The sequence below is a fragment of the Neofelis nebulosa genome, chromosome 5 (assembly GCF_028018385.1).
Source record: "Neofelis nebulosa isolate mNeoNeb1 chromosome 5, mNeoNeb1.pri, whole genome shotgun sequence".
Lineage (NCBI taxonomy): Eukaryota > Metazoa > Chordata > Mammalia > Carnivora > Felidae > Neofelis > Neofelis nebulosa.
The window spans coordinates 109,377,837-109,522,015 of NC_080786.1; the positions used below are offsets into that span (position 1 = coordinate 109,377,837).

The following is a 144,179-nucleotide window of genomic DNA, read 5'->3' on the forward strand; positions in this document are numbered from 1 at the left end:
TCAAAATCCTTCTATGGTATGATCTGAATACAGGATCTTCAGTGTTTTGCTGTTACTTGTTCCTGAGGGCTGATTAAAATTCATATTTATTCCTTATATATCTGTATATCTGTAATTCTTTCTTGCTGAGATATTATAGAAGTAAACTCTCTTCCTCATATATACATTTCTCAACACTTCAAGAGATAGGTCTCCTTATGGCCAATAAAAAAAAGCAATTCATTATCAAATAAATATTTCTGTAAATACGAATGCCTCACCCCTGCTTCCTCTGCTTATCCTATCTTCATGCATTATACCTCCAGCCCCAAAGTGCATAGCAATTCTGGAAGAACTTATGAAATTCTCAATAAGTAAATATCAGTGAAAGTGCCTCATAAGCAGCTAAAAAATATAAAAACATTAGTTCCTATTATTTTCTTTTTTTTAATTTCTTAGTGTTTATTTGTTTTGGAGAGAGAGAGAGAGAGAGAGAAAGAGAAACAGAGAGAGTGTTTGTGAGGGAGGGGCAGAGAGAAAGAGACACAGAATCCGAAGCAGGCTCCAGGCTCCAAGCTGTCAGCACAGAGCCCAACGCGGGGCTCAAACTCATGAACCGCGAGATCATGGCCTGAGCCAAAATCAGATACTTAACTGAGCCACCCAGGTACCCCGTAGTTCCTATTATTTTCTAATATCCATTTCTGATATCCAGGGCCAAGGTGGGAAATAACTCATTTGGGAACGGAGGGCATTGAGAAGCCTCCTCTTTCTCTTGGTACCTTTAGTTATGCTGAGAAAATATCAGCCTCCTGGCCCAGGGATTATATGCCAGAAAATGCTACCACGATAAATTTGTATGATTTACCCACTAACATTAGATTTGATAGGGCAGCAAACAGATGGTATTTCTGGAAGTATCAGAGCACGGCTGTCAAAGCGCAGTTTGGGGAAGATCAGCCTGGCAATGAGAGTGGGAGGGATTAGAAAGGGAAACAGATAAGCCCAGAAATGAGATAGAAAAGCAAGGCAATAATTTCATGCATGACAAGACAAAGGTCTAGGCCAATAAAGTGGTGGTGAGAATGCATTAACAAAAACAAGCACCTTATAAGCTAGTCATCATAATCCCTACCTTCTCGATGAGGACCCTGAGGTCTGGAAAAGTTAAGAGATTTCCTAGGGCATTTCTCTCCCCATTCATTAGTGCCCAGATAAACTTCAATACAGCACAATAACCAGAACTCTCTGTATTCTTTCCTGACAGAGAAACCAAAGACAAGCATTGTTATATTCATAATTCCTCAGGACTCAGTTCTCTTTATTATATTGCTGCCATATGCAAAAGGGAAACAGGAAAATAACGCATAGCATTAGATATGGAATGCCACCTGCCTCATCTATCTAAGAACGTTAGATATTTCATCGGTTATAAAGTGTTTTCTTCATAAATCTTTCACTTCCAGCTGCTACGCACTACTGATGTAGGTGTCAACCGTAAGAGGATGGACATACCCGGCCAGGCAAATCAAGAACTGGACAAGCACATTTCTTACCCTCACCCTTCTGATCCAAACTCTGGCCACCGTTTCATTTGGAACTACCATTTGGAACAATCTTGGAGTTAATCTTCTAAGCTGGCCCATGCAATATCCCAGCCATACAAACAGGTCCCTTAGAGCTCTGCTGGTCCACAATTCTAAAGCAGAAGTAGAAAGCAGATCTTTTCATTACTTTCCCAGGATTGTTTCCATGGAGTGACACATTTCCTGCTGGTGACCTAAAGATGTCAGTGACCTGTGGGTAGCAAACTAGGATCTGCTCAACAGGGCAACCCGCAAAGAGTAGTAAACATCGTCAAGTAGCTTACTACACACTTCTATCTGCATCTATCTGCAAACAACATCATTATTTAGCTCATTTACTTGAAATAAAATGCTAGATATAATTTTAGTTGGGACCGTCACAGTTACTTAAGAACACAGGAGCTTAAATAGTCTTATTTCCAGATATTTCCTTCCTAGGACATCTGTCATATCATGAACCATTTCTCATCAAGCTTCTCCTTCCTTTAAGTAAGATTAACACTTCTGTGGATCATGTTCATTTTTTTTTTCCTGGCCGGAAGAATAAAATGCTGGCCAGGAATATAATGGGAGTTTAGAAAATTTCAATATTTATCCACTGAGGAGAATGAAGTCAATTCGACTTGGAAAAGTCTTAAATGACATGCTAATAAGCCAATGACTGTGTAATCCCACATTCTCCTATGATGATCATTTGACAAAGCTCGAAGTCGACTCTGTGATTTGGTATGGAGGGCCAGACCTCCAAGGGCAGTTTTCCTTCGTTGGGTGCTTAATTTTGGACTGCTGACAAGGATGCTTGGTGAAAGCAAATACGGTATGAAGGTTGGATTATGGCTGCACTGACTAATTGCAGTTTTGCTCCCTGAAAACCTGTGTGGGTTGGCAGAGCCATGATGAGGCATTGTCTGTAAGAGGAGAGAAGCCGCTGGGGGGCATTGGGCTGCAGAGGACTCATTGACTTCAGTGCCAGCCTCAAGATTAGTGAGGTCGGGAGACTAGAGTAAAATATGAAGCTGCCTGACAGCAAAGCTGTTTAAAACTCACCTTGCTCACCTTGGAGGATAACCAAGGAACTGATTGTTCCACGGCGCTCTACAACTGCCAGACATGAGGAGACACAACGTCAGGTTGGCTGGAGCAGGCCACACAAGGGAGCGTTTGTGCAGAGCCATGCAAGTGGTTTCAGGAGATGCACCCACCCACAGCACAGCACTTCCTCAGTGATCCCTTCACTGAACATCACGACCTTTGTATACACTTGCTGGTTTTTCTCTTTTTTAATTTTTAAGTAAAATATATATTTATATATTTTTTTTCAAGAATAGTCTTTAGTGTTTCATCACTTACATATAACAACCAGTGCTCATCCCAACCAGTGTCCTCCTTAATGCCCCTCACCTCCTCAGCCCTTCCCCCTACCCAACACCCTGCAAGCAACCCTCATCTTGTTCTCTGTATTTAGGAGTCTCTTATGGTTTGTCTCCCTCTCTGTTTCTGTATTATTTTTCTTCCCTTCCCTTATGTTAATCTGTTTTGTAACTTAAATTCCACATATGAGTGAAATCATATGATATTTTTCTTTCTCTGACTGACTTATTTCTCTTAGCATAATATACTCTAGTTCCATCCATGTTAAACTTGCTGTTTTTGCCAGTAGACCTAACATATTGCTAGCTATTCTATTTGCAAGAAAGCCAATCCTTTAGCAAACAAGTTTAGAGAGAGGGTGATTATAGCCAATCATGTTAGCCTGACTGATAATGTTGTTCTGTTCATAGGGTGGCTTAGATTAGAACAGAACATCAAGAAGGAGGAGACAGGATTTTTTAAAAAGGCTCTGACAAATGGGGAGATGGGGGAAAAAAAGTATCCTGTTTTCTTCCCAGGGATAATGAGGCAAAAATATCTCTTCTGAGGGAGCCTGGAAATATCATATAAGTTACAAATTTAAGAGTTGGTTGGAGGGGTGCCTGGGTGGCTCAGTCGGTTAAGAGTCCGAATAATGCTCAGGCCATGATCTCACAGTTCGTGACCTTGAGCCCTGCATTGGGCTCTGTGCTGACTGCTTGAAGCCTGGAGCCTGCTTTGAATTCTTTGTCTCCCTCTCTCTCTGCCCCTCCCCCACTCGTGCTCTGTCTCTGTCTCTCTCTCTCTCTCTCAAAAATAATCCTTAAAAAAAATTTTTTTAGGGTCTCCTGGGTGGCTCAATTGGTTAAGCGTCCAACTTGGGCTCAGGTCATGATCTCACAGTTGATGGGTTCAAGCTCGGTGGAGCTCTGTGCTGACAGCTCAGGTCCTGGAGCCTGTTTCATATTCTTTGTCTCCCTCTCTCTCTGCCCCTCCACCACTCATGCTCTGTCTCTGTCTCTCTCTCAAAAATAAATAAACATTAAATAAAAGAGAGAGTTGGTTGGATCTTAGAGTTACAATGGACCTATGCTGGCCAATTCTCTCAGTACGCAACTAAAGAAAATGGGTTCAGAAAGCTGTGTGAATTTGACCAAGGTTACAGTGTATTATTCAAGGTTCTCCAGGAAAACAGAACCAACAGGACATACAGATAGAAAAATAAATGATAGATAAATAGAAATATGTATTATTACAAGGGAGATAGAGCTGCAGATAGAGATAGAGAGATTTAATATAGGTAATTGGCACGTGCAATTCTGGAAACTGATAAATCCCAAGATCTGTGGTTAGTAAACTGGAGACACAAGCAGAGCAAATGGTGTATATCCAGTGTGAATGCTGGTTGGCTCAACCAGGAAGAGCTGATGTTTCTGTTCAAGATTGAAGGCCCTCCTCAGGCAAGAGGAAATTCTGTCCTACTTGAAGTAGGCTCAGCCTTTTTTTCTACTCAGGCCTTCAACTGATTAGATGGGGCCCACCCATTTGACTCAATCTATTCTTCCAAATGACTAATCTTTTTTAGAAACACCCTCACAGGCACACCAAGAAATAATGTTTCACAATATATCTGGGTGCTCTGTGGCCCAGTCAAGTTGACACATTAGATTAAACATCACACACAGCTCACTGGAAAATATTCCAGCCTTGATCAGCATTCCTGGTTTCTAGTTCAGTTCTCTTTGCACTATGCCACATTGTCAATTTGGAATGAAATTATGGGCAAGGCATTTGTATGAGGCTAGGTTGTTCCTTTCAATCAAGTCAAGGTCCCTTCAGATGGATTACGTGGGACATTGTTCACTATACTGACTTTTTTATTACAAAAATAATAATTATTCAATTGTATTTGAAGCAGGAACCCAAAACACTGTGCTTGAAAGAGTCATTCCTGCGCAGGTAATCAGTGATCTATCAACAATGTCAGGGTTGAGTAGAGCGTGTCCTCTGCCTGAGTACCCATAACTTTGTCTAGATTTTATAAAAGTAGTACTAAGGAGAGTGGTCTCTCTCAAACACTGTCAACTTCCACCACCGCACACTCTTAAGATCTGTAAAATTCCCCAAACAGATCACATCATGTCCACTTTTCTTTTTTTCAAATGTTTATTTGTTTATCTTGAGAGAGATTGCGTGCAAATGGGGGAGGGGCAGAGAGAGAATCCCAAGCAGGCTCCATGCCACTTGTATGGAGCCCAGTGTAGGACTCGAACTCACAGACTGCAAGATCATGACCTGAGCCAAAACCAAAAGTCAGATGCTTAACTGACTGAGCCACCCTGGCACCCCCACGTCTACTTTTCTAAAGGTGCTATTAGCTGGTTTTCATAAAACAGAAATTTTGTTGAATTGATGTAAAGCTATGAAAGAGGCTATTTGTAGTGTGCTTGGAACATAGTACTGGAAGATGGATTGACGAACTTTATCTCTGGGTTCTCATAATGTATCCTCTGACCATATAACACCAGGACTTTGGGGATGAAAGATACAAGTCAAGAGATGAATCCATAGCAGGCGTGTCATTGTGCATTTTCCCTACTCAAAGAGAGAAGATGGGCTTAAAAAACAAGGAAGGCTCACAAAACAATAGTTACAAAAGAGGATGAATTCTAAGTTTTCCCCAGAATGATTCAGTAATGACAAAATAAGTATTTTTATTTTCCTAAATTCATGGGAATCATATCCTCTACGTTGGAATATATATAGAACGAGGGTGGAAAAATAAGGGTGATCCCATCATTGTTGAGAATTCTATGTTATTTGTGTATTGAATGGGACTCATCTAGTCTCATTTTCTGTGTGCTGTGAGAACTAAGCCTGCATGAGTATTTCTCCAAATGAGAAAGCAAAAACAATTATATCATTTCTATTTTATTTCAGCTTACTTAATAAAGGAGAAACAAGAGAGTTTAAAATTAATTGCAAAAGCCAGACTAGTATTGGGCAAGTTAATGAGGCACTTTTATGAGCTGTAATTTTTATTTATTTATTTGTCCAATTAATTATTTATTATATGCATTGGATATGGCCAGTGTATAATAGCCTTCTGGGTGCATTTAATGCTGTAATTACCCCAAAATGAGCCCTGCCCTTACAACTTGTAACCTAATCAGACTCAGGAAAGCAGAACATTCACATATGGAGTAAATGGAATTTGCTGAGCTCTCTCTCAAAGTGAGATTTCAAAGAAAGTTATTTCCACCCAGCAAAAGGCTGTGGTGATTTCTCTGTCTATTATTCAAATAAATTATTAATTACCTACTATGTATAAGACATGGTGGTAGGCAAGATGAGAAAATTAAAAGAGCCACATGACATGTGATATGTCCTTAAGCGTATCTAGTCGTGATCACCTACTATGTTCCGGGCACACTACATACAGCCTCTTTCATAGCTTTACATTAATTCAGCAGCAAAGACACTATCATCCCCATTCTCTCATCTTACAGACCAGAAAGCTGATTGTAGCTTGAATGATACATATCAATAGTTTCCCTGTTATCTGTAGCATTACCCAGATATAACATGTGGTTCCCATTCTAGGTGATACCTAGAAAATTAATTAACTTGCTTACGTGATGATAAAACAAAATTAGTACTTTTTAATATTGTTTTTGTCAGGTGAAATTCACATAACATAAAACTAACCACTTTAAGGTATAAAAGTCAGTTGGATTTAGTACATTCACAATGAGGACAAAATTATATTTTAAGTTATGTAGCTTATTGATGTTTTAGAAAGAACTCACTGACCTGAGAGTCCAAAGTTCAGATTTTAGTTCATGCTCATCCAAACCAACTCTGTGACTTTGGCTAGTTGTTGAATACCTCTAGAACTGAAATACCTCTCTGTGGAATGGTCAAGGATTTTCACTGTTTGCATCAAAATCACCTTCAGAAGTGTTTAAAAATATCTGGCATTGTTCCATTCTCAGAGCCTAATTCAGTAGATTTGTCATGTAACGTTTTTAACAAGTCAAATTTAACAACTTGTAGACTCGATAATTTCTAATATTCTTTCATAACTTTATATCTTGTGATTCTGAGAAGCATGATTTCATAGTACAAAGCCAGAGTTACCAACAAAACAAAACAAAACAAAACAAACAACAACAACAAAAAAAAACGAAGGTCTTTTTTTTAAGAAAGCTCAAATGGAATAGAGTGGCATTAGATTTAAGACTTGTGTGAAGCTGACATATTTTTTCCAATAATTACAATTATTTGTAAAGTTATATACAAAGTAAATGTCTTCAGTCAACCAAAGAACAAAGGGCTCATGTCATTTGTATTTATCAGATATCAATACTAATTCCTTTCTCAGCAACTTCCTTCCTTGATCTCCATTTGCCATTCATACCTTCAGTTCAAACAGAAAATTCAGAGTGTTGATTTCTGGAAAATGCAGTGCTTAAATGGTCTACTATTACTTAATTTAACAGCCATTCAAAATGCAGTCACTCTGCTATATTTCCACTATATTTGCATGCTTCTGAGGTGTTCAATGGGTCAGTACTGCTGATCTCCACTGAGTGAGTATAAATTTGTACAAGTTGATTCTAAGTAGTTTATGTTTCTGTCAGATGCACCAGACACGGAAAAGATTTCTTGACAAATAAGAAATATGAATGTGGAAGTGGACATTGTGAGAAATGAATTCAAGTCATGATGACTTTGTTTTCCTAAGATCTAGTCTCACTGGATAACAATATTTTTGGTATATTACTTTCTACCAAATCTCATTTCTGGTCTATGTGAGAATGGTTTTTCCTTGCTCCTTCAATGCACTTTCCAGTCTATTTCATAACAGATGTCAAAACATTTGTATTTCCCATTAGTCCATCTTCACTATCAGGAATCACCCAGTGAAGATTGTTGTTCTCAGCCGGTCTTTTAAATACACTGCAATCATTTTTTTTTTTAATGCTGCACAGTGGGCCTAAGTATTCTTTGCTGATTATCAGATAATGACTCTTCCTGGTCTTATTAGAAGATATCAATGCACAATAATTCAATAACAGGTGTCTTGTTTTATGATTACTTGCAAAAGAATTAGGACCCTCCTCTCCCACCCTTACCTCGCCTCCCACCCCACACACAAACAAAGCCCTAAATCCTTAAAAGTCTTCCTCCTTTGATGAGCTTATGATTGCTTTTAATATTTCATTGGGACAAAGGAGAGAGACAGGGGTAAGAGTTTGTAATGAGGGGTTCTGGATCCTAAGACGCTTTGACTCTGATTCAACTGTGTATTCCCACCCATCCTGCCCTACAGGACTTTCTGTTTCTGTTCTATCACCTGGCTCAGCCCACCTCTTCTTACCATCACTGAGCCCCTGAGATCAGCCCTGACGAATCCCAAACTCCCACAGAAGCCACCAGGTAACCATTCACTTTGCCCATCAGATTTCTCCCACTCTATTAAAATCACCTGCTATGTTAATCATCCCCTTTCTATCCCAACCTCCACCCCAAGATGTGCATTTACTAGATAAAAGTCAATGTTTTTTTTTTTTTTCAAGCAGGAGTAGAAAAAAAAAAGTACACAACACATGAGAAATAGCCACAACTAAACCAAGTTCTCCTGGACAGCTTAAGAGTTTCCCAATAGTAAAATGATCTATAAAATTCAGGCCATCCAGGGAAACAGGCGGTAGCCCTATATTAATTTCTGTTACAGTAAATGTGATTAACTCATTGTTTATTTATTTGATAACAGCTAATAATCACATAAAATATGGCAATAGTAGCCAGATATCAGAAATTCAAAGTCCATAACCAGCTACACATGTAACATTCATGACGTGGGTAAGGAAATTTTCAGGTCTCAGTATCAGAGATAAGCTAAACACCAAAACTCACATCCACAACCATAAGCAAACCCACTCCCTAGGTAAACTCAACCCTCTCATTGCTAATGTTTCTGAGGGAAACAGAAGCTCTCAATTTAACAAATAAGCCTTTGGGAAATGAAATTGCTTACCAAACCAGGTTGTAAGATAAGAATTTCTTGTGCTTGGTAAACACAACTTGTTTGAAATGCCTCCAATCCTATAATCAGCCAAATGCACAAGCTCTAGTCCAAGAGTGCATCCACCTTCTAAGGGAGGGTCAGGGAGGACATGCCATACAGAGTGCATGTGAAAAGTCTTCCAGGCTGAAAAATACCTGGTACTTTTAAGAACCCAGTAGGTCAAGGTGGCTGAAGTGAAGTGAGTGAATGAAGAGCGACTAGAGTGAATTTGGAAAGGTAAGTCAGATCTACGTCCTTGTCCACTGCTGAAGAGATTTAAGGGTCCAACCCAGTGGGAAATCACTCTAGTGGGTTTGTACTCTCTAGCTCCTGTGAATGGAATGAATCAGAGGACAGAAATAGGAGAAAGTAGAAGGAAAATTGGCATGCTATGGACTACCCAGAACTGGGCCAGCACTATCTCCATGTGTCACCAAAATACTCACCTCATATATGAAAAACATCCAGCCATGCCCTCAGTGCTCAGTTGGGTAAATCACTCTCCCTATGATGTGATCCCTTCATGCTATTTATACTTCTTTCACTTCGCATAGTATATTGTATGTATTTCTGCTACTAAATTAAATAAAATAATGTAAATGAGATACTTATCTCTGTGCTTGGCACACAATAATTGCAAAGTTTAGTTCCTTCTCTTTCTCCTGAGCTACAAATAGTCATTCTTCATTTTCTCTCCCTTCAGGTAAGAGTTCTGTGGATTCCCCTTCAGGGAAGATTGCTTTACCTAGAAATTACCAATAATGCCATAATCAAAAGAGTTTGCAGAGCGTGGTTTATAGGGCAAAAGAGGAAGTTGGAAAATTTGGGTAAACAAAATTTGGGTGGCAGCCATGGATACTGAAAACCATACAAAGAATCAGGGCTTTAATGAGTCAGATGGGAGCTTGTAGGAGTGTGAAAATAGAATGAAGGAAAAGATTTTCCTTTGTAAGTACCTGGGGCAGATTGACTGTACTAATGAGAAAGCAGGTTAAGCGGTCAGAATAGGGGTAAAAAGTTCCTTGCATCTTCCTCACTTATATATCCCCATGCCATAGCTTAGGGCCAGGCACATAGAAGAGCTTAGTGCTATGGACAATTATAAGTAACTACACTTCAGAGAGAGAGAGAGAGAGAGAGAGAGAGAGAAGCTGTTAAATTGAGGTGCATTCAAAATCTTTTTGAAGAGAGAACTGCTGAGCCCCAAAAAATGGCTCTACTTAACGTTGTGTTGTATGGAGAATTAAACTGTGGCCTGGTCTTTTAGATAACTCTCATGTAAACAACATGAACACAAGCAGAGAAGAGTGGCCATGGTTTCATTGTTGGAATGCAGTTATGAAGGACAACCAAGGAAGGAGAATGCATAATTATGTTTTACTAACAAGATCATCCCATAATTGATTCACAGTAAAGAAGTGTAAGAACAACAGAGGCCTCTTTCTCAAGAGTGCCAGTAATAAAATTCAGACCTAGTGTGATTTAAATTTTTTGAGCATTTTCCTCTATTTCAGTCTCCCTTCTGTCCTTGCCATGGCCTTATACTTTAAAGTTTTAACTATTCGCCTAAGCCTGGTGTTCACCTCCTCTTTTGGCAAAAGTCACAGTATAGCCTTTTGAGCTCAAACTCAATTGCTCGTTAAGTCATTTAATGAGGTTTTTTTTTTTTTTTTTCATTTCTTCCAATTCCTGATAGGGATGAAAGTCCATCCAGTACTTGTTTATACGAATGCTCCACAAAAAATCACTTGAAGTTTCAATGCCTCTAAAGAGCACTATTTATAAAAGTATTTGCATCATCATCTCTTGTTACTGCCTTTAATTTAAAGTGTAGTTTGTCTGATATAAGTATGGCTATTCCAGCTTTCTTTTGACTTCCAGTAGCATGATAGATAGTTCTCCACCCCCTCACTTTCAATCTGAAGGTGTCCTCAGGTCTAAAATGAGTCTTTTGTAGACAGCAAATAGATGGGTCTTGTTTTTAATCCATTCTGATACCCTATGTATTTTGATTGGAGCATTTATTCCATTTACATTCAGTGTTGTTATTGAAAGATATGGGTTTAGAGTCATTGTGTTATCTGTAGGTTTCATGCTTGTAGTGATGTCTCTGGTACTTTGTGGTCCTTGCAACATTTCACTCACAGAATCCCCCTTAGGAATGCTTATAACAGCACTTTCAACAATAGCCAAATTATGGAAAGAGCCTAAATGTCCATCAACTGATGAAAGGATAAAGAAGATGTGGTTTATATATACAATGGAATACTACTTGGCAATGAGAAAGAACGAAATCTGGCCATTTGCAGCAACGTGAATAGATCTGGAGGGTGTTATGCTAAGTGAAATAAGCCAGACAGAGAAAGACAAGTACCATATGTTTTCACTCATATGTGGATCTAGAGGAACTTAACAGAAGGCCATGAGGGAGGGGAAGGTAAAAAAAAAAGTTACAGAGAGGGAGGGAGGCAAACCATAAGAGACTCTTAAGGACTGAGAACAAACTAAGGGTAGATGGGAAGTGGGGGAGAGGGGAAAGTGGGTGATGGGCGGGGAGGAGGGCACTTGTTGGGGTAAGCACTGGGTGTTGTATGGAAAACAATTTGACAATAAATTATATTTAAAAAAATAATAAAAGTATTTGCCCAACTCCCTATAAACCTCTGAGGTTTATCATAGAAAATTCCCAGAAGCCAAATTCTAACAATGGAGAAAGGTTGGAGATGAAGAACCTGCCTGGATCTGATTCACACTGTGGGGACCTGAGGTTTAATCTGAATCCTATTCCCAAAGGTGATCCCCAAAGAAGGGCAAATGTAGAAGGAGGATTTGTAGACCTAGTGGATCCACATTCAGGTAAGGACTGACAGGGTTCAGGTACCAGTGACTATGTTAAATGGTGGGACAATTTAGGGCTATGTGAGTGTGAGATGGAGTATTTTCAAGGAGGAAAATTTTCTGGTTTGGGATAGACATGACCCTACTGTAGAGGGTGCTGTCAACTATGGAATTACCCTATGACTTGGCATTCTGTACCTCTTCAATATCATCCTGTAACTAGTCTCTTCTTCAACATTGCCCTCCCCCACACCCCATCACACACATACACATACACACACACACACACCAAGATTTGCACAAAAGAACCAAAAATTTAGCCCTGAGGCTGGCAGCAAGCTAAGACAAGATGATCAAAACAAAGTAGAAAAAAAATGTCTTAGGAGCAAAGAACACAGTATGCTTGGATGAACTTGCCTTATGTAGTCTTTTCCAAAATGTATATTTTCAGATACATGCTTTTGTTCTCATTGTTCAATAATAAAGGGAAAAACAGGAACAGATAAAAATGGCTTACAGAGCGAAGACACAGTACTGGAAAATGTGGATAGATCAGTTGCACGTCTTGCATAACCCCCAAACCTCACTAGAAACCATATTTGTTTTCCACCTGACATCGTCTCCAATTCCTTGTATACTCACCAAACCAAGACATAAATTAGATGCCAGAATCCTCAATATATACTAATTTTCGATTAAATTCATGAGTAATAAATAATTTGAATATACATTTGGATTGGCTAGTTTTTCACCAGGATGGATAAAATTATTTATTTTCCTTTGGTGAGTTAAAGGCATACAGTTACTTAACAGCCCTGCCTGCATCTACTTCCATAAACATTCATTGTAAGTCTTATTTTAAAAGCTCTAGTGTTTTCCTTCCCCTAACCAAGCTATAAAATTTGGCTCTGTCTTGTTTAATGCAACCCCTCATCTCATTACCATATCCTGTTCATATAAACAATATAAATAAAAATTTAAAAAGAAGGGAGCATTATATTCATGGCTTAAACTTGTATAAGTTTTTATTTAAACATAGCCAATTAATAAGTATTAAATGAATATGCTATGCTTTTCTTATGTTTGCAAACATAATTCCTTATATAACTTTGTACAGTAGGTAAATAGTTTATGTGACAGCTTCTATCTTAAGTTTTAATTATTCTGTGTGAAGATAGGTAATATAATAATTAACCACCTTCAACTCCTGAGCAGGAAATAACAAGTGCTTTGTTCCATTAGGAGTGATACATTCAGCAATCATTAACCACCTTAACTCTTTGTTCCATAAGGAATGATAAAACTAGTATTCTTTTAAGAACTAAGACATCGACATTTTGCCTAAGATTATGAGTGAATTCATTTTTAGGATAAGCATTTAAAATGTGTGGAGTGTTTCAGATGTTAATCAAGCAAAGCTCTGGACCAAAGTGCATAGTATATGAAACATTGATGAAATCTTAGTTGATGAACCAGCACACTTAATGATACATTCCATTCCTATTTAGTTGATTAACGAAAATCTGAGAAATTTGAAGTAAGCAAAAACAAAATGATAGGGACTATATTATATAAACTTTCAGATGTCATTTCCCTTTTAATGGATATGGGAAAGAATGAAAAAAAATTAAAAAGATACACTTACTCAATCTTTTTATCTTAAGCAAAACAGCAGGTGCCAGGGCCTAAATTCCTTTAAAAATTAAACTAACAAAATTTAGGTTGCCCTCTTCATATTGAATAAATTATCTTAAACCAGTCTTCTTCATTTCCCTCCACTCTTATCCTTTATTGTCAGTATTAGATTCTTCTTGTGACAAGTGATAGAATCAGGCTAAACTAACTCCAAGAATATCAAGAGCATTTGTTGGTCAACTCTGGCAATGGCACTTAACCAACAGACCACTGACACATACAGACACTGGAACAGTTAAAATCAGATTGTTGACCACAATAAGGAATTTCTCTCTCTCTTCCTCTCCATCTTCCTCTCCCTCTCCCCAAGTTTATGAATGCTGGCTTAATTATTCTTCTTCTTCATGGTGCATGGCAGAAATCATAGATACCAACAATTCCCATGTTTAATATCTTACAAGTACAATTATACAGACTGACTTGTTCTACCTAAGACTAAAAGTTCCTGAGGTTCCCCTATGCCCACACCTTTGTAAATTAACTCTCCTCTGATTGTCCTATTTCAGCTGTGCTATATGTTCCTATTGTGAGCTTGACTGATGTATGCTTTGTATGTTTATGCAATCAAGAATCACCATACATTTAAGAAACAGCAATGCCATGAGAGAGGAAAGACAAACTCAAGAAAGAATAACTTGACCACAGTTAAGAACAGTTAATAGAGGAAGGAAAACAGGATTTTTAAATACATCCTTGGAGACATGTAAAAATATTCAATCTAAGTAGAGAGGACTTTTGCTTCCAGATATGATGAAGTCAGTTATACTAATCACTCCTTTATGTCATAAATAATTATAAAACTGGACAAAATGTATGAGGTCACTACTTTTAGGAATTAGATAACAAGGAGTGCAATACTACAAACCTTGAGGGAAGGGAAAGTTCATGAGATGAGCCCCATGATCACCCCAGTCCGCAGCCTGAAGATGTTTCCTGACCTTGGCACAGTGAGCTGGAAGAAAGTGGCCAATAGAAACCAGCCCCGTGATAGCCTTAATGCCAACTTTAGCAAACTAAGATATTCAATATACTATTATAAATATAGGATGACAGGAAAATGGTCTTCACGTGTATGTAATTTGAGTCCTAGAAGTAGACGACATAGTGAATGTAGCAAAGAAGTATTTGAGGAAATTATGGCCAATTTTTTCTCACTTTTGATGAAAAATATTGACTTATAAACCTGTAAATTCAGCAAATGGCAAATAGGATAAATACAAAGAAAATATCTAAGTACATCAGGGTTGAACTGCTAAAAAGCAAATATAAAGAGAAACTTGAAAAATAGAGAAAAGAGACACATTACATGCAGGGAGAAAATAATCACACAAATTATAGTTAATTACTCATGAGGAGTAATGAAAACCAGAAGATAACAAAAGAAAAATTTTAAAGTGCTAAAAGAAAAAAAAATTGTCAACCCAAAATTCTGTATCCAGTTAAAATATGTTTCAGAAACAAGAATGAAATAAAGACATGTTCAAATAACTGATGGAATTCATTACCAGCAGGACTTCACTACAAGAAATGTGAAAGGATGTTGTTCTGAATGAAGGAAAATAATGGCAGGTGGAAACTCAGGTCTACTGGAAGGAATACAGACCATTGGAAATGGAGGATATAGGGGCAAATATAAAATACTACTTTTTTGGGTCAATAATTCCGTAAAAGACAACTGTGTCTAAGGCAAAAATAACAACATTTGTAAGGTGGTGTTTAAAACATTTGTTGAAAAAAACAATGTGAAAATAATACTACTAAAAAGGGAGGTGGGTAAATGAAATTGTACTGTTATAAGTTTATTACATTTATCAAGTAGAAAATGGAAGTAGGAAGTGTCAGGCATGAATTAAAAAGGGGGAAGTCATGCAATATTAACTCTACATAGAGTCTGGTAAGTTAAGTTGCATATGGTAGGCCTAGAGCAAGAAAAACAACAAGACTAAAGATATATAGTTAAAAAAAGAATAGGAATAGATACAATAATAATACTAAAAGTATTGAAATAACCTCAAAGAAGGCAGGAAAGGAATAAAGGGAGGGGGAAGGAAGCAAAAGAAACAAATGGAGAAGAAATGGCAAAATGGTAGACATAAACCTAACCATATTAATCTTAAATTGGCTAAACACTCCAATTGAGAGGTGGAAGTGGGGGGCACCTGGATGGCTCAGTCGGTTGAGCATCCAACTCTTGGTTTCTGCTCAGGTCATGATCTCATGGTTTGTGGGTCAGGGTCCCACATGTAGAGCCCTCTGTCAGTGCAGAGTCTGCTTGGGATTCCCTGTCCCTCTCTGCTCTCTCTCTCTCTCTCTGTCTCTCTCTCTCTGTCTCTCTCTCTCAAAAACAAATACATAAACATAAAAAACAAAAACAAAAAGAGGTGGAGGTGTCAGTCTGGATAAAGAGCAAGACCCAGCTGAACAATGGCTCCAAATGATGTGCTGTATATAAAAAGACATATAGACTTGAAGTTAGAGGATGAAAACACTAAGCTTAAGAAAGCTGAAATGACCATATTAATAATAGTCAAAGAGTATTACAAGAAAGAAAGAGGGATATTTGATAATGATAAATTCCTTACAAGGAAGACAGAAGTCCTAAATACATATTGATCTAGCAAAAGAATTTCAAAACCAATGGCAAAACTAAAGAAAAAGTAAACAAAATCCACAACATAGCTGGAAATTTTCATACAACCTCTTGGTAATATATATAAAAAGTAAACAAGAAAATTAAATTATAAAATATTTAGACAGCCTGAACAAGGTTATCTCTCAACCTGTCCTAATTGACATTTATAGAACACTACACTCGATATCTCCAGAATACATAGTGCTCATGGAACATCCAACAAGATTGTCTGTATGCTGGGCAATAAGTCTCAGCAGATTTCAAACTACATAACTTGTAGAGTATATTCTCTGACCATTACAATGAGATGCTTAATCAAATCAATGAAATATATAGAAAACTAGAAATCTACCCACAATTTATTTGGAACTTAATTAGTATGCTTCTAAATAATATTTAAATCAAAGCAGAAATAACAAGGGAAATTAAAGAAAATTTCAAATTGAAGGATAATAAAAACAACATGTCAACTGAAGAAGTATTTAGAAGGAATTTGTAGTTTGAAATGCCTCTATTAGAAAAGAAAACTTTAAAATAATCTAATATTCACATTAAAAAGCTAGAAACAAAAGCAAATTGAAATCAATCAAAAAAGAGGAAAGATGTAAATATAAGAACAGGACTCAAGTAGAAAACAAACAAAAAAGAATATGTAACAAGTAAAAAGTTGGCTTTTAGCAAATATTAATAAAATTGATAAACTCTTTAAAAGATTAGTTTTGAAAAAAACCCAAAAAGTATCAATATAAAGAATAAAAACAGGGATATCACTTTAAGTTTTATAGGCATTAAATAGTTGTGAATATGATGAATAATTTTATGACAATATACTAAATAGAAAATTACTTGAAAACACAACTTACCAATTTTTTTTAAATTTAAATTAAAATTTTTTTAATTAAAAAATTTTTAAATTTTTTTACAAATGAAATTTATAATAAAATAAATCTTCCCTCAAATAAAACTTTAGACCAATTTGGTTTTACTGATAAAATTTATCAAACAGTAAAAAAAATACCAATTTCTCCAAATTTTTGTTTAAAAGTAAGGCAGAGAAAAAATATCCCAAGACTGTGAAGCCAGAATAATCTTGATACCAAAGCCAGAGAGATATTACAAGAAAAGAAAACTACTCCCAATATCCTTCATGACATAGACACAAAATCTTCAAAAATATTAGAAAATCAAAATTTGCAATATATGTAAAGGATTAATATTTTTGAAGATTTTGTGTCTATGTCATGAAGGATATTGGGAGTACTATTCTACTAGTTTTTGTAGAGGCACATGTACCCCAACGTTTATAACAGCACTTTCAACAATAGCCAAATTGTGGAAAGAGCCCAAATGTCCATCAACTGATGAATGGATAAAAAAGAGGTGGTTTATACATACAATGAAATACTACTTGGCAATGAGAAAGAATGAAATCTTACCATTTGCAACGATGTGGATGGAACTGGAGGGTATTATGCTAAGTGAAATAAATCAGTCAGAGAAAGACAAATATATGTTTTCACTCATATGTGGAATTTGAGAAGCTTAACAGAAGACCATGGGGGAAGGGAAGGGGAAGAGAGAGAGGAAAACCATAAGAGACTCTTATGGAGAACAAACTGAGGGTTGGTGGAGAAGCAGGGGAGAGGGGAAAATAGGTGATGGGCATTGAGGGAGGCACTTATTGGGATGAGCACTGGGTGTTGTATGTAAGCGATGAATCATGGGAATCTACTCCCAAAGCCAAGAGCACACTGTATACACTATTTGTTAGTTAACTTAACAATAAATTATATTTAAAAAATAATTATCAAATAAAATAAAAAATCTAAATCATCAAAAATTTGAAATATTTGGGACCAGTTTAATGAAAGATATTTAAAACCTCTACAATGATAACTTCAAAACATTTCTTAGAGAAAGTAAAGAAGCCCTGAATACGGTAAGAGAAATACGTTCATGAATTGGTCAATATTGTTTGAATGTCCTTTCTCTATAATTGATCTATGGATTCGGCACAATCTCTAATACAGTCTGAACATCCTTTTTTTGCAGACTCTGACAAGTTGCTTCTAAAATTTATAGAGAAGTGTGGAGATCTAGAATAGGCAAAACAATTTTAGATAAGAACAGTGAGACGACTTATTGGATTCCCTTTAAAGCTACAGAAATTAAGACTGTGGAATTAGCATAAAGGTAAGCATATCGATCGATAGAGAGAGGACTGAGTCCCAAAATAGACCTACACATATAAACCGATTGATTTCAACAAAGGTGCCAACCTGATTTAATAAAATTAAGATATTCTTTTTGGGGAAAGGGCATTCATCGTTTTCCAAGCAGCAGCAGCAGCTAGAGATGGCAGGTAGAAAGACCTCTCACGGACCCACGGATTCCGCCTTGAGGACCAATATGACTGCCAAGAAGTCACAGATAATTGGGCAAAGCTCAGCTTAGTTCTGCATTCGCCCAGCTTCCTGTACTTGATTCAATGCACTGAGTCACTCTATCCCTGTGTTTGACTTAAAGTAGCATATTAAGGCTTTTTTCTAACTGACTTGTAGATAATTGGCAGCTACATTGCAGTTATATTTTTTATTTTTATTTTTTATTTTTTTATGTTTTTAATGTTTTATTTATTTTTGACAGAGAGAGAGAGAGAGTGAGAGAGAGAGCAGGAGAAGGACAGAGAGAAGGGGTCACAGAATCCGAAGCAAGCTCCAGGGTCTGAGCTGTCAGCACAGCACCCGACGTGGGGCTCGAACTCACGAACCGAGAGATCACGACCTGAGCCGGTCAGATACTTAACTGACTGAGCCACCCAGGTGCCCCAACAGTATATATGTATATATATTTAAATACATATGTGGAATGAGCATCATATAAAGAGGAGGCATTTTTAAAAATCATATGGAATTAGGTTTCAGTAGTCTGCTTCCTTATTTGATGATAGAACTTCTTGGCAGAAAAAAAAATGTTTCCATTAATTAGATCTAACCTGCTTCAATTATGAATGAAGGACCCTTAACAGAAAATTGATTTTTGTTTTATACAATAAATAAGTACAAATAGAACATATTCTTTTGTAAAATAGATTGTCTCTAATCTAAGTTATTTTTAATTGCAAAGCTCTTTTTGGTGGATTCATTTCTTAGTGAAATTTAGGTTGATTTGAGTAAGAAAAAAAAACTGTATAAATGCCTCATTTGTTCCTGCTCATTTGAATAACGGCCAAAGTAATATTGTCTCAGGGACTTTTTTTTCAAATGTGGCTTATGAAGTAATAAGTTATTGATGTTGATGCTAACATTTCTAGTCATTATTACTACAAAGCTAAATATCACCAAAATTCATTCATTCCCATTTGACACACAGGATGTGCTCAAGGTTCGGAGTCCCTACATCAAACATACATATTCCCTTTATTTCCTGACAAAGTCTATGCAATTTAATTTTTATTGCATCATTTTTTGATAGCCTGTCAATTTTTTTAAATGTCTTTCTTCCCAAAGAACTAAAATACAAAACTAGGGCAGAGAAAGAAAAGTCATGTTATCACAGACTGCTTTTTCAGTACAAAGGCTCTTATTGGTGGCAGATGGATTTTTGTTCTGAAGAGCTTCATCTTCCTCTTCTTTCTCCTGCCAACAGAAAATTAAGCATTAGTAATTAAATATTTCAGTGGATTTGGATTGTGAAAAAGATCAATTTGGACTTTGGACCATTTAGCATTTATTGTCCATGAGAGATAAAGGTGGATACTTTAGTCTGAACTATGTTAACTGTCTCAAAGCAATTTCAAGGGATGCTTGTAAAATCCTCCAATATAACTCATACCCTTTCAATTAGGCAGGAGTTCCCTCCCTATTTACACAATTTCACCAAATATGTAAGAAAAAGCCTCAGACATTTTCATTTTTATTTCCTACTTTGAGTGATTTAATTTTATAATGGTCAAATTTATTCAATATTTACTGTTCCCATTATTTTACTTTTCCATTATAAACAGAAAAACATGGAGTAGGGAGAAAAAAGGTATAATATAGAGAGAGTCCATTGTATATAAAATAATTTGCATACTGTTGAAATCAATACATCTTTGAATTGTGTCTCCTGGCCTGCTCCAACTTTACCATCATCACATAAAGGGGATGAGTCATCACTGATATAATTATTCAAGCACTAAGAGTGGCAGTAATGACCTTCAGAGAAAAGGACTCAATTCTTGGAGTCCCTGAATTCTTAGTTTCAAAGAAAACAAACATTCATTGGCATATTAATGGGTATATCACACAGTAGTTTTTACTTCTCTATAACTGGATTATACTGGCCATTACTTCAGAAGAATTTCCTAACTAGAGGGAACATATTGCAAGAGCAGATCAGTGGGAATCATGCATGTATTTCAGAAGAAAATTCTACCCCAGAGCATGCTTTTTAAAATGGCAAACTACCAGAATCTGAAATCCATCCTTTGCCATGATGATAAAAATCACCACACTGCGTGCTAAAGGGTTGTTCTGTACTGTTGAGCCAATCTTTCCAGTTGCCAATCTTTATAAACATCTTCTTCACCCCTCTAATCTGTCCCTGGTTCTGATGGCTAGTAAAACTGGAATTGTATACGGTTTGTGACTGCAGGGGGCTTGCTGGGCATATGAGAAAGCCCTCTCCATCCCTATTCTTCTTCTCCATTTGAGAGAGAGTTCCTTATTACTAGACTGAATATAACATTACCTAATTGTATGTTGTTCATAGTAAAGTGAAGGGTTTTTTTCCCCCAGTATATAATCACCAAAGTAGCTTAATCTGCAACCAATGTAATATGGTGGATATTGTATCTTTTATAGCACAATTGAATGCTTTGGTAATCCAATGATCTTTATGCATCAAATGTTTTGTAAATAGCACCACCTAGAGACTTAACCAAATGTATCATGTCATGCCAGAAGATGCCTTCAGGGCTGCTAATTGTGCCCAGTATTAGGGTACATTTCTTTTTTTTTTTTAATGTTATTTTTTTTATTTTTATTTTTGAGACAGAGAGAGACAGAGCATGAGCAGGGGAGGGGCAGAGAGAGAGGGAGACACAGAATCTGAAGCAGGCTCCAGGTTCCGAGCTGTTAGACCAGAGCCTGACACGGGGCTTGAACTGACAGACTGTGAGATCATGACCTGAGCTGAAGTCGGACGCTTAACTGACTGAGCCACCCAGGCGCCCCAAGGGTACATTTCTTAATCGAACCTGTGTTACAATGTGGAGTTGCTCCCCTATGAAGAGGCATCTCCCTTCTTATAGGTTAAGAATGAGAAAGTAGTCTTGCCAGAGCAGGAATACACAATTGATTTGTACCAAGAGTTAGGATTTGTATGTCAGCTGTTTACAGAAGCTGTCTGAGAAAGCTAGCTATCCAACACCGGGTAACTTCATGGCCACAGGAGGCTGGCAGAGTAAAGAAACCACTTATCCTGTGGGAAGCTGAGTTTAGATGCAACCCCTCCTGCTAGAAGAAGGGAAAGAAGCTCCTGCTGCCCCTGCTGCCTTATAGTCCACATAACCCGCACTGAACCCTTGGAGACTCTTTCCAGATATTTCTACTCACTGCACCATACATTCTGTTCAGAGGAATAGTCCTAAACATTGTATCATGTGGTTTTGAAAAAGGTCAGCAAAGCTCAGGTTAGTTTCTTTTCAAGACTTGACTCCAAGAATTACTCATGACCAAGCCTTCAATGATAAAAGTTACACTCTGGTTACCCCCAAAACAAAGACAGAAAAATCCTGAACTACCAATGTTTTACCATCAAAATAATACTGACTTACTACATCAGTGGACAGTCATAAAACATGAAGAAAAATCCCTTAAAAGATAGCTTTATCCCCAAAATACATTTAGTGAACTCTATCCCATTATATTCTTTAATAAGGTTGATTACTCTAGAGAAACATGTGCTCAGGTGATTTTTATTTAGTTGCCCTTTTGATCCAAGGACCAGAATACTGTTAGCAAATCCTTTGCCAGCCCCACAGTTGTGACTTAATCATCTTTTGTGTTATTATGGTCATCTATTTTCTATACTAGTACATGTGTGTCTTTTTATCCATGACAACTTGAGCAAAACAAAGATGAATTATTTTAGATATGCAAGAATTCTAAGTGGGTATATTGCATGCCATTTACTGACACCACACTGGTTGGAAGATTGCTGGTATAAATATTTTTATATTTGTGAACACTCATGAGTCTTATAGGAATCGTGTTTCCTATATGGCTCCAAAGGAAACTTGAGTCCTACAGGTATTTCCTTCTGCACGAAAGTAATCATTCTAGGAAGGGAATAATTACCACTCAGTACGTTTTATAAATTTGAAACTGAATTGATAATGTTTCCTAAAATAAAGCATATCGAGCACTTGGGTCAGTCAGTTAAGTGCCCGACTCTTGATTTCAGCTCAGATCAAGGTTTCATGGTTGTAGGAATGATCACTGAGAGCACAGAGCCTGCTTGAGATTCTCTCTCTCCCTCTTTCTCTCTCTCTGCCCCTCCCCTGCTCGTGCTCTCGTGTGCTGTCTCCCTCAATAAATAAAAAATCAAACACTTAAATAAACATAAAATTAAAAAAATAAGGCATATCATGTCATAAAGATGACAAATCACCTCTTTCAAAATGGACATATCTGATTTTGAAGTAGCATTTGCAAGATCTTTGCAATAAGTAAGACTGAAAAAGAGTGCCATCAAATTAGCAGAGTTTATGACTGATAGTCAGCCACATTACAAATTATAAATACATTACAAATGCATACTATGTACTTCTGCTTGAACTGTTCTGCTCCTAAACCGGCGTGCTTCTGTGTCAATATACTACAGCATGAGGCAGTGCTAAGTTGATGTGACTGTATGGTAATGTTCACAGATTTACTGAGACATCATATTACTAGAGTGATTAGGTTTGGTATACATAACACCATGGTGTCGGCGATGTTGATGTTGGCTCAGAAGCCATTCAAATTAGCATTGCTCATGGCATTTTTTATATACTAAGATGTTGCTCATAATAGCAATATTGAAGAAAATACTTCTTCTGTAGGTGTCACACAACACCCCCAACTGTCAGGGAAACAGATTAAGCAGTTTAAAGGCAGGGTTGGGAAAACAAAGGATGAAGTATTAGGAATTATGCAATCATTTATAAATGACTGTTCCCAAATTCTTGTGTTTATATCTTTATTGCACTTTTCGGCTGTTTTTACATTATGAAGACATAACTCTCGTGTATGCTGTTGGGTTTTATAGAGGCTTCTTTCAGACATTTACATTAGGAATTCAGTTTTGAAATAAAAGTCATTCCCAAATTAGGCTGATGCTGTTTATTAAAATGAAATTAATGCCTGTGCCCCCAAATGGCTCTGATGGTAATTAACCAAAATCAAGTACTAGAACATTGCAATTTTTAAAAACCAAACTGATAGTTAATTTTTAAAAGGAGACAATCACCTAGTATGGATCAAATTTTAATGCATTTACTTAGTTTGCCACCATTTCAAGAGCTTCGTCAAACATTTCCCATTTTCCCAGTAAAAGCAGAGCAGTAGCACATTAAAGGATACCTCTTTAGAATGATATTTCTTTGCTGAAACATGTCCTCAGTTGAGATTATTTACATAAGCTCTTCACTTCCAAATGCCCATTGCATTTTATAGTATATTCTACTTTTAGTAATCACAGTGGAAAATAGCATTCTCGTTTTTCAACTGAGTAATTGAAAAAAAAAAAGGATAAGTTATTTATCTAAGGTCACTCAAATGAGAAAGAGCAGAAATACCTACACAGAATTCATGGCCAAAACACCTGCACTTTCTTGGATTAACTGGATGACTCTGAGTTCTCCTTTTGTTAGCCGTGTCTGAACAAGATCCCACTACTACATAGCATTTAGAGTTTACGGGAAACCTTAACATATATTATCACACATAATACCCACAATCCTGGGATGGCAGGTATTTTCATCCCATTTTTCTCATGAGTAAAATGGAAGTTTAAAAAAGATACGTTGACTTTTCCAAGGTCACATACATAATAATTGGGATAGAAGATCATTTGGATTTTCAAAACCAGCCTTCTTTCCTCTTCATCATCATTCCAGTTGACTTTTCCTGAATCCTTGTAGTCATTGCCAGTGAAAGCATATTCTATCCTTCAAGGTCTGTCTCCGTACCACCTGCTACACAAAGTCCCTAATGCCCCAACATTCCCATAAGGAATGTATGAATATGTTGCAGATAATTTATAATATGTGGCTCATTTCTTTCTCTTGAACAAAGCAGTAAAGGGAAAGGACCACTGAGCCTGCATATAACACTTGTTCAAAGAGCATTGATTGAACAAATGGAGTAACTAATGAGTGGAATCATTAACTAAGGGAAATAATATATATATTTTTAAATGTTCACATAACAACCATCATGGGATAATAGTTGACAGTATGCTTAAAATATTATCTGGCCTCCCCTCTTAGGAAAGGAGTATCTGTGGATCTACCTTAGCCTGAATATAGGAAAAGCCAGGGCTAATGCTCAGAGGTAGCAAAGAGCAATGTGGAAACGTAGTCTCAGGTTGAGACCAATCTAGGTGAGATTTGTCCAAGAAGCTGGAAAGTTCTGAAAATGCAAGTCTATGGGAGCAGCCAGGGGTGAATACTGGATCTTACAAAACTGTACATACTGTAGTCATAACAGAAACTTGTCAAGGGAGGTTTTTTATTGAATCAAGAGATGTTCCTCCTGCTTTAATTTATCCACACAGTGCCCGAGAGCATGTAATACATCTAAATCGCCCTCAATGTTTTCAAGCTCATGGAGAAGGACAGAAAAGGCACTATTTGCTTGTTACCTTATGGGACTCTAGATCTTTCAAAGGCAGGACTGTGTCTTATCATTACACCACCAGTACAAAACAAAGTGCCTTACACTTAAGGGATACTTAACAACTTTCAAAATAAATAAATAAATAAATAACCAAAAGCCCAGATTACTGTAGAGGGGAAGTGGTCCTCTGTGATTGGCCAGCTTGTTCTCCTCCCAAAACGCTTTGCAGGATGAGATCAACTCGATAACTTTCCCATGGTACAGCATCTGGTCCTAGGTCTTGAAGAAGGTGATGCTTTATTTGTAAGCACACATAGAATGGTCCTCTCTCAGATGCATACTCACATTAACTTAACTCACAAAACTTATAAATAAAACTAGAGTGACCACAGATTTATCTCAGTGTAAAATCTACTTCATTTAATTTCTCAATTCTGACACATTATCTCCCTAAAGACAATATATGAAAAGTCCAATCATAATCCAGTTTCCTAAATGAGAATACAGTTGAAAACTTGAATAATCATATAAAGCCAACATCTTGACAAAAGCAGGGAGAGTCAAATTCATTGACCAGACATCTTTGTTCACTCATCAAATTATGCTACCCATTTACCTCCCTAATTCTCCATTTTCTTTGTCCTGGAAGCTGATAGTGCTCTCTTTTAATGGATTTATTCATTTAAAAAAATCTGTGTTAATATATACATGTTAATATATGTGTGTTAATATATTCCCTGAGTTACCATCAAGTCTTGCAGGCCTGAGAGCTAGTCTGCCTCTATGGCAGTTTAGTGCATTTCTCAGCTGTGTTGACATTAAAATTTTAATCTTAGAACAGGGAAGGCAATGAGATTTTTCTCATTTCAAAGTTCCTAGAGCTTAAGAAACACAACAGATGAATATAAGGGAAGGGAGGAAAAAAATAAGATAAAAACAGAGAGAGAGGCAAACCGTAAGAGACTTTTAAATACTTAAATACTCTTAAACTGAGGGTTGATGGAGGGGTGTTGGGTGGAAGGATGGGCTAAGTGGGTGATGGGCATTCAGGAGAGCACTTGTTGAGATCAGCAGTGGATGTTATGTGTAAGTGATGAATCACTAGGTTCTACTCTTGAAACCAATACTACACTGTATGTTAACTAACTTCAATTTAAATAAACACATTTTTTTAAGTTCTTAGAGGAAGCCCCACTATATCCTGAAGTCCCAACAGAAATTGGATAAAAGAACAATTAACAGCAACAATAAAATTGTTTCCCAGTGGAATTTACTGAGTAGAGAGTTAGGCTCTCACAACATCAAGAGAAGCGTAATTGCTGTCGAGCCTTACCTAAATCCTTGGTACTCTCCTGGCATCTCAGATGAAGCCAATTGTCTCCACCTATAGTGTAGATCTAGCCCAGGTCTGCGATCAGAGGAAAGGAGATCTAAGTACTTGTCCCACATTCTGGGTTTCTGCAAGCCTTGTTGTTCGGCTCTCTCTGAACTCTTGCTAGAGTATGACAACTGGGGATCTCACATTGCCTAGAGACCACACATCATGTGCTGCAATATTAGATACTCTCTGAGACAAGTGACACAGGCAGCCTGACATGATCCTATAGGGAGGAACCTGGGAGAGTAAATACTTTGACCTATATTTCCTCCCTTCTTCTCTCTACTCTCCCTTTCATTTCCTTCTGTCAGCCTCTTAAAGAGCAAGGTGGAGAAGAATCCAAGGGAATAAGGGACAGCTAAAATAGTAGATAAAAATGCAACCAAGCAGTGGAACTTTAGTCAAGTTCCTTTTCTAACCTTAGTTTCTTATTTTTAGAATGGGAATAATGATAGCTACAGAATTACAATAATAAATAAGCCGGTTCATGGAAGAGTGGTTAGCCAAGAACCTGGTATATAGTAAGAGCTTTAAATATGCCAGCTATCGCTGTCATAGGTGTCATTACTACATTAACCACTACACTAATCCTCTCTTCAGCCTCCACCCACTTTGAACAATCCTGACAGCTAAGCCCCATCTTCCTGAGACTGAATTCCTGTTCTGAACCGTGGCTTGTATGCAATCCCTTCTTACCTATGATTCAAGCAATCAGTGGCAACTCCTTGCCTTCCCAGCCTTCCAGATTCCCCATAATTGGGGTATACCTGATCATTATCACATCTTGGACTTTTCTGCTAAGAACTGCTTTACTGAATGAACTACCCACTGATGGGTATACTAATATATTGCTGTATATTAGTCTTTTTACCATCAGATTAAGAATAGCAATAGTCCCTAGGTTTGAGACTTTCTAACCCCATGTCTTTATTCTTAACTGGCTACAGCTGGTATCATCATACTCCAAGATATGACAAGGACAAGAGTTTATATTTAAAAGCTTGGTGTTATTTAGAACCATATACATTACTGTAGCATTTAAGAGTGACATTTAGAAAATGAAAGGATGCACCATTAGGAATTATGGGCCTGTATACAAATGAATACAAATGCAAACACAAAATGCTTTGGTCATTCCCTATTTCCTTCCTGAGTCTATGGTTTATGGGTGAAGGCTTCAGTGGCCACAGAAACCATTTTGGAAGGATCATTACCAATTGCATAAAAGTTTGACAGTCAAAACATATTAGATGATTGTTGGCCATAACTTACTGAAAATATGAGCATAAGTGGAGCAAAACTGAGACAGGGGATTGTTCTGAGACTCTGAATACCAACAATATATTTGAATCCAGTAATTTACTGTTGCCAACTTAGTATGGCTCTATGAAGCATTTTAAACTCTATTGCTGGCTAGAGTGGTCATTTGATGGGTGAGAGGTTTTTGTTTTATTTTCCAACAGGTTTATATGTTTTTCTTTCCTTGGCAACAAGATTCCACTATTGCTTTTCTACCCTGAAAACCCTGTTCTTCTCTGCCCAGTTTGGGGTGTTAGGAAGTGATACGGAAAATGATTTTATCTTCTCTCTAGGAATGTGCCTCCAGAATGAAGCAGAGGCTTTGGCTTTGTTTTGTCAAGGACCAAGAATCTAATAAAAAGCTGAGCTGCCATAGGGATAAGGAAAGGTGAACCTGAGAGAGTAAGACATCTATCGCTTACATTGGGTACCTGTGAAGTGTCTAAATGAACATAGTTTATACCCCAGGATTTCTCACTTTGATTTAATTTCTTGTTCTCTAAATGTCTGACTTAGTATGACATATTCCCTATGGAAGGCAAAATTACAGGATTGTAATTGGGTGAATACAAATAATGTCATAATAAAAGATAATCAGAAGATATGAAATCCTCACCCAAAGCTTCTGATTCCTGGCCTAAGGCCTTGCATGTATCTTTGTAAAGCTTCAAATGTGGCCTGTGATATAAGCCAGAAACAAAGAATAATTATGCATTCTATTGATGCCATGATTAACAGTAAGATCACATCCTTTGACAAATGACAAATGACATTATAACTTAACGTTTCTTTAGTGTTATAGAAACAACATGAGGAATTAAATGAATTTGAACATTCAAAGCTGGGGGAAAGTAGCTATCTCAGCCATTTGTCAGTAATTCAAATAAATTCTGTGGCCTTTCTTTGGTCTGTTGATTGGGAGTTTTAAGTGATGGAGTAATCACTTGAAACTGGTAGGCTTCTTTTCAGAAGTGCTGCTCACAGTGGTCTGGCTGCAACACAGAATCTAAGGGGAAAATGTTTTCTTAGACCACTGAACCTGTCCTTTATAATGTGATGCAGCACCTAGGAAATAATTAGCTGTGAGATCTTGGACCATTCACTTAGACTTACTCTTCAACTGTAAAATAAGAGGTTTGGTGACGATGATCTTTTATTCCCTTACAGCTATTACCTTAGGGGATTCTAAGGTACTTCTTGACATTCTCTGGAGTGGCAGGACCACCAAATAGGCCCAAGTTCATTCTCAAACTCATGCAAACACAGCTCTAATTTAACAGATGATGTATTTTTGGTGGACAATTTGGGTGGCAATTTCTTTAATACCTAAGTTTCTTCAAGAACTAAAAAAGAGTTCTTCCTAGAAAGTTATATTTATTATCAGTTTGAAATGGAACATAAAAAGAGTATCAAGTATTAATTTTATATACTTTTCCCAAGCCATTTGCTCCTCTTTCTCTCCCCTAGACATTACATTTCTTTCATATCACTTTTCATCAATTTCTTGGAATTGTCTGCTCACAATTCAATGCTCACAAATGAAATGAGTGTCTTCTCCACAATCAAAGATGCTCTATTCCAATGCACATGTCACCATGTTTTGGACAATTTCACCCAACACCTTTGTTATAGTTGAAGAACCCCTACAGCAAAGTCACTCAACCCTACAATGGCTTACACAGCCTATGATGTGTGTCCTAGAGTTAAATATCTATTTATCATAGTTGCTCTGTGTGGGACCATGCTTATCTGTCTCGATTAGATCATTTTCCTGAGAAACTTGAATACAATGTATAGAGAGACTCAGAAGATATAGTAGCACAGAAGAAGAAAGATAGGTTGTAATAGAGAGGAGCCATTAGACAATCTTAACCATGAGTAAAGCAGGAGGTAGGCCTGACCTCAATCAAAAGCAGAAACAGAAGTACAGAAAGAATCACAGAGATAAACTGAGTTGAGGAATAATTCATTACCAGAATTGTTGTTGAACCACTAGAGCAGATAGTATTTTTACTGAGTTCTAGTTCTCCATGAGGCCTGAGTATGTAGCTGTTGAGACTTTGCTCAGTACTTCCTGACTCCTCTGTGTGAATTCTGACCAAAAGGTGCATACCTTTCTGTATGTATAACTTCTCATTGTAACCCGAGTCTAACATAGGTTAGCTTCAATAAAATCAACTTGTTCTATCTGGTCCAAATGGATTGGTTCCTGAATATGCAAAAGCCTAGTGTACCTCAGCAAGGATAGACAGAAGGGAGTGACAGTGCACATCAGTCTACATTTGCATTTATAGTAAGGAGTTTTAATAAAAGAATAAGAGGTAAAGGAATCTAAAACTAAAAGCTAAAAGTTTACATAAGTATCCATAAGTTGGATTTATCCCTGATATCCCTATTCATCATTTGCAGAGATGTTCACGATTGAGGTATAATGAAATTATTTTGTAAATAGAGTTGGGTTAATGTTATTATTGCTTTCATGAATCCCTGGTATCAGCAGTATGGCTTATCATTCTTTACCAGAGAATGTCAAAAGAATTGTATAAATTAGACCACAGAATGCTTACTCTGTCTGCTAGTTGTTGAAGTATTTATCAGAGTGCTAATTAGAGTCCTGTTTATGAGGCTGAAAATGCTCAGGGCGAATTTCTCACATAGTTCCTGTTGGTGGGCATAGTTTCCAGAAAAGCATGGTTACATCTGGTGTGTACCTTGTAGCTCAGCATTGATATTTTATTCATTTTATGGCTAGCAGCAGTTTAGAAGGCAATATCTTTCTGAAACAGTGGATTCAATACAAATAGCAATGTAGCTATGATATGGTTGCTCTGTTCTATGAAGTGGAAAACTTTAAAAGGAAAACCTGTGTGATTTGAATATCCTTGTAAACCGTGTTTAATGCACCTTTAAATGAAAGGAGAGGAGTTGATCACAGAAACAAAAGCACTCAATACATCCCTCACCTTGATCTGATGCAAAGTAAAACCCATGGGATGTCAAGAGAATGAAAAGCATTATTGTAGGGCCATTTCGGGAACCAAGGAGCCCAGAACAACATTTTGACACATGGGAAAAAAGACAATGCTTTCTCCAGTCTGATTTAGTTAGTCAGGCAATGAGCCAACAACAAACTTATTTGTTTTGCCCAACATAAATGCTAATTTGAGGATGAGTATATTTTCTTTTTAACTTTAGTCTATCTAGTCTTATGTTTAAATCGGTATTCAAAAACAGTCGGGATTAAGATCATTCATTCCTCATAGTGGAAGATGATTAGTTTTCATTGACCATAAGGCTGGGTAATATGCAACTGTAGCTGCTGACCAATTTCATTCATTTATTTAGAAAAATGATCGTCTCTGGCTGGATTTGAAAATCCGTAAAGGGACAATGTTCTTTATCCAGTTAATTACTCCATCAAAGATATGGCAAAACTTATAACAGTACCTTGCCCACAGCCATCAATTCTGTGGTCCCCAAATAACCCTTCCCATTACATTTACACACAGTTCACAGTAGTGTCCTGTGACTTACATGAAGAATGAAATAAGATTTGAGAAGCCTGAAGTCATCCTTGCAATGTTACCTGATCAATAGATGTGGTAAACATTGATAATCTTGCACCTTGGTGGTGGTGAAGGCCAGAAAAGTATTTTCTAACTTTGCCTTTCAATCTTCAACATCTCACCCAGAAAGGCAATTTAGGGCTAAAAGAGAACCATAAAATATTGGGGTAGGGTAGGATGAAGAAAATGAGGAGAATGGCCATTGATAAAATGCCATTTCTTTTCTGTGATGAATTTTCACCTTACTCTGAATACCCAGCTGACCAGGTCAGGTTAATACAAGTTGTCATCAAATGGCAAACAAAATTCAGGGAGTTATAGATGTGCTTTTTGTTGTTGCTATATGACAGTGGGGATTTTTCATAGGTGTTAGCAAAACACTTCAGAACAAAGACTTGGGTCCACAGATGACACTTTTGGTAGTTTCTCCCTCTATCTTTTATCTAGGGCTTTCACCTAACATTTTTATCCTAGTGAATTCTAGCTAAAATAAATATCAAAAGAACGTACAGCATAAGAGTAGTATGTGAAAAAAAGACAACATCAAAGCCAACCTCCATCCCCTCTGAGTTGGGGGATTTGTTTTTAAGCCAGCCACTTCTATTCACTTAGTACAATTTAGTATTAACAAAGACACCTGTAAATAAAGACTTAATAGCTCTTCTGATTTAGCACCCTCCTTGCGAAGGATGTTCCCCTGAGAATTATAGAATCGGGGGCTGGGGGAATGGTGACGTAGTCCTTAACTTCCAGACTTCTCAGACTGTTGTAAATGGGAAACTAACATAGAAAAAAGGGTGAATATGGATATAGTGTAGAAAATGGAGAGCAGGTAAGGAAGAGAGTGATTCCTACCTGGGAGATCCAAAAAGCTACATAGAAAAAAACAAAATTTTAAGTAGGGGCTTGGAGGATAGAAATTTGAACAGTGGAAAGAGAAATAGACAATTTGGTACAGAGAGAAAACATGTGGAAAAATGTGCAATCAGTATTTACCCAATTAAAGAGTTGACTACTAAAATGAGGCAAAGTTAGAACAAATTTAGAGGAGGGCATCTTTTTGAAGTGCTGAAGAGCACAGTGTTGGTGTGATATGAGGGGAAATATTGGATGATAAACATGTAAAGAGAGACAATGGCCCACTTCAGTAGAGTGCTGTCCATCATTCTGAAAGGCCATGGAAAGTATCTGAGGAGGGAAGTAATGTAAAAAGATATACTTTAGGGGCACCTGGGTGGCTCAGTCGGATGAGTGTCTGACTTCGGCTCGGGTCATGTTCTCACAGTTCCTGAGTTCCAGCCCCACATCGGGCTTGCTGCTGTCAGCGCGGAGCCGGATTCCTATCTTCTGTCCCCCTCTCTCTGCCCCTCCCCCACTTGCGCTGTCTCAAAAATAAACAAACATTAAAAAAAAGATACACTTTATTTTTTTTTAATGTTTATTTATTTTTGAGACAGAGAGAGAGCATGAACAGGGGAGGGTCAGAGAAGAGAGGGTGACACAGAATCCGAAGCAGGCTCCAGGCTCTGAGCTGTCAGCACAGAGCCCAATGCGGGGCTTGAACTCATGAGTTGTGAGATCATGACCTGAGCCGAAGTCGGACGCTTAACCGACTGAGCCACCCAGGCGCCCGATACACTTTAAAAGGTACATCTGGCAGCACACTTAAGAATGGATTGGAACGTGGAGCGGCAAAGATACTATTGAATTAATTACTAAAGTGGTGAATTCCAATAAAATGTTTAATGTAACTAACAATTCTTCAGTGTGTTAAGATGTACAAAGTTCTTTCACAGAAATTTTCTCATTTGAATACAACCTGTTATAAGGTAAAAGGACAGACTGAATATAAAGCACAGATATGAGACACTCTGGAGGCTGAACTGAAGACTCTGACTTGAATGGATGTTGAGAAAACTGGCCTAGGACTTCAGTCTGAGTTGAGAGTCACCCATCATCATCACCATCACCAGCAACAACACGTTGAGGACAAATGAGGTGTTAGGGCCTGTGCTAAAAATTTATACTAGGTGATCTCATTTAGTCTTTACAATAACTATATGTTGCTCACCCTAGATCACAGATGAGAAGACCAAGGCTTAGCAGATATTAAAAAACGTGTCCAAGATCAGACAGCTAGCAAGTGACAAAGCTCACACTTGTCTGAATCTGAAGAGGTCAACTACTTTAGCCTGTAACACCTTCCATTATACTGGTCTGTGTGACAACCATAAAAGCAAACGCTGTTTATATCTGCATGTTTTATGGAAGATATGCAGATCTTATAAAAAAATTTAATTTGACCTTTTTTTTAGGCTATTCATTATTTGATTCAAGGATAAATAGTACTTTCCTTTAAAGTATGAGCCAGGAGCCTGTCAGATTTTATTATGATGGCAACAGATCCCATTTAAAGAAACTTGGCAGTCTCTCGCCAAACTAGATTTTGATTAAAATGGTGTACAAATAATGGGAAGCTTTTCTGCCAAGATGCTGTAGCATATAATAGAGTCACCTTTACTCTCAAACGTGGGTCACATCAAAACTCCTTAAGCCTTAAGTGAAGAAAATAATTTTCCTTTACCACCTAGTCACATGTGACAATATTTGCATTGCCAACATCACCATTTGCAGTCACAAAGTCATTTCCAACATGCCTGACTTTCAGCAGTCTCGTATAAACTATTATGGGTTTCTTCTGGATCCTGCCTTAAATCTTTGTGACCAGTGGGACCACTTAGAAGTTACTGCTTCAGTGCACTAAGTGGACCCCTGGTGACATGAAACAATTAATGACTTGTCCAGAAATGCTTGGTTATAGCTTAAATCAAGAATAAGAATGAGGCTTTCTATTGCTTCATCTTCTACAGTGTATTTTTATGTAAGTGTAAATGTGTGCACGTCAGATTGACTATGATTTTTATCTATGCTATGCTTAAAATCACAGGCTGCCTAGTGACGGTTTCTTTTTCTCTATGTACTTTAATTAGTCACTCACATTCTCTACAGAGAGGTTGTATTTGAAAATATCCTAAACAAAGAAAGGCTTAAAGGTGCAGAATCATACTTTTACCAGCATTTAGGGGCTCTAGTTAAAAAGATAAAGCCACTCAGCCACAAAATGTTAAAGAAGTGATGAGCATCTTTTTCCATAAAGTAAATATTATCATGTTTGTCATCTTGTCTTTCCTTTGTATAGGTGTGTCACTTATTTTATTCATAAATTTTTCCTGTAGTAAGAGAGGAAATAAACAAGTCTATGTTAAAACCCTTTCCAGAGAAAGCACTGATGGGGGAGGGGGTAGTCTGTTTAAAGTGTATTGTCTCTTTGGTTAAGCAGGAAATGAATTTGCTACAAAGGGTTGGAACCCACTCTGATAGAATTGAAGGTAATTAAAATCTAATGGTAGAATCTAACCATTTAAATTGCAATTTAAATTGGTCAAATAGGATTGAAATCAGAATACTTGACAAGCTTAAAATGGGACTATAAGAGATTCACTGTGTGCATGTGAAATATTTGCTTACTCCAGATTGAAATGAACATTGCATGGATGCAATGAAATAGTTTCTAAATTTATATGACTTTTCATTAGTATAAAAACATGGTTGTGAGGATTTGCATCTTAAAATATATAATGACAAAGAACAACTGGCATAAAATTAAAGGCTTTCAATAACAAACAAAAGATGATTATGTATTTGCTGTTTAAGAGATCTTATCATTTTAGTATGTTTGGTTTATTATATAAAGTCTAAGATGGGAATTTCAAATTATCAAATTACACTTATCTCTGGTTTAACCCAAGGCTACATGGTTAGGCTCAACAGATATTCTCTCCTCAAGTGTGGAAAACTTAAAGTTACAATGCATATGTTTCCACATATAATTATACTACTTTTGTTAAGACGTTAATATATTGAAGTAGTTTGACCTATGAAGTAGAAGAAATGTGGTTTTTGCATTTCTTATAGGAAATTAATAAAGCATATAACAATAAGGAATCCAATGGAAATTTAGAGACATTATGATTTACCAAAGTGAACATAGGTATCCAAGAGTTTCACTCAATATTTTTTCTAACATATCACTAATTCCTCCCACTTTGCATACAACCTAAAACCCGTGGTATAGGTTACTTTTATTACTGACCACAAATGACTTGTAATTCCACCACATTTACATCTGTCAGACTCCATCTTGTTCCAGGTAACCAGGGGAAGGGCTTTCAGGCCTCACTGACCAATAAAATCTAGATCTCTGAACAAGGCTATGAAGTGAAATACACTGATAGAAGAAGAGTTAAAGCACCAACAATAAAAGCACCTAATTGAAATTGTTTTTGAATTAAGGATTTTGTTGATTGTGATACATTTAGACATACAACCCCCATGTCTATACACACATGCACGCATTTTTAAAAATTTTAGTTTCCTGAGAATTTTGTATCTCAAGGAAATGAGTGTTTCATTCATAGAAGACTTGACCACCATATAACATAATGACATAACCTCAAGGGGAATCATTATCCCAAGAGGGAAAGGGAAACACAAGGAGGAAAAGTGTTTCAACAGAAATAAGAAAACCCAGGTCTCACTCCATTAGCTTTATTAAAATTATAGATAAGCAGATGTTCATGAAAGGCTATGTATTTATGTATTTTCCCATAGAAACCATATTGAAATTGAGAGCTGTGTTCTTGACAAGAGATTTGGCATAAAAGTAAGCCTAGCTTAGGCCAACGATGTCATAAAAACAAACATAAAATTCTTCCATATATTTAATAGTAAAATTATACTCAGAGTCCAATAAAATGAGCATAAATATCCTATACACATCGATTATATAAGAGGGCACTCTATGCTATAAAGTATACATGCTGCCCATAAATAATATTGTGCTATACTATAAATTAAAGCTACTTAAAATTAATATGCTAGCTTTAATAAGGATTAAACATTTAATTAATAATATTTTTTCTTGCCTTCTTAGAAATGTTATATATGAATGGCCTGGGTCTCTGAAACTGCTGCTTAGGGAAGTCTGAAATGACTTTTTCTCTTCGAAAGATTCCCCCTCTTGACCCACAGGATCTAGGCTGTAAGAGATTCTGAGACTGCTCCGCTGAATACAGCATGAGAGAAGTTAGCTGAGAATAAGCATGAATACAAATCCACATGAACAGGATCCCAGGGGGTTGGCCCGCCATCTAAAATTCAAAATCAAACCTCAGAGGACTTAGACATGATCTCGGCTTGTATAAATTCCAAGGGACAGAAGTGATAGAGGAGAAGACCTGAAAGAAGAATCTTCTAATACTGGGGCTTGGTCAAGGAGCTCAGCAGCTCATGATTCTAGCAGGACGAGACCCAGGCAGCAGTTGATAGGAAGAGAGGCAGAGAAAAGTGCTATGCAGGTTGTCAGAAAAGTACAGAATGAGTCAGAGATTAGAACTGAAGTCCAGTTACAAGAGGTGACAAGTATCAGGAAAGAGTGCAGCCTGATGGGCACACAGATGACTGGAGAATTCCAAGAGATCCAATGGCAATGGGTCTTACAAGAAGCAAGACAAACTTAAGACCATCACCCAGGATGGAGAAGGGACCCCTATACCATCACATTTCTCTTCCTTGGCTCTAGTCTGGATCTACCATAACCTGCATTTCAGCAGCCTGGAGCAAGCAGAGACCTGCACCTCCCCCAACACACAGGCACCCAAATGTCATTCAATGACCTCTAGCCTGATGCTCATAAATCACGTTTTTGTTTCCAGAGTCTTGGTAGTAACTAAACATTTTTTCCAAAATATTACCTTGGTAATATACAATATATTTAAAGTAATATCTGTAGCTTTAGTTTAAGCTTTTGAAAAAAGCCAAACCTTGTGAATTTGGTCCTTTTATTTATTTCTTACTTGTTAAATAATTTGCTCTTCTCCCTTGTCTCATTCTAATAAGAGCACTGAGGCTTCCCAAGAAAATACAAATAGGAAGCTGGGGGATACACGCGGAAAGGAGGAACAAGATTTGTACTCCTCTGCCTTGATGCTATGCTATCCAGAGAAGTGTTTATGGTTTGATTATATTTGTATGCATTTGAAAGTTTTCATTTCAATTTTTGGAATCGCATTTATTACTTTATTTGCAACACTTTAACATAAATACAGAGGGAATTATTATTATCCCCATTTTACAGATTAGAAAACTAACTTGGAGAAGCAGTAAGTGGTAAATGCAAATCCACACTTTAAAAACTCAAGGCAGGGATTTATCTGTGCTCAAATCCTTTCACATAGTAGATCCTCAGGAAGATTTACTAAATGAATTCATTAGTAGATGATTTTTTTCCACCAAAGTACTATGTTTTTGGGTGGAAGCAGGATAAGGAAGAAAAGTGAAGACACACAGGGAGGAGTGAGGCTAATGGTAACAACTAACATGAGTTACATGCTTGCTATATGTCAGTCGCTGAATAAGCAACTTAAACTCATGTATTCTTCAGAACTACTTGTGAAGGTAAGTAGAATTATGTTTCACACTGTACACGTGAGGAAACTACAAGGTATGTTTCAGGGAAAAGACTCAAACCCAGGTAGGTTGATTTGCAAGCCATACTTTTAACCTCCCACCACTATACAGATATAGAAACAAACAAAGAAGTTAGAAGTCATAACAATGGCAAAGAGCAGAAGCAATAGTCAGGAGAAATCAGGCAAGGTGGAAGGTCTAATATCTACTGGGTGCCAGGCCTTTACACAGATTGTCCCCAGTCCTCAAATTAACCCTATTAATTAATTAAAGAATGAGGCCATTAGACTGAGGTGGCTCTATTGCGCTGGAGGCCAAACTGAGAGAACCAAAATCCAACTCGGTAAATGCGTCAAGGTAATGAAATCGAAATGCTGAGGACAACCAATCACAAACAGCCAGCTAGGCTTTAAGCTACAGCCAAGAAATCATTTCCTTTCTTTGCTTCTGCCTTTTCTTTACAGAAGTCTTTCCCCTGGCTCCTGTTGGCAAAATGTTCCAACCACTTTCAGTTTGGTATTGCCCGATTCAAATGACTCAAGCTGAAATAAACTCTTAAAATTTTTAACATGCCTCACTGTATCTTTTAACATCCCCAAAAGTTGATGTGAGTATCTTCTCTTCATAGATAAGGAAGGTGAAGTTCAAAGAAGCCAAATGACTTCCACAAAGTCATGCAGCTAACAAATGATAGACCTATAATTCAAATCAGGTCTGATCCCCAAGCACATTTTTTTTCTATTACACAATATTGCCAGAGACCAAATTTATACAGTCTAGATAACAGATATTTTCCATGTACAGGAGCAGTCTCTGTCTCTAAGAGATGTGGAACAGACAGCAGAAGAATTCTAGTACTCATATGTCTTTGATCAAAGAACAGTCTTTCTCTAATTGGAAAGTTCATCCCCTGTATCTAAGCATATAAATGACTGCCTCCAGAGAATATACAAGGAAGTATGAAAGAGAAAGTACACACCTGTCCAGGTCATCTGAATCAGCCCTGGTGATCAGTAAGTGAAAGTGTAATCAATTATATTTCCAGTTCTAGACACTAAAGTAGCATGACTCCTTTCTATAATATGCACATGATGCCACATATCTACGGTGATCTCTTTTCAGCTCTCTGGAATTGCCTTCAGTCTTATTCTAGAGGCATGGTTCCCAAACTTCAGCATGCAGCAGAATCAACTGGAGAGCTTCCTAAGCAGAAAATATGGGGCTCCACTCCCAGAGTTTCTGCTTGAGTCGGTCTAGATTGGGTCCTGAGAAGCTGCATTTGCAACAACTTCCCAGGTAAGACTGATGATTCTAGTTGGAGACCATACTTTAAGGACTATTCGTTTCTAATTCATTTATCTTTAATCCAGACCAGTATTGGCCATAACATGATATCAGGAATGAGCAATCTACTTAAAAAGCAAAGGGTTCAATTCCTTGACTCTAAGGACCCCAGGAAGCTTTCAGTACTGATTTGTAGAGCTTCTGCATTTCATACTGAGCTTCACATTTTCCCTGAACACAGAAAGCACATATATAGATGACAATTCAGATCAAAGGTAAAAAAAAAAATAATGCTTGTACCTTTGCAGCTTATGTATAGGTCCTCAAAACTCTATTTTGTCAGGGTGCCCGGGTGGTTCAGATGGTTTACCATCCTACTCTTGATCTCAGCTCAGGGTCATGAGTTCAAGCTCCATGCTGGGTGTGAAGCCTACTTAAAAACAAAAACAAAACAAAACAAACAAACAAAACTCTATTTTTTCCTACAAGGTTTAGATTCCTTGGGTTAGCCCTGATAATCAATATAATCTGGAAAGTTTCACCTTAACAATATTTTTGGACTTGTTCATTTTTCTGTCAATAATCAGATAGAAATAAGGTTTTGCTCATGTTTTGCAGATGATTTTTTTAATAATTTTCATAGCTTCACTGTGAACATTAGACTTTTATAGTTATCAGAGCTCAGCTAGGGAAAGCTATGACTGTTTCATTTTGACAGTTCCTTTGGAACAATTATTTAATGTGAGTATTATTTAAATGTGAGAGTGGAATGAATATATCCTGGTGTGGTTTTTAAAATTTAGTCTCAACATCTTATCTTCTATATACATTTAAAATAGCACATTATTCTTTACTTCTTGCCTTCCATTTAGAGTTAGCAAGGAGTTTAGATATTGGGGGAAGTAATTTAGGCTGAAGAGCAAAAGATACACATTTATGTGCTATCCTTGGCTCTGTTATTCCCTTAATCCCATCTGAAGAAAGAAAAATGTTGATTTTAAGTTGAGGCAAAATATGATATCTTTTGAACAGTACAGTTGACAATTTAGGAAAAACCACACAGTCTTTAAGGCATTATTTCAAAACCTCTGGGTATGTATAAAGTTAGTTTCACTGGGTGCCATTTGAGCAAAGATCCACTGTTGAGAAAAAGTTTAACTTAAAGAGTTAATAAGTTAATGGAGGAAAGCCACTGCAACCTTTTTCCTCAGATCTGTAGGAATTCAGGCTTTATATTTATGAATTTCTGTCCACCCATTCTCAGGAATACTTAATAGGCAATGGAAGAAATATGAAGTGTCGACAAAGCAATTATCACTGTTCTGAAGGGGAGATGGGGTGAGGTGAAAATGCATAGAGAATAGTTATTTGTTTACTTCGAAATATGGGTAGTATTCAGCTGAAGGGGGTTATCCTGAGAATTTCTGTATGTTTTTCATATGCTATTTCTCTCAAGAATCGACAGGCAGTGGCGTTATACTCATTCTGGAAATTGCCTCTATGTTCAAATAGCATTCACTACATGCAGCTTTTCTCAGATCTAAAGGGCAAGGGGAAAACAGATTATTTGTAAAATAAAAACATAACACTGGCATGGATATTTTTTTTTCCTCAGGGTGAGAGGGAAAACGCCTGGATCTTGTTTTCAAACATTCCAGCCATCAACTCCAGACAGCATGGACAAACATAATTTTCATTGTTGACATAATGAAGATGATGATGCTTTTCAACCATTTCCCAGAGCATAAACTCATTTTCAGTGTGAGCCCGGCTAACCATAACGGATGCTAGTGATGTGGGAAAAACAAATGCACAAATGAAAAACAATGAGTTAGATAGTTCATTCATTGCTGTCAATAGAAGCCAGAGTTCCCCCGAATCTGCTTGGTATCTGCCTTTGTATAATCTAAAGTGCATTGCAGACCATTTGCATATTGAATAAAATGTTAAAATTAACAATTGAATAAAATGTTAGGCATAAGCAAGGCAGTTACATTCTCGCTATCTCTCAGAAAGTTTTGGGCTTTTTTTCTTCATGTGTCTGCTTATTAAATTAGGTACAAAGATTTTTTTTTCAGTAGCTGAAACTAAATAAAGTTGAGAATTGATGCAATTATCTCAATAATATACTCACTTTCCTTAACTTTTAAATTATTAGACAACCAAAATTACTTTTGGTTTAAATGACGTGGATAGTTGCTTTAAAAAAGAAAACATGATAGATAGTCTCATAAGAAAACTCATAACAAAACCAATTATTTTTTTCTTACTGGCCTTAGTTAACATTTCTATCAATTTCCTTCCTGTCTTTTTCTGTGTGAGCTCGTATTATAGATATGGTCCTGTACTCTGTTTTTGGGGGTTTTTTTTTTTCATATTATAGCATTTTCTTATTTGGTAAAGGTTTTTTATAACTAATTTTCAGTGTCTACATATCCTTATATCACAGAAAAGTACCACAATACATCTAAGATTTCTGCATGTGGGATCACTTAACTAACATATAATACTTTTTTTATTAAAAATAACAGTGATAAATATCCCTGTACATAAATCAGTGTAGTTAATATTTTAAGACTGTGAGTAAATAATGACATTATTTGAGTAACATAGGTTTAAGTCAGATCCTCTGATAACTCTGGGCACGTGGAGACCCATGATACATTTCCCAGGCACCCTTGCTAGTACTGTGACTATGTGACTGAGTTCTAGCTGGTGGAATAAGAAAATGTCCTGTGGCAGCTTCCAGGAGACTTCTTTACACTACTGATGCTATATGCCCTTTGCTTCTATTTTTGGCCGTTTCTCCATTTTGGATAATGGGATAAGGGCTACAGTCAAGAATGGTGGAGAGTGAAATGAGAGAAATTCCTATTACATATCCATTGACAAACTGGAAAAAAGCATTACAGTTTTGATAAATCTTTTGATGAGAGATAGTGAATCACCTTTGTTCTCTATTATTCTATTTTAGTGTGATGGTGATGCCATCTAAAATACTCTATTTTAGAGTGAGGGTGATGCCCCCCCAAAATAACATGATTTATCCCTATAGGATTTAAGGGAGATTCCTGGGTTCTCTTTCTCTCCCGGTGCCCAGAGAGAGCACTCTGCATTATTCTCTGCCATCTCATTCTGGCAACAGCAAAATATATGTTAGCAAAACAATATGTTTTTAAAGAGCAGATCATTTCCAATTCCCAAGTGGTAAATAATTTCTAAAAAGTACTATATTCTATCTCGAGTTATTTTTCATTTTAGTCAATAGTTCACTACTGTAAAAAAAAAAAAAAAGTTACAAACTACATACAAGAGGAGAAATAGCTTAAGGACCTGTATAACTTTGAGGCAAAGTTGCATGAAATTGTCAAGCCACAACTCTCCCAGGATCTTCCAGTGTTAGTTGATTAGCCAAACCAGCAGGACTATTCAGTAATGGATTCTGCTTTGGGCAATGCTAATAGAGCTATACCCTTGACGGAAACTAACCTCAAAATTTGGGCCACATTGACTTTCACTAAACATATAATGATGACGCTTCACTTTTCAACGTAAAAAGGGAAACGGAAAATTGAGGTAATTATGTTGGCAATTTAAATAAAACAGAAAATATCCAGATACTTGAGTAAGGGGAATTGGAGCTTTGAACTATGTAGATAATCTGAGCTCTCAATTTCATTTTTTCAAGAACACAAAGAAAATAAAGTTTCCTGACCAGAGATTTCCAAATCTCATGTCTAGAAGGCCCCAAACCAATTCACTCCCTGCTATCTCAGCAAAAACTGGCATTAACCAAGGCTATTTTTTTTTTTTTGAGTTCTCCTGTGTTAATTCAAATTTGTAGAGACTGATGCTGTTTACCAACAAGCAATCAGGCAAGAGAGTCTCACAAACACAAAAATGTAACATGTTGATCCAGTTTCCACTTCCTCTGAGCCTCTGGAGGAAATGGACCACCATCATGAGAAATGTGGGTAACATCTACCAAACATTCTCCTTTGGTCTCCTATTAGTGACTTCCTTCCCACTAAGAAGGTGCCTCTCCTCCCAGCATCCAGCACTTCCTTTGTTGCATTTGCCCTCAATATCTCTGCTTTGCAGTTTTATGTTCTTCAGGGCTTCTGGCCTATTGTCGTCCCTGATGTCGTCCCTGCGGGATGTGGTTCCATCAGTGCTTTGATGCCAAGCCTCCTCCTGCCCTGTTTCTCCTGATGTATATGATAATTTGGCATGAGGAGTTCATCACTGCCCACCTACTCGTGGCCCTATCTTTTCTCTATTTGATCCATATTGTTAGCTAATATAAAAGAGGACCTCTCTGCTCATAAGTTTCTACCTCTAGACATTAAGTGTTTCAAAATCATTTCAGTCGTAGATTGCCAAATTGTTGTAACATTTTTGTTTATTCATTCCCTTACTGTTATTAGATTGGTTAGGACTTCCGGTTTTCAGCAGCTTGAGACATACTGATGGTGTGTTTACAAGTTTACCATCTGTGATGTTCATTTTGTGTCAACTTGACTGGGTCACAGGTTGCCAGACATTAGGTCAAACATTATTCTGGGTGTGTCTATGACGTGTTTCTGGATGACACTAACGTTTGAATAAATGAGCAAAGCAGATTGCCCTCCCTCATGTGGGTGATTCGCATGTAGTCATTTGAAAGTCTGGCTAGAACAAAAAAGCTGAAAAGACCTCCTGTGACCAGGAGAGGATCCCTTCCAACCTAACTGCTTTCAACCTGGGACACTGCTTTCAACCTGGGACACTGGTTCATTCCTGGCTTTGGAATTAAACTGAAATAATAGCTCTTCTTGGGTCTTAAGCTTGCTAGCTTTCAGACTGGAAATACACCATCAGCTCTCCTCATTCTCAAGCCTCTGGACCCAGGCTGGAACTACACCTCCAGCTCCACTGGGCTTTGCTGCCTGCAAATCTTGAGACTTGTCAGCCTCCCGAATTGTGCACACTACTTCCTTAAAATACACCTCTTCATATACAGTACATATAGCCCATTAGTTCCTTTTCTCTGGAAAGCCCTAATACCATAGGTAACCCTGATATTTGTTTTCTTTACTACCCAACTACATTCTTTTCTAAATTACATATTTGGATTGTTTTATATTAAATGTCTCTCACTTGTAAATAATTGATGAACCTCATCTCAAAAGCAATTGATCTGTGATCAGCTTGCTTTTTTCCTTATAAAAATGGAATGAAAGCCAATGTGTGCTAGCCTAACAGCCTCCACAGTCATAATAGAAGGCTCTCCACCATGTTATAATTCTCTCCTGCCAAGTTCTCTAGAAATCCCTGAAACTATGCCTCATATATGTTCACAAACAATTGTCCCCCATGGACTTCTCCTGCTCTTTTCTCACTTCTAGAAGTTTACTATCTTATATTTTCCACAGCTGACAATGTCCCTTCATGAACCACCATTTCTGCGATGCTCCCAAAGTTAAGTGCCAGCACTCAAGGCCCCAGAGTAGCACTCACTTCTGTAAGATTAGATTCTGAGTCAGGAAAAGCTCTTTTCAACTCTGTGTCACTTTCCCAAACAAGGGACGACAGCCAGGCCCTGATGGAGCTGTCATGACAGCCTGTGAAACTCTGGGCAGATGAATACTTGTCCTTCCAGTCCTTACTCTCCCCTCAAAGTTTTAAAAATTATAGGCTCAGTTTTAGTCAGTGTTCACATGCAAGGTAAAGAACGCTTTTTTACCGTCAGCTGATCTCTGGGATATGTCTCCTGAGATGGAGACAGAGCCGTAACCAGGGAGCTCAATATGGAGAGAGCAAGCTTCATCTAGCTTCGGAGATCAACGCCCTTCCCTGTTGCGTTAGGTGGCTTAAGTTCAATATTTCTTAATGTTTTTGAAAGCAGGAAGAGAATGTTGAGGGTAGGAAAGAGAAATATCTTTAAAGACACCAGGTGACTATTTTAAAGATATTCATTTACAATCATTTTATTAAACAATCACCTTTTACATGTCATCAGACCTTACCCCTGAAGTGCAAAAAAACAGTTTGAGGTATTAAAACTGAAGGAACATTTGCACATATTTCGTAAGGTTTTCACACTATAGTAACCAAAATATTCAGTGTAACTAAATACTACACATAACAGCAGGTTGAGAAGAACAAAGCTGTATAAAACAAACCCAGTTCGTCTCATTATAGCTCTGAGCCTCTCATTTATGATGAAAGGATGGCAAAAAAAAGTAATGTGAGATGTAAGTTGCTTGCAAAATGATGTGTCCATTATTTAGTTTTTAAAAGTGGTATATGGAATGTAAAAGGGCAACACCTGAAACAGCAGCCATCCCTAAAGCACAAAAATCAAACTGACAAACTGGTTTCAATGACAGTATTCTGTGCACAGGATTTAATACTCAGATTAATAGCAATTCACTTAAAGTATCTGAAATAGATTTACTAGACTATTTTAGCACTATTCATGTACACATACAAGGTCACATAAGTAGCATGCATGGTCCATACATTTTTTTCTGTAGGAGTTTTCCCTTTAAAGTAGAAAATAAACTTTTACACAGATCAAAGTTCAGAATGGTCACTTCAAAGTGATCTTGAAGAAACAAAGGGAAGAGGAGATTGCTTTTTTAAGTGTTAGACTTTTTCATATTGATTAAATTATCTGAAGACTTTCCAGATCCCATTTCACTTTGTGTCTATACCTTGAAAGAGAAAGTTGAGGCAATCCGATAACTAATAATTATAATATAAACACTTCTGGTCTGTTGAGGCAATTGGAGACAAGATGTATTTTGATTTGATGATTGATTTAATTACTAATTTTAGAGCATAGGTACTTCATTTGAAACAAATTTAAAATTGTATAGTGATGTGCATATAATATAGTAAATTAAGTCGTGAATAATGGGTCACAAATGTGGAACAGAAATTAGTCTCTTTTTTTAAATTTTTTTTTTTTAAATTTATTTATTTTTGAGACAGAGAGAGACAGAGCATGGATGGGGGAGGGTCAGAGAGAGGGGGACACAGAATCTGAAACAGGCTCCAGGCTCCGAGCTGTCAGCACAGAGCCCCACGCGGGGCTCGAACTCACGGACCGTGAGATCATGACCTGAGCTGAAGTCGGATGCTTAACCGACTGAGCCACCCAGGCGCCCCCAGAAATTAGTCTCTACAGCAGTTGTTATGGTTAACATAGCACTTGTAGTAGCCACACATGCTAGGTTTTTAAATTATTACTTTTTTAAGGTTTATTTATTTTTGAGAGAGAGACAGAACACAAGTGGGGGAGGGGCAGAGAGAGAGGGAGACACAGAATCTGAAGCAGTCCCCAGGCTCTGAGTTGTCAGCACAGAGCCCAACGTGGGGCTTGAACTCACAGACTGCGAGATCATGACCTGAGCCGAAGTTGGACGCTCACCTGACTGAGCCACCCAGGCGCCCCCACACATGCGAGGCTTTGATGCCCGTCACTGAATTGTTCTATTCAGTTGTGTGAATAGACTAAACAAAGAGAAGGATGATTTTTTGGTAAGAACAGAGGCTGCTTAATACGTGGCTCTTAAACATTTTTTTGAAAAACTGACAAAGGATCACAACTTCTTGCAGTTTACTATTACAGGAAAATACTGTTTATTCCATGGCCATCATGACACTTTCAAGAAGACACCTTAAAAAGTAGGGCTCTTCCAGATTATTTGCTTTGCTAGCATCAGAAATTTGTGGGAAAGGGACATTTTTTTCATAGAGACTCAACAATGTTCTGCAAAACACACTTACCCTGTTTACTCTTTGTCATAGGGACAAAAGGAAACTAGGTTGCTAAAAACCCCGTGGGAACATTATGCTTATGTATGAGGACAATGTCCACTCCCACAACTATGGTTTGTTTTCTCATGCAATGGCTCTTGAACGAAGAATGATCTCTGCAGCTGCCTCACTGCTGGAAGCACAGCTGCAAATGCAGCTGACTTGTTTACCTGGGAGGAAAGTGAACTTGTGCTGACGTTCTCAGTGAACCAGGAGAAAACTGAGCACAGCCACTCCCATGTAAATGAATAATGACCTAGGGTCACTTGGTTTCCTTTAGAGGTTAACAACTATTTTTACATTCTGCTACACAAGTAGGTGCTCCAGGTTAAGACACATTTCCTGAGTTTGTTTGTTTGTTTGTTTGTTTGTTTTTTAAATGAATGTCATCAGACATGGAAATCGGCCAAAAACTCAGGTCACAGAAAGAGTAATTAAATCTCAGGTGTCCAAATCGACCAGTCCAATCAAAACATATCCCCAAGCTGGAATTATCCGGAATAAAAAAAACAAATAAAAAAGTAACTTTCAATTTAGGACCATATAAACAATCTAAATGCCAGCACACTGGGTATAAATGCTTAGGGGGAAAAATGCAACAAATGTATATTTTTTCTATGCCCACCTTTTATCTCTATAACAACCAATTATCAAAAGAAAATTGAAATAAAATGACATATGACTGATCCTGTAAGATCTGAGTCCTGAATATGGTTGGCTTGTTGTCATTCTACCCATTGGTGCCATACAAATAGGGCTGACCACATACTTACGCGACGAGAACAATACCACCTAAATTCTTTCACTATCATCATGCTGACGAACTACACTGTGAAATCTATCAAACCTACAAATATCAAATGCTGGCTGGCATTCAATTTGGATGAAAACACTGACTGCAGTAACACAGGGTATAGTCAGTGAGTCCTCCTGAGAGAAGGGACCTGTTAAAGTCAGTCAAAGACTGGGTTTCTTATGCCATTCAACACCAAACTGGTGGGTGCCTTCCTGTATAGAAGGGCCAGTGAGCACAGGAGAAGGGAAAAGCTCATCACTCCCAGGATGACCATTCCTGATATCAGTGCACTGGTGATGGCATTCAGCTGGAAGGGAGGTTCCCTTGGAGAACCTGCAAGCACAACACAAACAGTGGGAAGGTCCACTGTCAGATTTATCTCACTTCATCCCAATTTATACCTGCAAAACATCTGTCATTACGATCTTGCAAAGTAACAGCATGACAATGATTCATGCTACAATCTATTTGACTATAATTCAATCCAATAACCAAAGGATTACGTGGGTTAGAAGTCAGGTATCCCCTGAGCAGTCAAAAACAAAATCATCTATAAAATGCTATAAAAATTGACCAACAGGTCACATATGAGTCCAGAAATCCTCAGTGAACTATTATTTAAAATATAAAAACTTGTAAAACCAGAACTCATTATATTTCATCGTTTAGAGTTGTGCAACTGATCATCAAAAAATACTTAAAAAATTTTAAAATCATACTTTTATTTTCAATTTATGTTTGTTATCTTACCAAGCTGTGAATTGTTGGTTGAAGTCTCATCTGGAGGAGAAAAGAAAAAGGAAAGCAATATTGTATCTTTAAATATTTACCTAGGTTTATTATAATTATGTGATTACTTTTTACCTACATGTGCCCTTCCCTTCACCCACAAGCCTCATGGGTAAGGCAATAATGAGAATCTTCCGAAACAATTCTGTTTTCACATTTTCTGTTTCACGTGTCCAAGATTTTATTATCTATCCATTCCCCAGGCCCACACCCTGCCACTGCCCCGGGCATACAAGCAGAATCACAAAATATACTGTACTGTATTTTTTCTTGCCAACTTTTGTTTCATCATTATCTCTTTAGTCAGGTTAGTGGGGGCAGTAATTGTTAACAGCTATTACAATTTTTATAGCCCTATAACCTGCCATTTGTTATTCTGTTTTAGAGAAGTATTCATTATTTAGTGCCACTTTATTTTAAGCATTGCCAATTTGCCCATCATAATCTGCAAAAACATCATTTTAAGTTCCAAGAAGATAAATTCACACTTGATAACTAAATGAAAGGAAAACATGACTCCTAAGCTTGAGTTGTAGGGTTTTTTTTTTTGTATCTGTTAAGTAAAAGATCATAGCTGTTGATTTTTTACTCATCCCTGGCAAACATAATAATAGATGGAATGAATGCATTCACCTGGCTTCCCAACTTGTGTTACCCATTTTGTAATCATATAGCCTGATCCTGTACAATGTAGTGGATTTCATTTCTGTCCTTAAACATTTGGGTGCGTATGTGTCTGTGAGTGTCCGTTATTTGAACCATAAAATGTGTGCAGTTGCCGGTTTGATTTTGGAGGATAAATATTATTACAATGAACATGTGTGTAATTCCAGAAAGTTTACAAAGTGCTGTTTCATATGTCATCACATTTTGTCCTCATAACAGCCATATGGTTTAGATATTATTGCTGCCCCCATTTTACAGAAGAAGAAACTTCCATCTGTCACAGCCTCTGTGATAAGGTAAGCATATGTTTAAATAAAATTTCAATTTCAGAATCCTTTTCCTAAAATCATATAAACTAGCCAAGTATGGAGAATATTTTTAGTTATAAAGATGAATAACTCAGGCTATATGAAACTCCAAGATTAGTATTTGAAACAATTGATTGGAAGAACCTGGTGTGATATTTATAAGCTATCTGATGCCATTTCTTTTAAGACATATGAGTCTTGGCATAAATGATGATTCTGCTGTTGAGTCTGAAGTGCAATGCCCTGAATTAATAGAATTCTCATTTATAGCATTCTTTAGAATGGTGCAGTGTACCACTATAGGACAAAAGGGGGGGGCAGCATAAATTTTCATAATAGGGACACCCTTAGGAAAACCCTAATCTCCAACCCACACTACTTTATAAAGACATTGTTTCTCATGGAAATGGATAAAATGAATGAACTGTGAACAATTCTTCCAAAATATATGCATGCTCCCTTTCCAAGACAAGCTGCCTCACTGAAACATGGAAGAGAATATATAATGATCTAAAACTCCTTTTTCAAAGATATTCATTGTTTATAAATCACATTTACTTGCTTTTAATTTTTTTTAAAGAATAGAGAGCTCCATCCTCCTATGTGTCCCAAGTTAGGTGACCAAGTTAGGTGATCCTAGGACTGGATGCCCTACTATTTTCTGCATCCTGAAGTTAATAAAAGAAGTCAGGATATCCTCCTTCTCTCCCACATTACCACCAACACTTCCGGAAGAACAATAAATATCCCAGGTGCCACTCGTGAGGACTGGGCCGTGGACAAAATCTTCACCTGAGACAAAATGTCAAATGAGTCCTACCAGCTACAGGTTCCAAGATGCTGAAAAACCAAAAGCATCCTACCTCTGGCAGATGACTAAAATCAAAGCATGTAATATTTGAATATTATTTGGAATTGTATTCAATAGTGGATAAAGGTATCTGGTTGCTGTTTCCACTATCCATCAATTTCCCGTCTACCGAAGTTTGATCTAGCTCCAAAAGGGAGGTAGACATTTTCCAGGAGATTTTTTTCAACACAAACTCTGTTTTTTTTTTTCTCTCACACCCATTTGGTCTTACCATATACATATATGCTAAAAGAAACATCCTGGAATTAAAACAGATTGGAGTACTAAACTTGGTGGACTCTTCAAAAAACATACAGCTAGCTGAGGACCCACAGGAAGAAAGTGAGGGCAGCAATACCACAGCTGTTTGAAAGCCAGAAGTGGAAGATAAATTGTTTTTCTCTGCTTTTCTCTCATATAAGTAGTAGAAATAAATGGAAAAAGTAAATATCAGTGTGAGATATATACAGAATAAATATTTTTCCTTTCTTAGCACAAGCAAACTATTTTTTTAATCTTCAACTACCTTTGTGGTAAAATGGACCACATATTTCAAATTTAGAACCTCCAAATTTTGTACCTTCCATTGTGTCATGTTTGTTAATAGTCTATCTCTACCTTTGAATGCTAAGATACCTGAGAGCAAAGACTGTGGCCTGTTCTCTGGGGGTATTCCCAGTTCCTAGCAGAGTGCCTGTCCCATGTGGAGGCTTGAATGAATTATTAACTCCCCATAAAACTCAATGACACAAGTTGAATAGCGTGGCTTGGACTTCCCCATCAGAATTTATGTAATAAAACAATTAGGTACTACTGTGTTCCAGTGCTTGCACTTGTGAATTTCCAGAATTGTTCCCCATGATAAGCATTTCCCTACCGAATAATTTTAGCACATGGGGATGTAAAATAAGGACACTTCAGGAATTTTGAAGATTTTAAACTTTGAAAAGATGTGAATATTTTCCTAAATCAACCAACAAAAGGATTAACAATGTTAAGTAAGTATAAGCAGAATGTCTGATTCATTAAAACAAAAGTATTGTGCTTTAACAACTTATTACACCTGACATAAGTCAGTTGTCTAGGGGAAAGGAGTGGTTCAATGAGTAAACAAAGCAAAAATCCCCAAGTACCAGAGAGCTTTGAAGAGAGCAAATCAAGCCTGAAATTGGACTTGTCTATATAAAACCCGCCACAGGATCTAGAGAGATAAATTCTAGCTGACCTAAGTTAAAAATGAGGTGAAACTGAGAAAAGAAGGTAGCCCTGGTCATTAAGCTAGACATGAAGTTCACATAGGATTTTCCTGTGGATGAATATGGCTTGATTTCTGAGTTCTGTGTTTATATAGAATTTAAAATAATATTTTTTGCTTGGATACCTTAAGTATCATAATGTGAACACGGTCATATATGGCCCTCTAGACAGTGAGGCCACCATGATTGCCCTCAAATGAGCATCGTCCTACGACCATTTATCAAAATTATAAAAAATAAATCCACAAAGAGTGACAGAGGAATGAAGGGCATCTGGCAGGTTTGAACATGATCCTTTGGGGGCTTTGCCAATGAAGAGACCAGGGTGACTAAGACAAAACTATTCTGTGAGAAAATGAATATTATCCTTAAGGTGGAAATAGGTTGAAATTGGAAGAGAAGAAATCCAGACACGATATCAGAGACATTGTGATCAAGGCATTAACTCTTTGAGGTTTTATCATAGATAGTTTGGACAACTGAATATGATTTAGGTGAAACCTACCAAACCTGTCTAGCTGTTAGCTATGGTAGAATTAGAAACTTCTACTCGGTAATCTTTACTGGGACTTGGGAGCCTTAGAAACATTCGTCTTTATAAGAACATATCTTACACTAACAAATTATTTAAACTTTGTAATATTTAAATTTGTTTTGGCCCAGGTAAGAAGGAAGCAAGGAGGCTAATAAAGAGGAAAAGCCATTTACTCAACATGGGCAGAGAAATGTCGCTTTCAAGATTTTTTTTTCTTCTACAAAACTAACACTAGATATGTTCCATAGAAATAAAAACATTTCTTATTGTGCCTTCCCAAAAGCATTCCTAATTATTGGCAACAAGAGTTGAGTTTCCATGTAGTGTAATTCTATGAACTATTTCTGACAGCTAGATAAGAATTGGGACTTTCATAAACCACAAACCAGTCATTTTCAAACCATTGAAAACACATACCAAACTTCAGGGAGTGCAGACTAAGTTTGAAATTTCATATTTAATAAATTTCTGTATTATTTTAAAAAACTTATTAGCTTGTTTTTAAATAATGCTCTGCACAAACCAGAGGAGTAAATAATTTAAGAAATTGTCTAAACTTTTTAGGCCGAAACCTTATTTTCCTTAATTACCTATTTCACACAAAACTTTCTTTTCACTGTGGAACAGGATGCATGGGAGAAAAAGTAAAAATAATCTAACTGAAATACAGTAATAGCCTTATGGCTTATATAAAATTGAGAAACAATGATTAGAATATAATCCAAACCAGAATTCTGCTTTTTTTAAAGACAAATTTAGAGCTATAGAGTTAGAAATTTAAAGGCAACTTCTTCAAACCCCTCATTTTAAAGACGAAAAAACACTTGCCCCAAGAAATGGCATACAATCCCACATCACATAGCTTGTTTAGACAAAAGCTGGAGCTAGAACCAGTTCTTCTGACTTAAGTTTGTGTTGTTTACACTGCATGTCTGTTTTATCCAATTGATTCCAAATGTCCCTGGGTTCACGCTGACTTAAAGCAGTATTCCTCTGGAGAATGTGCACACAAATACTTGTATACATGAGAATATATGTGTATAAACAGTTGTGGCTATTAGATTCATGACCATGGCAGAGTGCACTAGAAGGGATATGTAATATTCAGGATCTGGGAAGAAACAAATGGTGCTAAAATTGGGCATTTTAAGAAAAGATTAATGGGACTATTTATACAGATGTAGGGAATTCACAAGAGAAAGTCAAGAAGTTCCCTGGCCTATGGGTTAAAGGGAGGGTTTCTAGTTCTGTGGAAAAGTTGGCTAGGAGGAGTTATGTGGACACTTCCATCCGCTGATAGCACTACCTACTGGCCAAGCCCAACCAAAGACCGGATGGCAAAACAGCAGATGAGTGCAATTCACGCAGGCCAGTCTTCAGGGGTAGGGAGAATGAAAAATGTCCAGCATCGTATACTTGTATACTTGTGTGTGTGTGTGTGTGTGTGTGTGTGTGTGCGCGCGCGCGCGCACTAACGCGTGCATGCGCATGTGTAAAAAGGCCAATATTGTAAAGCCAATATTGCCCTTTGTGTGAAAGTTGAGTAAACAGGAAACTACTGTGAAATTGAAGTTGCTTAGCAGTTTATCTTATTTCACAGTTAATTAGTGCTGTTTAGAAACCACTCTGAGTTCTCCTTAGAAGCCAAGTAATAAGCCATTTTGGAACAGTCTATTATTATACACAAAAGGAGGAGCGTTCTTACCACTCCGAGTAATGATGGGACCAGCAGAGAGGACTGCATTTCCAGACGTGCTCTGGGGGCTCCAAGTGGTCCTCCTCCCTGCGTCCCTCCTTTCTCTGTGGCCGCAAATCTGAGGTGTTAATGAAAACAAATGAAATTCCACACCGGCACAAAATTGGTTCTTTATGGCCATTTGGAAAGCAGATTCTTTTGGAAGAGATACCACATGTTTAATTTTATTCATTTACTTCTGTGCATTTATTTAATTACTTTGCATATAACTGCTACAGTGTTTCTTTTTCTGGCTTGGGCCACATTTCTTATTTCCTCCCGTTATAATTGTGCTTTGCCTCATTAATTTACATAGCTCAATGGTTCTCCTGAAAAAGAGCTGTGTTTATCAAAGTTTTGTACTTTTATATCTCTCAAGCCTTTAATAAATCTTTTCCTGAATTGTTGGTCAGCACAGAGACAAGATAATGTGGATCCTCCATTTAACCCCATCTGATATTGCTAGTTAGGATGAAAGCAATCAATTGTGAAGAAATGCCTGAATTTGAGCATAAATAAAAACATATTAAAGCTATTTCAAATAAAAAATGTGCTTGCATTTTTTCAGGTTAATATTGATGTGACCTCAGGGGGCCTGCCAGAAATAGGTTTTTTTTTTATTCACTAGTAAATGGATCTGTATTTTAATGATGACTGTATGCAATTAAGATCCTCATCTTTTAGAACTTCTAACTTGTAATCCAAGGGATTTCTGGCCATCAGGGCCAAATCTACCTTTCCAGTGCTAGCCCTGTGCACCTTCCCAGGTTTTCCAATCATCCTCTATTCTGCTCCATGACTTTACTGAAGGCCTGGTAGTTCCCTGATTACTCTGTCTTATATGTCTGTGACTTTGGTCAATCTTTGGCATGGAGGGTCTCTCACTCTTGATTTTGCCCCTTTGTGATTCATCCATCTTCAAATCACACTTTGGGTTTTATATCTTCCATCAGACTTCCCAATCTGTCCTGTTCTATCTCTCTCACAAAGGCAAATACTGTCTCCTACTACAACCTATATGTACAATCTGCTTTTGCACCATAACATTTTTGTCTTATTTTCTTCCATTACTGTCTCCTGGTCCTCAAAGATAAGCTAAATGAGTTCAGAAAATCATGCACACATGGCTGTATTCCCAGTATTATGTGTGGCACAAAGTAGGCTTTCAATAGATCTTTACTGGATGAATAAGTAAATAAATCCTACTTCAAACTGTTTGACCCAATGCATATCCACTTTCCATATAGAAATTAGTTCCTAACACTTGATAACCCTTCAGCTTAGATCAATTTGACAATTTAGAATAAAGTTGCTAAAAACATACTGGCATAAGGAAGGGGCAGTCATCAGCTCTGCAGAGCTTGGTAACACAGTGCAGGAAGACGGTGGACATTTTCTGATTCTTGTGTTTCACAAATCGGAACACTTCAAAGGAAAACCGGCCTTGCTGGCTTCTGCCATTTTCAATGACAGTGGTCTGAGGATCTTTGTCGCAGCTATATTTTAGGGAATGTGAAAACAGGATATTACTGGAAATTACCAGCCTGCTGAAAATTATAAATTAATTTCTGCAGTATTAAGAGCTAACAAAATCATGCCATGTAACAGATATTTAATAAGAGCATAAGCTAACTCAACAAATATGCCAAGAGTGACCTAGATCAGAAAATTTAAACAGATCAATTTCTGATTATAATAGTACCATCAAATTTTAGAGGGATTATACTTTCATAAGTTTCAAAAATCCAAACAGAATAAAAGGTATATAGTGAAAAGTCTCCCTCCCATGATTGCCCTTGTCCACACCATTCCACACACATATTCAAATCTGCCAGAGGTGATCTCACTTGTTACTGCATCCTCCCAGGGTATATACATTTAAAGCTAAAGTAATGAATTCTTATTCTTTCCTCCTTCTTAAAAAAAACAGAAGCACACTATCCACATTGTTTTGTACCTTCCCTTTTTAAAAATTTAGCACAGAATTTTAGACATTATGAATGTATAAAATGTAAATGCACATTTATAAATATGAATATTTAGCAAGCTACCTTATTCTTTTTGCACACTGTGTCGTATTCCATCACACACATGTACCAGCATTTATTTAATCAGGTACCTATTTAAGTACCTTTGCATTGTTTTGAATCTTTTGCTTTTTACAAAGTAATAATGCATAGCCTTATAATACAGTATTTTGTTTTTGTTTTTTGGGTTTTTTTAAATATGAAATTTGTTGTCAAATTGCTTTCCATACAACACCCAGAGCTCATCCCAACATGTGCCCTCCTCAATGCCCATCACCCACCCTCCCCTCCCTCCCACCCCCCATCAACCCTCAGTTTGTTCTCAGTTTTCAAGAGTCTCTTATGGTTTGGCTCCCTCCCTCTCTAACTTATTTTTTTCCCTTCCCTTCCCCCATGGTCTTCTGTTAAGTTTCTCAGGATCCAAATAAGAGTGAAATATAATACAGTATTTTGAACATAAGCAGGTTATCTGTACAATGTATCTATAGGGCCATTTAATAGATGCTGCCACATTGCCCTCTATAAATATTGTTGTATTTTGTACTTCCCAAGTAATAATATGAAGAAACTCCTTATTTCCCCAGAACTATATCAACAAAGTATATGTAAAAATTTCTGGATTATTTGCTCTTGGGTAAGAAAAAGACACTATCACCATATAATTTTCCTTTGCATTTTTGCCAGTGGAAATGACTATGCGCATCCTTTCATACATATTAGAGCCAACTATATTTCTTTATCTGAAAATTGTTTATGTCCTTTGCCCAAATTTCTATTTTGTTGTTGGTCTTTTCTTCCTGATTCTTCTAAGTTCTTTATGTGTGAGGAAGACTAGCTCCCGGCTTATTATCTAAGTTGCAATTGTTTTACTTTGTTGCTCAGCCCGTGTGTGTGTGTGTGTGTGTGTGTGTGTGTGTGTGTTCATATACACACAGAAGCTTTGTTTTTATGTTAAATTTTCAATATTTTATTGTATGGCTTTTAGTAAGGCATATCTTACCTTATTGTGCTCACTTTATTGTGCTTGCAGAGACCGTGATTCTTACGAGTTAAAGGTTGGTGCCAACCCCGTACCAAGCAGGTCTGTCGGTCCATTTTTGCAAAGCAGGTCTGTCGGTCCATTTTTGCAACAGCATTTGCTCACTTTATGTCTCCATGTCACATTTTGGTAATTCTCACACTATTTCAAACTTTTTCATTGTTATTATATTTGTTATGCTGATCTGTGATGTTACTATTGTAATTGTTTTGGGGCCCCCCCAAACTGTGTCCCTATAAGACAGTGAACTTAACTGGTAAGTGTGTGCTCTGACTGTTCACCCACTGGTTGTTCCCCAACATCCCCCTCCTCCCTGTCTCTCTCCTTCTCCTCAGGCCTCCATATTCCCTGAGACACAACAATGTTGAAATTAGGCCACTTAATAACCCTACAATGACCTCTAATTATTCAAGTGAAAAGAAGAGTCACACATCTCTCATTTTAAATCAAAAGCCAGAAATGATTTAGCTTAATGAGAAAGTCACGTTGAAAGCCTAGACAGACTGAAAGCTAGGCCTCTGTGACAAACAGCCAAGTTGTGAAAGCAAAGGAAAAGTTCTTGAAGGAAATTAAAAGTGCTAACCCAGTGAACACATGAATAATAGGAAGGTGAAGCAGTCTTATTGCTGATATGAAGAAAGTTTTAGTGGTCTGGAGAGAAGATCTAACCAGCCACAACATTCCTTTAAGCCAAAAGCTAATCCAGAACAAGGCCCCCTCTACAATTCTGTGAAGGCTGAAAGAGGTAAAGAAGATGAAGAAGAAAAGTTTGAAATTCGCAGAGGTTGGTTCATGAGGTTCAAAGAAAGAAGCTGACTCCATAACATAAAAGATAAATCAGCAACTGCTGACACAGAAACTGCAGCAAGTTATCCAGAAGTTAACACAACATCCATGCTGCAGCCCATGAATCAAGGAATAATTTTGACTTTCAAGTTTTATTATTTAAGAAATACATTTTGCAAGGCTAGAGGTGCCATAGATAGTAATTCCTCTGATGGATCTGGTCAAAGTAAATTGAAATCCTGGAAAGGGTTCACCATTCTAGATGCCATTAAGAAGAGGTCAAAATATAAACATGACAGAATTTGGAAGAAATTGATTCCAACCCTCATGGATGACTTTGAGGGGTTCAAGACATCCACAGAGGAAGTGACTACAGATGTTGTGGAAATAGCAAAAGAACTAGAATTAGAAGTGGAGCCTCAAGATGTGACTGAATTGCCGCAAGCTCATGATAAAACCTGAATGGATGGGGAGTTGCTTATTATGGATGAACAAAGAAAGTGGTTTCTTGAGATGGATACTACTCCTGCTGAAGATGCTGTGAAGATTATTGAAATGACAACAAAGGATTTTCCATAAAGTCAGTTGATAAAACAGCAGCAGGGAATTTCTACTGTGGGTAAAATGTGGACAAAATCAAACAGTATGGCATGCTACAGAGAAATCATTTATGAAAGGAACATTCAATCACCGTGGCAAATTTCATTGTTGTCTTATTTTAAGAAATTGCCGCAGCCATCCCAGCCTTCGGCAACCACCACCCTGGTTAGTCAGCAGACATCAACATCGAGGTAAGACCTTTCACCAGCGAAAAGATTACAACTCACTGAAAGCTCAGATGATGATTGGCCTTTTTTAGCAATAAAGTATATTTTAACTTTACATTGTAAAGTTGTACATTGTTTTTTGGGTATAATGATATTGCGTACCTAAAAGACTGTAGTATAGTATAAACATAACTTTATATTCACTGGGAAATCAAAAAATTCATTACCAATATTTATTTCACTGGGTGATCTGGAACCAAACCCTCAACATCTCCAAGGTATATCTGTATTTGGGCCACATATAGATTTTCCTTACACCAAAGTTGTTTTGTTTGTTTCTTTGTTTGTTTGTTTAAATTTTAGTAACATACAGTGCAATATTGGTTTCAGAATTCAGTGATTCATCACTTACATACAACACCCAGTGCTCATCACAAGTGCACTCCTTAATACCCATCACCCATCTAGCCCATCTCCCATCCATCTCCCTCCATCAAAGTTTTAAAAATATTTCTTATGTTAATATGGTTTTTTCTACCACTTTTAAAACTGTATTTTTTACATTCAAATTAATAATCTATTTAAAGTCTTTGTGGTGTATTGAGTGAACTATAGATCCAATGCAATATTTTCTTCATGGTTACCCACTTTCCAGCACTGTTTTTAAAATCTGTCTATCTCACTGATTTGTGATATCACAGTCTATCATATTGTAAACTCCCATATGTTTTGGATCTATATCTGAACTCAATAAAATATTCTAATTTTTGTGTATGTGACTAATCTTGCATAATATCACATTCCTTTAATAATTTTAGAGCTAAGTATAATATCTGTTAGGGCTACACCCTTTATTTAGCCATTGGAATATCCTGCCTAATAAAAATTTTGTCTTTTCAAAGTGTTTTATAAGTGGAATCATGCCCTATGTAACCTTTTGTGATTTTTTACTTACTGTAATTATCTAGCGATACACCTATGTTATGTATACCCATAATCCATTCTTTTTCATTTAGAAGTAGCATTTCATGACATTGATGCACCACAGTTAATTATTTACTCATTGAAGAATATTATTTTCTTCCAGTTTTTGGCTAATGAAAATAAAGCTGCTATTAATATTTGTGCACACATTTTTGTGTGTGTGAGCCTCTTACATAAACTTCATTATCACTGAGAAAAATGTCCAGAAATGTAATTGCTAGATTGTAGGGTGGTTGCATATTTAGTTTTCTTGTTGGTGTATTTTTAAGTTCTAAATTTTCCATTTGTCTCTTCCTTATGTCTTCCATTTCTGTTCAGAGACTTCCCATTTCATTGTTATTTTTCCATTTGTTATAAGCATGTTTGCTATTGTCTGTTAAAACTTTTTATAATGACTGCTTTAGTCTTTTGTAGATAATTCTAAACTCTCCATCACATTTATTTTTGTTCTTTTTCCATTTATTTTGAGGTCTTCCTGATTGTTGCTGTGTCAAGTGATTTTTACTGAATGTTGGGGTTTGGACTATTAGTTATGAGACTCAGGATCTTATATAAACCTTATATTTTAGCTGACTTCCTTTTCCAACACTTCATCAAGGAAGGAGGGATGCTGTGTCATTACTGCCAGATAGGAGTAGAATTCCAGACTTCCCCTTGGCCTTTCTTGACACCCAAGGAGCAGGGATCCTGTTAATTCTGGATAGAGTGAGAGTTTCTACTCTCCACTGAGCCTCCACTGATATCTCCCTGACTACATAGGGTAGGAGTGGCCTCCACCAACACCACAAGGACTGTGGCCTTGTTACTGTGGCATTGTAGTAAATGGCCTGACTTTCCACTAGGATTCCTCTGATGTCAACCCAATAGGGCATGTAAGGGTATCTCATTATTGCCAGGGGGGAGAAGTACAGAAACCCCACTCCACCTTCTCTGAAATCATCCCATATGGGATATTGGGACACCTTGTTACTGACAAGGGTAGAAATTTGGCTCGCCACTCAGTCTTTGCTAGCGTGGGTGGGGATGTGGTATTAGACTAGAATAGTACAATTATTGTGTAAAAGCTTTCTGTCTTACTAAGCTACTCCTTTCCTAGTCTTTTGTCTTGAGAGGACAGGCTTTGTCATTCATTCATTCATTCATTCATTCAAACGGGTTTATCACCCATTCATTTATTTACATCTGTAGCCATTGATATATCTGAGTTCCTGACTTCTTCAGCTCTAAGTGTGGGATATAAAAGGCAAAAAGAAAACCATAATTCATTAGGTCTTAGAGTCCCTAGCTGGTCTAACCTTATCTCTATATTTTTTTATTATTCTTATACTTGTTTTGTATATAATATTCAGAGTTTAAATATATATACTTGTTTTGTATATAATATTCAGAGCTTACACACACACACACACACACACACACACACACACACACTTAGGAGGAATAGCCAAAACTATATCTACTCAATCTTCCCAGGAATTTTTTCAGGACATTTATTTTTATTAAAAAAGAGAATATAAGTTTTTCTTTTTTCTTATTTGTTTACTTCCCTTCTCTTTCCTTCCCTTTTCTTCCATTCCTTTCCTTGCCCTTGTCTCTTCTCTTCACCCTCTACTCTTCTACTCTTTTGTCTTGCCTTGTTCTTTCTCTCCTCTTCTTGTCCTTCTCTATTTTCCCATTTCAGTTATTCTTTTTTTTTCTAACTTTTGACTTCCTTCACCCATTTCTCCCACCCCCAAGTCCCCACATCTGGCAACCACTAATCTGTTCCCTGTGTCTATGATATCTATGAGGGTTCTTTTCCCATCTGATATCCATTCACAATTTCTTTATCCATTCATCTATCATTGGACACAGGTTTCCATGTTTTGGCTATTGTAAATAATGCTCCAATGAACACGGAGGTGTATAAATCTTTTTGAGTTAGTGTTTTCATTTTCTTGGATATGTACCCAGTGGCAGAATTGCTGGATCAAATGTTGATTTGATTTTTAATTTTTTGAGGAAGCCCCATAGTGTTTTACATAGTGGCAGTACCAATTTACATTCCTACCAACAGTGCACTAATGTTCCCTTTTCTCCACATCCTCACCAACACTTGTTATTTCTTATCTTTTTGCTATACCCATTCTAACAGGTATGAGGTGATATCTCTATTATAGTATTGATTTGCATTTCCTTGATGATTGGTGGTATTGAAGATATTTTCAGGTACCTGTTGACAATCTCTATGTCTTCTTTGGAAAATATCTATTCATATCTTCTGCCCATTTTTAAATAAGATTATCTGGTTTTTTGCTATTAAGTTATATGAGTTCTTTATATATTTTAGATATTAGCCCCTTATCAGATATATGTTTTGCAAATATTTTCTCCTATTCAGTAGATTGCCTTTTCATTTTGTTGATGATTTTCTTTGCTGTGCAGAAGCTTCTTAGTTTGATGTAATCCCACTTGTTCAATTCTGCTTTTGTTGCTTTATGGTTACTTTTAATTAAAAAAATAATGTTGCAGTGTTTAATTGCAAATCTTATCTTTTTCATGGCAACGGCTTTCCAGTGAGTTTAATTAATTTTTACAATTTTTTCTCAGCTATTTTTTACATTTTTCTGGTAGTATACTGGAACACTGTAAGCAGTATCTTCACTTGCTTACCACTCACATTTGAAAGTGTTGGATTTCCCTAGATTTGTCATTTTCCGGGACTCTTTGGGCAATGTGGAATGGTAGTGACCTCTCTGATGGATTTCCTCAATTCAAGGTTCTCCCACTTTTGTTTTACAATGGCCAACAAGTTTCCACTGAATGTGGCATAATTGTGTAGTTGAGTTTTCTCTGCCTTTCTGAACTTAAAGATATTCAAGAATTCTACAATCAGCCCCATGTTCTTCAGGTTCATTCACAAGCCTATTCCAAGACCCTTATCTTCCCAGGTGAATCCTCCACTCTTTAGAAGATGTACTTTTCCTGATATTTTCTGAGATCCGCCACTTCTGAGGTTCTAGTCATTCTCTATCCCTTCATTCTCCATATTCCCCAGGGCTGTTGGCTTGTTGGGCCTCAACCCTGTTCCTAGCAACTCCCACTCCCAGCAGTACCTTCTCCTTCTGTTGCACATTTCTCCTGGCTGTTTCTGAAATCTGCCACTACCAGGACCCCTCAACACTGATTTTTCCTCCCCGCTTTTCCCACCACCTCTCCCCACAGAACTTCCTGCAGGCCTCCCTCTGCACCATTTGCTCTTGATCTTAATTGTTTTTATTATCACTCACACCTATCTGGGGATTTCTCAGTTTTCTTTTCCACCTAGTTTCACTGCAACTGACATCTGAGAGACTCATTTAGGAACTATTTCACTCTCTATAGTTTCTAATAAGAACACTGAAAAGATTTAGCATGAAGCCATAGTCATACTAGAAGTCTGACGATCATATTCCAGATTATCACTATGTGATCATTATAGAAATTTTGGAAAATAAGAAAAACATCAAAACAAAATGACTCACAATCCTCCTATGCATAAATAACCACTGGGAGCCTGTTGATGGATTCCCTTACAGTCTTTTCTATCATATATTATACAAATGAGGTCCATTGTACATAAAACTGTATATGCTGATTATTTCACTTCATATTTCAATTCATGTAAAATTTAAAGAGCCACATTATTTCCAAGCATAAAAATACCATGAAGACAGAAAGGGAGGAGATAGAATAGAACCAATCTTTTTTTTCTGTTTTATAAATAACTTTATATAATTTAATGTCTGTGTGAGTTCCCAAATTACTAGTTCTCCACAATCCACTTAGTCATTTCCTTTCCTCATTGCTGAATAGCCTTCATTGCTCCCGAGTTTTACTATTTTAAATATCACTGATAAACCATAAAATCATAAATATTTTAGAGTATGTTTTCAAACTTGTAGATACAGAATCAAAGAATATAAAATCTTTTAAGGTTTTGATATATACTGACATGTTTTTCCCAAAAATGTTGCCTAAATTAACAGTTCCAGCAATAGGATATAAGAGTATCAGTTTGACCTAGTCTCTGGACATCATCTTAACCTTGATTAGCTGATAAAGCATAATCTTTTGGTTCCCATCATATTACTCCCATAATGTGTTAATAAGCAGCAGTGATCTGAGCCAACTGCATTTTGTAAGCATGATTAGAAGCCATTTCTTGACTCTCAAGTCTGTTCTGCTGTCAGATAAAAATGCTGAAAGGAAACTGGGATGATTGAATGTTTTTATGATCAATGTCCCCTTTCCCCAAATGTAGATTACATTCACTCTATCATTGTCTATTGGAGAATGAAGTTGAAGTTATTGGCTCTGTTAAAAAAAAGGAGTAGTAGGCTATATCATACTTTCATTTAAATACTGATAAATGAAGAAGAGCATATTGGGGTCTAAATTATCTAGACCATTACTTTAATTTTACTCTCTTTTGACATATGATGAGACAGTCTAGCTGTGAGTAAATAGTACCTCCCACTGCCTTTCTCTTATTGCCAATAATATCCTAACCATGCTTTTTCTAAGACAGTGAAATATTCCCACATGTCCTAAACATGAATAAAACATCTTTGATGGACCTAACTTACTTGCAATTCTCATTCAACAATAGCTTTATCAGCATTTTGTGTTGAAAACTCTTCTCAACTTTTATCTTTCCAGCTTTATAAGGACTAAAAGCTCAAAATATAAAACTTTACATTTAAAAGCTATAGAAGTGCCCTACAATTTGTTTATATAACTTGGAGTTTTCATTTCAATTATCTACAATTGGATCTTTGCTCTCAATACAAGACTTACCTAAGGAAGAGATCATATCGAACATCATCATTTGGGTTCCCTGATGGGGTTGTGTAGCAATAATCCATTAAGACATTCCATCTGCAGAAAGAAGTAAGCATAATATAGAGTCAGAATCTCCTTTTGGGTATTAGTTACTAATCCTAGGGAAGTAAATATTGACAGATGCCTCACCCCCACAAAATAGAACTATGTTTTTGTTAGTTATTTCAGAGGCTTCTTGTTTATTGAAACATTCTCTTAAGCTCAAGATGTTTAAAAATCTGCAGCAAATTGCCATCCTGCATCAAGTGGAGTTAAGGCTAATATCACACACACACACACACACACACCACACCACACACACACACACACACACCACACCACACACACACACACACACACCACACCACACACACACACACACACCACACCACACACACACACACACACACACACACACACACACACACACACAAATTGTGTAAAAAACAACTGGTCTAAGTGTGAAGAAGCAAAACCTAAAATCAAGCTATATAGATACGTCTATGTTCACTGTACACAGCAATATTCTGTTTCTGGAAGTTACTAACTCTAACAAATGACAGAGGATATTATAATATCACATACAGCAAGGAGTTTGGTGCATAAATTATACACTGAAAATTATGCCAGAATCAGTGGGGATGAGAGTAGGAGTCCATGAATGACACTGTGGTAGGTAAAAGAAAACCATGAGGCAAATACATAATCTTCCCCCATATGGCTACACTGTGCCTAGATTTAAACATTACTTCATTCCAACTCTGATGTTATAGAAATTACTAGCCTATGGGAAGTAAATGCCAATAATTTTTTAAAAACTGAATTTGATAAGATGATTTCAGGATGTAAAGATTATATTATATGTGATAATGTTACATGTGATAATGTTATTATAGGGTAGGATTGAATCTTCAGCGTTTGAATTCCCTTTCAATTTTGATCATTCTGGTTTATCTAAAACTTGGTCATATGAAGCTTGATCGCTTTGGGGTTTTTTACAGAGATGTTTCTGAGGATCATTTTATAAAATTCTGGCCCAGATCATAATGGGGAGAGGTCCTCTGTTTTTTAATACATTTTTATTGAATAGTAACATACACACTGAAAAGCGCACAAATCACCAGTGTTCATGAAATGACTACATCTGACTCATCATCTTTCAGATGAAAGAATAGAACATTGTGGTATCCCACAGGTTACCCTATTCCAATAGGTCTGCCTATTCCCTCTTCCAGTAACTCCCCCTCCTTCTTTATGGGAAGACTTATTATTTTCCAATTAATGACACAAAATAAGTGTCCCTATTCATCTTTGTAATTTGCTATTTCTATTTATTAGCATTCCTAAATGGTGTGACAATGGCAGCATTATTTAAATTAAAAATGAATGAGCTAACTTTATGATTCACAAGGCTTTGTGCAGTCAAAACGTTTTAACCAACAACAACTAAAGAGTTCGAAAATACCTGCCATCCAGATTAGTGGCTTGTACAGCTGCAAACACTTTGGTTTTCAAAGGTAATCCTATACTTGGGATAATTAACTGCTGACTGTAGGTTGAATCCTAATGATGAACAAAATAAGAAATTAATTCATCATTGTCTTCCCAACAACAGCACATTTACCACTTAAAACCATAATACCATATAAAAAAGGGGGCAAATCACCATAAAACTACAGAATTAACCCCAAAAATGATCTAGTTAATCCTCTAGTTTCTTGGCAGAACTGTTCTTAAACCACATCCAAGTAACAAATTCATTTCCATACATAAATCCTTTTGTTTCCATAGCTTATCGTATATGGTGGTTAATGTTCTGTGTATTTAAACCGCATTCAGTGATTAATAGTCAGTGTTTAATATTTAATAATCAATTGTTAATATTCAGTTTATTTAAATTAATACTTCATTTATTTAAATTAAATTAGTGGCTGTTATGCAGTTTCTCATCTACTTTAAGCCCTTTCCCATTGGGGTTGTAGGTCCTTATACTCTTGATAATCTCTCATTTGCCCCAAATCATTTATCTGGCAATTGGAAAGTACCAAAATTTAATTGAAAACCAAAAAAGAGACCAATGAGTCCTCCAAGTTGCCAAAATGTATGTCACAATATTTCCTTCATAAATTCCTTGATAGTTACTTATAGAAAGGTGTCTCAGGACTTCACTTCTATCTTTTTCCTCTTAGTGTATAGAAATTCTAGAGAGCTTATTTATATCATGCCCCAATTTACAGTATTAAAGCAATAGGTCAGAAACTGAGATGTGACAGCTTTAATTTGATAATACAGAAAAACAGAAAAAAATTGTAAGATGCAAAAAAGAAAACGAAAAGAAAAGAATTTCTAAAAATGTAAACTGTAAAATCAATTGGCATGGAAGCAAATTGCTTCTCCCAAATTTAGTAACCTTGAATCTATTTTGCAGCAAAGGAAAAATGTTAATGTTCATTATGAAATTTCAAAGTCATCAAGCAAAGGCAAAATACAGAGCATATTCTGTTTAAGAAGGCTGGGAAGAAAGCAACAGGTTTTGAATTTTTAAAATTACAAATTTTTAAAATTATAGTATGAATGCTTTACTCTTGAAAAGGTTGCACTCATGTGAAACATCTCATTCCCAAATACAGCCAGATAAATGAGGGAATATATGTCGTACTTCTCTCTATCATAAATGATAATAGCTCCTCTAACCATTTCCAATAGATACTTTTATTTATCTTTCCTGTTCTCTTTAAAAACTTCTCCAAGTATTCCACACCTCATTAAATATATAGATCCTTATTTTATTTTTTAAAAGTTTTATTTTTAAGTAATCTCTACACCCATCTTGGGGCTGGAACTCACAGCTCCAAGAGCAAGAGTTGTGTGCTCTACCGACTGAGTCCGCCAGGGGCCGCCAGAGATTATATACTTGCCTCAGTAGTGTCTTGAAGAATGTTGACTTTGTTAGAATTATTATACTGCTAAGTCATTTGCAAGTGAATCAACAATATTTCCTTCTAAAATTGCTTCTAAAAGGTAATGTTTTTACCTTACTTTTTTTCCTTTATTTTGTATAGTTGTTTTTTTTTTACTCTTATTATACTGTCCCTAAAATCAATTATATTTATTTTAGATTTTTTTCTTCAACTTTGAAAAGACATTCGTATTACTGTAACACTATTTCAGGTTTACTCTTTCTTTATCCTCTCAGAAGACACTAACATTTAGATACAATTCAAATTCACAAAGTCATCTTTGCTTTCCACAGAGAAGAAAACCGATACATTTATATTACACAAAAATAAGGCCACAGTTCAACTTGAAATAACCCACATAGATGGAAACTGAATAGTCAATAAAATTATTTTATAAATTATTAATATAAAAATTATTTTTTATAAATAAAATTTTCCTAAGTACATTTACTGAGTGCCAGAATACATAGATATGAACAATTGCACTGAACTAGATATAAGTTTCCCTTTCCAAATAACTAATCAGAGAATGAGAGTAGTAGGTATTGAATGTAACTTTTCATCATTCAAAAACTGCATGTGAAATAGGAAGACTTGGCCACAAATGCTTGTGTAATGATACGTAATTTGAAACGCTGCAATAAAATTACACTTGGACAGCTAAATGTTAGTGTTTCAAACAAATAATAAATATGATTTTGGATCAATTAGTGAAAGTAAACCAAATTTTTTTTTCTCATGTAAATTACTAGGGCTTTTTTTTTTTTCTCATGATTACAATATAATTGACTATATTACCTATAATGTATTTTTCATCTTTGTGACTTATTTATAACTGGAAGCATGTATAAATTACTAGTTTGGTAGTGCCCTGTAACATGACAAAATATTATGACCATGTCATGTTAAAAACAAAGTAGTCTTTGGCAGTGAAACTCTTCTATATGTTACAGTAATGATGGGTATAAGTCATCATGAATTTGTCAAAACTCACAAAATACACAGGAAGAGTGAAACTCAATGTAAACGATACATTTCAGTTAATGCATCAATATGGGTTCATCAATTATAACAAATATACCCCCAAATTCCAGGTGTAAATCATAGAGGAAATTGTGTACAGGCACAAGAAGTCTGTGGGGACTCTGTACTTTCAGATAAGTTTTTCTGTATACCAAAAACTGCTGTAAAAAATGGTCTGTTAATTAAAAAACATAATTTGTGGAGAAATTGTTCAATTTTATTATTTCATTGTCTAGTAAATAACTTTTAAAATTCAATTTAACTTTTTAATTCCACCATTAATGATACCTTTATTGCAAACTGGTTAAAAATGAGATGTGTCTGTTTTGTTTTCTGAAATATTTTTCCACATCCTATTCTCATCAGAGATCTTAAGATGTTAAGTCTTGTCAAATAAAAAGCATAGACATCAAAAAAAATGAGATGTTTTGACACTACCTAGTTCATTTATAGTCTGATATCAAACAATTGGTTGCCTTTTTTACCATAGAATTATAATCTTAAGGTTATCACCAAATTATAGGCTTTTATTTAGCATTAAGATGCTAGCTAGAAAGTTTTGGGGGCACCTGGGTGGCTCAGACAGTTAAGCATCTGACTTCGACTCAGGTCATGATCTCAGGATTTGTGAGTTCGAGCCCCGTGTCAGGCTCTATGCTGACAGCTCAGAGCCCGGAGCCTGCTTCGGATTCCGTGTCTCCCTCTCTTTCTGCCCCTCCCCCACTCTCAAAAATAAATAAACATTAAAAATTTTTTTTTTTTTTAATTTTTTTTCAACGTTTTTTATTTATTTTGGGGACAGAGAGAGACAGAGCATGAACGGGTGAGGGGCAGAGAGAGAGGGAGACACAGAATCGGAAACAGGCTCTAGGCTCCAAGCCATCAGCCCAGAGCCCGACGCGGGGCTCGAACTCACGGACCGCGAGATCGTGACCTGGCTGAAGTCGGACGCTTAACCAACTGCGCCACCCAGGCGCCCCAACATTAAAATTTTTTTAAAAAGATGCTAGAAAGTTTTTGAAGGATTATGTCTAGTTAACAATAGAGGAATACTATTTCTAATGATAAAAGAAGGACCCTCACAGCAAAGCTCTCAACAAATCCAAACTTCTAAAGTTTTATTTTCTGCTTTTCCAGTAAGGGAATAGTTTAATTTTGCACACAAAAAATAATGGTGTCATTAAATACCATTTGGGCATGTTCTTTACTTTTTTAAAATCAGGAATTTTCATCTTTGTGTCACTCAAAAATAACCAATAATATTGAACCCAAACCAGTCACCTCAATTCTACCTCAGGGAGCTTACATGTATAAATCAGCAGATAGGAACTTTCCAATTTAAAAATACTGCTCAAAACAATAATAAATATCTGTTCATATTGGGAATGAATACTGGCACATATTTGCTGAGTATTATAGAACCAAGTAAGTTGGCAGTTTCTCCTTGCAGAGGAAAGTTTAGAAATGACAGAGAGGCCATCTTTATTCCAATACATTTTAATTTGTTGTTTAGAACTCAGTGGTGTCAGACTACAAACTTATAAACATGATTTTTTAAATGCCTTTGGAAAATGTCCTACTACAATATTTATAGCTCATTATATTCAAAGTATAAAGCACTGACTTTTAAATCAGTTGCATGAATTATAACTCAGTGCCATGATGACATGAATAATAATGTAAAAATCAGATTCATAATTTACCAAAATGTTGGTTGATAGATTGAAAAATTGATATTTAAATCAGGCATTTAAAATGTATGAATAAAAATTTTTAATCAACATGAAAATATCATTTGGGGGATTAATGTTAGAGTTATAAATAGAAATCCATGTATTTTTTACGTTTTCCTGCCACTGTCGATATTTACATGACAGAAGTTTAGACAATACTATGTAGTCAACCCAAACTATTTCAAATGTGACAGAATTGTCATCAGCCAAAATCCATTTTGAAAATATTAACACATTCATCACCAAGCGTGCCCTCAAGAGAAGTAGCATTTGGACTTTTCCTATCTTATTATCACAAAAATATTACTCCTAACATCTTGACCCTGACTATGGCTAAACACACACACATACACATACACACACATGCGCAAATAAATATATACATATAAATGTAGATAGACACTTGGAATAACTATGTAGAATCACATTTACAAAATAAAATCTAAGTCATTTATCAACTTTTAGAAAGCAATGGAGTTTTTAGTATACCTTTATCACTAGGATATATAAAAATGGTAGTAAAGGTGGATAAATGTTACCAAAGTATAACGGGGTTAATGTGGCCTTTGGTAGATTTTGATATAAAATCCATCCACATAAATGGCTCCTCAGTATGATGAGAGAGAACATAACATCCGTCACCCATCAACTTACATTATAAAGGAGCAGGTTCAAAGTGCTGACAAATGTACCATTGTTCTCTCTCACAGAAATAGCAGCTGAGGACCTAAAACAGATTTAGAAAAAGGAGAGCATTGATAGATTTTAAATTAAAAGTTTCAGTTATACCTTAATATTAGATTTAAGGCACTAAAACTCTTGAGTAAGCTTGACATACTTTTACCTAGGTCTGGAGTAGGCACACGATTTAAATCATTGAACATATCAAAAAGCAAAAGAGACCAAGTAAAGACAAACTGTTCTTTATGATCTTTTTATTTATAAAGGCATTATTTCCATTTTGCATTATATATATGAGACTTTAAAGAAAAATGTCATTCCAATATAATTTGAATCTGAAACAAATACATTTTCATCAATCCCATTAGAAGTTTCATAAGATCAAGGATTTTGTTTTACTTTGTTCACTGCTGGAACATTGCATGGCACATAGAAGTATAATAATTATTTATTGAATAAATGAATGAATTTCCATATACACCACAACTCAGGAATGTGTTTACTGGGAAAGTAAGGTGGAACAGAGTGAGATTGTGACACCCTCATGGCCCACTTCCCTTTACACCTGTATCCTTTTGACTCAAAGCATTTCTTTTCTTGTTTTCCAAGTCTTACTTTTCACCAAGATATTTATCATCATTGTGCCATTGAAACCAGCTGTGACTATTTTTTAACTGAAACAGAATGTGGCCTCCGCATTCCCTCATGACTAAGATTAAACAATAACTACACCCTTGTGATAACAAACCCTAGAACTGAGAAGAGAAAGTTTTCACTCAATCACCCCACTTTATCAAAAATATTTGACAAATCCAGTGACTCTGTTGTAATGTGGATATAACCCTGTCTTGGAGTATGTCCTCTGGGAAAAATGAATGACTACATGACTATAAACAGTCCATATCTGAAGTTCTTGGGCTCTGAGTGAGGCACCTTTTTGGGGGGACCATCAGCACCGATGCAGCTGACACCTCAGCAAGAGGCACAGAGCCCCCAGATTCTGAGGCAGCAGAGTCCCACAGTGAGAGCATCTGGCAGAGTCTGAAGCCAAGCAGGACCCAACAATGCAGTGACTGTTCTATCCACTGGAAATAGTACACCTTCTGGACTGCATAAGCACTCCAGTGCTTGGGCAATTAGTGTCTTTGGCAATTCTGAAGGGAGTGAGGAGAACCCCCAGGCATACATTTGACTAGTTGGAGCCAGTTTTAATTTGGGGGAAAATATATACATCTGATCTGTTGATATGGGTCATAACAATGTTAGATAGATAGATAGATAGATAGATAAAGGACTTAATATAGTTTCCATTACCTTGAGTTTGGCTATTCTCAACAAATCCTGCTATCTTGATAAGTCCCATCAGGAAAAAAAAAATGACTCAAATATAAAGACAGAATGTGAGAGTAAGAATAGAACTTGAACTTACGAGGCAAGCTGGGTATTATTAACCAGGTATTCCAATGGATAACTACAACTAAATTTGTAAAGAAGCCCAGGTAGATAGCTGATGATTGTTGGTGGGTCTGGAGTATCAATGTATCCCGAAATATTTCCTATTTGTACTGAAGTTGAATTCCCATAAGCACTGACTCCAGGAATTGTGGATACCTGTTAGAATGGTAAATCAAGTTCAATGATTAAATAGCTACATATAAATCCAGGCATTTCATATGCAAAATAAAACATTAGACTAGATCATTTATTTCTTTTAAAAAAATTAATATTTATTTACTTTTGAGAGAGACAGAGTGTGAGTGGGGGAGGGGCAGAGAGAGAGGGAGACACAGAATTCAAAGCAGGCTCCAGGCTCTGAGCTGTCAGCACAGAGCCCAACACAGGGCTCAAACTCATGAACCATGAGATCATGACCTAAGCTTAAGTAGGAGGCTTAACCGACTAAGCCACCGAGGTGCCCCTAGACCAGATCATTTCGAGCATCTCTTTCAACTACAACATGCCATGGCTTTGAGATTATATGCACATAATGCTATTTATAAGTGATCAATATGTCTTTTAACTAAATGAAACTTCATATTCACCAAAGGCACTTTATTCATATTTCATAAGTAAGAAAGGAGAGAGAGTACATGTTCAGAGTGCTACAATAAGTCATTTCAAAATGTTCACCAGTAAAGTCCAAATTCTGTGGCATGGCTTAAAATATTCCTGTTAACCTTATCTTGATTCCCACTTTCGCTTCATATCCCTCTAATCACACACTTGGTTAACAATGTCCCAGATGCAGGGGCGCTTGGGTGTCTCAGTCCCTTAAGCATCACACTCTTAATTTTGGCTCAGGTCATGATCTCACTGTGAGTTTGAGTCCTGAATCGGGGTAGCCTGCTTGGGATTCTCTCTCTCCCCCTCTCTCTCTGCCCTTCCCCTGCATCTCTCTCTCTCTCTCTCTCTCTCTCTCTCTCTCTCTCTCTCTCTCCCTGTTTCAAAATAAATAAAAACATTTTTAAAAATTTCAAAAAAAAAAAAAAAAATGCCCCAGCCAGTCACAAGGATCTCGTTAAGGCTTTGCACATGCTTTCTCTGCCTCCTTTCTCCCCTTCTTCACCATGATGTATCCTACTCTTTCCCTGAGTCTCATTAGCTTCCCTAGGAAACCTCCTGACTGTCCTACCACAATGCTCATCTCCATCGTAGGAGGAGTCACAGTGCATGAGTGGTCTCTTAAACTGGCAGTCCCCTTCACCATAATCAGAACTCTTTGTGGGTAGGGGATCCCCTTAGCCTTTGCCTTTGCATGGTCAGCAACACACAGTGACACCAGCAGCTTGGGGGCCCTGAGATAAATTTTGAGCAAATGCATTAAGGTCACAATTTTTTTTTCTGATGTGACCATCTGAGGGTCTTCCTTTGTGGTACGTACATGGAGATTCTCATCCCCTCCCAGGGTAACAGTTCATAGACAGGTTTCAAGGGGATGAACTCCCAGACTTTATATTAAAATATTGTCCATATGTGTATTTTCCTGAGACTGGATTATTCAATCCCACTAAGATTTAAGAACCACCATTTTAGGAATAATCAATAATGTTCTTGACCTTCATAATAATGTTCTTGGCCACCATTATAGAAATAATAATGTTCTCAACTTTCATAATAACACTCTATACTTTTCATAGAATACAGCTCCTCCCATTACATCAACTACAGTATGATGCTCAATAAATACTTTTAGCAGGTATTATGGAAACCTATAATACTTACTTTTCAACAAGAGAATAAACTTTATGTGTGAACCTGGAGTACATAGGCAAAGCTGAGGCAATTATCTAACTAATTCATGAACAGGGCCAGAATTACTATAATTGAAACAATTTTTTTATCCTAATCCAGTGACGTAATAGTCTACTTAATTTTTCCCATGTAGGATTGTCCTTGGAGCAAACTCCAAAGCTGGGACGTCTATGAAAAAATGAAAATATATGCAAATCTTCCCCTCCTCTCACATTTGCCTGACTGGCTAGCTAAATATACCAATTCTTTGAAAACAGAATAAAACACACGTACACATATGTAGCAACTTTTATACCTAAATCATTCAACTTTTAAAAAAAGTAAACAGCAGGTGTCACACACACGCACACACATGTGCACACACACCCAGATGCTTTGCCTGGCATTTCTCCTGAATTGTTTTCTTGGTAGCAGGGCAAGACTTAAATCCAGAGAAGAAAGTGCCATGAAGGAAAGACCCCAGGGTATGGTGGGAGGAGGGAAACTCTGTCTCTCCACGTGGGTTCCTCCTTTCACAAGGAAACACAGACATATAATAACCAGCCTGCGTCACACTCCCTCAGGCCCACCTCATAACCTCTCTGTGCACAACTCAGAGAGATGAATAAATGTTTTTAATAAAAAGAGTCAATAATACTCAAGCTGCAGGCTTGAAATGGTCATGGGCACAATATTCTAACTACACTCTGGGAAAAGATAAAGAAGGAAATCAGAGAAATCTTTTTCCTGTCTCCCATCCCCCATCAAGTCTTAGAAACCCTGTCCTTAGAGAAATTAAGCCTTCCTCTTTAATCCAAAATAATAATTTATGAAGAGGAAAAGCCAGTTTCTCCTTATTCACTGTGCTAAGTGTCACACTCATTGGATCTCCTTTTTGTCTGTGCTAAGATTTACCAATAAGAATATATTTAAACAAGCAAAATGAAAAATAGTGCTCAATGAATTTCAGTGTAACACCCCTCAAATCACAATATTTATACTTCAATTAATTTTAATTCTTGGGAGAATCAATTCCTTATTCAATTCCTGTGTGTGTGTGTGTGTGTGTGTGTGTGTTCAATGCAAGCATACATAATGAATCGCAAAGACTAGTGACTCTGTTTGGGGATGGAAATATTTGATTTTCACAATGACTAGAGAGATTTCCTTTTCTGAACAATCTACTGGGATTTCATGAGTAAAACTGAGTATGAAAAACATTTTGAAATTCAAAGGACAGTCCCACACAATGGAGAAAATCACACCGGAAATGCTGACAGCCCTCTTTCACACGACACTGGTGTGGATCATTCCACGGTAAACATGAAACCTAGGAGAGTCTAGGCTTCCCATTCTATATTTCATCTTTTTTTCTGAATGAGGTCACGAGAAGGCAATAGGCCAAGGGACCCATTGTCCAACTCACTGAAGCAAACAATTTCTGCATGATAAGACAGTTCCATAAAAAGCAGGAGAAACATAGCTAATGATAAAGTGTAGAGAAATATTTATCAATGTCACTCATACAAATAATGTTGTTTAGAGTAGTGTAGCTGATCTCGAGCCCCTCTACTGCTCAGCTACAATAAGGGGAACTATCATTGGAAAATAAAATTGTATGTTTAAAGCCTCACACAAGCAACGGAAGTGATTTGTTCAGTTTTATTGGAATTTCTTCCTGAAAGACAGATTTGGCTTCTGATGATTTCATGAAACGGGGAGAGATTTTTGCTGTGACCCCAAACCTAGCACAGGATTTTACACTCATCTTACCACTAAGTTGTTTCCACAGCCCTCCAAGGTGCTGAGATTGATGATGAAAATGACCACCGCGGGAAAGGTGTTGTTATTGATGAACCCCCTGCAGTGGGAATCCCCGTGCCTTCCATTCAGTGCCAGATCTGTTTCAGAATAACCCGAGAAAAGCACTGTGCAAAAATTAATCTTCATTGTAATGGCCTGCACCCCACAATAGACACTGATGTCTCTTTCAGCTGAAATAAAAATATATAGAAAGCAAATATTAGTCACAAAAGCACAGTGCAGGATACAAGAATAACTATAACATCTCCTAATGTAGTTACTCATCCCCTCAGCCTGTTTAACTCATTCCTATGTTTGAATACACCATGATCCAATGTGAACGTTGTTAAGAGAAGTAGCCAGGGAAAATAGTCTTAGATTTAGCTATTTAGGAGTTATAAAACATCTCTGTTTCTTTGTGTTTGATACACAGTAGATTTCCATTAAATGTCAGTTGAGTGTTACAGAATGATTAGAGAACTGAAGGGGCAAAATCAGGTTTGCAGAGAAAATTCAGAACCAGAGTAATTACCTGAATTATTCAGATAACCTGTCTAGAGTAGTGAGACTCACTGCAAGTGGTAAGTTTTCCCAAGTATAAGGAAGAAGCAGTTAAAATCCCTCATAAGCCATATTGCTGAGCATTTTGGTGTTTTGTAAGCCATCTTACCCAGGATGGAGAAACATAAGCCATCCGTCAGAATTCCATTTTATTTTGCCTATATTAAATTACTCTAGAGAGAAAGGAATGAAAACAAATGTGCTGATACTACAGAAAACATGCATAGCCTGCTTTAAGAAAATTTTGCCAGTGACTATGCCAAAATAAAAGGAATGGACTACGCATGGAAATTTAAAACATCATTTTCCCAGTTTCCATGATTACTCTATGAGTTATCAGGTCTGTACAGGTGAGCATACACACATACACACACACACACACACACACACACACACACACACGTTTTCATACCTCTATGTAGTTATTTTTCTACATGTAATGAAGAAAATATATGCAGCAAATGGAGAGGTTGGCTGCTAGGCAATTCCCCAGAGGCAGAAACTTACTTTGATTGTTTTTGGTATCTGTTACAAGTTGAATCATGTGCCAAAAGATGCAGTGAAACCCTAAACCCTAGTATCTCAGAATGTGACCTTATTTTGAAACAGGGTCATTGTAGATGTAATTAGTTTAGATAAGGTTACACTGGAATAGGGTGGGTCTCTAATCCAAAATGACTTGTGTCCTTATAAAAGGAATGCCATATGAAAAGACAGAGACGTAGGAAGGATGTCATGTGAAGACACAGAATTGAAGTGATGCATCAGTAGTCAAAGAATGCAAAGATTGCCAGCAAATGACCAGAAGCTAGGAACAGGGAAGGAAGGATTCTACCCAGAGCATCAGAGAGAATATGGCCCTGCTGACACCTTGATTTTGAACTTCTAGTCTCCAGAACTATGAGGCAATAAGTTTCTGTTTGAAGTCACCCTGTTTGTATCACTTTGTTATGGCAGCCTTAGGACATTAATGCAGTAAGCTTGCCACTTTTTAACACTCCATTTTACCACTTAGATAAAGAATCAAGGGGTTCCTGGATGGCTCAGTTGGTTGAGTGTCCGACTTCAGCTCAGGTCATGATCTTACAGTTCATGGGTTCGAGCCCCACATCGGGCTCTGTGCTGACAGCTTGCTCAGAGCCTGAAGCCTCCTTGAGATTCTGTGTCTCCTTCTCTCTCTGCCCCTCCCCAACTCGTGCACTGTTTCACTCTGTCTCTCAAAAATAAATAAATGTAAAAAAAATTTTTTAAAGAATCAAAAATAAGCATCAGATTTTCTAAATGTGGATACAAACAAAACAAAAACCGACTAAGCTATTTGGAGAAATAAATCTGTTTAAAAAAGAAAACAAGCAAACTAAAAGATAATTTTACTAAATGAGATGATGTTCACCTAAGTAATATGCAAATATCATTCAAGACTTTTTGGCATAGAATTAATTCACTTAAATACCACAATTCTAATCTAAGGGTAAAAGTGTTCAACAGCATATTTCTTTGGAGTATTCATTCTCCGTGGTGGTTTTTGATGGCTAAGTGAGTCATATTTTGAAAATGTGAATAAGTAAAAATGAAAATTTCTATGTTTGGTTATGATTTTAAGCTCATTACAAAAAGAAAGAAAATCTTTTTCATGGTTAAAGGTAGAGAGAAAGATGGAAAATCTTTTTCATGGCCAAAAGATATATATTAGCCTAATTATTATAGAAAACTTCAAGCAATATTCCCTTTATAGGTGAATTCATTATGAAGTACAGTAGAGGAAATAAGAAGTACTACTTAAAATTGGGAGAATATGTCTATCAGTTTTCAGCCACATTAGCTGTTTAAATACAATCATAACTTTTAATGATGATCTTTACTAAAATAGTAGAGTTCATTTTAATAAATGTTTGTGTTTAGAATCTTCAAATTACATAATATATATACACGTACGTATATATATGTACGTGTATATATATATTATGTAATTTGAAGATTACATATACATGTACGTGTATATATATGTGTGTATATATATATGTGTATATATATATATATATATATATATATATATATGTTTATTTATTTTGAGAGAGAGACAGTGTGTGCACACACATGTGAGCTGGGAAGGGGCAGAGAGAGAGAGGGAGAGAGAATCCCAAGCAGGCTCTGTGCTGTCAGCACAAAGCTCAATGTGGGGCTCAGTCTCATGAACCATGACCTGAACCAAATCAAGAGTTGGACATTTAATCGACTGAGCCACCCAGGCTCCCACATCTTATATCAATTGACTGCTCTCCATCTATATGCTATTCCTTGGCTCATGCCACCATTATCTCTCAGCCTAGAATATTATATTAGCTTCCTAACTGACTCCTTTATTTCCACTCTTAACCCTCTCTAATTAGCATAGCTGTTAATACATGAATCTAATCATGTTGCCTCTCCTCAAGTCTTCAAAGCTATTCATTTCACTCAGACCAAAATTCCAAATCCAACCAAGTCCTCAAGACTCTCCATGATCTGCCATCTTCTTGTCTCTGCATTCACATCTCTCTCCCTACTAGTCCCTTGCTCCCTATATTTGTTTCACTGAATTTTTTTTTTCAGTTTTTTAAATGCATCACAATGAGTGATGAAAGCCAGAGTAGCTGTTACCTCCTGGGGTGGAATTGTCTAGAATAAGAGAAACAAGAAAAATTTGTGGAGTGATAAAAATGTTCTCTATCTTGATCTGGTTAGTAGTTACATAAGTACATTCATATGTTAAACAATTGCAAGGTGCACCCTTAAAATTGGTGCATCTTATTTTATATAAATTATTCCTCCACAAAATGCTGTGAGCATTTAAAAAAGCCTAGTACAGATTTGCACAAGACCATTAATTCTCTTTTCTCTGCTTAGGATGTCTTCATACCCCCAGTCTTTGTGTAATTAACTCCTATTTATTCTTCATGTCTTGAATTTCATTGTCTTTTCCCCAAAGATTTTCCTGATCCAAAATCTAAATTATGTCACTCCATTATGCTGTCATATAGCCTTAAAATCATGTATGTATTTGTGTACTTGTATATTTATCTTCTCTATATACTGAAAGTCCCAGAAAGAAGGAAGCTATAATATTCATTGATGTGAGTAATGAATTACTTAATCACATGAAATATTGGAACAATAGACTAAACTGAGGATTTACAAAGTAGTGGTACTTATTCTCAGATCATAGTCCATAAGAGGAAATAGTCATGACCCAGTTTGACAGAAAGATTGGGCAGAGAGCTATGGGGTAGTACAGAAAGTAAACCTCACCTAGGCCAGCTGGTTAGGAACAGCCTCTTGGAGAAGATGCCATTGACCTGAGTTTTGAAGTACCAATAGGAGTTAGTGATATAAAGGAGTGGAAATTTTATAACACAGAGGGGACAGTGTGAATAATGATACAAGTGCGAAATATGCTGAAGCCTGGTTGAGAGCTGGACAATTATGTTGTCATTAGAATTTAAAATACAAAGGAGGAAATGGTAGAAAATGAGGTCAAGTGGCAAACACAAGGGCAAAACCACAGGAAACTTTTTCATACAAAATGCTCTCTGTAAGATAACAAAATATCTACCTCAATGTCGATCAAATCTTAGCTTCCAGGGAGTTCACTAAGAACTCTCTTGATGTCCAGAAGATAGGGAATTAGTATCACTGCATTACATGTAATATCACAAATGTATTAAAGTGAATATATATCATTAAATACGTTACAAAGGGGAAGTATCATTCCCTGTAATTTAAACCACCTAAAGACTTCAGCTTCTTCACCTTTGAGAGGAATTAACTGATACTTAGAATAGCTTCATAAATGGCAAAGATTACTTTGTCCAGATGTACAGCTCTCTTCAGTTTTCTGTGTTTAACTGAAGGCTTGTAACTCCTGAAATGGAACTGAATTTGCTACAAGCTGATCCCACTAGGAGATATGATAACAAGAGAAACGCTTTTCCCAGTGTAAGAAAAGAGATCTGTTCAAATCCATCCTAACCCAGTTTTCTAAAGACTTTTCACTGTCCCTTCTGAGAAACACATTTTTTCCTGGTTGTAGATACTAAAGACATCCATTCAGCACAACTTTTTCCATTTGTGATGCTTTGAGGAGGGAGAAGAGATACTTTAAGTTGCTGAAGGGCAATTTCTGCCAAAAGAAGACAAATTTTTTCCTCAGAGTTAGTGAATAACAGTTGTTCTCAACAACTAAATTTTTTGGAGCCTTTTTATTGTCCAACCTCTGGACTGAGTTGGTATATCCTTTTGAACAACACTTGAGTATGAAGCAACTTAATGATTACAAGTTAAAAACAAAAAATATCAAGAAATAAATACCTTTAGATTTTTGATTTTTAGTGTTTTGTGTTTAAACATACAAAGCATTATTAAAATGGCAGGCCGGCTTAGAGCTTATATGCAGTTATACTGCCAGAATGGCTATTTTTCCCCTGATGTTTTAAACAAGTTAAGCTTTTCACAAGACTGAAAAAATGCAGTATTGAGTCGAATTCAGGTAAAAAAAAAAAAAAGAAGTGCTCTGCACTTCTCTCACCTGTCAATCAGGCAATGAGATTATCTCACATTTTTGAAAATTATGCAAATTTTAAATATCCTGTCGCTGTCAACTATCTCTTACGACATAAAAAAATGTGTCCAGATTTGGAGTTGAGAGAGCATTGTTACCATATAAATGGGAGTAAAGAAAGGATGAATCCAATTATCCATATGAATAAAAATCTCGTTCTACTTCATTCCCAATAAAGTTCCATTCCTAGAAAACCTAACTCACTTTTCCCTTTAGGCACAATCACTGACAATATATTTGTAGCATATAATTCATATACCTAACAAGTATATCTAACTTTGTTCTTTTCCTCAACAGTTCCATACGCAACTAGTTTAATTTCAATGGCATATAGATGAGACTAAAGATCCCCAGCTTTTGATAGACTGAATGATTTTCATCTCATCTCAATACTGTTGAGACCTACATTTCTTTAACTAGCATCAGAATATTTATTTTAACATTTTCTAATTGTTACCTGGAATAATCAGAGCACAGATCAATACAGTTGTTCAAATAATTTGTACACACATATTCTTCAATACAAATATGGCAACACCCCCAAAAATTGGGCTGTAGACTGGTACTCAGCCCCACAAAGCAGTGGCTCAAAATGTTCTTTCACCCCTAACCTGAAAATGTAAAAATCTGCATGAAAATCAGCAACTCTGGGGTCAGTGCATAATATTAAAAAAAAAAAAAGGTGAAGTACACAGGAGTTTAAAACACAAAATAAGTGCCATCAGTTTTATACAAGCTGGAGGCTATTGTTCCTATTTATTTTCAAGACCTAAACTACATGCCAGTTCATGTCAACAAAGTATTTTTAAAAACCATTTATTGTATACATATTACACGTCAGTCTCTGTACTAGACTCTGAAGATAAAGGCATTAGTAACACTTCTTTACTTCAAGATGCTCATGTTTAATTCAAGGAGACAGAAAAAACTAGACGATTATAATGCAGCTTACTAAAGATGAGGCTTATATACCATATTATATACAACCATGTGTCTATAAGGGAGGAGTGCTTGGAAGGGATTGTTGAGAAGAAATAAATTCCAATGGTCTAAATTCTATAAGAAAATGATTAGATGATGGCATGAACAGATCTCAAACTGATACTCAGACTTCTAGCTTTAGTGGGTGACTAGATTATTTCCTGAGATAAAGAATGCAGGAAAGAAAAATGAAAATCTCAGTTTTTGAGAGGCTGAGGTGTATGTGGGACACTCAACAGAAATGTACAACAGGTTGTCAGAAATAGGAGTCTACTATTTGGAGAATAGAAAAGAGTGAAAAATATAAATTTAAGAATACCAAATACTCAATGTATCACTCATAAACAATAATAATAGATGAAATACCCAATGATAGAATTCAAATAAGAGGAGAAATAAGCTGAAAACAGAAAAATAATATATACATTGTCCATTAATGAGACTTTCCCTCTTTTCCCAATGGAGAGTAATAGTTCTCTGGGGCTCTACCTTGCATCCCTTTAACTGTGACTCTACTGTTCTGCTTATATTATATCTGGGAATGGATATTTGCTTTCCCAGTAGATTATGAACTCATTGAAAGCTCTGGATTTTCCCAGAGTGCCTAACAAATACTCAACAAATGTCTATTAAAATTTGCTTAATTCAATTCCTTCACAAACAGCACACATGGTTTCTAACTTTTAATAAGTTCTAAGATTCACAAATATGTGTGCAATTAATACGATTTCATGTTTACTGTTCATCCAGAACTCATATTTCCTATCTGTACTCTGCCACGTGCCTGAGATGATTCCTGTTTTTAGAGTTTTAGACAAGCATCAATATCTTTAATGTCAGGTATTTTCTGACTTCCAATTGAGAAAACTCAACCCATTAAGTATTATGAAATTGATAGATTTTTTTATATTTTGGGGGGTATTTAACCTTTTAAAATAAATTAGTCTTGGTAGCCTACTATCTTGCCTTATTATTAATGATTTTTTAAAATTATTCTCCTTTAACAGTGATAGATTTGCTGATTCCTATTGTCATTAATAGCAAGCAAGGGCATGACAGCCACCTGGGGCTGATATACACAGTGTGGTTATGTAACAACACAAAGCAAGCAAGACATCATGAGTACCGTGCTCTAAGCAGCACTTATTACATTGTGCATATATATCACCAGTGAATTTTATTAAAATGCAGATTCTGATTCAGTAGCTCTGAGATGGGACCTGATTTATGTGTTTCTCACAAGCCCCCAGGTGATGCCAATGCTTCAAGTCTCTTAATCAATTGAACTGCTTAGTCACATCTATATACTTTGGGCAGAAGCTAACCCTTGGGGTGGATGCTATCTGGTGGGATTAAGCACTGCCACCACATACCTATTTGTATGATTTATATGCTGGCAAGAGGGAGAAGGTCGGTTGAAAAAGGATGAGAGAAAGGGAGAGAGAGGGGAGGAGGAATCATGAAGGAGAAAATTCCTTTCCTTGTGTGAGGAACTTTTTTTGTTAAGTTTGTTTATTTTTCAGAGAGAGTGGGGGAGGGGCAGAGAGAGAGGAGAGAGAGAATCCCATGGCAGCACAGAGCCTGACATGAGGATCAATCTCATGAACAGCAAGATCATGACCTGAGCTGAAATCAAGAGTTGGACACCTAACCGACTGAGCCACCAGGTTTGCCGAACTGGTTTTGAATCTCAGTGAAAGAGGGTTCGTAAAAAGCTTTGTGAGCCTGAGTCCAAACAAATTTATTTTAGTGCTCAGGTGGCTGTGTGTGAAACAAAGTTGGGAATAGGATCAGTATTCTGCCCCCACTTCTACCCCATTCCGTAAACCATAGCAGTTTAATAACTGGAGGAGCACCTCAAATGTCAGCCATGCTGTGGGCACTCGCCAGAACAAATGAAGGACACACGGAGTGGGGGTGGGGGTCTGTTGTGAGCAGGTGGAGGCTCTGTGCAGGTCAGACACAGGTACTCCTGTGACTAGAATTGTATCTCTATTCATGGACTGGTTTGTATGCACTTAAAAGTAGCATTGCATTGAAACTGATAGTATGAACCAAAACCTATTCAATGTAATAGGAGGAGTCTGTTCTGTATACTGAAGAGTACACTGCTTTGTAGTGCCATAGAAAATCTAACCTGCAGTTAGAGTGGGAGAGAGCCAAAGCATAAGAGACTGTTAAAAACTGAGCACAAACTGAGGGTTGATGGGGGGTGGGAGGGAGGGAAGGGTGGGTGACGGGTATTGAGGAGGGCACCTTTTGGGATGAGCACTGGGTGTTGTATGGAAACCAATTTGACAATAAATTTCATATATTAAAATAAATAAATAAATAAATAAATAAATTGGTGATCTCTTAAAAAAAAAAAAAAGAAAATCTAACCTGCAAATAATTTACTTCCTGAACTCCAATAGACATTCCAAAACTAATTTATACCATCCTTGCAGATTATAAGAGTAACTTACATATCACTTCCACTTCTATCTCTCTAAAATGAGAGGAGTAATATTTGGCAATATATAAACTTAAAACTGCTCAGAGAACAGATGCTATGTTCATTGTTTTAACTCATTTTTTAAAGATACTTTTACCCTTGACAAGAGTTTATACGATATTGAGGTTTTGGAGCTAAAAGAGCAAGAACTCCTAAAGGGGTATTGATTTTCATCTACACAAAATACCAGCAGCTGATGAAGAATTTAAGGTGGATTAGGAACTCAAGTTTCCTCTCTACACCGAATGGGTTTCTTGCCACCTTGGTTTTTCACATCTGTTTCTCGTTAGCAAATACAAGCTGTCGTGTCTAGTGCCTCAGGAAATTCATATGCAGTTTGAGGCAAATTTTGCAGGCTTATATTTGCACTAGCTCCTCTACATTCTCTGGAACCAGAAGAGATTGGTCATCTTTTTCAGGCAGGAGAAAGCATATGGGTTTTACTTATACAAGCAGAGGAAGCGAAAAACTCATGCAATAAAAAACTTCTTTATTGAAATAAAAAAGGGGATGGACTCTGAATTATTCAGTTACTGGACTTGCTTGCCACTGCATTTTATCATTTAGATTAATCAGGAAGTGATTAGCGGTCCCTGCCTGGATCACTTCTTCTGCCTCATCTGGTCTAGTAATTGCAATCACAGGTGCAAAGCAGAAGGCAGGCATTGTCTGGACAACTTGGAGACCAAAACACTACTACTATGTAGAAAGGCAGGAGTATTCATCTTTCTTATCATAGAAAGGCCAAAACATGTTCCCTTGAATAATTAGTCCATTATCCACTCTGACTTCGTCTTTGGGCACAGAGAAATGCAATGGTTAATTAAGCAAAGCCTAACACAAGAATAGAGAGTTCATTTTGTTTGACCTACCCCTAAATTCTGTGAAATTTGTGATGCTTAATTTTATTTCCTTTGGAACATTGGTGTTTATTGAAATATTAATAGGTATTAGGGAAAAAAGATTTCCTTAGTCAAGTAGGCACTAAAAAGGCTAAACAAATTCTCCTACTATATGATTTTTCAGATTCATTACTGTGGTAATTCCCATTGTGATTCTGTTAAACTTAGTATTCAGAATTCACTTTAAGGCATCATGGTTTGATGGCAAGAGTCTTAGTTTTACATCTCTGTCAATTTCTAGCTTTGCATCATTAAACAAACGCTAATCCTCCATTTCCCCATTGTAAAATGATTTTAAAAGATTTTATAGGTTTATCTAAGGAATACAAGAAAGAATTAGTAATGTGTATATCACTCAATACATTGAACCCATTGGTTTCTTCCTTATTAGTGTTTAAATAGAATATGAATAGTTTAAATAGAATACAAAATGACAAGTTATATAACACTGACTTATATTCAGTTTCCCATGAGTGGTTAGTTCACCATTCTTATGGTGTCAGGCCACCAAATTTCTGGTGCCACAAACCTAATCTTTCCTTGATGGTCATTAAAGACTTCTTAGAAGCTAAGGCTAACCCTTATATGCTACCATCTTCCAAAAAAAGGAGATAGTTCCAGAAGGTGTGTGTCAGTCATAGAGGCCAAATGCATTTATCCACATATTTAATTTAGGCCAAATAATTCTGTGGTACTCTAAAAGTAAACTGTGGTTTGAATTTTATTCTGGGAAGAGCACTACCATAATGCCAGTGGAGTATAGGTCTGTTCCCTGCTATTGGCTTAGATAGCCAAGAGTTAACTACCTTTAAAATAAAATGGTATCCCTTTAAATTTAAAATGAATTAGACCATGGCAGTTCCCTTGGCCCAAGGATAAATGCCATGGAAATGAAAGAAAATAGTTCTAATGTCATAAAACAGCAAAGGTCAGATAGGGTGAGATGATTACTTTCATCATTATTAGCATTACTTTGCATTTAGATAGCCCCTCTCCTTTGCCAGACTCATTCTCATTCTATCCCATTGCTTAGTATCTGAGCAGCTTGTGGAGCTCCTGATGATATCAAGGGTGATCCTGATGTGGAAGAGAAGCTACAAGTCAAGAGGGGAGTAAGCAATTAACCTTTATGCTTTATTTGCTCATTCTGGTCTTCTTCTGCAAACAACCTGCAAAAGCGGGCTCACTTGAAAATAATATCCATATAAACTTAAAGCCTCTCCTGGGACTTTGGAGTTATCTGGATCTTAGATTTTTTAAATACAGATTTTATATTGCAATAAATAAGCTGCACACACGCGCGTGTGTGTGTGTGTGTGTGTGTGTGTGTGTGTGTATGCATGCATGTGCATGTGCATTTGGTAAGTCTGGGTATTTGCTGTCTAAGTGGAACAGTACTAAAAGTGCTAACATGTATAAGGTCATATACAAATTAAAAATAAGAGGTTTAATTCTCCCTGTTTAAAATAAGGGAAGGAACTTCTCCCTCCCTTTTCTTAAACCATTTACATCAGACAACTTATAATTCTAAATACTTTCGCCTTTCCTTGAATCCTAGGAAGACTAGAAAGGCCTCTGTCAGCTTTATGACCTGAGAATCTTTTTCAAGGATCTGGGAACCATCTTTTGAAAATATAAACATCCAGGAAAATAACACTCCTACCTCACAGTTTCTATGGGAGTGCGAGATCCTAAACCAAGAGGAAGCATGGCTCAAAATTACAAAAGTACTTCCTTTTGGGAAGATACAAGTTTACTTTTCCTCTAGATAAAGCCAATATGCTAACACAGATGGTCATCCCAATCACCAGGTATATTTAGAATGAACTATACGTGACAAATGGTTCTGTCAAGTCCTCTTATTTGAGGACTAGTTATGGTTTATCTTGAAAATATATGTAATGGGTTGCATCTGCTTGGCTATATAAAAGACCAAGATTTCTCTCTGTGCAATCTCTTGATGGATTGCTTACAATGAGCATCACATTCTGGTTAATGCTTGCTCAATGATAAGTGTTTTCATCTCTACTGTCTTGCAGAGAGCATTTCTGGATTGGGGGAAGATTTTATTTTTAATTTTATTTCCTAACACAGACCTGTGCTTTTAATTAGAAAAATGGACTAAAGAAACTAATAGTATATACTATGCCAGTTGTTTTTAACCATGAATGCATATTAGACTCATCTGCAGGGTTTAAAATACAGATAGATTCCCAGCACCACAATCAGAGATTTGGACACTATATTTGGTGTAAAACAGTGGAGTAAACACTTTGGGGCTAAAACACTTTTAATAACCATCCCAGATAATTTTGATGCAGGTGGTCAGTGGGCACCACTGTAATTGAATGTTTTAACATCATTTTTAAATGTACTGTATTTCCCTATGCTGTCCTACTCACTTCTGGATCATTTACATCTTTTGTTTACAAGTATCTAAGTACAACATCAGCTGGATCCTCTCTGCCTGGAAATCTTTTTACCTTTTGGCCTTCTTTTCATGCATAACAGGGTAAGGCTTGACCACTTTCCCCAGGTCCTGACCTCACTCTCTGGGCCCTCACTCTCCTGAGGGCCTCTGCCTTCCACATCACGATTAGTATTCTTCAACTTCCCTGCCCATGACTTTTATTTTTCCTTCTCTCCTAAATCAAAGAAACAATGACCAGTTTCCCAATGTCAACTCCTCCACCTGTATCTTTGCTCTTTTCCATATTTTCTTTCCTCATTACATCAATTATTTTCTTATTGGTAATCCTGATCTCTGAATACTTTCCCTTTACTCGTGTATACTGAATTGCTTCTAGTCCTCTAATCCCTAAATCCTAAACTGCTGGCTCAGGTCACTCCTCTCTTTCCTTCACCACCAATGTTATCTAAAGAGTAGTCTATTTTCCTACCTTTCAGTTTCCTGTTTCCCGCTCATTACTCACTCACTGCACAGGGACTCAGATACCACACAGTTATCTTTGGGAGCAACCTCTGTCCTCAGACCCAGGTCCATATTTTCTACTATTGGATAGAAGCTGTCATTATAAATTCTACAAGCTCCTCAAACTCATTATTTCCCAGACTAAACTTCCTTTCTAAAACATGCAAATCCCCTAAACTTTTGGTGTCAGCAGTATCAACATGCAGTTATCCAAGTTCATAACATCATCTAAGACATCATCGTCATCTTCTCTTTCACCTCCCCAATTGAACCAGTTCTCAAACTCTGTTGAGTCCAGCACAAAAATATCTCTTAAGAGCTGTCTCCTGCTGCTGTTCCCACTGACACTGCCTTAGTGACATTTCTCTCCGCCTCTAGTTTCTTCCAACTTGATCCTATCTTTTGCTTCTCCCAAGGTTGGCTTTCTAAAACAAAACATGACCATGTAAGATCCTTAAAAAAATGTGTTTAAAAGGACTTAATGTGTCTTCATCACCAAGAAAATAAAGACAAAATACTGTCCACCAATAACGCACCAAGTCTTCTTGTCCAAACAACTGAACCTGAATTTACTCATCTCTAGCTGTAATTAGTTTATAGGCTATACGGAAAAAGGGGAGAATGTTAAATAACAAACACATTGAAGCTGCATCAACCAGATCCAAAGTCAGAATTCCACATTACTTGAAGAGATAAGCAGCATTTTAGAAAAGCAAGTGACAGAGAGAAACTGTTATCAATTAAAATAGACTAAAGACACATGTCAACAAATACACTGTGTGGATGTTTTAAAGGCAACTTAGCTGAGTATTAGATGATATGCTAAGGGATTATCGTTAAGTTTATTAGACATATACAAAAGGGTGAAGATTTTGTTTGAGTTCCTTTCCATCACATATACATTCTGAAACATGAATAATGAATTCACTTTAAAATATTCCAGGGATGGGAATGGTAAGAAGGAGAGAGAGATGAAGCAAAATTTATGTGTTGATAATTGATGAAATTGGATGGTCAGTACAATTACTTGTTTTACTAATCTTGACTTTTGTATATGTTTGAATTTTCCATTACAAAAAAACATTTTTTAAAAAACCCTCCTGCATGGTACTCAAAATCACTAACAACCCTGCCTTAGAATACCTTGCTAGACTTACCTTCAGATATTCCCCACCCTGAACTCCAGGTCGTTCTTAACCTGCCAAGCACTTGCATACTAAGTCTGGGCTCCTGAAGACATTCCTGCACACTCTGGCTCTTATTTGAGAGCAATCCAGATTACCTCTCTTCATAAAAATTAGAAATCCCATGTCAACTACATAACTACCTACTGATTGCTATATCCAACTATGCTGTTGCTCAGGCATGCTCTGAACACAGGAGTACTGGCAGGTTTGAGAAATATAAAACATGACAGAAAGCATTTCAATTTGCATGGCAAACTTGGAAAAGTGATTTCAGACTCTCTAGTCTTTATTCTGTAAGTGTTTAACTGTGATTCTCTAACTTTAGCTGATATAAAAATGATGAATACTTAAATGAAACACTGATAATTCAGTAAGTAATCTTCTCACTGAGTGTAGATTTTAGAAACCTGTGGGACGTGTCCATCAATATAGTCAAAAATCTCATATCTGTCACAATATTGATGGTTTCTGTGTTATGCATACTGAAGTTGGCCTGCATATTTTGGTAATGACTGTCATTGCACTGAAATAATATTTTTGAGTAATGTACTATATTTCACATTTTCTTAAGTATTATTCCTAAGTAAATCTATTAGCATATAAGGGCAGTTTTGAAAGTCTGAATTAACTTACAAGGAAGAAAAAGGCATCAATTAGGCAAATTTTGATGAAATTAGCCTCTCCCGATTCTATCACCCAATAACCAATATTTTTCACATTTGTGAGCAGCCATTATAATAATATTAACTATGATGAACACTTTGTATGTTAATGTGGATATAAATTACAACTCCAGAAAAATGTCTTTTGTCATTTGCCATTTGTTAATATCCACTTAATGTAGATGGATATCCACCCCCCTCCATTTTCCATATGTATTTAAGGGCCTTACTATTCAAATATAATCACTCTTTCAAGATATAATTAGAGAAAAGATTAGGTTCAGACTTACCAGGAAATCTACTGTGGAGGTTGGCGTCACAGTTGTAGCCATTAAACTGAGCAGACCCCAGAAGCACTCTACTTGTTAGAAGCGACAGCAACCATATTCGTTCCATTGCAAAACCTGGAAAAGAGTTATTTATCATGTGGACACCATCAGCCTTCACTCTTACTTACTGAAAAGATTGAGGCTGATATGAGCTCACTGTTGGATAGGCTGGCAGTCTATATACGTACAGGCAAAGCTCATTTAGGGACTAAGGATCCTGAGAAATAATTATCAGCAACAATGCAGAAATTTTGGTTACAATATTTGAAAATTATTTCTACTCTTTGGCGTCAGTTTGCTAAGGGTGACAAATCCAGGCTTTTGTAGTGAAAGAACGAAGATATATAATAGTCATAAAGTTTGAAAAAGAAAATGTATTATAAATAGAAAGAAGTCAAACCAAATATTTCACAGATTAGAACAATGTACTTAGACAACCAATCGATGTAGAGACAACTCTATACTTTAAAACACCAATATTCATGAAGTAAAAGGGATTCAACACTCAGTACTTGATCCTCAGAGGATTCTCAATATTCTTAATGATTAAATAATGTCAGGAAAAATTTCCCCTCAACAAAGGAATTCCAGACTATTGCTACTTCTCAAAATCAGTGGTTTGTGTATCATTTTTTTTTTCAGGAAACACAGGACTAAAGCAAAAGAACAGAAAAATACTATGTGTAGACTGACATCATGAATCCAATGGCTCTTCATTGGTGAATAAATAGGACTAATACATATAAATGAACACCTTGAATTCCTAGGAGAAAGTAATGGAAAGTGATTTTTTAAGTTGTCATTGTGTGTTGAACAAATAAATATAAATTGACTTTGAAAATTAAATACCAGTCAGTCTGGTGTTTAATATTTTATCCCCTGGATACCCTTTTTTGGCCAGATAGAGTGAAACCATCTTCCAGAAGCACCCAACTTATTCTCAGAGCATAGTTTGTGCACTGAAAAAAAATTCTTTTGGGTTGGTGGTTTTGGTCTGTGTGTGAAAAGCAAAAAGAAAATAAAATTGTAAATGGTTTACTCAAATAATTTAGTGCATTTTAAAAGCTTGGGGTTTGGGGAAGGGGTTATGGTATTTTAGCTGCCCTTAAAGATCTTTCCTTACATGATTAATCAAGTGTTTAGCAAAAGGAAGGAAATACATCTTGCTTTTGAGCCATCATTTTAGTATAACAAGTTTATGGTGAACAAAGTCACTTTAGTAAGGATGTGGGAAAGGAAGGCATGAGTTTACTCTTAAAAATAGACTGAAAAATATTAATTCAACAGGAACTTCCTTCCTTCAGCATTATAACATGCTACTCTGGCACGAACCTCATGACTTTTGGGAGAACCGCCACATGTCTAGTTGTTTCTGATTCTCTAGGACATTCAGTAAACAAAAAGTTCACACAAATATCTGATCCAGGCTCTCTTGGCCACATTTGCACCATGTCATCATCTAGCTCCTCAAGACACCTCAAATAAACAAGAAAGCCTTGATCTCTTGGAGATTTTGGAATACTGGTAGGAAAGAGAGCAGCTTGTTTCTGAGCAGTACATCCCACCACACACACACCTAGTAGATGCTCTGCCATACCCTTCTCATGCTGGGTCCCGTTGATTCCCATGAGGCATTGGAGACTCTAGACTCACATCATTGTCTTCCAAGCTAGAAATATCTTCCATGCATAGTGATTCACAGAGTGGGGAATTTTCACTGATGAGTTATTTTTATTCTGAAATGCTGTCTAGCTTTTATATTCTTCCACAGGAGAAAAAAAAAAACACTTACCGAGAGGACACTATGCACAAAGAAGGCACTGTGTGCCAGGTCACTTGCCTATTGTCCCCCATTCATATTGGATGAGATTGGAATTATTACTCCATGTACAGAGAAAGATGAATAAGTCTCAGGGAGGTTAAGTGCCATGGAAAACAATTGGGGAACCCAGAATTCAACGGGTATTTCTGCTAACATTTGCTATACACACTACCTAAATATCATCTGTTATTTAAAAAAAAAAAAGGTGTTATTTTGGCTGATATTTATCATCAGTTTCTTTTCTTTAAATTTATGAAGTGATAGATCTTTAATAGATATTGTCATCTGAAAATGGATAAGCAAATTCTTATGTAGTGAATGCAACCTGCTTAAAAGATGTATTTTATAGTGTGGGCATTAAGAGGGAGAAAATCACTTCTTTTCAAAAAATGGAGAAAAGGCCTTGATTGTGAAAACTGTGAGAATTATCATTATACTAAACTGGACACATCTAGGTTTACCAAAAATGGATGAGAAACTTGTGCTATTTGAAGCAACCTACTAACAGTGGTGGCAAAGTCTTAGCTTTATAAAGTTAGATCAGATTTGAGGCTGTTCAAAAGTGGCATGCTTCCCTCCCTTACACTTTGAACAGGACTCACAGAACTGTCGTGAAGATTAAAACCCTTGATAAATACTTTTTGATGAAGAGAAGACAGAGGAAGACAGCATCTTATTTCAACAAAATATACACTGATTTTGATATCAGCAGATATGGATTCAATCCTCCCCCAGTCATTCTCTAGATTTTTCATTTGAAAATCAAGATGATGATCACAAGACTATAAACTGTAAGTGCATAAAAAACATAGTACAGTCTGGACATACAGAAGACACTGAAATATCAGCTTCAGGGTCACCATGTATTGATGTGCAAGTTGTCCCCTGCACAAGCACACCCAATAAGAGGGATAGTGACAGGGCTTGTGCTCCCTTGGCTAAGACACATGCTCTGGAACTAGATGGCTCAACACAAAGGTGTCCCATGGGCTAGTAACAGCTCTGATTAGTTGAATCACATTATAATATCATTTGTACTGATCAGTGTGTCAATATTAAGGTACATTAAGCAGGAGATTTTTAAAGGACACCCACATCTCTTGTGTAGGCAGTATCCACATTTTGATCCCTGTAACAGTGGCAGAGATTATGGCATTTTCAAGACTGCATTTATATTCCACCTGCAAGTTAAAACAAAATGATGAACTATTAACTTGTACACTTCACACCTTCAAACCTATCTCATCATTTTCCCTGCACACAGAAACCCTAAACATCAATGCACAGAGGCAAGCTTGAAAATGCTATCTTGCCATAGCTCCTAAACTTCTTTTCTGAAATGGGATTGCCTGGGATTTGGACTATTTTGAGACTCTTTACATTCATTAAAGCATAAGGTCCTGTTTGTTCAGTCTCCCTAGCTCCTAGGCGAGTATAATTCTAGACATGTGTATCCAGTCCTGGTCTGGCTAAAAAAGTTCAGTTGAGTTTCATGTCACAAGGTAGAACCTAATTTCTATCGTCCACTCTTGTGTGACGTGCAGTGGCTGCTGTCCCATTGTGGCTCCAGCAAACTGGAGCTTGAGCAAAGGCATTTCCCATCTTTTCCATCATAACTAGGTGCAGCAACCAACACCCCAGTGACTGGTGCTAACTGTGGTGTGAAAGACTGCCTAACACAGCCAATATTACAAAACATTAATAGCAACTTCATAGATAATAAAAACCTTGATGATTAGCGAGCACAAGCTTCATGCACGTGCTTCTTAGCTTTGTATCTTTATGAATTTAAATTGATGGGGATAGAGGAGAGAGAGGACAACCATATGCACAACATTGAATTTTAAGGAATACAGATGTATTAATTTTAAAAAGAGACAGTTGCATCTCTTAAATTAGTATAACAGGCTCTGTATTTCATACTTAGCCATACAAAGGAAATCATGGGCTAAGTGATTTTCTGTTAAATATGTCAATATTTCTCATGTTAAATTTTCTTTTTAAAATGACCACTTCTAAAATACAAATTCTGATTTATTTTCATAAGATTGAGCATGAGTCAGAAAAATGTAGTTTCATTGTCAATTTTCACTCAATTTTGTATAAATTGATATAGTTCTGTCATAAACACTGTTCTCTAACTTTCTACACCTGATTCTTTTTTTTTGACCTTCCTTTTATTGAGATCTGCTACATCCCAGGCACTGTTTTTTGCTTAATATTCAACTATATTCAACTATTAACATAGATTTATTTTTTACCCATGTTACAAATGTGGGAACTAAAGCCTAAAGTTTTTTATTAACTTGCTCAGGGTCACCGATCTAGTAAATGACAGAGTAGAATTCAAAACAAACTTGACCTTTGGAATTATTACACTATTCTGTTTGCCTTAATTGGAGTTTGTCAAATAAATAAAACTAATATCCTGATAATTTTCAGAAAGTAAATTACATTAATAATGTATGCTTAACATATGCTTCAAACTGAATCTTATGATTGAGGCAAAATATTTTTAACATCTACATAATTGTCATGACTATTTCACATAGGCAATGAGTGCATAAAGAATATTCTTTTCACATATTGTCTTAATGATAGTACTAGTGAGTTTTAAGGATATACAGTGTTCCAGATTGGGTTTTTTAAAGTACTTTATACAATTATCTAACTATGAGATAGGTGATTTATTCATCTTATTATGGGGATGAGAAATGTGAAGTAATTTGCCCAAGGTTAAACAGATAACCAGTGTTAAAATCAAGATTCAATGCGCAATAACTCCAGAAACCACCCTCAACTATCACGTGGCATTTCCTTCTAGATAGTAATCCTACACTACCCAAATGGGAAAATGGCAATTACTTACTAAATGTGATCAAAATAGATTTATTCCTACATTCATGTATTAAACATTATTGAATGCTTACACATACCTGGAACTATCCAGGGGAAAGAGGAAGGGCTGAAAATTTTTGTCTGCCTAGAATTTACATTCTAGTAAGGGAAATCAGAAGAAAACAAAATCTATAGGTAAAATACAGAGTATATTTGTGATAAGCACTTTGGAGAAAAATAAAGCAAAAAGAATGATAGGAAGTTCTGGGGTGGCAGGATGGGAGTATTGAAATTTTAAATCAGGTGGTCAGGGATATATAATCAATACATACAAATTTTTTTAAAAAACTACTTTAGTTATGAACTGCAAGATCTACTTGTTTTTAATTTGTACTTCACATTTTTTTTACACTATTTAGGCATTTCCCAAATAAAACAGACTTTCAGTGCATAAATTATTCTCTGGGAAAAACTTGGACATTTTGAACAGCTGCATTAACCTTTTCAAATGAATAAAGGTGGCCCTTAGTGCCTGAGAAAAGTAATTTATTAAATAGCACCCCTGTGACCTGAGAAAAAGTGAACATGTTCAAAGTGCTTTTATCTACTCTCAAGAAGTAACTTTTGCAGAAACAAATGGGTTCAATGATTTATCAGTTTCATACTTCCTTAATTTTACTGCCTTCATATAGACCATCTGTAAGATACTGTTCTAGTTGGGAAGAAAAATAAAAAATTCAAACCAAACATCTCTTCAAATGTTTAATCATCATGCTAAGATTTATGCATTTTTTTCACTAAACTAAAGCTGATCATTTTATTATACAGATTTACAAAAATGCAAAATGGGCCTTTGGCATCAATGATTTCCCTAATTCTCTCATTGTCACCCCTCCTCCAAATTTATTGGCCACCGACTCTGCAGAGCCTTGCTGACTTCTGCTGGGGGCATAACCTCATTCCTGGTGCTTCTGTGTCACACCCCCCAAGCCTGCCCCTCAGAAAAGATCAGAAAGTGTTCATTATACTTTAAATGACTGGAAATACCTTAGAGTTCCCAGGAAAGGGAAGGAAAAGAAATATGTGTATTTTAACAGAGATCAAAGTTTAAGTTAAAGGAATAAAGTCCTTCCAAGAAACCCACAAGACCCAGGTGAGAGATGGGGCAATAAGGCACTGAATTTTTACAGGTAGGCAACTGTCCTGCTGAGTGACGTCTCAAAGTGTTACACAGTCTTGCTTCTAGAAAAAGGACATATTGGTCCACTCTCCACAATCATCAGTTTTATTATTTTTTTAAGTTTATTTATTTGTTTTGAAAGACAGAGAGCATGTGCACGAGTGGGGAGGGGCAGAGAGAGATGGGCAGAGAGAGAATCCCAAGCAGGCTCTGTCCTGTCAGTGCAGACCCTGACCTGGGGCTCAAACCCATGAACCATGAGATCATGACCTGAGCAAAACTCAAGAGCTGATGCTTAACCAACTGAGCTACCCATGTGCCCCCAAAATCCTCAGTTTTAAAGTGCTGGAAGCCATGACTATTTAATGAAGAAACGTGTTTTCTGTTGGGGTGTCTTGACTGAAACTTGGTACTCTTTATTTCCATGTTCTACTTGGACATTAAAAGCAACATATGTATTAAAAGGAAAATTAAAATATAAAACTTTCATCAGAAATATCCATTATCATCTACATACACATTCTTTTTTTTTTTTTTAATTTTTTTTTTCAACGTTTTTTATTTTTTATTTTTTTTTTTTATTTTTTTTTTTTTAAATTTTTTCAACGTTTTTTATTTATTTTTGGGACAGAGAGAGACAGAGCATGAATGGGGGAGGGGCAGAGAGAGAGGGAGACACAGAATCGGAAACAGGCTCCAGGCTCCGAGCCATCAGCCCAGAGCCTGACGCGGGGCTCGAACTCACGGACCGCGAGATCGTGACCTGGCTGAAGTCGGTCGCTTAACCGACTGCGCCACCCAGGCGCCCCTTTTCAACGTTTTTTAATTTATTTTTGGGACAGAGAGAGACAGAGCATGAACGGGGGAGGGGCAGAGAGAGGGAGACACAGAATCAGAAACAGGCTCCAGGCTCTGAGCCATCAGCCCAGAGCCTGACGCGGGGCTCAAACTCACGGAACGCGAGATCGTGACCTGGCTGAAGTCGGACGCTTAACCGACTGCGCCACCCAGGCGCCCCTACATACACATTCTTTAACATAGAGTGTCCTTGTCTTGCTAAACAAAGAATACAACTCACTTGTACTTTCAGAATAATTCCTCAAAGACGGAAACATGTTTAGCCATCAAGAAGACACTCAGAAATTTTATGACTAAAGGTGCTGATGTATACCATGAGAAAATATAAATGCTAAAGGCTGTTCCTAAAAGAAAAACCAGCTCTGATTTTCTCTGACACAAAGTGAATGTTCATTTATTTCCCTTTGCCTGCCTTTCTCATCTGTCTTCCTGTGGAGGGTTTTCTTGAGTAATCTATAGAATTTAAATGATCTACAATGTTTAGCTTAAACATTTATTCTAACACCTTAATTTTGGGGGTACTAGCAGATTGAACTAAGTCATTCTAAAAGCCTTTTTTAAATAATTCACCAGTTTAATTTTCAAGATGTGTGTACATTTTATACTCCTGAGGCAGCTTTGAAGATATGTTAGTATATCAACTTCCACTCACGTTTCATGAAGTATGATAACAAATTAATAATAAAATGATTATTTATTTTAAATGCTCATTTCCCTGTAATTAAATAATTGATAATTATTATGATTATTTCCAAATGTCTTTCTTAATAGAGATAATATACAAAATATTGATGAAAAGGCACGACACAAGAATCAGCCAATCAGAAGAGACACCATGCTGACATATTCTGGCTGAATATCAACACATTTTCCAAAAAATCAAAAGTATTTGCGTGGGTACCAATAATGATAGTGGAAAGGTAACTTGCTTCCATTCACTTTTATTCTTGAGCATTCTTGGTGCTCAAGAATAAAAGGGTACCTTTATTAGTACCCCACTATTTGAAACTGCTCCATTAATTAATTCATTTATTTTTTTTTTATTCATTTGACAAATTTTTATTGAGCAGTTTCTAAGTTTCAGACTCAGGGCCTTTGGGATCCAGTGGTGAGCAAAACAAACATGGTCCTTACTCTCACAGAGTTTATGGACTAGAGAGGGAGATAGTCATTAAAGTAATAATTGCAAACATAAAAATATACTTACAAAATATATTTCATAAGTATTATGAAAGAAAAGGAAAGGGTGCCTGCTAGAACCTAAGTGAGATGGGAGGTACCAAGACTTCCTGCAATGTGCCACAGTTGATAAGAATTGAAAGACTGAGGGGTGCCTGGGTGGCTCAGTCAGTTGGGTGTCTGACTTCAGCTCAAGTCATGATCTCACGGTTCGTGGGTTTGAGCCCCATGTCAGGCTCTGTGCTGACAGCTTGGAGCCTGGAGCCTGCCTCGGATTCTTTGTCTCCCTCTCTCTCTGCCCCTCCCCTGCTCTTTCTCTTTCTCTCTCTCTCTCAAAAATAAATAAACATCAATAAAAAAGAGTTGAAGGATTGATTTGACTTAGGCAGATGAAGTCTGAAAAGAGCTCCTCACAATGCTCATTGCACAACCACAAGTCTCAAAATGTAAAAACAGTTAACATTTGTGAAATTTGAAGGAAAGTCCATGGTCCTAAGCAAGGAGGAAAGGGCCAGGAAGTAAGTCTGAAGGTAAGCCAAGGAGACCATGTTACATGATTTTTCCTCAATGGAATGGAAAGCCATTGAAGGCCTTTGAGTTGAGGGCAAGGATTATAATACCAGGACTGGAGTAAAGTAAACAAACTTAAAATATTATTTTGAACAGGAAGTAATAGGACTTGATGTTAAATGCTAGGTGCAGAATAAGTGAGAGAAATAGGGATGACTCTCAAGTGTGTGTGTTGATCAATCAGGTAAATGGTAGCTCCATATATTGAGATGAAAACAATTTGGAAGAGGTACTTATTGGCATGAGAGCAGGATGGAGAAGGAACCAAGATATCAGTGGATTAGGCCAGATTCATTGCAACCAAATCTTAGATGTCATGAGAGATGAAACACATAGCAGTATGTGCAGTATAGCAATCTTGTTTTAAGTTGCAAGAGCAAACCGCTGTTGGTTATCACAGAGGGTCTTATATAAACATAATATATACCGACAGGAAAACGTTGTTAACACATTCAGAGGACAGCATCTTATTCAGCAGCTGGGAACCATGGCCACCTCATATAGTCAAAAATATCCCTGAAATTCCTTAAACTGCCCATCTTTATGTGGGATTCATGAATAATAGAATATTTTCCGTGAGTTTCCTTCTGATCATTTCTGTTGTCCTACCCTTTAAGGAAGATGAAAATAGAATCTCTGTGAAAAGGAAAATATTGCCCAATTCTGACTGACAAATTCCCTATTTTATTTTACTTTTTTTTTAATTTTTTTTAACGTTTATTTATTTTTGAGACAGAGAGAGACAGAGCATGAACGGGGGAGGGTCAGAGAGAGAGGGAGACCCAGAATCTGAAACAGGCTCCAGGCTCTGAGCCATCAGCACAGAGCCCAATGCGGGGCTGGAACTCACGGACCGTGAGATCATGACCTGAGCCAAAGTCGGACGCTCAACCGACTGAGCCACCCAGGCGCCCCAAATTCCCTATTTTAAACTCAAAAGTAGAGAAAATATCCATTAAAATCCATGGATCTTGGCTGCTAGAGACAGAGGAGATTTTGGCTGTCCAACATCAGGGCTTTAACTTTAAGAGCCAGGCATGGAGAACAGAACAGAGTTTGTACTACATACTGAGAAGATGTGAGATAAGATATGTCATCAATGAAATGTTCTTCCCCACATGAAGGAGAGGAGTGGGGAAAGCAAAAGAGTGTTTAGAGTCTCATGTGGGGTTTTCTTTCTGCTCCCCTCTTTAGATAAAGATACCCAGACAGATTCATGGGATCCAGAAGAAAAAGGGAGGCACGTCTGGCTTTTCATCTAAAACCTGGTGTGAAATGTCTGTCAGAGTGCCCATGACAGCATGAGGAAGTCAGAACTGAGTGGCAATGGTGATGGGACAGATCTAGACAAAGGAAGGCTCAAGACAGCTTCCCATACAGTCTTCTCACCAGCATGAAGATATCTTTAAAAAACTTCTATAACCTCTGACGAGAGACAGATAAGAAAATCGAAAACTGAGATGTGTTATATCTTGCTGGGAAGCCAGTAGGTGGTGGATAGCAACAAGATGGATGACCTAAAGCCAGGAGACACCTGGGGAATGTGCTAGAAGCTCTGAATTCCAGTAGACTGAGTAAGAGATTATGTGTGTAAGGGAAGGGATGCAAGTCCCTGGTAAGAGAGAAGATAAACCACTGTGCTTTCACCATTTTGAGAAAAAGAGATCATAAGTTATAGTGGATACAGGAAGAGCACTAGTGATACCTAAAAATGAAACAGATGAGAATTCTCCATGGACTTACCAGTTAGGACCACAAGATGATAAATGTACTAAATAGCTTCACCATTGTGAGAACGTTAAGAATTTTTTTAAGTAGTTAACGCGTATAAGTACTACTATTTATTTTATTTACACAAATTATTATTATTTATATAGTTATTATTGAAAGTAATTAATAGTTTTAAATTTAATAGTTATTAAATATTATTTATCAATATTACCTTTTAGTTTTCCCTGCAACCCTATGAGATTGTGCCTATTTTAAAGATGAGGACATTGAAACACACAGAGGTTAAGTTAAGTAGCTTGATTTTGGTCCCTCACGTAGGAAGTGATAGAGATAACATCTGAACCCAGGTAATCTAGCTCTAGAGGCCATACTCTTAAACCTGAACTACACTGTCTCTAGTGCCCCCTTTCCACACATGAAACATGAGGAGGTCAGAAGTGGATAAGGAGAATTTTGACTATGACTAGTTAACCCCAAAGTAACTAAATTTTAAACAAGCAGTGACTAAATTTTAAACCAGAGTTGTTTTGACATGGCAAGATTTGATGTTTCCTGCCATTGGTAATAGTGGTCTCCTATGTGATTTAAGTTCACTTAGAGAGAAATAACAACAAATTCACTTCAATGTATCTAAAATACAAACTAATTGTATGTACAAAACCTTGTACAGAGATACACATTATCCATAAGCAATTCATGGCTAGTTTTTCTTTTCGCAATTGAATAGATTACTATCTTTCAAGATGATATCTGTGCAATCAGGGCTACAATCTCAGAAGCCAACGACACCACAGAATCTAACACAGCCTTGAGATTCCAATCAAATCTGGATTCCAATCACATATTATTTTCCTCATATGTTTGGTTTATTTTATCTATCCATCCATCTACTGTTGTGGTGATTGTAATTTTTATACTATTTGGTATTAAGTTTTAGACATTTTGGTTCTTAATATTACAACACACATTTCATAAGGATAAAAAGGACTTTTTCCACATAACCACAACACCATTACTAAATAATACAATTATAATTAATTATAATAGCATTTAATATCAATTCCATATTCAGATTTTCCCAATTCACTGAAAATGTATTTTATACCTGCTTTTCCCCCAATGCAGGATAAAAAAAAGAAAAGAAAAGGAGAAAAGAAAAGAAAAGAAGCAGATAATATAACTAAATGCAAAAGTTTATGCATTGTATTTGGGTTGTTACATCCTTTTAGACTCTTGTAATACAGAAATCCCACTGCTTTGACATCATTTTATATTCAGAAGAATTCTATGGTCCTACTAGACCAAAATAATGACAGAAAATGCAAGATTCTGTAAAAATCAGAAATATTTAAAGCTGAATAAATCATTCAAATATTTTATGAGGAAAGGAAAACAAAATTTAATCTAAAATTAAAACTGTATGGTAGAGGTTGCAGGAACAAAAATTGGGTAATGGGTAACATGAATATAAAGAATACTAGAAATGTGAGATATGGGCTGGATGAGTTATGTGGCTTATAACAACAATAAGACCAATCTCTAATTTATCAATTCCTTGTATAGGCAATAAATAAGGCTATGGTGTATGATGGTTACAAATAAGAATCTATCCATTGTCCAAGTGAAAACTTGTGACCAATAAGAAATTGATGTTAGCTCAAAAGATAATTGCTTTCAAAGTAGATTAGTATCTCTTAAATCCAGGGATACTTAGGCATAGAAGTATTTAAAATAATCAAAAATTAGAGAACTATTTCTTGTGTTAAAAGAACTGATATACATTGGTATTCTTTGTCATTAATGTGTTAGAGAATTTGACCTATTTAATTAACTAAGGTTAGTCCTTTTATTCTGATTTAAGATATGTAACTGAGTAAATTCAGACTTTTTATGTAAAACTGACATGCTACCAAGATTATACATATTATTGAGATATTTAAGAAAATATGAATTTGAGCACATGTTAAAATCTATTTTTTATATTTGAGCATTAGTTGAATACTTAAGATTTTTTTAAAAAGGAGATAATTTAACTCCTACAAACATACTAAACTTCCTCTGATCAAAATTTAATATATTTTATTTCCTTTTCAAAATGTCAATTAACTACTTTTTCATACGCAAATATTCCTCAAAGACTTGTTAAAAATTATAAAGTCTACTAGAATTTACTGATAAAAAGTCAGAATTTGAACTTAAAATCTTCAAGAAAAGCTAGGTTTGGTCATTTGTAATTCTAATTGAATGTTAATCTTTAAACACTTCAGAATATATTTTTCAATTATTCAACACAGGAAAAAAAAACAGCCTCACACTAAACACAGAATAAGTGGTTGTTTTGCTTCAGAAGCCATGTTAGGCATAGAATTCACATCTTTAAACAGTAAATTCATATACCACATATTGTAATGCTCACCCTCAGACAATTACAGGGGAACTAAGATTGACTGAAAGATATCAGTTTGATGTAGTCTATCTCATATTTACACAGTAATCAATCAATTCATTGATTGGAATAATAGGAAGACTGAAAATACTATTTAAATTAATTGCATTTCTCTCTCTTTTTTTCCCCCAAGATTATATAGTGGAATTTGTTGACGATAAATTCCAGTTTGATGTGATGTCACTAAATGCACAGAATATATACCTCTGAATATGTTTCTGCCCTCAAAAAGTTTTTAGTCAATGGGGAAACACTTAAGCTTCACAATAATGACATCAACAACATTAAAACTTCTAGAAGTTAATTTAGAAGAATATCTTCATGGCCTTGGGATAATGAAAGATCTCTTAAGAAAAGAAAATTGTTTTACTATCATAAATTATAGGCTGGGCCTACCCACAACTTCCTTCTAAAGGCTCACTGAGATATTTTTGTTACCATGTTGCCTATTAATTCATATAAGGCAACACTTATGTAGCATACACTAGCATACTTCTGATTAAATATAACCATAGTCTGGGCTCTGGTTCTCATTCCATTACTAACTGTCTGTGGTCATGGGGAAGTCACATCATGTGTCTTACTCTCAGTTACTTCATGTGGGCAATGAAATGTTTGACTAGAAGATGACTAAGATGACTTCCCGCTATCAAGAGCCAATGAAATCATGATGTTTTAAAAACTGGAGGAGAAAATTGTGATATATTCCTCAAGACCTTCTTTCTAAAATCTCCTCCCTTATCAGAATTTAGGCTTTACAATATCGGAAGGTTTTAGAGACCTACTGCCTTCTTGCTCTCTCCACAACAATTGATGAGGGGCTAAACACTGCATTAGAACATTCTCATATCTACCTCTTGTTGTTATATAAGAAATAAAAATCAGCAAGGGGCCTCATAGATTAATCTCAATGGTATAAAGGGACCCTTCCACTTTTGGGCATGTCTGTCCTACAAACAAATGGTAAAATTAAAATGACACTTAAAAATAAATAAGCTGCTATTGGTTTTATACTTTTATTTATTTCTCATTGCATCTACGTTTTTGTTTGTTTCTCAAAGGTCCCAAAGGCCTTCAGGAAGCAATAATCACAGAATAAACTAGGCTGCTGAGAATTTATAATAGCACTTTGTTCTGCCTCAAATACATATTCAACCCTGTTCTCATTAACGTTCATGATATTTTTTTTTATTATTTGTTGAGCTGTTTGGGGAACGTAATATTAACCTTCATGACATCACTCTGAGGAGTACCTTGAAGGAAAGAGCTGCCTTTGTTTTTTAGACATGGGAACTGGTGCCAAGTGACCAAATGGTTTTCCTAGGTAATGCATGCTTGTTATAGATAATACACAAGAAGATAACTAGAAGAAGCTCTTGAAATAATAAATTCTAATATCTCTAAGTTAGATGTTTGATAACAACACGATTATATACACAAAACATGATACCTTTGGCCATGACAAAATCAGATCCACAAAAGTTTTAGCCAGTCAGATCAAGTAGTATGTATATACAAAAGCTTTACTTAAATATCAGTGTTGAAATCAGGAAGAACATAAAGTTTAAATCCTCATATGTCAACATTTCAGTTAGCTCCATGTTAATTAATTGTTTCTACATCAAAAATTAGAAAGACCATTCATAGATCCCTGGAGGTGATCATTACATCAAATCCTCACTCTGAAAATCAGTAATTAAAAGGAAAGAATTAATCATTAATCCTGATGTTCAAGTATCAGCAGTATTTCTGTTTTAAAATGACTTATCAAAGGGCCCGTGGGTGGCTCAGTCGGTTAAGCATCCGACTTTGGCTTAGGTCACAACCTCATGGTTTGTGAGTTTGAGCCCTGCATCAGGCCCCATGCTGACAGCTCATAGGCCGGAGCCTTTTTCGGATTCTGTCTCCCTTTCTCTCTGACCCTCCCCTGCTCACACTCTCTCTCTCTCTCTCTTTCAAAAATAAATAAACTTTTAAAAAAATTTAATGACATCAAGAAAAAGGGTGTGTGTGTGTGTATGTGGAAACTAGGGCAAAACATTAGTTTATGCTATTATTTTGATCTCTTGTATATTTGAAATTTATAATAAAAACAAAATCAAGTGAGCTACAGCTCACTTATTCTAACTGTGGTACCTTAGGTACCTTTACCTCTCTTGGACTTTCTTGTTATCTATAAAATAAGGACAATCTAAGTGACTAAATAATTATACCTAGGTTACAGAACCTTTGAAAAAATATTTTATCCTTTTTCTAGTAGCATTACAGGAAAGAAGCAGAAATAAGCCTAATTTATTTATAGGATCAAAGTCAATGATGTCAAGACATTGAAGAATGAAAGTTCTGAAAGGGAGGATAGTTATCACTTCTAAGAAGTGAACTTATGAGCTTTTGTATCTTCAATGAGATGAAAATAATTCAAACAAAATCATAGCCCTTGCAATAGCCAGTGCTAGGAATATAAGCTATAACTCTAGTTACAACATTTCAGTTTCTGTCTCATAAACCAAAATTTGTGTCTGGGATCTGAAGCCCCAAGAGAGCTGTAGAGATAGCTGCAGGCCACAGTAGGTAAGGCCCTTACAGTGGATCTTCATCAGTAAGTGAGAGGGAAGCAGGTGAACAGAAAGAAGGAGGTAAGCAGTTGGATATATTATGGTGGATAAGATTATGGATAATGTATCATAACTGTAAATCAGGGCCTTTGGAAAATTTAACCCAAATCCTTCAGACATGGAGATCCCACTTCTTTAGGAGAGTTTATTTTGTACTATTGTGGTAAATATTCCAACAAGAACAGTTTGAAAACTGAGGCTCATCATGACAAAAATGTCTCTGACCCACAGATTTACACAAAAGATGTCACCCAGCAATACATAATTAATTGCCAAATGAATGGCAATAAGTATTTAGTTATTCTTGGATGACCCACAAAAAGGATAAACTATAAATGAGAAGAATAGAAATGACATCTTTGAAACAATCTCATTATCTCCTACATGTGATATTTGAAAATCTAAATAAGATAATCCTCTTCACTAAACACAAGTCTTCATTGAACAACAAAAACAGCTTTGTTTTCAAACTACCTGTACACCTCGTGAGAGGTTTCAAACTATCTCTACACTTCTCAGACCTTGTTGAAAATCATGGGTTTAGATGAGAAGAATCTTTTTAAATAATTATTGTACTAGGATATTAGTTTAGTGGGTCAAGAACAACATTTCTCATGAAATAGAATAGTTTGGGATAGTATAGGATGGAAGATAATGGAATAGAGTCAAATAGAATATTTTTTATAAAATTTGTATGTACAAACTATGTATGTATGCATGTTTGGATGAGTGTATACTAGATTACAATGTAAATATCTGACTGTGAGTTATATTGGAAAGTTTGAAACTCACTGGTTTAGAACAAGGTAGCAACATGGTCCCCATGAGCTGAATGTCCCTACCTACAAACATTGATTGGCTTCACAGAAGAAGCAAGCTAAGGTAAAATGTCATTCCCAGACTGAGGTCCCCACAAAAAGATGTTGAGAAAAAATGTATTTCCCATGCTCTGAGTAAGGACTTGAAGTAGGATTGTAGAGTGGGATTGATTATTTATTTGTTTATGTCTTAGGAGGATGTTTGTTATAAATATATATTAAGGAAGTAGAGGCAATAGATACTTGGTTAAGAAAGTTTGTGAATTGAAGGAGAAAATTAGGAAGGAAACTAGAAGACAATGAGTATATAGAAGAAATTTTTCCACAGAGGGAATGCTTTGATGCAAAGAAGGGAAATGCAAAAAAAATATATATATATATATATATTCCAGAAGCTGTAGAGAAGACAACTCATAAACGACAGTGTTTTCTCCTTTGCCCATTGGCACAATGTTATAAATAATCCATAGGGAATGAGAACTGAACCTTCTTTTCCTTTCTGTTTCCTGATGGATGAAAAAAAATGTCATCTCCTTGCACAGATCAGGGAATTAGTAGCTTTTATTGAGTTAATGAAGGATTAGGACTGGCATTTTTAGTTACTTTTTTGCAGGGATGAATTCTGTTGGTACAATCACAGGAACACAGTACAATCTCCTGTAGCATTTTAGCAATAAAACCCCACATTTTTAAGGCAGCTGTCTAGGATGAGAGGTCTGATCTATAGCTAAGAAAATCAAACTCTTAGCCTTTCTTTCACTGCACCATGCTTATTAGTCACCTTGATCAAGCAATCAGAGAGCTAGGCAGTACAAAATAAGACCACTAGAAAGCATAAATATCACTGTTCAAAATTCCATGTTCAAATCTCTAGTTCTCTCTAGTTAACTAGCTACCTGAGTGAGACTCATCCAACCTGTGAATTTCGTGTAAGAAATCATACACTAGTTTCCTCTTGTTCTGTATCACTGTCCGAAAGCCACTTTTTAAAAGCTGTTGTATGCCCAAAACAATTAAAATTCATTTTAATCTTTAATAGAAATAAGAAGATACATTTATTGGAGAAAATTTAAAGAGAAATTAAAAACCCAAATAAAAATGTGAAGTTAATATTTCCTAGTTAACCTGAGGAGTTTTAAGAAATACAGATACCCAAATCTCTCCCCCCACTTATTCTACGGGGCATCCAGAGTTGAGAACCACTGAGATAAAAGAACAAGGTTTTGCTATAGTTGAGATTTCATTTATAGTTGTCTTTTTTTTTTTTTAGTAGTAAGCAGATTCCTTTTTTTTTTTTTTTTTGTAATTCATCACGGCTCCATAACAGAAATCTGAAAACAGAACCTCTAAGAAAGGACAATGCTACCTAATACCACAACATGGTGGCTTAGGCCTGTGGAACTCAGCCAGTCAGCAACAGAATACATTTACAAAACTACATAAATTAAAGTAGGTTGAGTTTTTATTGCTTTCATGTGGTTCTGACCAATAAAGTGAAAAGTATACAATCAGAAGCAAAACATTTATAGGAAAAAAAGTAGGGATCCTTTTTTCCCACTGGGAGACATTTTCTTCGTATGGCTCTTCTCTGATCAAATGATGTAGTATTATGTGTTTCCTTAAATAATCATGACACTTGACACCACGGCTGATAAAACCTACAAATAGACTGCCTGACCATGTGATGTCCTTTCTTGAAACCCTTCATCATCTTCAACACCCTTCAGGGGAAAACCCAACTCTATGATGTAGCAAAACAAAAGAAAGAAAAAACTTCTGACATAAGACTGCTACTTACCTGCCCAACCTCAGATCTCTCTTCTCCAGTACCCATTCTACCCACTCTACACTTATCATTCCCAAAGATGAGAAGTTATTTCACACACACATTCATTCTTTTGCTCATTTTGCTGTCTCAGTCTGCAAAGCTCCTCTTCCCAACTCCACCCCCTCTTATCAGGAACATCTCTCCAATCAACTTTTTGAGTTTGTTCACATATAGCTCTTCTTTCAGATATTCCTCTAACAAGACAACACTTTCTGCTTGTAGCCTTGACCATTTCCTATTCAGTTTCTGCCAGAGTCTCTGTGCCATTGTATAACAGCAGATCTAAAAATGTACTACGTTGAAGTCAAGGCTTATCAGCGTCAACACTGTTGACATTTTAGTCTAGATCATTGTTTTTTATAGGATGTTTTAACAACATTGTACAATGTGTAACAGTATCCCCGGCTTCTTCTCACTCCATGCCAGGAGTACTCCCACTCAAGTCATGACACCCCAAAATATCTCCAGATACTGCCAAATGTCTCTGTGGGAGAGGAGGTTCAAACTTACCCCAGATGACTTAGATGTACATCTTTGTTTTCCCCTAGTAAACCTGTCAGCTTCATAAAAGCAGAGTATTATGGGGTGCCTCGGTGGCTCAGTCGGTTAAGTAGCCGACTTCGGCTCAGATCATGATCTCGCGGTCTGTGAGTTCGAGCCCCGCGTGAGGCTCTGCGCTGACAGTTCAGAGCCTGGAGCCTGTTTCAGATTCTGTGTCTCCCTCTCTCTGACCCTCCCCCGTTCATGCTCTGTCTCTCTCTGTCTCAAAAAATAAATAAACGTTAAAAAAAAATTAAAAAAAAAAAAAAGCAAGAGTATTATGCTCACCTTTGTACTTAGGATCTAACAAAGTGCCATGTCCACTGTAGATTCTCAAGAAATGTTGGTTAAATAAATTACTATCATATTTGTGGTATAAAAGAGACAACACCATATTGCCAAAATGTAGAAAATCAAGTATACCAACATCTAGTCCTGATCAGGATAATGCTTTAATTTTTAAAGATTATATCATTAATGAAAATTTTCAATTTCAACTAACATTAATTAAATTAAAATCTTTAAACCCACCCGCTACTAGAGGTAATTTATATTTATTTTTACATGATTTTAAAACAAAAGAAAATGAGATTGAGGTCTAAGAATATATCTACATATATAAAACTCTTGGATTAAAAATTACTTGAATTAGTTAATTGATTCAGTTTTTTAAAAAATATTCATACTTTTAGTGTTTTCTAAATAGCTTTAAGTAATTGTTTCACTTTTTAAAAAAAAATGTTCAGCTAGTACTTTTTAATGCCCTGTAAATATTTTTTTGAGCTTTTATAAACTAAAAAGCATCAAACTTAATACAATCCCTTGCTAAGTCTCCTTTTCATTCCATTAACATTGATGGCACACATTCCTATGATAGAATTGACAAAGCAAGGAATTTTTAGAAACCAGAAATATATTACTTTAATTTCAAATACTTATTCAAAATAAGTTTCTAAATAGAATTGCTGTGCCAGAATTCGCATGTATGAGCACAAAAGTGCATTATACACAAATACACATAAGTTTTTAAGACGTATATATCCTATGGTAATGATTTTAAGTCTCTAAAAGATTAGTAGTTTTTTATTATTCAATTATTTTAACTTCTTATATCCAAATTATGACAAATTACATTTGAAATAGAAAGTTATCCATAGTTCTTTCTAATTCCAAATTATAAGTTATCTAAAAAATGGTTTAATTTGAAAGCACTATTCTCATGTAATTTACAGGTTTATGTTCAGTGGGTTAATGACGGTATGTTCAACTGAGAGACAGTGTAGTTATATGAGCTCTGATTACTTATTAGTTAAGCATTTTTGAGCAAATATACTTTAAATTCTAACATATGATACTAAGCAGTCTTCATCTGTTCTTACTCTTTCTAGTGATGCAGTTTCATATTAAATGACTATAGTCTTAGTGAAAATTTGAAATTAACATCATTTTACAGACAATCTGAACTTTATAAACAAATAAAGCTATTAATGTTTTCATTTAACTTCCACCACCTTTTAACAAGCTAAAAAAATACCTTTTGTCTTTAGCATCTGGAACTTTCACATACATAGCAATAGAAATAACAAAATTGCCATATTAATATAACTTAATTTTGCTGTTCTTAAGGCTTAGCAGCTTTTTATTTTTCTTCAAGGTTTGGCACTATAATAGTTTCTAAACGTTCTTGTTTTTTTTTTAAAAAAATCCGTAAAAATCCAGTCATGTAATTTTGTTTTTTTAGATTTCTTAGTGTACTATTATACCTTATTGTGAGTTCTAGAAAATTAACACTTTAAGCAAGGGGTCAGTGACCTATGGCCTGCAGGCTTAATTCTACCCAACATCTACTTTTGTATGGACCATGAAAAAAAGGCAGTTTTCACATATTTTAATGCTTGAAAAAGAGTAAAAAACATAATATTTCATGAAAAGGGAACATTATGTGACATTCTTATTTCAGTGTCTACTAATGAAATGTTATTGGAACATAGCTACACTCATTTGTATACATATTTTCTGGGGCTGCTTTTGAGCTACAATGGCAGCTTTAAGTGGTCCTGACAAAGACCCACAAAGACTAAACATATTTACTTTGTGGGCCTTGCCAACCCTGCTTTAAACATTACTGTATGACTCTACATAACACAATACATATGTCTGGGGGACAAGACACAATACATTTCTCAGGAGATTCCTTTCAACTAATATCATTTTATTATTTTTTTCATTAATACATTTTTCTGTAAGCCCTGGTAAAAACCACTGGTCATTATTAATAAAACACTTCCCATGACATTCATTCCATATTCGGCAAAGTATTATCAAACTGGTCAAGTCAATCATTTACTTTTTTGAGGTGTACCTTTCTTTCCCACATCACTGAAGCCTTGAGAGTTTGGAATTCCTGTAATTCCCCACTCAAAATCAACTTAGATACTTTAACAATCAGCCATGACTCTGAATCTATAAAGGTCAGTCTAACGTTTACTTTATCATGTCTTGATAAAGCTGTTATGCCTGGTTTTTAGTTACAACATTTTGTAATGGAAGCAAAACACGGCAAACCAGATCAAGCTTAATTTATAGTCTTGACCCAGTTTAAATTCCAGCTTAAATACAGAAGAAAAAAAGAGCACAGATTTGGTAAATTAACCAAAAAATTGAATTCCTTGCAAGCAAACATTGCTAATAGGTGTTTAAATGATACAAAAGATTATCATCCTCTACTAATGATTTTAATGCTATCCAAGCTATTGAAAAAGCTAAAAAAACACAATCTTCAGTAATTCACTGTTTGATGCCATAACTAAATAGATTACAGTCTGAGCATCTGCTCATGGTTCAAAAGTTACCTTTGAAATAAGATTTCCTAGCAGAAAATTCTGATTTTTTAATATCCTCTGGATCATTATCATAGGCTTTCTTAAAAGCGGGGGAGGGGGAGCTTTAAATGTCTTGAAAGGAATGTAGAATTTGTTACGATATCTAGCATGATCTGGCTATTACATTATGTGGCTATTAACAATAACCATTACTATATTTTATTTTGAGGACATTGCAGAAAATGCCTAAAATGAAAGTACATACAGCATATTTATAGATTTTTATATTTAGCCAAGTATTATAATACTCTGTAAAGAAAAACTTAAAAAAATCACTGAGGAACATTAAAAAATGTATAACTAGGAACAGTGTTCAAATAATAGCTCTGATATGTGTCTCATAAGATAAAGCTACTGACTGAAAAATGAAATAAAGAAATATTCTATTATGTATTAAAGAAATATTAAACTTTTAACTAAATTCAACCTCTTTGCTGTTGCTACCAAAGTTATTTAAACTGACAGTTTAGATTGTTTTTCTTTGGCCCATAAAATGAATTGTAAGAAGCCAATTCACAGTAGCAAAACAAATAATGTCATACTCCTGAGAACCAAAAAGATTATTATCTCAAATACATGAACCTAAGAAGTAAGGTCTTCTCTCTAACATCAAAAACAACTGGTTTTACCAAAGGCAATCTTAGAATGGAAGGAGACTTAGAGGTCACCCAAGAAATGGGAATCGCCATGATAACTCCCAGGTTACATGAGATCCCATGTCAATTCTAATAATACTAGGCTCATTATTAAAATTATTCTTATTTAAAAGAAAATCAAACTATAATTATTTTCAATAATATCGTCTTCATAATTAGAGATGATGCCACCCATATTCAACCAGATTTTCTGGTAGGATGGGATCCTGATATCTCATTAATGGAACATCTGTGGACTGTGGCCGACTGGCAGGGGACAGCGGATGGAATTGCAGCCTGATATACAATGGTGTAGCAAATCATGTACAACTTTTGACCTCAGGCTCTAACTTCAAAATTGAATAAGCTGCCAAAAGATTAAGTCCTTTCTCCAAATCCAACCCAAATGTTCGGGATGACACTGCAGTTCACAACATAAAATTTTCTTTATAGCTTTCTGCCCTCAAATATGGGAAGATGTTTTTCGTTTCCTTTTGAGATATTTAAGAGACTCCCCAGCCCAACCCCTACCCATCAATGGAACCACACTACCAGAAGAGTTTTACCAGAGATGGCCTTATATCATAAAAGATTATTAAATTAAAATGAATTTCCTGTGCTTACAAAAAACACAGCATTTGCAGTCACTTTAGGTGGCTTCAGCGCCGGGCACTTACCCAAGCCCTTGGTTTTGTGGAATCAGCTGTTCTCCATGTGCCTGGTTCTGCTGCATGTGACTGAGTGTTCAAATGCCTGGTGTTACCAAACTCTTTCAAAAAAGATTCAACCCTTCAAATGAGAAAAGAGTTGCTCATTATGAAAAGCCTTTAAAAAGAGAGAGAGAGAGAGAGAGAGAAAACCTGGATTTTCGACAAGCAAATGCTTCCATGGTCTCAGAAGGTTTTGCAAGACTAATCATCACCAACATGAAACTTGAGCTCATCTTTTATAAACCTTTGTTTCCTTCCAACTACATCCCTTTCAATTTTCAATTCATTCCTTTATTCCTCTTCTCCTACCTGCTTTTGATCTTCTATTTTATGCTGCACAGAAGTCTTGAGTGGTTATGTGTGAAGTGAGCCATCGTCAGCCTGATGAGGGAAAGCCTGCTGGTCCAGAAAAAAAAAAAAAAAAAAAAAAAAAGATCATAAAGTAAGAAACAAGGCCTGAGATTGCATTGGGAGTCAATCTGCACAGTTATCAATGTCCTGTTATGCTCTGTGAAAGATGCCTGGCCCTTTCAATACTACATTTCATGTAGCGATGAAAATGGGATATGGAATATCATCGTGAAAACTGGTTTGATTGGGATAATAATGACTAAGAGGCTGTCAATGCAAAAAACCCAACAGGACCCAATTGTAAAGGAGTTAGACACTGAACCCGCTTCATAATCCTTGCTTTTGTTTAGGGGCCTCCAAACAACACAGCCCACCAGCCTTTGGAGCCTTTGGACCCAGTTGGACGTCATCTAAGCCTTCCACCCCAGTAACTATTCTGATTTCTCATTGGAAAGGAAAGTGGGAAGCTGGGATTCAGGCACCATGGAAAGCTTTTCAAGATATTCTGACCAAAGCAAAGCTTTACTTTATGTACTACTGTGCTTAGGGATGACCATGTGGCAGATTGAAGCCCATTGTGTGGATTTATATTACTCCGCCAGCTGTTTAATAATAATGGCTATCCTGAAAAAGCACATTGCTTTATCAGTAATACCCTGGCATATATCTTTATAAAATTTTATCTTATTCAATTGGCTCAAGATACTTTAACAACATTTATGTTCTCAATTGCTTCTGTGACAGAGGCTAGTTGCCTATGGCTACTGTGAACTGAGATTAAAATCTAAGAGTTCAGCCTTTCAAGATTTCTAGTCCATTCCCTGAACCAAGTTCTTTCCCTAAATGGTAAGTGAACTTAAAGCTAACATAACTACTAAAAAATAATAGCTGGAGGCTATTCACATCGCCTTCTATGTCCTGTTTAGTGTTGAGAGAGAGTTGGTGCTTTTTATACCAAACAAATCAGGTTCATGTTTTTCAGAGAAGTGTCAGCTCCATAAACTTATAATTCTATTCTACTCGTGAGTAAATATGAGATACATGAATCTACCAATTTTTTGAATACCATTAATATAAATTTCCCTATATATTCTTTTGGTTAAGAACTCTTATTAAAAACATAAAAATGATCCTAAGAAATCTCTTTCAGGGCTTCCTAATTATGCTGACAGGAACTGAAGCTTTTCTTCGCTGTGTAGAGGGTGTTTTCCTCTATAATGAAGTTTTTGAGCTAGATGTTTTCAAGCAGTGTTTCAGGTTTTGCTTTGAATATGTGTCTGCCACGTTCTTTACCTTCTCGAAAGTTAAAGTGAACATGCAACAGGCTCAAGCATCAATTAATAAATTCTGCCATTTACAGAAAAAAATCAGTAGCCTCCACCCTATGAGAAAATGAGCATTTCATAAATATTGAAACCACCTACCCACATTCTCTATAAGTTGGTTAGCTAAAAAGACAGTAATTCCATTAGAGGCTTTCAGCAAGGAAAAGATAAAACAGTTGAGATAAAGTAACTGACATTATTTGTTATTATTTTGCCATTAAAATGTAGTGAACAGTAATGTCACACATTCCACTAGCTTCTAAGAGAGAATTTTACCAGTTTGCTGAAAACTCTGAGCCCTTTATTAGGGGATTTCTTGTCGTACAAGCTATGTGACTTGGCTGAATATTTGATTAGTTGTACATGCAGCATATGCTTGTATCAGGGAATAATTTTAGCTATATAAAATATTCATCAGTATTTGATAGCACCAGAAGTGGAAATCTGAGCAGTTATCCTGTCCAAAAAAAGGATTTACTTAATGTTTCATAATCAGAGGAAAGGCAACCAATGAATGCCCTTTAGTTCCTAGAGAAGGTTGAATTCAGACTGCAAAGGCACCCTGACCAGTAACCAACTATTCCCTCAAACTACATGGCTCACTCCCAACTTCCTTTAAAAGTCTTTTAACTAAACCCTCAATGACTAAACAGCTCAGGCTAGAAAATGAAAGTAAAAAGGCCTCCCTGTCTCATGGAGCTATAATAAAACACAGTTAATTAGTCAGTATGCCAGGATCTTGCTTACAGGAGAGTTCCGGCCTTTCTATCATTCAGTATAAGTATCTTCTCACTATATAATGGTGAGATTTTGGTTTTTTGTTACTAGAGTCAAACCTGGAATGATGAAGTTGACACTGACCATAAGTTTGTGTCACGGGCAAGGGATAAAGGTTGATTTCCACTGTCTCTCACAAAGTTATCTCTCCGTGATGGAATTTCTCCCCGGGTTCAGTCTTTGCCCTCTTCACCTCAATATGCACACTTGCTTCCCAGATGATTCCATCTCATCCAGCTGTAAAGCACTTATCCTTTTCGAGCATACTACATAATTAACTTACTTACAGGTCTTCTCCCTCCTGATGTATACCTGAATGTAATCCCTGTTGCGGATTCTCTTTGTTCCCTAATGTTTGCCTCATACCCAGGAGAATGAACACCTAGTATATCAGTGGTACTCAATAATATATTTTGAATAAATGAATGAGCAAAGAAGGTGAAGGATTACAGAAAATGTCTGTAACTCTTTCTTATAACTTATAAGTGGGGAAATATGCTTCTTTCAAGGTAACAGGAAAAGGTAAAGAAGACCCAGTTATATCATAGTATTCTATTAAAGCAAAGTTCTAGCTTCACAATAAAGAATTGTATTATAAAATAAATATAAGGACTTTATAACTCTATGCTTGAAGAAATTTTTTACCATCTGAATGTTTAGCCTCAGATTTTTTTTTTTTTCAGGATTCCTTTTTGTTTTAAAATGGACCCAAACTCTGGGGCGCCTGGGTGGCTCAGTCCGTTAAGTGTCCGACTTTGGCTCAGGTCACGATCTCACAGTTCGTGAGTTCGAACCCTGTGTCGGGCTCTGTGCTGACAGCTCAGAGCCTGGAGCCTGCTTCACATTCTGTGTCTCCCTCTCTCTCTGCCCCTTCCCTGCTTATGCTGTGTCTCTCTCTGTCTCAAAGATAAATAAACATTTAAAAAATAGGTTCTCAGTAAGGATTTCTTGAAAGAAAGCTAAGAAAGTCAAAATTAAAAGCTAATAAAAAAATTTGTTTAAAAAAATAATAAAATGGACCCAAACTCAATGATATAAAGGAACTCATAAATGTATATATGTTAAGTTTTTACTTTGATTGATATAATCAATTAATGCAGCAGCCAGAAAGTAGTTTTTGGTATCGTAGATTCTCCAACCAATTTACTGTTCATTTTTCTACTGTCAGGTGGGCATCTTGTAGCTCTACCCCCATGGGTTTCTCACTGCAGAGCTGAGTTGTAGGAGCCAAAGGTTTTTCAGGTACTTATAAAATGAGTTGTAAACCATGTACTCTTATACACAAATAAACTGGCCCTATGTCCTAGTGGGATTTCAGTCCACACTGAATTGTGGACAAATTATAAAAGCAGATTTAGCCGCACTTGGAAGAGGGTCCACACAAGCTTTATACATAAGTGCAATTGATTTCCCAGTTCAACAAATAATTTTACCAAATATTTCTAATCTCAAGAGTCTAAAACCTGAATAAATTAGCCTTACCTCTTGATCAGCATAAACTGTTAGTTGTTAAGTTAGCAAGTGGCAATAAGGTTTATATGTTATTGTATGGTAGGCATTGTTGCACCACAAAAGGGGAAAATGTTATTAAAGGAATTTGAATATATTACTTTAAGACCATCAGTGGAAATACTGATAGATTGTTGCTCTTATATCACATGATACTTAAAACCTCTAGTTTTTCAGGTATTTCTAGAAATTCCCCTATATGAAAGATTTACTGATATATTCTAGATGCTTTCAATGAAGAATTCATGGTGATTACAGCATTTACAGTACTACAATTTCTTGCTAGTTATTTATTTACAGATGATCAATTCCAGGAACTAGCTTTACTAGGTATCTGATATTGAATACTTTCAAGAAAGCTTTTAAATCATCCCTACATTTATAAGGCATTTCCTTGTTTCTTGGATTACTTAAGCACTCTCATTTCTGGAAATACCTAATCAAAAGCATTAAATTTAAAATAATTATAAATTGGAGTACTGAGGTCTACAGAAGTGCAATTACTGTATCAGTCACCAGTATGGCCCTATTTGCCAATAAAAGCACTGAAATTGTGGTTCATATTTCCAGCAAATCTTTGTTGAAAGCCACAAACTGGATAATGGTAGGAAAAATTATTCTAATCATATCTCTATTGTCATAATAAGGCAGGCCCATTCCTTTTAAAACCAAAAAAAAAAAAAAAAAAATCTAAGAACTTTCTAAGCTAGAAACCTAGGATTCCACAGTAGTCTCAATACACATTCCAGAATGGTGGGAGTTTGTCATGAACTCTTTGGTTAAATTGGCCATCATCTCTTTTAAAGAACAGGAAACAAAACTTCAAGGACTACAAAGACTGGAAGATAATTTAAGTTAAGTGATGTGAGCCCCCTGGTGAATGGGCATAGGACACATAGTGGCAGGAAGGAATCAATTGGAGAGCACAAAGCTTGCCTAAAGGCAAAAATGGTTACACATTTTCAGGAGATTGTTGCCAACCAGGAATACATTATACAACATTGTGAGAAATTCAAGTTTTTCAAGAAAAGAGCAGATCAAGGATTTTATTTGCAACCACCTGACTTTTACATGCTGCCTCATGTTTCTAAATCATTTTCACATATTTGGACTGGATTACACTTTGGAGCTACCAGTTTGCCACTTTGTCTAGAAGTCTGAAACATCAGTGGTATTTTCTTATTAGAAAAAAATGAGATAGTTTCCTGCTAAGATTTTGTTTAATATGTATTTATTCTTTGTGAGTTGTTGTTGTTGTTGTTGTTGTTGTTTGGTTGGGGGTTTTTTTGGGTTTTTTTGTTTGTTTGTTTTTGAGAGAGAGAGAGGTAGGGGGAGAGACAAAGGGGGAGGGAGAAAGAGAATCTTAAATGGGTTCCAAGTCCAGCATGGAGCCCAGCACAGAGCCCAACGCCAGGCTTGATCTCACAACCATGAGATCATGACCTGAGCTGAAATCAAGAGTAGGACACTTAACTGACTGTACCCAGGCACTCTGATCTTGTTCTTTTTAAATTTTTTTTTTCAACATTTTTTATTTATTTTTGGGACAGAGAGAGACAGAGCATGAACGGGGGAGGGGCAGAGAGAGAGGGAGACACAGAATCGGAAACAGGCTCCAGGCTCCGAGCCATCAGCCCAGAGCCTGACGCGGGGCTCGAACTCACGGACCGCGAGATCGTGACCTGGCTGAAGTCAGACGCTTAACCGACTGCGCCACCCAGGCGCCCCTGATCTTGTTCTTTTTAGATAGTACTGCCCAATTAGCTGGTAGTCACATTTATCTGAGTCACAGAGTGAATTTTGTGCACCCGTTTATACATTCATTATACTAAATAACCATGAGAAACAACATCATGGTTTAATTTATATATTTTTATCACATAATAAAGTACATCTTGAAGGGGGAATATACTAAGTACAGATGTACCATCTTGATATTAGTTTTATTATAATCACATCAAAGTGGATAGGTCATAACATCACCACTACTTTTTGACACATTCAGGAAGGTATTCAGTAGCATTATTCTAACAAAACTGAGAATAGAGACAAAGAACAAAATATTATTTAGTTTTTCAAACCTGTGGCTTTGACCTATAGAAACATATGCTATGGTGGTGCATGGGTGGCTCAGTCAGATGAGCGTCTGTCTCTTGATTTCAGCTCAGGTCATGATCCCAGGGTCTTGGGATCAAGCCCTACATCAGGCTCTGTGTTGAGCATGGAGCCTGCTTAAGATTTTCTCTCTCACTCTGCCCCTCCATTACTTGTGTGTGAGCTCTCTCTCTCTAAATAAAATAAAATAAAATAAAATAAAATAAAATAAAATAAAATTTAAATTAAAAAAAGAAACATGTTATGGATGAAAATGCAATGTCTATGGAAAATTATTCACTCTCTGAATTTCTTCCTGAATGGCACAATATTAATCAATTTTTCTTCATCATCATCATCATTTTTAAAAATGCATCTAACTCCTCTCCATGTTACCAACATTAAATATAGTCATAAGAGTATGTAGAGAGAAGATGACGGAGAGAAATGAGGTGATAGATGACAGAGATAGAGGGAGAGGGAGAGGCAGAGGGAGAGAGTTGTATGCTATTGGTTCTGTTTCTTTGCAGAACTCTGACTAATACAGCAAGCTGCTGTTTCTGCTAAATTCCATACGCCCTACTTAACAACTTTACAGATTTTTTTTTCTTTTCAGTTTTTATTTGTCTGTGCCCAAAATGATGAAATTTATATTTATTCACAATAAGCCTTATCTTCTTAGAGTCAATTCATTATTCCTGGCTGAATGATTCTTTTGAAGGCCTGATTCTGGTATCCCATGTATTCACTGTCTGCCTATCTTTGCCTCAAATACAGAAGATAGAATCATATTTCCTTCATCAAGGTTAGTTTTTGAAGTCAGAACAATGTAAAAGTTAGTTGATTTTCTAAGGAAATGGTCTACACCAACCATAGTCAACATGCATGTTGGAGCATTGTTACTGGTTGTTTTTTTTTTTTTTCCCCAAGCATAAAAGCTACCTTACTAACTCTCTGAATCATACTAGACAAATTACAATGCTCAAATTGAATGACATGGTTTATTCTTACCTACCTTAGTAAAGTTCCAGAAGACCAAGGACTTTGAATGAATAATCCCAAATCAGTGTTGAACTGAGCCCATGTACTCAAGGGGATTTAGACCATCTGCTAAAGTCTTTCTTTTACATATGCTCAGGTTTGGAGAAGCAGAATCCAGATTGCTTCCAGCTCCTATCTTTTCATCCTACCGTTAAATATTTTGTTTATGTAAAATAAACTTTTGCAACCATTTTGTATTATTTGAAAGCCACTTTATTGCTTCCCCACAACAAACATAGATGGGTATATTAAGAAAACTAAAAAAGTATTTTGCAAACAGACAATTCTTTCTTACTATCTGGTGTCCTTTACAAATTATTTCCTAAAGCATTTGTTAACTTTTATATAAACAGTTATTAGGTCAAACAATTTTCCATTTTGCCCAATAAATATTTTGGAAGGTGACTGTTATTACATTTTAAAATATGACAGAAATATATTGGTATTCTCATCTGACCACCCTTCCCATCCCCCCTACCCTTTTTCTGAACACAGGCATGTGTAGTAAGCCTTTCACAAACAAGGAATCCATTCAGGACTTAGGTACTTGGGCCATTTTCCACTCAACAGGTTTCCTATGCACTTGTAGGTGCCAAACAGCAACTCCTGTGTTCCTCCAAAAGAATTCTTAACAGAGAGGGGATTAAACTCTAAGTGGCTTCCTGATTTCACCATTTCTGCAGTCCAGTGTTAAGTTGCTGAAAGATTACTTCATTTGTACCGTCAGGAGCCTAACAGGCTTTAGAAACTAGGTGAGTGATGTAATGATTGTGTGTGTGTGTGTGTGTGTGTGTGTGTGTGTGTGTGTGTATGAAATATTGGAGTAGTTAGCAATCTGTTACATTAAAAGCATATAAACATTTTTGAGCATCTCTTCATTTTTTGAAAACAACTTTTCTGTGATGTTCTAAATTTCAAATTAAAATGCAAAATGTGAGATAAAAATTACTGTAATGGCAATAATAGTCTGTAGAGTAAAAGAGAAAGAAAATTAGATGAATGCATGTATTTGCCCAATACTAATACTCAACTCCACTAGAAGCAAATATTTACTCATTATCTGAATATAAAAAGTACAATGTTCTTAGGGTGGTAATGTACCTATAAATGTCCAATCTATAAATGCCAAAAGCCATATTGCAACAATGGCTCCACATACTCATATCCAATCAGATCAATATATAATCAAGAAGAAAAAGGAAACAACTCACATTGAATGGAAGACTCTCCAAATTATCAAACTTGAAATTATCAAACAGGAGCAAAATCATTAAAACTATTGCTTTTACAAACATAATCAGTCATCTGGAAAATGACTTTTATACAGATATAATAATTTCCTAAGAATAAATTGTGCAAAGTCCAATCAATGCTTTCAGGCTTGTGTAAACCATGCCTAGGGCCATCTTGGTAGAGATTTCTGGTCCTAACTATCATCCAGCATATTCTGTGCTCTCAGAAGCAGGGGCTGCTGAATAACCACATTTGAACCACATGATCATGCATGGTTATTTGTGAAAAATGTATTTGACTTGGACCCACAGTTGAGTTCTCACCTTAAAATCAAGAAGGTGCATTCTTGGAATAAACAACTTCAAAAGAGTCCAGTTTTAATTGCTACTTCAGTTAGACATCAAAATCCCATAGGAAAGAGTTGTTTTACTGATATTTATGCTTAGAAATTTTCCTTCTTTTCAAAGCTTGTATGCCTTCCCCAAGTTTTCAGAAATGCAGGCTAGAGAGATTAAGAAGGATCAGGAAGCAAATACTCCATGTAATCTGAAATTAAGGAATAAAATTAATATCTTTGATAGTTTAAGCCTATTTTTTAATTAATTTTATAGTGTGTAACTCCTTTATTAAAAGGGTAATATTCTGGCCAGGGATACATGTGGGTCTGTTTTTATCAACAGCCATGTAATTTGTTTAATGAGGACTGACCACAAGGTCTATTGTACTAGATACTTAGTTTAGAAAATCTCCTAAAGATCACATTTTTTTCCTGAAGCTTGCTATATTATTACATTTGTTTATTTTCAGTCAGGCTACAATAGGTGGTTTCCAACTACTTCTAAACTGACTTAAGGGATATTATAAGTAAGAGGAATAGATATAACAAAGCTATTATGAAAATTTCAAAGGATAAGAGTCAAACAGTCAAAGATGAATGTAGTTTAAGCCTCTATAAAGGAGCACTGAGTAAAATATGAATAGTATCTTCAACAGCAACTTTGTAGAAAATGAAGAACACGTTCTTTTTTTATACTGTTTCTTATCACTGCTTCTAAGAAACATTTGAGAAGAAAAAGTGATAGGAATTTTTTTCTTTCCTGTAAATCTCTCAATGGCCTTCTGAGAATTTTCCTTTCTCGCAAATCTTAGCTCTCACTTTCTACAGAAGCCATCCCTGTGCCAGTTGTTTTTAATTGCCTTCCTAATATCTATTCACTCCATCTCCCCTTCTAATAGAATGCAAATTAATTTTGTGGGTAATGTTTTGGCTTAAAAATACTTAGCTTTCCACAGTCCCACAAATCAGAGAGGGGCTTGAGATGCGGTTCTGGGCAAAGAATATATTGTATAAATGGCAGTTAAGTATTGGGCTTTTCAGAGTGTTACTGTCTTCATGAAAAAAAAATGGGCAAACCCATTCAACATATCTTTTGCTCTTTGCCTTTTCCCTTTCTTCCTTCCTAGGATTGAAAAGTGATGTCTAGAAAGACAATCTCTTTGTTGTAAATATGAGAACAGCCTTGCATTAAGGATGACAATGCTGAAAGCCAGGGGGAGTCTGGACCTCAGTATCCTCATGTTACCATAACAGTCCTGGAATGAGATGAGATGAGATGAGATGAGATGAGATGAGATGAGATAAGATAAGATAAGATAAGATAAGATAAGATAAGATAAGATAAGATCTTAACTGCCTTCTGTGACACAGTTGAATACAGCCTTCAGTCTCAGACTTCCTTTATGTATGTACTTCAGCCCCATCTGGTTTAGCTGCTCCTCCTTGTTTCCATGGCATCCCCTACAATCCCAAACACAATCTTCTCTCCTTCACTGCATCATAAATTTCAGGAAGAGAGAGATCATTTCAAACTTTCAAGCACATGTCCCCAGAAACTTGCTCATGTCTATATAGCATGTAGTAGGCACCCGATACATTTGTTAAACGGAGGAATAATAAATTATCAAATAAGTATAATACCTACTTCTCTCTACATCTACTTCTAACTATCACATCTATACAACTAGGGTTTTTTTAAACCTAGACGATTGCAGTAGCTTCCTCCTCACTTAAAAACCCTTCCATAGCTTCCCATTACCCTTAGAATAAAACACAAATAACTTCCACATTCTGGGAAACCTGGAACTGCTCTGACTGCATGTCCTTTCACCTTCCTCATGACATTTTATCCACACTGGCTTTCCATTGGTTAATGAAACATTCCAAGCTCATTCTTACCTTAAGATCTCTATGCCAGATGTTACTGTTTCACAGATTTTCACACACTGACTCCTTCTTGCCCTTTCAGATTGCAGCTTAGATCACCTCCTCAGAGAGGTCACAGATGACAGCTCAATCTAGAGGAACTCATCAGGCACTCCATCCCATAACCCTCTTGTGCAGCTGTGGAGAAAATTCTTTTATTGCTGCAAACTTATGGTCTTCTGAGAACATTTTACTGGAATTTGGCAGCTAGGTTAAACACTATCTTTACAAGGTAATTTAGGACTGAAAAAATAACAAGAACTCCAGAGAGCTTTATGTCTCCAGAGGTAATGTGTTTACATTTCAAGGGGAGATGAGACCAGGACCATGGACATGTTCCAAAAGGAGGACCCAGGATCCTTCCCATTACTTTTCCAAGGAAATTCTCTCAAAAGGGGAGGAAATACAGCTGCCTCTCCATCATGTATAAATGTCCAGGTTCATTTTGGGGGAGGGGGGGAGGGGGGTACTCACCTACAATACAGACACCTTATGTGTTGAGTGACAACTGGCTCTCACTGCATTGTCCCAGAAGGAAGACACTGCAACACAAGGGAACAAGGATATTATTATTTGCTGTAAATAAATAATGATAAATCTGTCTGCTCCATAAACCTCATGTTGGCATTCAAGAGAATATTAATAAATATATCATTATAAGTCAAACGTCTACTATCTATGGTGGTCCACAAGTCTTTGCTATGTTTATAACTAGTGCCTAAAAGATCTCCTAGTATGGGATCAATAAACACCAGTTGGGTAAATAAATGAATCAATCACTAAAATGAGCATTATTTTAAGAACTAGATTGTGTAGCTTTCTAGTGAAAAACAGAAGGGAGATTAAAAATTGTAGAAAAATGGATGTTCATTTCAGGTGACCTCTTAGAGAATAGCATATGTAATATATATTTGAAATCTAAGGTTTTTATAAATGCTTGTAATGAACACATTTTGTTTTTTTAGTAGGCTGATTTCTTTATATTAGCTACTCCCTGTGTAGTTGACAAGGTTTTTATTTTTATGTAAACACTGAATAATTTATCTGTATCCCTGCCCAGCTGCAGAGCAATTGAATCGGGCAAGACCAAGACTTCTCTCAAAAAAGCAGTTTCGGTTCTTCCCAGAGGTCTGAACAAGAACACAATTAAATCCTCAGAGTTCTGCACATACATTAACAGGAAAACTTTACAGTGTACTTCAGTAATTCTCCATCTCTGTCATACGAATACCGATGATAATTTGAGGAGGATTATACCTTAATGGCATTTCAGGATGAGTTCCTGTCAAAACACACTCTACAGAGCCTGCAGATTAGACCTGTGAAGCATCATGTCTACTCAGATATTGAAACACATCTTCAAAAAATAATCATGTTCATTTTGATAGAGTTGATATTGAACTTTTACTTCTGATAATATTTGTAGTATTTGCTCACACTAATCATCTCATTGTAGAAATAAAACAAATATACTGACATCATAAATATTGGGTAAATGGGGTGCCTGGGTGGCTCATTTGGTTAAGGATCCAGCTTCTGCTGGGGTCATGACCTCACGGTTTGTGAGTTCAAGCCCTCTGTTGGGCTCTGTGCTGACAGATGGGAGTCTGGAGCCTGCTTCGGATTCTGTGTCTCCACTCTCTGCCTCTCTCCCACTCATTCTCTGTTCTCTCTGTTCTCTCTCTCAAAAATAAGTAAACATTAAAAAAAATTAAAAATAAATAAATATTGGGTAAATATAATTATTAAAGCTCCTCCAAATGGGATTGGACGTTGTAACACCCAGTGCCTTTGGAAGGGTAACATTTGGGTAAGCAAGAATTAAGGATTTAATATTGTGTAGTTGTGTCCCTAGCATAATCCATAGAACAGAGTACCCTGATTGACAGTACGAACCTCAAGTCTTTTCAGCACATATATTCCTACAGTAAAGAAGGGTACATACCAATCTATTAACATTATTTCTAAATATATCTAAATACCTTTTCTCTGGGTTTTCTTAAAATCATCTGATTTCCCAAATAGCATTTCACCTGAGAAGAGGATGGGTTGATACCCCAGTATCAGTATTTCCAACCATTTATCAATTCGAAATAAATTAATTCATGAGGCTCTTATAGTTTGGTAGACATGAACTAGTCCTCCAGAGGCTAATACTTAGAGAGAAATAAAAAATCAAATTCTTAAATGTACAAAAACAAGAAATAAGATTTGGAGCAATGATGACACTAAAAATATCACTATATTATACATTATATACTTTTGCTATTATGCTGTATACAAAATAATATTGAAAGGGTGATGCTCTTGCTAATTCCTAATCCTTGCAAAGAATATGTTTATGAAGGACTGAGGTGAAGGCCAGATAATTTGCAGGGCTCAGTGCAAAATGAAAACATTGACCCCTTGTTCAAAAGCAGGGGAAAAGCTTTTTCTGTTCTTCTATAGTCTCTCAGACTATCCTGGTAATTTTTATTTGCATTGAAAGTACTGCTTCCTTGGGAATGAGGATACCTGCTGGGCAAGTGCAGACCTTCACAAATGTCCTGTCCACACCCATTCCTAAGCCCATGCTGTGAATAAAAAGCAGCAGAAGTCACTGGGTGGAGGCTAGGAAGTGGCCGGGCATGCAATCAGAGGAAATAAGGAGGTGACAGGAGGCAGAACCTTATGTGAGTAGAAGATCCAACACATCAGTGAATACCTCCATCATCCCATCAGGATGAGTTTTGACTACAGAAAACAAATTTAAAGATAAAACTATTAAGAATTTCAAGATGACCACATTGTATCAAACCTTAAGCATGGGACCCTTTATGAATGCCCTGTTCACACGCCCAGGAACCTGGCCCTTCCTAAAGCAGTAAACAGTCTCCTATTCTCCTATTCTGGTCCTGGCTCTGGCTTAATTTGCCTCAACTATTTCTTTTTTTTTTTTCTTTTCTTTCTTTTTCTTTTTGTTTTTATTTAACATAAAGTGTAATATTAGTTTCAGATGTATACAATTTAGTGATTCAACACTTCCATACAGAACCTAGTGCTCATCACAACAAGTGCATTCCTTAATCTCCATCACCTATGTAACCTCCTCCCCCCACCTCCCCTCTGTAAACATCAGCTTGTTCTTTATAGCGAAGACAAAGACTTACATTTCTTGGACTCAGTTCTAGTATTTTCAAGGTGAGAGTACAATAGATCATCATTAGTAGGTATTATATAATCAATGAAGATTAAAATGTTTTTAAATATGTAGAGAAAGAATTTTAAAGATGGAAAGAATCTTAAATTATGTAGCCCAACCCTTTCATCTGACACAGAGAAAACCAAGGCCCCAAGGGGCTAAATACTCAATGTCACCACTAGCTGGTTAGCACCAGGGCAAGGAATAGAGCCCACCCCTTCTCTCTCCCGACCTGTACCTCCTTTAGAAGAGTCGAACAAGACAAAGAAAGAGAAATTTCATTTCACCAATAGTTTATACTTTTAAGGAATATATCCCAAAAGGGGTCTAGTGGAAGCTGACTTGATGGGACACATCAGTAAAAGTTTAAAACATTATTTAGCACCACAAAGCCATATAGGGTGGATCATATTACTTGTCCTCCAATGAATAAGGAGGTGACACACTGATGAAAATTTCTTCAGGCTTTATTTGACATATTTTGCCTTTATTGATTTTACTCCATAAACCCCTGAAAGATGTGTGCTTGTTCCTCCAAAATTTCAGGTTCCTGCTCCTTTCACCACATGACCCTTGGTCTTCTGTTAGCTATCTTTCCGTGCTTCCTGCTACTCATGGTCAACATGGCTATCTGATTTAATTTAACTTTTAAGTAATTAAAATTTCTGCTTCCATGAGGCAGAAATTTGGAACAATGAAAATTGAGAAACCATCTTTCTCCTTAGACAAGCATGAATAAAACAAGGTAAGCCAAAAAGGAACCTCAGATAGCCGGATAAAAGAAAGGGAGATACTCCATCCTCTCCCTGAAACTCAGAGAATGAGAATGGTGAATAAGTCTCAATAAGTTATTTTTTTTAGAGAAATGTACAAATTATATAATGCACTCAGTATGTTTCTTAGTCTGGGATCAACATAAAGCCAAATTCTTTTATTATGAGTCCACTCAAGCTTACAGTGTTTATAACACAGTAATAATCTCTACTAATAAATAGTAATCTATAATCATTATCACCGTCAGGTAAAGAAATACTATAGCAAGTGTTACAAGTTTGAAAGACACTGATGTCTTCCTAAAAATATTTCCTTACTTCAGGACTAGAAAAAGCATACACTACTAAGCTAAGTGGCCTTGGAAGGAGGGCCCTGAGGATATTGTAGCTTTGATATGATGTTTTGTGTTATATAAAATGTGACCTCATGTCACTGAAGAACTTGGCTGACAGCGTTCTTCCCACTGGCATCCTATACTGGATACTATCTCTTAGGCAGAAAAGAAGTAGACAGCAGCAAACTTTCTTCTATCAAAAAGCACTTAGAGTTGAACTAGAAATACAGACCATATATAGGAGATAGCTGAAGGGTCAGTATATCCTGTTCTGCTTGGCTCTGGTCTCTACTTAGAGCTGTGTCACTGCTTAGATCTAGATCAATTGAGTTTTGTTTATACTGGCAGGGAAAAATTCTCCATCATATGTTTTATCGAATCCTAACAGAAACACCTGGAGCACAAAAGCAAAAGCAGATTTACTACTAACTCACACTGACCTGAAACGTTGTTATCAATTCTAACTTCAGTTAACACATAGTCCCTGGTGTTGTTCTCTGGGACAGTTCCCACGCCCTCTAGAATTTAGTATTTTTTACATGAATGCCTATATGAGGGCAGAGTACTCAGGCAGCCTGCGCTTCGAAAGGCTCAAAATGAAAAAGGCACAGTAAAATAAATCAGTTGGACTACTTAGTGGTAAATGCCTCATTTTCTTGTTGTGTTTACCCTTCTGACCCAACAGAACAGTAATGTATATTCTCTCCCTGCATTCTTAATAAGGTTATTTACACTGCATATCCAATGAGTTTGTGCCCTGTGCAATAAATTCTCAGTTCTGAAATGTGTGTAAGAGTGTAGACATCATTATTGGAAGAATTAACCTTGTAAATGAGGAGCACCCTTATTGAAGCTCTGAATTTTGATTATTCAAGAGTGACACCGGAATACAGGCAGTTTTCTGCAGAATTATGATCAGCCTTGCAAATAGCCACTGACTGTGAATAAGCAACAATATCTTGGCAAGAAGTGAAAAAATCTGACTTCATTTAAAAAATATCTCCGTGTTGGTTTGTAACTTTCAATGCCAACAGGGGAAAGAAATATTATGAGTATCTTTGAGCCATAGAATTAAAGGCTTATCTATCAGTAGTGATCTGTATTTCGAACTGGTTGGACTGAGCAAAGCTAGAAAGAGGAAATGTAGGCAAAATAGAACTTTTTTAAGCCACACTGCCTGTGGCTCAAAGCCCCCAGAACACCCCAGATATTCTACTATGTCTCAGCCTCCACTCAACCATACTGTGCAACTTCAACAGCCATAGCTAAGACATACCTGGATACACTAACATTTTATCAACATCCTGGAGGCTATAGGAATCTAAGGATATGATGAAGCTACTAAGTTATAATTCAAAAACAAGTAATTACAGATCAAGAAAAAACAAATATTGTCTCATTTCCATAAAAACCTAAGATAGATCATTTGACTTCAATTCATTCCAGTTTTCTAACTAAGGAAAGATGTTGAGGATTAACATGAGATTTGGAGATTCTTCTTCCTTCTCTCTCCTCTAATTCATGATAGCTGTCTCCTCTTCCTTAAACCTTGAAGAGGCATGAGGGGAGGATATTTCAGAGTCTATAATTGAAAAGAATGTTCAAGAGTTATTAGCTTGAAAGCAAAAGCTTATCCATTTAATGTCATTCCAGCACATGTATAAGACCCAACTACAGGCCTGAGCGTCAGGTTGTAGATAGAGGGAGAATTTCCCTCTCTTCCATGTGAATACTTACAAACTTTATAGCATCCGTGATAATAACTATTCAATCCACTGCCAATTGTGATATAGGTGGAGTAACATGGGAGTACTTACTTGTGAAAATTGTACAGCTAAGATCTGTGCATTTCAATATGTTTAACTCTCTCTCTCTCTCTCTCTCTCTCTCTCTCTCTCTCTCTCATACACACACACACACACCTGTAAATAACAATAATGATCAAGTAAGTTTGGGGAGTGGGTGAAAGTAAAAAATAAATAAGAAAGGCTGAATACTGATGACTTTTTAAGCTGGGAGATGGGTTCATAGGAGTTCATTACACTATTCTATTTTATTTGTGTATGTTTTGAAGCATCTCATAATAAAACTTTAAAAATGCTAATTGTTTCAGTTTTCTCACCAACCCACAACCACCTTTATCACTATGTGGATCATGATCAAAATCCACTCACGTGTTTGACATTTAACAATGCAGGTGGAAGATATCATATCATTGAAGGAAATAGCTTGATATTTTTTAATTTCTGGATCTTTGCTTAAGTAAAGATAAGAATTTAAAGAAGCTTGTTAATAATCATTAAATATTATTATATTGCCTCAGCAAGTCAGGGATACTAAATGAACAACTCTACATAGTTAGGGCTTTAGCGGTCTGCAGGTTGTATGTATTTCCTTACACTAACTTCAATGGACTGAGTAAAATTTAGATTTATCAAAGTCCCCTCACCACTGACTTAGTCTTTATTTACTCTACTATTTCCAACATTCTCAGATTTAAAATACTGGTATATATTTGTAGCATCGCACAGCGTCTCATTTAAAGTACCAAAACATAGATATTGAAGTCTTTCTAAAAATGTTTACTTGATGGTCACACATTGGTATCATTGCAAGCAAAAATAAAACTGCTTTAATGCAGGCATGTTTTCATATTATACAAGAAAGGATAAGTGTTCAATAAATGTCTATTGAATGAATGAATGATAGAAGAGAGATACTTAAATTAGTAAAAGAATTTTATAATGTGCTTCAAGCACATAAATAAAGAAAAACACTAAATACTTAAACAACAAAAAAAAGAACATTTGTAAAGATTTTAAAAATTAAGGTCACTAGAAAGCATTTTTGGAGTTATTGTGGGCCAAGAAATGCCACAATATATTGAGGCTTTAAAAAATTATATATACTACTTTCTACATTTAAAAGGACAATTGGTTTAAGAGCTGCTAAGAGAAGCAATCAAATCTCCAGAGAAAAAATTGGCTTTGTCTATAACACATTTATTACAGGGATAACTTTAGTTTGTTAAGTTTGGTTAAAATTGTTTTCAAAAGCTCTAAACTTCAAAACCTAAAATGAGACAAAAAGGTTTATGGAGCCTAAATTACCCAAATAATTACTTCTTATTATTTTTACCTTCACTTTTTGTCACCCCTTTACTACAGCTTGTGTGTCAAATTTTGAATAGCAACAATGTGAGAACTCAAATAATCCCAACTGCTCTTTTTTTTTTTTAATCTTTATTTATTTTTGAGAGACAGAGACAGAGACAGAGTGCAAGTGGGGGAAGAACAGAAAGAGGGAGACACAGAATCCAAAGCAGGCTTCAGGCTCCAAGCTGTCAGCACAGAGCCCAATGTGGGGCTCGAACTCACAAACTGTGAGATCATGACCTGAGCTGAAGTTGGCTGCTTAACTGACTGAGCCACCCAGGTGCCCCCCAACTGCTCTTAAACAAGGAACTACGTCAAATCTGTACTAACCATGTACACAACAGTTTTCCTTTCATAACAAAGAGTAGCAGGTCACTAGATGTCGGCATCAAAGGACAAACTTAATAGGTAAAAATTTAGGCAAAAACACCTGGCTCTGGTTCTGTTGTGACTCATGGCACCTAGATCCCAAGTACCTCATTCAAAGAGCAATAGACATAGTTAGTGCGTCAAAGCTCTCTTCCTAGGAACAAGACAAAAGAAGTGCCTATAGCCTTTTTAATTTATTATGTGAAGATAACCTGTCAATCAAATGGAACGAGTGCCCATAATATGCAAAACATTCAGAAAAAAATCAGAACATAAGCTTCCTCATGTCACAGAGACACTTAGCTTTGCCCCAGCAAAATCGCAAAATTGTGCAGGCCTGTCAAATGTTACTATGCGGGGACATAAAAACATCAATAATAACTGCATCTAGAAATTTGATTTCAGCAGTCTTTTGAGATCTATATATATAGATCATATATATATATATATATATATATATATATATATATATATGGATCACTGCATAGCTCATTACAGAGGAAGTGTAGCATAGCTGACAAGGCATGCAGACTGACCATATAACCCCAATTTTCTCTCACTAGCAACTTTTTGATGCTTTTTTCCTCCAGGGCTATAGTTTGTTTTCTACTTAGAGTCAGCTTAACAATGAAATGTAATGGAAATTTTGCCCTAAAAAATGTTTAGTCATGGGTTCGGTTGGTTAGAAAACAGCTAATGATGTCAAGGTCACAGGCTCTTCCTGGTATGAGATCCATGTAGGAAGAAAAGTATCCCACACCTGAGATCAGCTCCTGCTTGGGATCAGTAATCTCCTGCTGGACTATCATAGGCAAAAGGGGGACTGGTTCAAAGAGTGGGGAGGGTCCACATCCTACCAGCAGAGAGGACAACCAGTCTCATCATTCTTACTTTTTTTTTTAATGTTTATTTATTTTGTGAGAGAGAGATAATGCACACGAGCTGGGGAGGAGCAGAGAGAGGGAGAGAGAATCCCATGCAGGCTCCATGCTGTCAGCACAGACCCCAACATGCGGCTCGATCTCAAGAAATGTGAGATCATGACCTGAGCCGAAATCCAGCATTACACCCTTAACCACCTGAACAGCATAGGCACCCCTTATGTTTATATTCGTAGGTATGAGCTGCTAAATTAGGTTGAGAGATAAGAACAGGGGTGTTGCAACATGTCTGCCCTTGAGCTCCACACACCCCAAGAAAGACATATAAAAAAGATAAATAATAAATGATAGAGTAGAGCATTTTTAGGACCAAGTGAATAGTGTGGCACGTTAAGTGTGGACAGAGAGAAGTAATGGAAAGATTGCATTCTGTCATATAGTCAGGGGAAACTTCTGGAGGAGGTGACCTTGGTGCTAGCCTTTCAGAACATGGAGAAATAGCAGATGGGTTTTCAGTATCAGGGGGCCCCCTGATTCATCCTCATAGCGAAGCTAGGTCTGGGGAAAAAAAGAACAACACATCTCAGGCTTTTCAGTGTGCATAGCAGGAAGTCAACTCCTGTTTTTATTCCAGTATTATAAGCCTGTGGCTCATCCCCTGGTTAGCAATAGGGAATGCAGGAGGCTGTGTTCAGGAAAAAAAAAAATTCATATCTAAAAACCTGCTGAGAAAACTGCACATCAAGGAAAACCATTTAAGACATCCACTCCTGAAGGCTTTTTAAGCTCTATCCTTGGATCAAGTTAGAGCTTTATAAAGCTACATGTCATGACTACCTTCACTGAGTTATGCTTTAATATTAAACTCTCTGAGTAGAACAGTGACTATCAAGGGGCTGAAGGGTGAAAAAACTGGGGAGTTGTTGGTCAAAGGGTACAGACCTTAAGTTATAAGATGAATAAGTTTTGGAGATCTAATGTACAGCATGGTGACTGTAGTTAATAATACTGTATTATATACTTGAAATGTGCTATAAGAGTAGATCTTAACTGTTTTTAACACACTAAAAAAAAAAGGTAACTATGTGAGGTGATGGATGTGTTAATTAACTTGACTGAGGTTATTATTTCATAATATATGTGTGTGTGTATGTGTATGTGTATATATATGTATATATGTATATATATGTATATATGTATGTATATGTATATATGTATATATGTACATATACATGTATACATGTATATATACGTATACATATGTATATATGTATACGTATATATACATATATACATATATATGCATATATATACGTATGTATGTATATGTATACATATGTATATATATGTATATATATGTATATATGTGTATATATATGCATACATATATATACATACATATATATATCGAACCATCACATCATACACCTTTGTGTATACAATTTTTATCTGTCAATTTTACCTCAATAAAGCTGAAAGAATAAATAAAATTAAACTCTGGCTTGGCAAAAATATACCAAAAAAAAAAATCCCATATCCTTTGATAAAGTAATTCCAATTCAGGCAATTATTTGTATAAATAATCTTTTTTCAGTGTTTGATATGTATATGTAATCATTCATATTGCAGGTTTTGTTTCTTTTTTGTAATTGTGAAAGACTGGGAAGGGACATGATGCATATTGGCAGGGAAAGTTTAGCTAAATTAAAGTGCCTCCACATGATAAATACTATGCATCCCTTAAAAACACACAAACACACACACACACACACACACACACAGAGTATGGGGCTCCTGGATGGCTCAGTCAGTTAAGCAGCTGATTCTTGATTTCTGCTCAGGTCATAATCTCAAGATCATCAGTTCAAGCTCCGTATCAGACTTCACACTCCGCACAGAGCCTGCTTCGGATCCTCTGTCTCCCTCTTTCTGCCCGTACCCTGCTCTCTCTCTCTCTCAAAAATAAATAAACATTAAGTCTTAAAGAAAAAAAAGGCACAGTATGAGTATGCCTACATACACTGACCTGGAACTAGCAAACCAAAACCTGATACCCAAATGAAGAGAGGCTGGCTACTCACACAAAGATCTAGCATTAAAATGTGCCAGGTTTGGGTGACAACTAAAGCAAAACACCTCAGGCCAGATGTACTGTTCTAAGAAGGCTACCAATGACTGAAGTGAGATGGATGAGGAAGGGGAGAAGATAAGGATTGAGATCTGAGCGTGAAGTAGATCACGTACAGCCTGAAGGTCATGGTAGAGAGTGACATTGTGCTTTAAATCTAATGGGAAGCAGTAGAATATTTTAAGCAAACACCCAGGTTAGTATTTTAAACATTTTTATTTTTATTTTATGTATTTCTTTTTTTTTTTAGGAACAGAGAGAGAGTGCAAGCAGGGGAGAGGGGCAAAGGGACAGAGAGAGAATCTTAAGGAGAATCTTAAGCAGTCTCCATGTCTGCTTCAACACAGGGTTTGATCCCATGATCCTGGGATTGTGACCAGAGCTGAATTCAGGAGTCAGCTGCTCAACTCACTGAGCCAACCAACCAGGCAACCCTAGGTTTGTATTTTAAAATGGTCACTCTACCCTCAGTATGGAAGATGAATTGTGTTGGGGTAACAGCAGACTGGAGTACAGGATAGGTGGCCATTGCAATAGACTGTGCAAGAGATTTTGAGTGGTAGCAGTGCAAATGCAGTAAATGGTTTTGGGAAACATTCCAGAGATAAGATGCCCGTTTCTTCTTCCTTGTCCTAGCTCTTATTTTTCTTTATTTTTAATGTAGTGGTATTGTTGTAAACTTCAAACTTATTGTTCCACCTTGCATCTTTTTGGAAAGCAGGTGGGGCATAGATACAAAGTTCTAAATAAAAGTGTGTGTGTGTGTGTGTGTGTGTGTGCGCGCACGCACCCACATGTGAAGGTATGAGCTAAGCAGCAACCACTTGAATATGCATGTGGAAGGAGCAAAAACCAAGATTCCAACAGACCTGCTTTCACACTTGTACTTTTAAAGATACTATTTTCTTTATATTTAAGAGCATATGAACATAAATAGCTATGCTCTGATGGTATGAAGATGAAAAGTTAATATTAAAAGTACACAGGACAATGTATAGCACATTGGAGATAGGAAGCAATTGCTTGGGATTAAAATGGGGAAGACCTTGGATATCACAGTATGGGGAAGACGTAAGGAATTTTGAACACAGGGCTGGGATGCAAAGCAGTGCTTTAGAAAGGTAGCATCCAGTTAGTTTTAGGAGGTAGTCTATAAAGGAGAAAGGCCAGGTAGGAGATTATTGCATTCTTCACAACATCTACTTTAGAAAAGGAAAGAAGAGATCTCATTATCACCATTGACAGACAAAGAAGAGAATGACTCACCTCAGGTCAAACAACAAATCAGGGGCAGAAATGAGACTGGGCTAGAATATCAGGCTTTCTAGTCTGAGGACACTAATTCTCTAGACCCCTGCTGCCTACATTATTCAAATACAGCACATGAATCTGGCTATTCCTGTGACCTTTTCTAAATATTAAAGCTCACTGAAACCCACTAAATAAATAATATGCCAAAGGTCAGAGAATAGAGAAAATAAGGGTTTCTCCCAAGTTCTAAAATTTTTCCCTTCTTTGAGCTTTTCTCTAATTTCCAATTTTCTTCTAAAATTAAAGCTTTTATTTAAATGGCATTAAACTTTTCCTCTCTCTGCTCCTGCTGAATCTATATGTATATGTATCTATGGAGTTTGTGTGTATGCATTCACACACACATTCATCTCAAGGGTGAAAGTAATCTGTCACCATTAACTTAACTGTGCAGAAAAATGCTTCTAAAGAGAAATTATCATTTAGTTTACTATATCTTTAGAACAAGTAAAGGTTTTTACAATTACCTCAGAGGAAGTATTGTACTCAGTAAATGTGAGAATTTAAAAGCCATGGTGATTAATGAAGGGAACAGCCTACCCTATGAAAATAAAGCACCACGTCACTTAAGATTCTTTAGTAAGAAATTGCTAAAAATTTCATTGAGATACAGTGCATATTCAGATCAGGGAAATGTGAGGGAGGTTGTATTCAGAACAGGTAATGGATAATGTCATCCTCCAGAGTCACTCAACTAGAAGGAGTAGTAACTCACATGAGCACACTGTATTTGTGCCTCTCCAGACTTAGAGATGTACCAGTTGGGACAGGATAAAAGGGACCTACATAGCAATGACCAAATATCCATGTTTTAAAAGATTAGAGACTTTGGGGCGCCTGGGTGGCTTAGTCAATTAACTGTCCGACTTCAGCTCAGGTCATGATCTTGTGGTCCATGAGTTTGAGCCCCATGTCGTGCTCTGTGCTGACAGCTTGGCGGAACCTGGAACTTGCTTCAGATTCTCTGTGTATCTCTCTCTCTGCCCCATCCCTCTCTCAAAAATAAATACACATTTAAAAAAGATATTTAAAAAATTAGAGACTTTAATCCTTCAAATACCTCATCAGAGTTCTCCTACTCACTGGCAAAAATACCTAGACTATTTTTGAGTATCACGGTAAGACTAACTGACACATTAATTGGAGAGTCTCTCTCCCGTCAACCTTCCTTCTCCAAGCAACACTCACTTGCAAAAACAGAGCCTGTATAAGTCTACCCAATGAAGGTCTGCCATTAAATATTACAGTATCTAAAGCAGTGAAAGAAAAGAGATAATGAACAGGTCAAGAGGTCTTTCCCTCACAATTTGCCATTGATTTCCACTGACAAAAACTCTCTCCTCGACCATACTGTAAATTGGCCCTTCTGAACCTTCTTCTCGCCAAGGCCTTGACCCTGACTTTCCATGTCAATCCTTGCCAAACCCATTTTTAGCAAGAATTCTGCTAAGTCATCCCCATACCCTATCTTATCTGATCACACTTGATACCTAACCAAGTTCTTCATCCTCTAATTTGATGTCTGATCATGTTGCCTTCAGCGAGAATCTTAAGTTGATTTAGCAAGAATCCATCTACCATAATGTTTCATCTTAGAAATTCTCCATCAATCCCCTCGCTCTGCTCCTTGGCTATAAAATCCTCACTTGTCCTTGTTATATTAGAAGTTGAATGCAGTTCCATACTGAAGCCTCTTTTCCCTATTTTGATAATACTGAATAAACTCTGTTTTTACCACATTTACCTGGTGTCTAACTCTGTTTCTCATTGACACCATGTAGGAGCTGTCTACATTACACAGCATCCCTACACTTCTTGCAACACCATTAATTCTTTTGATGATGATAAAACTAGGACTGGGCATGCACAGAGTTGACAGTCAAAAATTGTTTTCTATTAATTGAATTGAATGATATGAAAAATACACTGTGAGAAGTAGTAGAAGTTGTTGGAAAGAAAGTAATATATGTATCATTCCTATTTTCTTCCTCTTCTCCTTTTCTCATTAAGTATAATTCCTTTTTTAAAAAAATTTTTAATGTTTATTCATTTTTGAGAGAGATAGAGCATGAGCTGGGGAGAGGCAGAAAGAAAGGGAGACACAGGATCCAAAGTAGGCTCCAAGCTCTGAGCTGTCAGCACAGAGCCCAACACGGGGCTCAAACCCACAAACTGCAAGATCATGACCTGAGCTGAGTCAGATGTTTAACCCACTGAGCCACCCGGCCGCCCTCATTAAGTATAATTTCTTATGTGGCGGTTACTGTTGCTAAACTCTTACCTGTATTATTTTACTTAATCCTTACTGCAAATCTATGGGATATGAACGAAGTAATCTGCATTTTAGAAACGAGGCCACAAAGGCTCAACTTGTAGGTAGGGGAGGCAGGACTGTAGTCACTTGAGTCTAGAGCATTTTCCTTTACCATTCTGTTTAGAGAGGTTGCCAGATGGAGGACTGATGAGCATATGCCCAATCACTCAAATCCTGGAATGAGAACAGCATGTGCATGGATCACCAAGAAGTTCAATGGTTGTGGAAACAAGATATGGGATAACAGGGTGCAGTGGTTGAATGCCCAGGCTTTAGTGAAGTAACCAGCACTACTGCATCTGAATGCTACTTCTGTTCAACTAGTGATCTTGGGGAGATTATTTCTCATCCCCAGCCTCAGTTTCCTCATCTGGACAGTGTTGTATTAGCTACTATTCATATTATTATCTTATTTCCTGGATCCCAAAAGGTCAAGCTTTTCTAGTTTGATGTCTCTAAAAATCAAGATGTGTCATATAGTCAATATGAAATAATCTTTTCATCTAAAAGGCAGAGGAGTAAGATGCAACCCAGTTGTTTTATTTCCTGAGTATAAGAAACTATGCACCTAAAAGATGTTTGTTCATGGACTTGTTTGAGTTCTTTGCATTGGTAGCATCACATGCAATTTAATTTTCACTAAAATATGGATCTCTAATTGTCACTTAAATGTCTTCAGAAAAGGGCTATAAGGCAGCTTGAATATGCAGAAGACTGTCGCATCCAGGTAATGCAATTAGAGACAGAAGACATTGCCAGTGTTTCAGAATAAATCATAAGACTTTTAAAGGTAGCGAAGCATAGCAGGCTGATTCATACATCGTGAAGGACTATCACTGGAGCGCCAACATCTGCCTGACAAATGCTTCTACTAGGTTTTTAAGAGAAGCTATTAAACTTCCAACAACATGTAATTCAATTAAGAAAAAAAAATGGAACCATGAATTAACAAGAAGCAAATGCAAACAAAACACCTTGAAACGGCAATGTCTATCTCTAAAGAAACTGAACATGAGTTATGAAAAGCGACATGCCAAGATGAAACTACACAACTTCCAATAGCCTAAAGAAAATCAGAAGAATCATTTGATTCTGACTGTAAGGAAAACTTGAGCTCCAAGTTCACTTGTCATATTAAAAAAGATAAAAATATATAATTGCGTTGAGATAATCTACTGTTAACTGATAAAACAAATGGTTATATTTTGTACCCACCTCCAAGTTTCATGAAATTAGTTTTATGTCTTATAGTAGATAGCATCTTTGAGACACAGTAATGTAATGAATGTTATCATTATGAGTGTGTAGAGGTATATTAGTTTCCTTACGGCTATTGTAACAAATTACCATAAAATGAGTGGCTTAAAACAACACAAATATATTATCTTGCAGTCTAGAGACCAGATGTCCAAAATGGGTCTTACGGGGCTAAAAATCAAGGTGCTGGTAGGTCTGCCTTCCTTCATGGAGCCTCTGAAGAGAATCCATTCCTTTCTCTCCTGGCCCCTAGAGGTCGCTGTCATTCCTTGGCCTATGACAACTTGCCATCTTCAAAGACAATAATCACATAACTCAGACCTCTGCCTCCACTGTTTGTCTTCTTCTTGGACTGTCCTGCCTCCCTCTGTCCCTTGTAAGGACCCACTAGGATATTACGGGATAATCTCTCCATCTCAAGATCTTTAACAATCACACTACAAAATACTTTTTTGGGGGCGCCTGGGTGGCGCAGTCGGTTAAGCGTCCGACTTCAGCTCAGGTCACGATCTCATGGTTCGTGAGTTCGAGCCCCGCGTCGGGCTCTGGGCTGATGGCTCGGAGCCTGGAGCCTGTTTCCAATTCTGTGTCTCCCTCTCTCTCTGCCCCTCCCCCGTTCATGCTCTGTCTCTCTCTGTCCCAAAAATAAATAAAAAACGTTGAAAAAAAAAAAATTAACAAAATACTTTTTTGGTATATGAAGCAAAATAGTCACAGGCTCTGAGGATAGGCCATGAGTGTGTTTCAGGATTCATGATTTTGCCCATCGCAAGAGGTAAACTAGAAGTAAATTGCGGAGGATTTTGTTTACATGTCAGGCATTTGGACTTTTGGCCATAAGCAGTAGAGTATCAATAAAAGTTGTCATCTTCTTCCTGAATCCGTCCTTTCTCTACCCTATTGATGTCTCTGCTATCATCAATTCTCTGTTATCGTCATTTTAAATTCATATTCAGTGTTTAATTTCACGACCCCGGGATTTTTCCTGCTACTGTGCTCTGTGTCTGTAAGTCTTTACCTCTCCTCTCCCTTTTAATTATTCTTATTGAGAGTAGTATTTTGAAAGGGAGACTCTATACTCGTAAAGTCTTCCTAAAATCAAAATTTATTAGATGTAGATATATCACTACCCCCTATTCCCTTTCAAACTGTTCTTCATAAAATTTAGAAATCTAAATATGTGGCACAGAGTCGATTTGTTTAGAGAAGGCAGCTCCATGTTTAAAATGAAAGGGTGAAACCACAATACCGGGTCTAGGCCTGGAGACACGGATGGCCACATCCTGAGGACTGTGGGCATCATTCTGGTTAAGTCCAATTTTAAAATCGCTTTAGAAAGCTCTATGGAGACTGAGGCTAACTCTTAACACCATCAACACCATCAGTAATCAATGAACATTTTTTTTCATTTTCTTCAAAAATAAGAAGTAAATGAAAGGAAATGAAAAACAAAAATTTATGTCAATGAAACTTTTAAAGTTTCCAATTTAAACATTAAAGCCAGGAAATGCAAGTTAAGTATCTCAAGGGAACATTAGCTTGTTCATATTTCATGTGCTTCATTTTAAGGTATAACACTTAACAGTATAATTAGCAATCAAAAATATTTTATCTGTTCACTGTGGGTGTTTGATGTTATTATGAGATCCTTGTTTTTTGCATTTCCTGACTCCTGTGTTTAAATGAATAACCTTAATGTTGCATTATTGTCGTGTCTTGCATTAGTTATTGATGGCTTGTAAATGAAATAGATGCCCTGGCAGGTCTTTCTCCCTCCAACTTCCGTAGATAATTTCTGCAGACACACATTTTATGAACCAATATTACAGAAGCTCTATAAAAACCATAATGGAAAACAACACAATTCTTGCTGAAATGTATGGGGGTTCTAAAAGGTTTTTTACTTTGTAACAATTATGTTGAATCTCTTCGAAAGGTTGTTACTTGTTTTGCTTCTTTATGCCATCACATCAATTTTACCTTGTGCTGAAAACATATTTCAAAAATTAAAGCTCCACAGCAATTTCCAACCTATCGAGGGCTTAAATGCAGCCTTGTAAGAGCTGCGTTATGCTCTTTTCTCTAAAATCACCAAAACCCCTGGTAAAGGACAGTGAGTTAGTACTTAACGATATGCTAATTATGAAAATGATTTCTTTGATATTCATGATTTTTCATTGAAACATTTCATTTGCAAATAGCAAAGTGATAGCAGTTAAAATGCCAAAGATATTTCTAATTAAAAATTTTACCAATTCAAGACTCTAGCTTTCAAACATGAGTCAGTTTATCAAATGTAAAAAAAAAAAATCCCACAAAACAGATGCAATGTGTATGAATCCATCTCCTCACAAGTCAGCTAAGAAAGATTTATGCCACATCTACTTGTCCTCAGGCAGCTCCTCACCTTCCAGCCCCAATGGAGAAGAGTACGCAAGGTTCAAAATTCCACCTGCCATCATTTTCCTGTCTAAATCCAAACACTGTTATACTAAAATACTCTTATTCCTCATAGTGCACCGATAAAAATTTGGACATTAGTGGTTGTTGAATCTGAAATTATAAAGATGATGAAAATATCTGTTCAATATAAGAGCGACTACAAGAAAATGACTTTTTGGCCAGATCCTGTGATTTTACTGGCACATTGAGCCCATGGAAGAGCACAGCTGCTTAATACAGTTCTGGGCTGGCAGTTGACTTTGACAATGTCTCTTAATCTATCAATTCAGGAATCTAAGAAAGAAATGCTAACTTTTTCATCTTAAGTGTTTACATTTCTTAGTTCAATTTTGATCTTAGAAACCTTTAGTTATGACATATAATTATGATACATAATACAAATGTATACAAATATACTTCCACTAAAATTCCTATTATTTCAGCCTCTGATAAGAAATTATAGATATACTAACTATATGTGTTTAAAGGGAGAGGAAAAGGGGTAGTATGCCTAGTTCCAGATCTCAAGCAAATGCTTGCAAATATTTTCCTAAAATCATTGCTCAATAATTTATTATTTTGATGTATATAACACCCCAAATATATTTTCTTGCTCTATGGTCTACTGTATCTTAATGGAGAAATCAACAGGTTTGCATGAGGGTACTCATTAAAATGTACAACTGCTTTTGAAGTGTAAGTTAGTTGTGGGAAGACAGGGGAGAGTCTTTCAAGAAAGATTTCCGAGATTTCCTCTTTTTGCCCAATTTTTCTCCCAGCACAAAACCAGTAGCCCTAATTTACATGAAGCACCTGAGAGAAGATGGGTTAACCTAGAGCAGAGAACAGCAAAATTTTTCTATAAAAGCTCAGATATAAATATTTCAGTCTTTGCAGGCCACTTATAGTCTCTGTCACATATTCTTTGTATTTTTGTTTGTGGTTTTTCTTTCCAAGAACACTTTTTTTAAGTTTATTTATTTTGAGAGAGAGAGAGCATGTAAAAGTATGCATGCCTGAGTGGGGGCAGAGCAGAGAGAGAAGGAGAGAGAGAATCCCAAGCAGGCTTTGTGCTGTCAGTGCAGAGTCTGACATACCTCAATCTCTCATGAACCATGACATCATGACGTGATGTGAAACCACGAGTCTGATCCTTAACCAACTGAGCCACCCAGGCATCCCTCAATAACACTTTAAAATGTAGAAACCTGGGCTCTGTGCTCTGCTCAGTGCTGAGCCTGCTTGGGATTCCCTCTTCCTCTCTCTCTGCCCCTCCTCCACTCATTCACATGTGCTGTCTCTCTCTCTCTCTAAGTAAATAAACATATACATACATACATACATACATACAGTATGAACCATTCTTAGTTATGGGACATAATTTAGCCAGGAAACTAGAGTTTGCCATCTCCTATTACACAGGAAAGGAAAACCCTACAAAATTTACATCCCCACAAGATTAGGTATGATTGCCTAATACTATAACTGGGTCACAACAGCACCAGGGTTCCAGAGATCTCAAACAGACCAGGGTGGGGAACTTGATGCTAGTAAATCCAGAGGCAGAGAGATGAGTCACAGTGAAACAAGAAAGGAATTTATTTTAGTTAGGCCAGCACTGGGAAGACAGTGGGCTAGTGTCCCAAAAACTGTCTCCAAAGTGCTAAAAATACTAGGTTTGTGTAAGTAAAGTGTGACAAAGGTAGGCAGGTCCATGCAACTGGGCAGTAAAGGTCAGGTTGATCACTGTCATGGGGTGAGTCACATGGGGTCTTGCTGATAATGGGTCAGTCATTACTGCTGGGGGGTGGTGATTAGTCTCAGTCCCCATCATGGGATGCTTTGCCCACTGGGTCTTTTGCCTGAGTTAAGAGATAAGATGGAAGGAAAGACGAACTCAACAGTTAGAAAGTAGAGTGAGGTCACAATGGAGGCAATTAAGGTGTCAACCGGGTCCTCTTGCAAGACAGCGATCCTTTACTGCCTAACAAAGCACTCCAAAATTCAAAAGCACAATGGCAATTATTTATTTTGTTCACACATCTGCAGTGTGTACTGGGCTCTGTGGGGATGGCCACCACTGCACCACATGGCTGCAGGGCTCAGCTGATACTGGAATAGCAGCTTCCACAATGACCCACTCAGTCCTGGTCAGAGGTTCAGCTACCAGTTCCTTTCCAGTGGGTTCCTCCATGGAGTTGCTTAGGTTTCCTCTAGAATGATGACTGCGCCCTAAGAGGGTATGTTCCAAAAGACAACTAAGCAGAAGCTGTATCATTTCTTTCAACTAGCTTCACTACATCTTCTCTGTTGTAGCCACAAGTCCACCCAGTCAAGGGAGCAAACACACACACCCACCTCTTGATAGGAGGAGCATCAAAGAAAGGAATGCTAGATGGGAGAAACTGTTGTGGCTATTTGGGAAATGTGCAATCACACGGTATCCAAGCA

At 36.5% G+C, this 144,179-nt stretch overlaps 1 protein-coding gene across 1 annotated transcript; it reads right to left on the reverse strand.

Annotated features, from left to right (window-relative positions):
- Positions 1 to 45,028: 45,028 nt before the first annotated feature.
- On the reverse strand, positions 45,029 to 120,159 carry ZPLD1 (zona pellucida like domain containing 1). Its single transcript, XM_058731529.1, has 13 exons — positions 120,061 to 120,159; positions 113,299 to 113,385; positions 112,957 to 113,068; positions 90,299 to 90,412; positions 75,663 to 75,883; positions 72,088 to 72,269; positions 70,632 to 70,704; positions 65,727 to 65,824; positions 64,238 to 64,318; positions 55,141 to 55,312; positions 53,787 to 53,895; positions 48,428 to 48,457; positions 45,029 to 48,010 (listed from the first exon to the last, which is right to left on the reverse strand). The coding sequence occupies exons 4-13, from the start codon at positions 90,402 to 90,404 to the stop codon at positions 47,835 to 47,837; spliced, it is 1,248 nt and encodes a 415-aa protein (XP_058587512.1). The 5' UTR covers positions 90,405 to 90,412; positions 112,957 to 113,068; positions 113,299 to 113,385; positions 120,061 to 120,159; the 3' UTR covers positions 45,029 to 47,834.
- Positions 120,160 to 144,179: the final 24,020 nt, after the last annotated feature.

Excerpts from the sequence above, each read along its gene's own strand:
- ZPLD1 (XM_058731529.1), bottom strand. The coding sequence starts at position 90,404 with ATGGAACGAATATGGTTGCTGTCGCTTCTAACAAGTAGAGTGCTTCTG. Across the intron at positions 64,319-65,726 it reads GCCACTAATCTGGATGGCAG|ATGGAATGTCTTAATGGATT; the intron begins GTATTTTCGAAC and ends TTCTTTCTGCAG. Across the intron at positions 48,458-53,786 it reads TCCCATCATTACTCGGAGTG|ATGAGACTTCAACCAACAAT; the intron begins GTAAGAACGCTC and ends TTTCTCCTCCAG.